Source organism: Mustelus asterias, chromosome 9, assembly GCF_964213995.1.
Source record: "Mustelus asterias chromosome 9, sMusAst1.hap1.1, whole genome shotgun sequence".
Lineage (NCBI taxonomy): Eukaryota > Metazoa > Chordata > Chondrichthyes > Carcharhiniformes > Triakidae > Mustelus > Mustelus asterias.
Genome location: NC_135809.1, coordinates 10502155 through 10646333, shown reverse-complemented (window position 1 = coordinate 10646333; position 144179 = coordinate 10502155). Strand labels below are relative to the sequence as shown.

The following is a 144179-nucleotide window of genomic DNA, read 5'->3' as shown; positions in this document are numbered from 1 at the left end:
ACAGAAAGTAGTTGAGGCCAAAACATTGAATGTCTTCAAGAAGCAGTTAGATATAGCACTTGAGGTGAAGGGGATCAAAGGATATGGGGGGGAAGGCAGGATCAGGCTATTGAGTTGGATGATCAGTCATGATCATAATGAATGGCAGAGCAGGCTCAAAGGGCCGAATGGCCTCCTCCTCCTCCTATTTTCCTTCGTGCCCATGGAGTCTACTCAAGGTCGAAATAGATTTTTGGACACTTAAGAAAATCAAGGGATATGGGAAGGCAAGTGGATTTGAGGTTCAGGACCAGCCATGGTCTTATAGAACAGCAGGACAGACATGAGGGGCTGAATGGCCTATCCCGCTCCCATTATGTTCTTCACGTCGCTGAACTTAAATTATTGGATAATTCCGTTTTTAGTGCAAAGGGTCTGAATTCTCAGGAACCAGCTGTAACGTGGCACAAGATCACGTATCACACGGCTAAACACAAATGAAGAATCTTACACAAATACACAACAGGTACATTAAAGATAAGTGGGTCAGTCTTTGTACTATCTTTATTGCAGCAAAATAATGTTTGAACAACAGAAGTGTCATGTTTTCATAAAAAAGATTTACTTCAACAATACATAATGAGCAAATAAACAAAAACAATTATTTTAGTGATATAAAAGATACACAGAGTCAATGTACAGTCAGTAAAGGACACACCACAATCTTTGTAAATGTTGTATGTTTTGCTGATCTCTAACCTTGCACTGAGGCAGTGATTTATATTGGGTTACAGGCCCCACAAGCAGCGATAGCGCTCCAACCCCCTAATGATAACCATTTGGTTGTGGGCCTGGGCAGTACAATGGGTGCTGCCAGGCTATTTAACCAGGGCTGCATCACAGCCCAGCAAACCCTGTCCTCCATCAATTCCATATAAAACACCTTGTTGAGCTTAACCAATACGGTGCGTGGCATATTTCTAGTGTGGACTGACTGCGTACATCGCTCCCTGGGCTAAGTTATGCAGTCAGCCAGAGCAAATCTCTCTTTTCCCAAGACCTTCTACGTCTGTCCCTCCAAGTTATCCTTTGTTCCCAATAACCTCCAAGGTTGAGACACCTGCCTTCCTGCACTGGCTCACCGTTACATCCATGCTACGTTCCATCAGTGAGTAAAGTAAGAAATGTTATAAGTTTTTCTATGGTGACCTAATAAAAATATTTGTTACGGGGAGAAGTTGGTTTGAGTAGTTTGACTTCAAGCGTTGCTAATTTTTTTTTCCATTCGTGGGACATGGGCGTCGCTGGCTGGCCAGCATTTATTGCCCATCCCTGGTTGCCCCTGAACTGAGTGGCTTGCTTGGCCATTTCAGAGGGCACTTCCAAGTCAATTACATTGCTGTGGCTCTGGAATCACATGTAGGCCAGACCAGGTAAGGACGGCAGATTTCCTTCCCTAAAGGACATTAGTGAACCAGATGGGTTTTTCTGATAATCGACAATGGTTTCATGGATTCTTAATTCCAGATTTTTTTAATTATTGAATTCAAATTCCACCATCTGCCGTGGCGGGATTCGAACCAGGGTCTCCAGAACACCATCCAGAACATTTCTGGATGAATAGTCTAGTGATAATACCACTAAGCCATCGCCTCTCCACCTACATGCTTCAATGAGATCACCATTCACTCTTCCAGACTCCAGAGAGTATGGCTCCCGACAAGAAACTGAACTCGGTGGTCCCAAAGAGAAAAGTGGGAGCATCGGCTGAGGCAATGAAACTGTCGCAGGCTCGCACTCTGCTTCCTTCGTACCCCACGCCATTTCTATAGCTTCCCCCACTGGCAGGAAGTCCCAGGTCTAACTGATTAAAGGCTTTGGTGGCGTAGGAAATAAGTCATCTGATAGGGGATTCCAGAACAAAGCCTTAAAGTTAGAGCTCCGCCATGATGGTCTTGACTCCTGGAGAACAGCAGTGATTCCCATCGGCATGGCGTCATGCCGGCTGGGGGAGGAACATCGCCCAGGACGCACCCCCCCCCCCCCCCCCCGCCCCTCCCCCGGAAGGTATGGCGTGATGCCAATTAGGTATATTTAAATCTATTCAAAAGATCTCATTCGCTGCCAGAATGGGATTTGTCAAACAGGCCCACAAAATGCCCCCCTTTCTCACGTTGAGAACATTTATTGTGGCAAACCATCTAATCACTGATTTATAAACTGCATGAGTATTTTTTTTTAAAAACACAAAAATAAGCCTCTTATTTTATGCTTAATCTTGCAGGATGTCCAAAAGGTTTAAGTTTTAAAAATACCAATGTATTAGTGTAAAAATACATCGCACTTTGTGAGTTGCCCTAACTATTAGATGACGTTTGATGTTTGCATTTCCCCCTCCCCACCAAGCGAACAGCAACGATATCACAGGTTTTATCATTTCATGAATTGCTCTTCTTTATAATTCAAGGTTTCAAAGAACAGTTTAACAAAGAACTCTCTCAATCTACAGATGGGATTTAAAACTCTTATCGGCTTCAATAAATCCAGTCGGATTCGCAGTACCTGCGAAAGTATCGCTTCTTTTACACTGACAGCTGCTTCATTAGGATCCAGGGCTCATTACTAATGCCGGCTTAATCCTTATGGGTGCTCAGACCAGCTTGTGGAGGATGGAGCTCAGCACTTGGCAGACAAGGCAGATAGTGGGCTGGGTAACAGCATAATGGTCTGGGAGCATTGCTTCCACTGTGGCACTCTGGATGTAATACCTACAACAAGCACGCAAAGAGAAAGCGACAATCAGTAAAACATTACAATCCCAACATCATTCCCTCGATTTCCCGATCACACACCATCCTGATTTGGATATTATATTAAGTTCTCCCAATTCTGGCCTCTTGTGTATGCCCGATTTCCGTAGCTCGCGCCCCGGAGGCCATCCGTTCAGCTGCCTCATCTCAAGCCCTGAAATTCCCTCCCTAAACTTCACCCCCCCCTTCACTCCTTCCTTAAATTGCTCCTTAAAATCCATCTCTCTGACCAAGGGCAACATTTTCCCAGTAAGAAGTCTCACAACACCAGGTTAAAGTCCAACAGGTTTATTTGGGTTCACGAGCTTTCGGAGCACTGCTCCTTCATCAGGCAACTCACCTGATATAGCGTCCAACAACACCTCCTCCATGATCATCCTCAACACCGGTGCCCCATAAGGCTGTGTCCTCAGCCCTCTTACTATACTCCTTATTCACCTATAACTGTGTGGCCATTCAGGATGTGGAGATGCCGGCGTTGGACTGGGGTAAACACAATAAGAGTTTTAACAACACCAGGTTAACCTGGTGTTGTTAAAATTCTTACTGTGGCCATTCAGGCGCGGAGACCTAATATGCAGATGTATCAACATTAGGAAACGCGCTACGTCATTGATTTGATTTATTATTGTCACATGTATTACCATACAGTGAAAAGTATTGTTTCTTGAGCGCTATACTGACAAAGCATACCGTTCATAGAGAAGGAAACGAAAGAGTGCAGAATGTAGTGTTACAGTCATAGCTAGGGTGTAGAGAAAGATCAACTTAATACAAGGTAGATCCATTCAAAAGTCTGGTGGCAGCACGGAAGAAGCTGTTCTCGAGTCGGTTGGTACGTGACCTTAGACTTTTGTATCTTTTTTCCCGCAGGAAGAAGGTGGAAGAGAGTATGTCCGGGGTGCGTGGGGTCCTTAATTATGCCGGCTGCTTTGCCGAGGCAGCGGGAAGTGTAGACAGAGTCAATGGATGGGAGGCTGGTTTGGCAGGGGGAGGGGAACAATCATGTCACGTGTTTACATCGGCCCGAGACGCAATCTGGATACCTTGCAGGACTTTCCGTTCCTTTTGCCGAACCCGCCAGACGAAAGCGGGAGCGGAAAATCCCGGCCCAAGATTTTGGTCAACTGTCTGACTCTCTCTATTTGACCTCAGTGCCGAATTCTATTTGACGGCACGCCTTGGAATGTTTTGCACTGTGTTATATAAAATGCAACTTGTTTGCGACTGTCACTGAAGGGACAGCACTCGGATACAGCTGGTCACAGACTCTGTGGGCTTTACTGCAGAGACCCCGGACATTGGGACTTTGATCGAGCATGGTTTGCTACCAGGGATCTGCGCCGTGCCTGAATCAGGCAAGCAACAGGTTGGCTTCGTGGGGCAGCATGGTGGCACTGCTGCCTCACAGCGCCAGGGACCTGGGTTCGATTCCCAGCGCGGGTCACTGTCTGTGTGGAGTTTGCACATTCTCCCCGTGTCTGCGTGGGTTTCCTCTGGGCGCTCCGGTTTCCTCCCACAGTCCAAAGATGCGCGGGTGAGGTTGGTTGGCCATGCTAAATTGACACTTAGGGTCAGGGGGACTAGCTAAGGTAAATGCATGGGGTTATGGGGATACGGCCTGGGTGGGACTGTAGACACGATGGGCCAAATGGCCTCCTTCTGCACTGTAGGATTCTATGTTTCTCAACGAGACAGACTGAAGAATCTAAGAATGCAGGATCTAAACCAGGAAATATCAATTTCAATATTTAATTCAATGTAAAAGTATATACAGAAAGCTGAATAAAGACCTAAGCTGCACATCTTTAGACATGAATGAAGAAAAAAAAATGCAGTAATGACTTCCAAAGAAAATTGGAAAAATAAATGGAAAGCTAACACTTGCAGGTTAATGTGGGAACAACAGGGGGATGGGACTAACTGGATAGCTTTTTCAAAAAACAATGGGCCAAACAGATTCTTTCTGTGCTGTTAGACTCTACGATGTTTGTTGATAGACTGTTAGAATAACAGAGCGGAAATTAAATTCCTAGCCCCATAGGTCAAATGGTAGCACAGAGGTTAACACTGCTGCCTCACAGCGCCAGGGACCCAAGTTCAATTCCAGCCTCGGGTCACTGTCTGTATGGAGTTTGAGCTTCGAAAGCTTGTGTGGCTTTTGCTACCAAATAAACCTGTTGGACTTTAACCTGGTGTTGTTAAACTTCTTATTATGGAGTTTGATGTGCAGATGCCGGCGTTGGACTGGGGTAAACACAGTAAGAAGTCTCACAACGCCAGGTTAAAGTCCAACAGGTTTATTTGGTAGTAAAAGCCACTAGATTGGACTTTAACTTGGTGTTGTGAGACTTTTTACTGTGTATGGAGTTTGCACATTCTCCCTGTGTGGGTTTCCTCCGGGTGCTCCGGTTCCCTCCCACGCTCCAACGATGTGCGGGTTACGTTGATTGGCCACGCTCAATTGTCCCTTAATATCAGGGGAATTTGAAGAGTAAATAAGTGGGACAATGGGGGTAGGGCCTGGGTGGGATTGTTGTTGATAGGATCATAGAATCCCCACAATGCAGAAGGAGGCCATTCGGCCCATCGAGTCCGCACCGACCACAATCCCACCAAGGCCCTATTCCCGTAACCCCACCTATTTACTCCGCTAATCCCCTGACACTAGGGTCAGTGCAGCATGGCCAATCAACCTAATCCGCCCATCTTTGGATTGTGGGAGGAAACCGGAGCACCCGGAGGAAACCCACGCCGGCACGGGGAGAACGTGCAGACTCCACACAGACAGCGAGGCCGGAATCAAACCCGTGTCCCTGGAGCTGTGAGTCAGCAGCGCTAACCACTGCGCCCCTGTGCCCCCCCGATGTGGTGCACAGTTGATGGGCCGAGTGGCCTCCTTCAGCACTGTGGGGCTTCTATGGAGGCTGTTTCTGAACGAAAGGCCCGTTAATAAGAGGGTGTGATTTTGAGAAGTGCAACTCCAGATTTTGATGGCAATCACAAACTCCAACAGCAGGTCCAACGAGGAATTGCAGTCCCATTGACGATGTGCTGAGTGGGGGGACAAACTGGGTCCTTTCCTTACCTGAACTCCTCACTGTATTTATTCCGGATGTGTTCCACCAAGTTGCTGCTATACTGGATGCAGGTGTTGAGGATGTAGAATTGTTGGAAAAGGAGCAAGGCTTGAGTGGGGCTCATGATGTACACTGGGGGCAGGACCATCTTAATGATGTGTTTCACCATATGGTCAATGAAAAGCAACTGGAACAGAAACATATACACTCGAGAAATGGATTGTTACAATAGAAATATATTACAATAGATGTACACAGCAGAAATGTACATATGGAAGTAACCATAACAATATATGCATACCTACAATATATACACATCATCACAAATATATACATTATTAGTAATTTTTCAAGAACTACCATCTAAAGTTATTTAGCAGCATGGTCAGCGCTGCTGCCTCACAGCGCCAGGGACCCGGGTTCGATTCCCGGCTTGGGTCACTGTCTGTGTGGAGTCTGCACATTCTCCCCGTGTCTGCGTGGGTTTCCTCCGGGTGCTCCAGTTTCCTCCCACAGTCTGAAAGATGTGCTGGTTAGGGTGCATTGACCCAAACAGGTGCCGGAGTGTGTGGCGCCCAGGGGAATTTCACAGTCACTTCATTGCAGTGTTAACGTAAGCCTTACTTGTGACTAATAAATAAACTTTTAGCTTTTCCTCTGGGTGCTCCAGTTTCCTCCCACAGTCTGAAAGATGTGCTGGTTAGGGTGCATTGGCCGTGCTAAATTCTTCCTCAGTGTAACCCGAACAGGCGCTGGAGTGTGGCGACTAGGGGGATTTTCACAGTAACTTAATTGCAGTGTTAATGTAAGCCTACTTGTGACACTAATAAATAAACTTACACTTAAAAATTCTTTCTGGAACAGGAGGGAGTGTGTCGTTAATGGCATGTTAACTATATTGTGAAGTTATACAGGTAAAGGGCACTGTTTAATGAAGTACTTAGAGTACTTATAAAGAGAGACTTCCGTGACAAGTGGGCACTGTGGGGGCTGGAGATCACATGTAGGCCAAACCAGGTAAGGATGGCAGATTTCCTTCCCTAAAAGGATATTCGTGAACAGGATGGGTTTTTATGACAATCGGCAATGGTTTCATGGTCATCATTAGACTTGAGGTGGCGATGCCGGCGTTGGACTGGGGTGGCCACAATAAGAAGTCTCACAACATCAAGCTAAAGTCCAACAGGTTTATTTGGAATCACGAGCTTTCCCTTTGGAAAGCTATTGGACTTTAACCTGGTGTTATCATTAGACTTTTAACTCCAGATTTGAACTGAATTCAAATTTCACCATCTGCATTGGTGGGATTTGAACCCATTGCCCTGGGTCTCTGGATTACTAGTCCAGTGCGGCACGGTAGCACAGTGGTTAGCACTGCTGCTTCACAGCTCCAGGGTCCCGGGTTCGATTCCCGGCTCGGGTCACTGTCTGTGTGGAGTTTGCACATTCTCCTCGTGTCTGCGTGGGTTTCCTCCGGGTGCTCCGGTTTCCTCCCACAGTCCAAAGATGTGCGGGTTAGGTTGATTGGCCAGGTTAAAAATTGCCCCTTAGAGTCCTGAGATGCATAGATTAGCGGGTAAAATATGTGGGGGTGGGGCCTGGGTGGGATTGTGGTCGGTGCAGACTCGATGGGCCGAATGGCCTCCTTCTGCACTGTAGGGTTTCTATGATTCAGTGACAATAACATTATGCCGCCGCCTCCTAGTATTCTAGGTACAAGAGTCAGCACTCCCTTAGCCTTTGTGATTATTTGCTGCTCCTGCTGAGGACATGTTAATGTACTTGGGTCTAATGTTTATTGACCTCCATTGCTTTGCGGAGCGAGGCTGTGGGGAAGAATGTGTATGAGGAGGTTGAGTGTACGGGGAGTGTATAAGTGTGTGCGAGGTAGGGTATGAGATGGAAGACCTTGGAGTACGACACAGTAGCAGGGAAACTTTGGGAAATAAAGATAGTTTGCTTATATCAAAATATCTCTCTGACTATGTCTTACTATGATGAATCCACATTTTCTCAAAAATATTATAGCCTCAGGGTAAGGTCCCCAGATTTAATTTCCTGAACTTTATTATTTTTGAGAATTATACAGATATCATTTATAGAACAGGCCAGAATCTCCTCCAGAAATCAGACATGTTGCAGTTTCTATAAGTTCGCTTACCAATCCACTAAGCTCAAGCATTTTGTTTGAATCATGCTTGGAACATCCATTGCCAATGGGGTGTTGCGTGCTCATTCACGCAAGCCACCCGGGAGGGACTAGTGTCCCTGGAGGTTATAATAAACGCCCAGTAATGCTTACCATGGAGGGGAGTTTTTGTAGAGCAGCCATCAACCATCCGACTGTCATCAAGTTCCCTGAAGTCAACCCCCAGTTTCCCTGCAAAGGGAAAGTTAAGACAATGGAGTTAAACCTGTTCCGAAATGCATTACAATTGAGACTGAGAAACAAAAGTTATGATCTTGCCCATTTTCTTTTCCCCTTCCCCTGAGGGGTGTTGGCTCCTGTTCAGTATCTGGTCCAAGTCATTACTTGCTGTGTCTGATCTGTACCAGCACAAGTTACGGGACAGTATACAAAGACCAGCAGACAAAGAGGGAACCTCACCTGTTTTCCTATTGCCAGCCCAAGGCCAACTGTGGTGCAGGCTGTTGCCACGATAGAAGCCCGCTCAAACCAAGACAACAAGCCAACCTCGAATCTACCCATCAGAGAGACTTTGTTGTGCTTTTATAGAATTGTTAAACAGGCCAACACAGAAGGAGGCCATTCTGCCCACTGAATCTGTGCCAGCTCTTTGGAAGACCAATCCATTTAGTGCCAATGCCCCTCTCTTTCCCCATTTTCCTGCATTTTATTTTAAGGAATCATAGAATTTTACAACACAGAAGGAGACTATTCAGCCCATCATGTCTGCACTGGCTCCCGAGAGAGCTACCCAGCTAGTTCCATTCTCCAGCCTATCTCCGTAATCCTCTTAATTAATCACTTTCAAACATGTATCCAGCCCCCTTTTGAAACCTCCGATGGAATCTGCCTCCACCACTCTCCCAGGCAGCACATTCCAAATCCCAACAACTTTCTGAGTAAAGAAGTTTCTCCTCATCTCACTCCAAGCTCTCTTGCTGACCATCTTGAAATTGTGACTCCCCCTCGTCACTGACATACCCCTTCTTTACCCTGTGAAGATTGTTCATCATTTTGACCATCTCAATGTCACCTCTTAATCTTCTCTGTTCCAAGGAGAATAAGCTCAATTTCTCTCATCTTTCCTTGTGTCTAAAATTCCTCATTCCTGGTTTCATTCCAGCAAATCTCCTTTGCACTCTCTCTCTGGGGCTTTAACATCCTTCCTTAAATAAGGTGCCCAGAACTAAACACAATACTCCAAATATGGTCTGACCAATGATTTGTAGAGGTGTAGCATCACTTCCTTGCTTTTATACTCTATGCCTCGATTTATAAACCCAATAAGCCTTCTCAACAACTGTTTCAACTTGCCTGGCCGCCTTCAGAGAATGATGCACTTGAATCACCAGGTCCCTCTGCTCCTGTACTCCCCTCACAGTTGTACCATTGAGCCTGTATTGTCTCCCCGTGTTTCTGGCTCCAAAATGCATCACCTCACATTTCACTGCACTGAAATTCATGTCAGGTGTCTGCCCATTTGGCCAACTTGTCAATGTCCCTCCGAAGTCGCTCAGCATCATCTTCACAATTCACTATTCTCTGTTTTCTCGTTCAAACATAGAAAATAGGAGCATGAGGAGGCCATTTTTTCCCTCAAGCCTGCTCCGCCATTCATCACGATCATGGCCGATCGTCCAACGCGATAGCCTAATCCTGCTTTCTCCCCATAACCTATATCCAGCCACCTCTTGAATACATTCAATGTTTTGGCATCAACTACTTCCTGTGGTAATGAACTCCACAGGCTCACCACTCTTTGGGTGAAGAAATGTCTCCTCATCTCCATCCTAAATGGTCTACCCCGAATCCTCAGACCGCGACTCCTGGTTCTGGACACTCCCACCATCGGGAACATCCTCCCTGCATCTACTCTGTCTAGTCCTGTTAGAATTTTATACGTCTCTATGACATACCCCCCTCATTCATCCGAACTCCAGCGAAAACAATCCTAACCTAGTCAATCTCTCCTCATACAAGAATACAACCTACTCCCATTCTGAAGCTTCTGCTGACTCTGTTTCCTCCACCCTACCAGGCAGAGCATTCCAAATCCTGCCGACACATTCAGGAGAAGTCGTTTTCCCTTGCGTCACCCCCTGTTCTGTCGCCAATCACTTTAAACCGGTGTCCTTTTCCCAATGACTGTTCAGCCAACAGTCAAGCATCTCCCTCATCAGCTGTTGTAAAGATAACCAACAATTATTGGCCACTTGTGTAGAGGAGTCAACTCATACAAACCCCACAATCTGATCTACAAACTATATCTTCACACTCTGAAGATCATTAAGCATCAGGAACAGGCTCAGACTTTCCAGCATTTCCTGTAGTTACTGAAAAAATGTTCTTTTTTCATAGAAACATAATTTCATTTGTTTTATCCATTTTACGGGATGTGGACGTTGCTGGCTGGGCCAGTATTTAAAGTTTATTTATCAGTGTCACAAGTAGGCTCACATTAACACTGCAGTGAAGTTACTGTGAAAATTCTCAAGTCGCCACACTCCGGCACCTGTTCGGGTATGCTGAGGGAGAATTTAGCATGGCCAATGCACCTGGCGCTCAGCCAAGTCTCCGTTCACAGCAGCGGGACTGGAGAATCCCAGCTGCAGGTGAGGTCGGAGAATCTCAGCCGCGGGGCTGGAGAATCCCAGCAGCGGGACTGGAGAATCCCAGCCGCGGACGAGGTCAGAGAATCCCAGCAGCGGGGCTGGAGAATCCCAACAGCGGGACTGGAGAATCCCAGCAGCGGGACTGGAGAATCCCAGCAGCAGGACTGGAGAATCCCAGCAGCAGGACTGGAGAATCCCAGCTGGTTGCGAGGTCGGAGAATCCCAGTCCCAGTGTCCGTGAGAAGGCGGGGACACCATGATGATTGACATGTTGGGCAGCCAATGTCAAGGTTCGTGGGGGAGGGGCAGGGAGTGGGGATTAGGGTTGTGGTAAAAATCATAAAAGCTCCAAAAATTACACTCTCCCCGCCTTGACCACCCTGACACTAGACCAGAGGAACAGGAGTAGGCCAGTCAGCCCTCGAGCCTGTCCCACTGGAATGAAGAAGAACACGCAGACACACTCTACTTGGCATTCAGGTCAGGACTTGGCAAGTAACTTCAACGTCTTTCCATTAACAGACATCCTTGCTTCAATTGGACAGCTGGCTTGATCCAGACTGATCCAGCTAAAGTATTGCAGATGGAGTTGAACTGCTGTGTGCAACAGTTTAAACTTTAATAAATGTTATTTGTTGTTCGCCAATTTTGAATGACAACAAATCGTAAATAAGTTTGAAACAAAATCCTTCACCATGAGGGAACAACACGGTTATTACTTTGTGTCTTTTAGCCAATTTTAACAGCAACGGACTATTATTTTCCCACAATTAAATCTGATTCTAATTCTTTCCAAATGCGACAGATCAAATAGCTGTCCAGAGGATAAAGACTATCTGAGAGTATAGGGTCTATTACATCTCTCCTAGTAACAGATATTATTGCCCGGGTTGCCATAGCAACTGACGTGACTATTCTGGCTTTACGCCCTTACAACTTAAGCGGAGAAGTCAAGAGCCGAGCTTTGGAATTAGTTTTCTGTCTGAATTTGGAGCAGGATTGAAGGTAAAAGTACATTTTGTGCAGAAATGTTAGAGAGCAGAAAAAAATTAACAGGAGCTGAAAAAAATAGGCACGTGTATATATATGACATATGTGTGTGTGCGTGTACATGTTATAGGAACATGTGTGTATACATATTATAGATACATATGTTTGTGCATATACATATAGAAACATATGTGCATGTATCCATATAATAGAAACATATGTGTGTCCGTATACATATTATAGAAACATTTGTGTGCGTATACATATTATAGATACATATGTGTGTATGCATATTATAGATACATATATGTGTGCATATATATATAATAGATACATGTGTGTGTATACATATGAGTGTGTGTACATATCATAGATACATATGAGTGTGCGTATACATACGTAGATATATAGGCATGAGCATATACAATATAATAGATATTTGTGTGCATATACATAGAATAAAAATGTATGTGTGTATACATACCATAGATTTGTATGTGGTTGTATACACATAAACACACACAATCATGGATGGCTATTAAAACAGTGTGAGATAAGCAGCTTAAGGGGAACAATTTGCAGGGCTACAGGGAAAGGGTGGGGAAGAGGGTCGGGCTGAGTTACATTTGCAAAGAGTCGGCACAGATACAATGGGCTGAATGGCCTCCTGTTGTGACCATTCCCTGATTCAACTCTGCTTCCTTTGAAGTGACCAGACATTGGCCAGGCATGCTTGGTGTTTCAGTGTGTGCTTTGTAGGGACTGAAGGTACAATGAAGCAGAACTTGCAAGAAAATCCCAAGGGAGTCAGCTTCCAACAAGCCATCAAGCTTCGGGACACTGGGAGATAAGACAGGAGCCGGGACGTTATTCCCTGTCAAACAGCTGAAGGATGTTTGCTGGGCCAGATCTGGTGTCGGTAAGTCCATAGTGCTGATGGGTATTAAAAAATTGTTGACTTTAAGGGGGCCAGAGTTGGAATAAATAGTAAAGCTTATTAGTCTCACAAGTAGGCTTACATTAACGCTGCAATGAAGTTACTGTGAAAATCCCCGAGTCGCCACACTCCGGCGCCTGTTCGGGTACACTGAGGAAGAATTTAGCATGGCCAATCCACCTACCCTGCACATCCTTTGGACTGTGGGAGGAAACCGGAGCACCCGGAGGAAACCCACGCAGACACGGGGAGAATGTGCAGACTCCACACAGATGGTGACCCAAGCCGGGAATTGAACCCAGCTGTGAGGCAGCAGTGCTAACCACTGTGCCACCGTGCCGCCCCAGTCGTTTGTCTAAAAGTACAGAGAAGGGAATTTTTGTTAAGGTAAGTAAGATGTCGACGAAAAAGGGTTCCAGGTAAGTGAATAAATACACATGCACTCACAGACACTTATCTCTACATAGGGGTGTGAGGCCCACAGGACAAAAAGGTAAGATTATAGCTTGGTGACTTTACATTGGCAATGTTTATTATTAATGCAGACACGGGTATAAGTGCATATAACATGAAAAAGGGAGCCAATATAGTTGGCGTGCCCGGATCCAATTATTGTCCTCACCCTATTGTCCAAGCTTCCTCTAACCTAGCTCCGAATAAAGACCACAACCGACCTGGTCTTCTCATGTGAAACAAGGTGGTTGCAGGGTGAAGATGGGGAGGAATTCACCAGCACAGTGCAGTGATTACAGGAGAAATTCTGCACCGTCTACTACTTGCACAATGCAGATGGTAAAGTGAGAGACTGAGACAATGAGTATCGCTGGAGACACAGCTTCGATAGGTCACGAGAATGATCCCGGGAATGAAAGGCTTGACGTATGAGGAGCGTCAGAGGACTCTGGGTCTGTACTCGATGGAGTTTAGGAGGATGAGGGGGGGGGGGATCTCATTGAAACTTACAGAATACTGAAAGGCCTGGATAGTGTGGACGTGGGGAAGATGTTTCCATTAGTCGGAGAGACTGGGATCCGAGGGGCACAGCCTCAGAGTAAAGGGACGACCCTTTAGAACCGAGATGAGGAGGAATTTCTTCAGCCAAAGGGTGGTGAATCTGTGGAATTCATTTCCACAAGGCGGCTGTGGAGGCCGGGTCATTGCGTGTATTTTGGCAGAGATGGATAGGTTCTTGATTGGTAAGAGGATCAAAGACGGAGGCTGGGGGGAGACCTGATAGAGGTCTACAAAATTATGAGAGGCGTAGACAGGCTGGATAGTCAGAGGCTTTTTCCCAGGGTGGAAGTGTCAATTACAAGGGGGCACAGGCTCAAGGTGAGGGGGGGGAAAGTTTAAGGGAGATGTGCGGGGAGGTTTTTCATGCAGAGAGTGGTGGGTGCCTGGAACGCGCTGCCAGTGGAGGTGGTGGAAGCAGGTACATTAGCAACATTTAAGAGGCAACTGGATGGATACTGAATAGGGAGGGAATAGGGGGATACGGACCAAGTAAGGGCAGAAGGGTTTTTTTTTTAGTTTAGTTAGGGCAACATGATTGGCATGGGCTTGGAGGGCCGAAGGGCCTGATCCTGTGCTGTACTTTTCTTTGTCACTTGTTGCGGGGAAAATGGTGGGAGAATGGGGTTGATAAACAAATCAGCCGTGATTGAATGGTGGAGCAGACTCGATGGGCCGAGTGGCCTAATTCTGCTGCTATATCTTACGGCCTTATGGATAGTCTGACATCACGCACTCACCTGGTGAGTTATGAGGAACGTTTCATACACAACGGCTGTCACTGCGTCACTGTACTCCAGCAGTAGTTTCTGTAACTGTAAAGGCCGAGGACACTGTTAAGTTCCGTCGTAAGCAGCTTGGCAATCTAACCCTACAGCATCACCCCACCCTGGGGCCATAACTCCTGTCTGCATGTACACAATCACACCTTTAACTGCTCCCACCCTCCAGCCAAACTGAGCTTGGAACTAGAACCAGGGGGCACGGCCCCAAAATAAGGGGGAGCAGATTTAGGACTGAGTTGAGGAGGAACTTCTTAACACAAAGGGTTGTGAATCTGTGGAATTCCCTGCCCAGTGAAGCGGTTGAGGCTACCTCATTGAATATTTTTAAGGCAAGGATAGATACATTTTTGAACAGTAAAGGAATTAAGGGTTATGGTGAGCGGGTGGGTGAATGGAGCTGAGTCCACGAAAAGATCAGCCATGATCTTATTGAATGGCGGAGCAGGCTCGAGGGGCCAGACGGCCTACTCCTGCTCCTAGTTCTTATGTTCTAACTTACTAAATATGTTAAAATCATTGTCTTGCAAGTAATTAAAACGCTGTGCTGATTGGGTTACGGGACACATTCATGATAAAAATAACGACAATCAGTTTAATCTGTGACCCGACGCAATCAGGCAACAACTGTTTCTTTTTCCCATTTAAAAAGTATGATTTGATCACCGGAACTGCACCGCCGCGCCCGCCACGGAATCGGAGCAGGCGGGGGGCGGACAACGGAAATATCCGCTGACCTTGAAGGTGGCAGCACAGGTGGAGAAGGTGGTGAAGAAGTCATATGGTATGCTTGCCTTTATAGGATGGGGTATAGAGTATAAAAGCTGGAGTCTGATGATGCAGCTGTATAGAACGCTGGTTAGGCCACATTTGGAGTACTGCGTCCAGTTCTGGTCGCCGCACTACCAGAAGGACGTGGAGGCATTGGAGAGAGTACAGAGAAGGTTTACCAGGATGTTGCCTGGTATGGAGGGTCTTAGCTATGAGGAGAGATTGGGTAAACTGGGCTTGTTCTCCCTGGAAAGACGGAGAATGAGGGGAGACCTAATAGAGGTGTACAAAATTATGAAGGGAATAGGTAGGGTGAACAGTGGGAAGCTTTTTCCCAGGTTGGAGGTGACGATCACGAGGGGTCACGGGCTCAAGGTGAGAGGGGCGAGGTATAACTCAGATATCAGAGGGACGTTTTTTACACAGAGAGTGGTGGGGGCCTGGAGTGCGCTGCCAAGTAGGGTGGTGGAGGCAGACACGTTGGCATTGTTTAAGACTTACCTGGATAGTCACATGAGCAGTCTGGGAATGGAGGGATACAAACAAATGGTCTAGTTGGACCAATGAGCAGCACAGGCTTGGAGGGCTGAAGGGCCTGTTTCCTGTGCTGTACTGTTCTTTGTTCTTTGACCTCAGGCGGGAATTTCCGGTCCCACTCGAGTGAAGCCATAAAATCCCGCCCGGAGTATTTGGGAGTGGTAACCTGGTGTAATTTTATTAATACAGCCGAGAATGGGGTTATCCCTCCCACCCCGCCGCTATAAATTATTATTAATAAGAGTCCTTCACTTGTGTGTAACCTGATTGCAAAATTACTTAGTGACTTAAAAGACAACTCCCCCGAACCCCGCTTTTTCCGACATCCGTCTCTGTACACTAGGGGAGTCTCTTAGTAAATTGAAATTGTTGATGTGTGGAAACTTCTAGAATGTGCCAATGAGTGTCCGTGGGCCTAGTAAACTGGCCTAGCCATCAAACCTGCACAGTGGGTGGAATCTCTCAATGATGGCCTGGGAATGGGGCCTGATATGGGTGAAGCATTCCTGCACCAGTGTATAGGACGGAGGAAACTCTCACATGTGTAGTTTGGGACGTAACTCGCTGAGGTTTAAAATTCCCCCACTGTGTTCAGCCCGATTCTAGTGAGATTACTGGCACAAAGAGTGGAACCTTGGACACCACCCTTTCGATAACAACAACAAACACTTTCATTTCTATTGCACCTTCACAATTGGCAGGGGCAATTAAACAGCGAATCACGCAAGGAGACACTACTCCGATGGGTTAAAAAAACCTGTTGTTGTTCTTCAGTTCTCTGCTCAAAGGCAGGCCCGACCCATGGTATCACAACCTCCACCACAGGTAGGACAAGGAGGTTCCAAATTCATCCCAGCCAGAGCAGGTATTGAACCCCAAACTGTTGGCACCATTGGGATCCACACCAGTCGTGCAGCCAACTGGGCTTAGCCCCAAAAGGTCCATTTTTAAAAATTCATTTGTGGGAAATGGGCGTCACTGCTGGCCACGATTTATTGCCCATCCCTATTTGCCCTTGAACTGAGTGGCTTGCTGGGCCATTTCAGAGGGCATTTAAGAGTCAACCACGTTGCTGTGGCTCTGAAGTCACATGTAGGCCAGACCGGGTAAGGACGGCAGATTTCCTTCCCTAAAGGACATTAGTGAACCAGATGGGTCTTTCCAGCAATTGACAATGGTTTCATGACCATCAGTAGGTTCTTAATTCCAGATTTTTTATTGAATTCAAATTCCACTATCTGCCGTGGTGGGATTCGAATCCGGGTCCCCAGAAGTTTAGCTGAGTTCCTGGATTAATAGTCTTGTGGTAATACCACTAGGCCATCGCTGTGGCAACATACACCTTTACAGACATATTGTAGTCTGGAACTATGAAGAGTGATGGCTGAGGCTCTAATTTCTTTCCATCACATGGCTTACCAGGAATCTCACCCACTCTTACCGCCTGCCATTGGCATGTGTTGGAAGGATGTACAAGTTGAGACTCAACCTGTTTGGCTGTGTTATGAACACACTTTCCTTGGCCATAAAGTCCTGGAGTGGGACTTGAACCCAGAGCTTCTGGTTCAGAGACAGGGACACTACCCACTGCAACACAAGGGGAGGCGATGGCCTAGTGACATCGCTAGACTATTAACCCAGAAACTCAGCTAATGTTCTGGGGGACCCGGGTTTGAATCCCGCCACGGCAGCTTGGGAAATTTGAATTCCATTAAAAAAAATCTGGAATTAAGAATCTACTGATGACCATGAAACCATTGTCAATTGTCGGAAAAACCCATCTGGTTCACTCATGTCCTTTAGGGAAGGAAATCTGCCGTCTTTACTGAGTTTGGCCTACATGTGACTCCAGAGCCACAGCAATGTGGTTGACTCTCAACTGCCCTCGGGCAACTAGGGATGGGCAATAGATGCTGGCCCAGCCAGTGACGCCCATGTCCCACAAATGAATAAATTAAAAAAAACCTCCTGACATAGGTTTTAAGGAGCATTTCAAAAGAGGATTAAAGATTGAATTTCAGAGCTTAGGGTTTAGTTAGTTGAAAACCAGGCCAACGTTGGAGCGATTAAAATCAGGCACTACAAGAAGCCAGCATTGGAGGAGCACAGAGTTCTAAGGCTGGAAACCACAGAGGCTTACCTCAAGATCTTGAGAGTTGGCCGAGATTTCATATGCTGTTGGCATATTGATGCCAACTGCATGTGGCGATTTGGGAATCTGCAGTCCATTCAGTAAAATCTTCAGTAAGTTCATAACAGACATACCTCTAGTAAGTGAAAACAAAAGAGCACTCAGTTAGAAATATATCGGCCGGGATTCTCCCAAAAAAGTCCCCAACTCTCTTGAAAACGGGAGTAAATCCTGCTGGTTTTTTTAAGCGGAATTTTCAGATTGAATCTCCCACACTCTGAGCACTGCAGAGTGGGACTCATGGTGAAAATCCAGGAGCGGGGCCTATTCTTGCTTGAGAGGCCGGCAGCATAGTGCGGAGTGTGCCACTGCGCATGTGCTGGCCTGTCAGTGCTGAGATTGATGCATGCATAGTGGCCCCACACTGCTGGCTTCCCGATCGCTGGTCAGCCCCGCGACTCCCCATCGCTGCCCTTGCCGACCCCCCACCCCGATCGCTGGGCTCCCAGACCTCCCCAGGCAAGTCCCGATGTCCTCACTCCCTGGCCAGCCCCGATCTCCCAATCACCCCCACTCCCAAACAGTCCCGATGGGAAGCTGATTACTCTGATAAACTCTGCCGTGGAGATGCACGGAGGCCCGGGTGCCCAGCAATCATTGTATGGATACTATTAGCTAGCGGGGGGGCGGGGTCAGTTCGCTGGATGGTTTGTGATGCAGAGCGATGCCAACAGTGCGGGTTCAATTCCCGTACCAGTTGAGGTTATTCATGAAGACTCCGCCTTCTCAACCTTGCCCTTCACCTGAGGTGTGGTGACCCTCAGGGCAAATCATCACCAGCCTATGGTCATCTGGGACTACCTTATCTTTACTGTTACCCAGGCTAGCTTTTGATTCCAGATTTTTATGAATTGAATTTAAATTTAGCTCCCCTGGTGGGATTTGAACCCACATTGCTGGAGCATTAACCTGGGCCTCGGGATTACCAATCCAGTAACCTTACGACTGCGCCACAACCTTCACATCCAGGGGAGTGGGAAGCTTTCCACCACTTGTAGGTGATATAAATTTCAGATAGGAAACCCATTTGAACATGGGCTTTTGTCAATCCAGCTCTCTTCACACTGGGTGTGACTCGCTGGTGTCACACATACCGTTTAGCATTGAGAAGGGTCAGACGTGTTGGTTCTGTTTCCGTCTCCCTGAACATGACGCCTAACGTCTCTACGATCACGATACACAACCTAAGCAGACAAGCAGAAATCATATTTCAGTAAATATTGACACCTGCCCCCTCGGCGGAACACCTCCATACAATCTGTGAAGCGTGACTCGGAACTTCGGCTTTGCTTGTCATTCTGGTTCTCCGCTCCAATCCCTCTCTGAGCTCCCCGTCCTCACCCATCTGCACTTTATCAAGGAAGCTCAACACAATGCTTCAGGTGCAGCACCTAATCTCTCCGCCAGGCACTTTACAACCTTCCGACCACAACACTGTGTTCATCTATTTCAGATCATAAGCCCTTCCCCCATTGGTTCCATTCCCATTTGCAGCTACTTTAGACCCATCGTTCATTTTGTTACTTTTCTCACTACCTCTTTCTTTGGCCTTGTGCCATTATCCCTTCCGTTTTTTTCCCCCATTTCCCACCTCTGTACCTTTTTAGAAACATCGGGGTGAATTTTCCACTTTCCGCCCGCCACGGGAATCATAGCGGGCAAGGGGCGAACCATAGAAAGATCCATTGACCTTGGGTGGGATTTTCTGGTTTCAGAGCGAGCGCAGTCAGGAAATCCCGCCCATAGAAACTAGAAGCAGGAGGAGGCCATTCGGCCCTTCGAGCCTGCTCCACCATTCATTTTGATCATGGCTGATCATCAAATTCAATATCCTGATCCCCCCCTTACCCCTACATCGCCCCAAGAACTACATCTAATTTCTTCTTGAAATCAGACAACGTTTTGGCCTCAACTACTTTCTGTGGTAGTGAATTCCACACATTCACCACCCTCTGGGTGAAGAAATTTCTCCTCACCTCAGTCCTAAAAGTCTCACAACACCAGGTTAAAGTCCAACAGGTTTATTTGGAATCACGAGCTCCTTCCGAGGAAGGAGCAGCGCTCTGAAAACTCGTAATTCCAAATAAACCCGTTGGATTTTAACCTGGTGTTGAGAGTCTTCTTACTGTGCCCATCCCAGTCCAATGCCGGCATCTCCACCTCAGTTCTAAAAGGTTTACCCCCCTATCCTCAAATTATGACCCCTAGTTCTGGACTCCCCCACCATCGGGAACATTCTTTCTGTTTCTACTCTGTCTATAGAAATATTTAAACCTGTTACGTCTCTTATTTCTGATGAAACATTAACTCTGTTTCTCTCTCCCCTGATGCTGCCAGAACCTTCTGAGTATTTTCCGTGTTTTCTATGTTTATTTCAGATTACCAATTCTTTCCCAAGACGTTATTCACAGGCACTCTGAGATCTGCAACTGCGCTGAGCCTGGCCTATCTGTTTAAAGCCCACTGCCATATACAAGACGGTACACATCGTTCCAAGCACACTCTCACTAGAGGCATGTACTATTACAGCAAGACTTTGTTATCCTGTTGGTTCAAGTCTTCCCTCGATGGTGAGCTACGGCTTCATAGTATCACCAAATCCCTACAGTGCAGAAGGAGGCCATTCAGCCCATCGGGTCTGCATCGACTCTCCAACTGAGCATCCTACCCAGGCCTACCCCCCACCCTATCTTCATAACGCCAAACATTTACCCCGCTAATCCTCCTAACCTACAAATCTTGGGACACTAAGAGGCAAATTAATATGGCCAATCCCCCTAACCTACACATCTTTGAACAGTAAGGAGCAATTTAGCATGGCCAATCCCCCTAACCTACACATCTTGGGACCGTAAGAGGCAATTTAGCATGGCCAATCCACGTAACCCACACATATCTTGGCATACTAAGGGGCAAATTAGCATGGCCAATCCATCTAACCTACACATCTTTAGACACTAAGGGGCAAATTAGCATGGCCAATCCACCTAACCTGCACATCTTTGGACACTAAGGGGCAATTTAGCATGGCCAATCCACCTAACCTGCACATCTTTGGACACTAAGGGGCAATTTAGCATGGCCAATCCACCTAACCTGCACATCTTTGGACACTAAAGGGCAATTTAGCATGGCCAATCCATCTAACCTACACATCTTTAGACACTAAGGGGCAATTTAGCATGGCCAATCCACCTAACCTGCACATCTTTGGACACTAAGGGGCAATTTAGCATAGCCAATCCACCTAACCTGCACATCTTTGGACACTAAGGGGCAATTTAGCATGGCCAATCCACCTAACCTGCACATCTTTGGACACTAAAGGGCAATTTAGCATGGCCAATCCACCTAACCTGCACATCTTTGGACACTAAAGGGCAATTTAGCATGGCCAATCCACCTAACCTGCACATCTTGGGACACTAAGGGGCAATTTAGCATGGCCAATCCACCTAACCTGCACATCTTGGGACACTAAGGGGCAATTTAGCATGGCCAATCCACCTAACCTGCACATCTTGGGACACTAAGGGGCAATTAAGCATGGCCAATCCACCTAACCTGCACATCTTTATTTGAAAAAGAGTAATGAGAATTTGTTGCAAATGGTGGGTGCCTGGAACTCTCTGCCGGGGGAGGTAGTGGAAGCAGATACGATAGTGACTTTTAAGGGGCGTCTTGACAAGTACATGAATAGGATGGGAATAGAGGAATATGATCCCCGGAAGATTCGGGGGTTTTAGTTCAGTCGGGGCAGCATGGTTGGTGCGGGCTTGGAGGGCCGAAGGGCCTGTTCCTGTGCTGTAATTTTCTTTGTTTGCCCTTTGTTCTATATTTGAGGAAAGGATTGGCTTCAAGTAACTTCTTAAATCCATCGAAACAAGTTACTTACTGTAGGTTGTTTGCCAGTTTGCGCTTGTCTTGATGGGTGCCAGAGTTCTCGGACTTTGGCAAGTGCTCCTGAAGTTTGCTGATAAGAAAGGGATACAAGTCGTTTGACTGCGGACAAGTCAAAACAGAACAAAAGGTCTTTAGTGAAAATCTAACGTTCAAACAAAAAGGAAGATGCAAAATACTTCAGGACTAATACGCTTTCTTATTTATCCGCGGGAGTCAGCTGTGCCTCAATTGGCAGAACGATCGTCTCAAAGAGTCAGAAGGTAACAGGTTCAAGCCCTGCTCCAGGCTCTGGAGAGACCGCAACAACATTAGACCACAAGACGTAGGAGCAGGAGTAGGCCATTCGGCCCATCGAGTCTGCTCCGCCATTCAATAAGATCATGACTGATCTGATGCTATAATCCTCAACTCCACTTTCCCATCTTATCCTCATAACCCTCGATTCCCTTACTATTAAAAATCAGCCCTGATCTGGTCCTATGTAATGAGACAGGAATAATTAATGATCTTACAGTTAGGGATACTCTCGGAAGAAGCGATCACAGTATGGTGGAATTTAAAATACAGATGGAGCGTGAGAACTTAAAATCCAATACCAGCGATGGGGTGAGGGAGGAGTACGAGGCAAGTTTTTTACACTGAAGGTGGTGGGTGCCTGGAACTCGCTGCCGGGGGAGGTAGTGGAAGCAGATACGATAGTGAGTTTTAAGAGGCGTCTGGACAAATACATGGATAGGATGGGAATAGAGGGATACGGTCCCCGGAAGGGTAGGGAGTTTTAGTTCAGTCGGGCAGCATGGTCGGTGCAGGCTTGGAGGGTCGAAGGGACGGTTCCCGTGCTGTAATTTTCTTTGTTCTTTGAGTTGGCTAAGGTAGACTGGGAGCAAAAACTTTATATTGGGACAATTGAGGAACAGTGGAGGACTTTCAAAACGATTTTTCACAGTGCTCAGCAAAAGCATATACCAGTGATAAGGAAGAATTGTGGAAAGGGTGAAATCTCTCATGGTGATAGGTGTCGAGTGCTAGCCACCCTGAAAATTCTGGCCACTAAAATCTTCTTCGGCAGATGTACAAGATCTCATGGAGGGATCTTGAAGAAGGGTCGGGGAGTTATCCCTGGTGTCCTGACCGAGGTCTTTTCCTCGATCAAGCCCACTTTTAAAAGGATTATCTTTTCATCCTCACATTGGTGTTTGTGGGAGCTTGCTGCACGCAAATTGGTTCTTGCACTTCCTACATTACAACTACCTTGGCTCATACTCAGGTCAGGGAAGGCACTAAATAAATGCACATTCTTTCTCGATGAGGCAGTAACGACCAGCTAAGTCGCAGGCTCCGAAATGCAGAGGGAAATCCTGAGGATTTCAAAGGCAGAATGGGTTATAAGAATGTATTTTTAAGAATCATCGCTGGCTTTCTTCAGACCATGGAGAGGTCCATTGACCTGGGGAGGGATTTTCTGACCTTGGGGTGAGCGCGGCCAGAAGATCTCGCCCCGAGAATCTTGGTGGGGGGGGGGGGGGGTCTCAGAAGTCTTTAAAGGGGGCAGGGCAGCTTGAGAGGGCTGTTAAAAATACATAAGTAAAGGTAAGGCAAAGTTGCCAGAGTACCAGATAACCATAGGCTGACTGGTGGTGATTTAACCTGAGGGTCGCCACATCTCAGGTGAGGGGCAAGATTGAGAAGGCAGAGCCTTCATGAATAACCTCAGGGAATCGAACCCACGCGGTTGGCGTCGCTCTGCATCACAAACCAGCCGTCCAGCCAACTGAGCTAAATGAGGGATCCTGTGTATGCGTCGCTCTGTTTGCTTCAGTCTACACAAAGGTTTCATTTTAAGATCCTTTTGCCTAGGCACAATTACATTTAAATGCTAGACTGTAGGGGTTAACTAACTCTGCTAAGCTGAACAATTGTATCTGCCTTGACTACATGTAGAATCAGAAGGCATGATGGGTTAGCTAACAATTGACTGCATTCCTGAAGGGTACACAATACAGGCAAACAACAGTTTCCCATAACAGCAGCTGTGAGGATTGTTTATCTCGATGGAGCCAGCCTACAAAAAACACTTCCAATAACGAGATAAGGGTTGGAGACAGCATGTGAAAAGCACTCCTACTACCGAGATAAGAATTGAAATATATTTTTGATTTTAGTGTATGTGTTCGAGTTCAGTCCAGTTCAGTTCTTAGATTCCGCTGTAGAGGGCCTGGAGAAACCAGTCTCCAAGTTTGCTTTTTTTGCTTCTGTCTGATTAGCATTGCTGCCTCACATCGCCAGGGACTCGTGTTTGATTCCTGGCTTGGGTCACTGTCTGTGCAGAGTCTGCACGTTCTCCCCCCCGTGTCCGCTTGGGTTTCCTCCGGGTGCTCCGGTTTCCTCCCACGTCTCAAAGATGTGCGGGTTAGGCGGATTGGCCCTGCTAAATTGCCCCTTGGTGTCAGGGGGAACCTAGCTAGAGTAAATGCATGGGGTTATGGGAATAGGGCTTGGGTGGGATTGTGGTCGGTGCAGACTCGATGGGCTGAATGGCCTCCTTCTGTACTGTAGGGATTCTATAATTCTTTAAGTTCTTTTTCAATAAAAGAAAACCATTTTAAAACTCGTACCAAATCATAGAAGAAATCATAGAACCCCTACAGTGCAGAAGGAGGCCATTCGGCCCATCGAGTCTGCACCGACCACAATCCCACCCAGGCCCTACCCCCACATATTTACCCGTTAATCCCTCGAACCTATGCATCTCAGGGGCAATTTAAACCTGGCTAATCAACCTAACCCGCACATCTTTGGACTGTGGGAGGAAACCGGAGCACCCGGAGGAAACCCACGCAAACACGAGGAGAATGTGCAAACTCCACACAGACAGTGACCCAAGCCGGTAATCGAACTCGGGACCCTGGAGCTGTGAAGCAGCAGTGCTAACCACTGTGCTACCGTGCCGCCCGTGCTGTCCTCTTGTCGAATGAATGGACCCAACACACACAAAAAGGCACTGAGGACTTTACAAATACAGCTGTCGCGAAGGAAAGCTGAGGGGATGACAGGAAAGTCTTACCTTCCAGAAGAGTTTTTTAATAGTGAAATTCCTGCGGGCTGCTGTCTTCAGCTCCTGGAACAGACAGATGTTGTGTTCCAGTCGATTATCGCTGTGCAGTAACTCCGCGGTCAGCTGGCTGAAAAGCTTATTCGTTTCCTCTGAACTGGCACAAGACAGATCGAGCTCATCAGAGAGTGCACAGAAAGCTGCCAACGCCTACGTCAAATCCAGTCAACTTAACAAGCTCACAAAGGGAACGCATTATCGTCGAGGGAGCCGCAGATATAACAAAATAAAAGCAAAATACTGCGGATGCTGGAATCTGAAACAAGAACTGAAAATGCTGGAAAATCTCCGCAGGTCTGACAGCCTCTGTGGAGAGAGAATAGGGCTCTGACGAAGGGTCATCCAGACTCGAAACGTTGGCTCTATTCTCTCCCCACAGTTGCTGTCAGACCCGCTGAGAGTTTCCAGCATTTTCTGTTTTTGTGGCAGAGATATACTCCAGCAATAAGAAATTCAATGGAAAATGTCAGGCATTTTGTTGCATTTTATGTATAAATCTACATCCAAAATACCGGGCACTGTTTTCAATCATAGAATCCTACAGTGCAGAAGAAGGCCATTCAGCCCATCGAGTCTGCACCAACAACAATCCCACCTAGGCCCCTATCCCCGTAACCCCACATATCTACTCTGCGAGTCCCTGTGACATTGAGGGGCAATTTAGCATGGTCAGTCAACCCAATCTGCACATCTTTGGAGTGTGGGAGGGAACCGGAGCACCCGGAGGAAACCCATGCAAACACGGGGAGAATGTGCAAACTCCACGCAGACGGTCACCCGAGGCCAGAATTGAACCCGGGTCCCTGGCGCTGTGAGGCAGCAGTGCTAACCACTGTGCCACCGTGCCACCTTCATTTAAGAAAGGATATAAATGCATGAGAAACTGTGCAGGAAAGATTCACTCGACTAATTCCTGGAAGGGGAAGGTTATCTTATGAGGAAAGATTGGGCCTGTATGACATGTTGGCTTTCATTGCGAGAGGTTTCGAGTGCATGAACAGGGATGTGTTGTTGCAATTATACAGGACCTTGGTGAGGCCACACCTAGAGTATTGTGTGCAGTTTTGGTCTCTTTTTCTGAGGAAGGATGTTCTTGCTCTCAAGGGAGTGCAGCGAAGGCTGAATCCGGGGATGGCGGGACTGATGTATGAGGAGAGATTGACTTGGTTAGGATTGTTTTCGCTAGGGTTCAGACGAATGAGGGTGGAATCTCATAGAAACTTATAAAATTCTAACAGGACTGGACAGGGTAGATGCAGGGAGGATGTTCCCGATGGTGGAGGAGTCCAGAACCAGGGGTCACAGTCTGAGGATTCAGGGTAGACCATTTAGGACAGGGATGAGAAGACATTTCTTCACCCAAAGAGTGGTGAGCTTGTGGAAGTCATTACCACAGGAAGTAGTTGATGCCAAAACATTGAATGTATTCAAGAGGTGGTTAGATATAGCACTTGGGGCGAACGGGATCAAAGGTTATGGGGAGAAAGCAGGCTTTTGAATTGGACTTTCAGCCATGATCCCAAGGGATCTTCAGACCTCAGTTATGCATTTAACCAAAACTGTGTATTTTTGGGGGAAATAGGAATATTCAAATATGGGTGGCACAGTGGTTAGCACTGCTGCCTCACAGCACCAGGGACCCGGGTTCGATTCCCGGTTTGGGTCACTGTCTGTGCGGAGTCTACACATTCTCCCCATGTCTACGTGGGTTTCCTCCGGGTGCTCCGGTTCCCTCCCACTGTCCAAAGATGAGCAGTTTAGGTTGATTGGCCATGCTAAATTAATCCGAGTGTCAGGGGGACTAGCAGGGTAAATATGAGGGGTTATGGGAATAGGGCCTGGGTGGGATTGTGGTCGGGGCAGACTCGATGGGCCGAATGGCCTCCTTCTGCACTGTAGGGTTTCTATGATTCTATGACTTAGCAGACAGAGGCCACTCAGCCCATTGAGTCTGCTCCATCATTCTGATGTGACCATTCTTAACTCCATTTTCCCGCCTTATCCCCATAACCCTCGATTCCCTCACTGATTAAAAATCTGTCCATCTCAACCTTGAACATACTTAATGACTCAGCCTCTACTGCTCTCTGCTGTGAGGAATTCCACAGATTGACTACCCTGAGAGAGGAAATTCCTCCTCATCTCTGTCTTAAATGGGCGACCCCTTACTCTGAGATTATGTCCTCTGGTCCTAGACTCTCCTACAAGGGAAAGCAACATCTCAACATCCACCCTGTCAAGCCCCCTGAGAATCCAATATGTCTCAATAAGGTCGCCTCTTACTCTTCTAAACTCCAATGAGTACAGGCCCAACATACTCATCCTCTCCGTATATGAAAATCCCTCCATACCCGGGATCAACCGAGTGAACCTTCCCTGGACTGCCTCCAATGCCAGAATATCTTTCCTTGGATAAGGGGAGCAAAACTGTTCACAGTACTCCAGGCGTGCACAACAGCAGGAGTTACCTGTGCGATTTGGGACCTCGGGCCGGAGATAATGTTGCACTTATTCTTGCATACGCTGGGTCCTGCATTAGTGTCGACCGCTGCGGGGAACATTAAAAGAAAAGAAGCATTAACGAAGGTGAAAACGAAGCAAAGGCAGCAAAATACCGGACCTCTCGCCTGTACTTACAATCATATAATTGTTCCACGCACTTTTTAAATGGAGGAAGATTAGCGAGGACATAGAAATGATGTAGAGGTGAAGCTCGGACTCTTGTTGCTTATGTTGTCCGGTTATCCTCTTGTCTGGCTCTGGCGTGACATCGCTTGCATCCGATCGATGTTCCTTAGCGTTCCTGTGCCAGCTATAAGGACTTCCTGCTAACTGTTCCATCGACACGGAGCTGTAAGAAGGTGCTCTCAGTGCTGGGACGGTAGCTGTCCTCTCCTTCGGAGGGACTGGCAGCGGGCGGCCGTTCAGAGGCGCAGATACACAACGCTCTGCGCTACGTTGATCAGACAGTTTCAAGTTCTTCAAGGCGGAGGTGGGGAAGGAGGCCGGATGCTTCCGTGTGGAATGTGGCTCCCCGGATTCTGCTGCGTTCTCCCTGAAAGTGAGAAACAGGCTAGTTAATTAAGAGGAATATTCCTCAGGAAGGAGCGTGGGAACAGGAGGAGGCCACTCAGCCCTTGGTACAAGGCTGAAAACTGCCCACATATGGAATATTGTGAGGAATTTTGGGCCCTGTAACTAAGGAAGGATGTGCTGACCTTGGAGAGGGTGCAGAGGAGGTTCATGAGAATGATCCTGGGAGTGAGAAGCTTGATGTACGAGGAGCGTTTGAGGACTCTGGGTCTGTACGCGATAGAGTTTAGAAGGATGAGGGGGAGGATCGTATTGAAATTTACAGAATACCAGAAGGCCTGGATAAAGTGGATGGGGAAGATGTTTTCATTGGTGGGAGAGACTTGGATCTGTGGGCACAGCCTCAGAGTAAAGAGACAACCCTTTAGAACCAAGATGAAGAGGAATTTCTTCAGTCAGAGGTGAATCCCTCAGTGTATTTATTAGTGTCACAAGTAGGCTTATGTTAACATTGCAATGAAATTACTGTGAAAATTCCCTTGTCGCCACACTCCGGCTCCTGTTCGGGTACACTGAGGAAGAATGAGCATGGCCAATACGCCTAACCAGCACGTTTTTCGGACTGTGGGAGGAAACAGGAGCACCTGGAGGAAACCCACGCAGACACGGGGGGAACATGCAGATTCCGCACAGACAATGACCCAAGCCGGGAATCGAACCCGGGTCCGTGGCGCTGTGAAGTAGCAGTGCTAACCACTGGTGCCGACCATTCCCCCATCCCCCCCATGTAGGAAACCTCCCCCCCCCCCGCCCCCCCCCCGAGCCCTGCCCCGTAACCTCATTCAGAGTCCACCCCTCCATCATGACATCGTGGGACCTGCCTCCGGGATTTGTTTTCCGGAGTGTTCTAAAAATTCGGCAGGAAAAGAAATTTGTCGGAAGTGCAGCCGGCAGGCTACACATCACTTTCCTGCCTTGTACACCACGTGGAGGGAATCTTGCATCTTGAGTTGCTGAATTTGCCGAGTGGCCTCCTTCTGCACTGTAGGAATTCTATGATTCTAATAGTGAGAAACCATCAGTGGGACACAAGTACGATGCAAAAGCTGAAGTTTACAAGATTTTCCAAAAGAAAGAAATCACCCATATCAGTCTTTAACTCGGGGGGGGGGGGGGTGGGGGGGGGGGGGCGGGGGAAGGAGTGCAGCATCAAACTCTGAGCAACAAAGGAAAGTGAGCGAGCGGTGAGTATTACGGTTGCTGTGGCCAATAATCAGGTTTCAATTACTCTTCCTCAAGCCACTGTCTGTCTCTTCCACGTTGGGTGCAATGGATAACGAGCTGGCATTTGATGCCTGCGACCCTTTGCATAATTAGCGTCTGTGCTCAGTGAAATGGCTGGATTCACATGACTTTGTACAGCTGTAAGTAGAGCCAATTTAATCTGAAAAGTGGCCATGTGTCTGGACAGTAATCCAGGCGGAGAGGACTTGGGTTTCTTTGAACGCCGTCATGTGAATCATTGACTTGCCTTTCAGATAGTGTGGTGAGAAAAGTATTTGTCAGCTTAATTTGGATTTGGGTTACTGGCAGTTACGGTCTCCATTTTCCTCATTTAAAAAGGTCTTCCTGAAGCTAATTATGGAAAAGCTGACCTTGCTTCTCTGCAAGGTCAAATACTTCAAATCCTTTTTGAATATACTTATCAACTAATTCTCCAATGCGTTAAAAAAAGAGATCAAGGTGGAATAACCTGAGGTTTAGAGATATTAGCCAGAATTTTACCGCCACACCCGCCCCGATTCAATTCTCCGTTGGCCTCGGGCAGGATTTTACGAGCCTCACCCAAGCGAGGGTTGTAAAATACCGCCATTCTGTTTGGGGTTGATATCAGGAGAAAGAGTCGAGAGCTTCAAGTTTTTAGGTGTCCAGATCACCAACAACCCTGTCGTGGTTCCCCCCATGCTGACACTATTAGTTAAGAAAGCTCACCAATGCCTTGTACTTTCTCAGAAGGAAATTTGGCATGTCAGCTACGACTCTCACCAACTTTTACAGATGCACCATAGAAAGCATTCTTTCTGGTTGTATCACAGCTTGGTATGGCTCCTGCTCTGCCCAGGACCGCAAGAAACTACAAAAGGTCGTGAATGTAGCCCAATCCATCATGCAAACCATCCTCCCATCCATTGACTCTGTCTACACTTCCCACTGCCACGGCAAAGCAGCCAGCATAATTAAGGACCCCACGCATCCCGGACATTCTCTCTTCCACCTCCTTCCGTCGGGAAAAAGATACAAAAGTCTGAGGTCACGTACCAACCGACTCAAGAACAACTTCTTCCCTGCTGCTGTCAGACTTTTGAATGGACCTGCCTCGCATTAAGTTGATCTTTCTCTACACCCTAGCTATGACTGTAACACTACATTCTGCACTCTCTCCTTTCCTTCTCTATAAACGGTATGCTTTGTCTGTATAGCGCGGAAGAGACAATACTTTTCACTGTATACCAATACATGTGACAATAATAAATCAAATCAAAATCAGGAAGCACTGCTTCATGTGCGCAATAGCTATTGAGGCTGTTGAACTCGGTTGAAAATGTCACCATTGAGATTATTGTTAGTTGAAAGTATTAATGGACATGGAACAAAAGGAAATAAATGGAGTTAAGATACCGATCAGTCATGAGTGACAGAACAGGCTCAAGATCATAAGATATAGGAGCAGAATTAGGCCATTCGGCCCATCGAGTCTGCTCTGCTATTGGATCATGGCTGATATGTTTCACAACCCCATTCTCCCGCCTTTTCCCTATAAACTTTGATCCCCTTACCAATGGAAAGTTAAAGTTTATTTATTAGTGTCACAAGTAGGCTTACATTAACACTGCAATGAAGTTACTGTGAAAACCCCCAAGTCGCCACACTCCGGCGCCTGTTCGGGTACACTGAGGGGGAATTTAGCATGACCAATGTACCTAACCAGCACGTCTTTCTGACTGTGGGAGGAAACTGGAGCAGCCGGAGGAAACCCACACAGACACGGGGAGGACGTGCCGACTCCGCACAGACAGTGACCCAAGCCTGGAATCGAACTCGAGTCCCTGGCGCTGTGAGGCAGCAGGGCTAACCGCTGTGCCACCGTGCTGTCTGTTTGTTGAGCCAGGAGTGCGTTGGAATAGTCGAGTCTGGAGACCACTGAAGGCGTGGGCGAGGGTTAAAATGGTGAAATAAAAAGGAGAGAGAAGACGGGCAGCTCCTCCCATAGAACAGGAGAAGGAAAACAAGGAGAGGAAAAGAAATGTACGCTGCACAAAATATAGATCCATTTCTGAACTCCTGCACACTGCCGCACGCCCACTTCCTGCCCTGTTCCCCCCATTTAGGCCGCAATCCCTTTGCCTCAACAACTGTGAACGTAAAGAGTGGTCGGCATTGAGAGTAAAATCACAGAGGCAAGTTAAAGTTCTCAGAAGCACTGAAACAGCCCAGTCCTATCACTGGTGTTAAAGTTAAAAAAAGTTCGCAAGTTTATTTATCAGACACAAGTTGGCTTACATTAAAACACTGTAATGAAGTTATTGTGAAAATCTGGTGTCTACAGCTTTGCACTATTACTTTCGCATTTTGACATCTCTTGTTGCTTTGCATATTAGGCATAGGTTTAAGGTGAGAGGGGAGATACACAAAAGGGTCCAGAGGGACAATTTTTTCACACAGAGGGTGGTGTCTGGAACAAGCTGCCAGAGGCAGTAGTAGAGGCGGGTACAATTTTGTCTTTTAAAAAGCGTTTAGACAGTTACATGGGTAAGATGGCTATTGAGGGATATAAAGTTAAAGTAAAGTTTATTTAGTAGTCACAAGTAAGGCTTAGTTTAACACTGCAATGAAGTGACTGTGAAATTCTCCTAGTCGCCACACTCCGGCGCCCGTTTGGGTCAATGCACCCTAACCAGCAGGTCCTTCAGACTGTGGGAGGAAACCGGAGCACCCGGAGGAAACGGGGAGAAGGTGCAGACTCCACACAGACAGTGACCCAAGCCGGGAGTCGAACCTTGGACCCTGGCGCTGTGAGGCAGCAGTGCTAACCACTGTGCCACTTTGTCACCCATTTGGGCCAAGCACAGGCAATTGGTACTAACTTAGTCGTTAAAAAAAAGGGCGGCATGGACAAGTTGGGCCGAAGGGCTGTTTCCATGCTGTAAACCTCTAGAACTCTACTATATTACAAATATTAAATGACAAAAAATTTGAAGTGCCCATCTATCCAGTATTTTGTTTAAATTAATATAAAAGACCACTCCGGGATTCTACATTTTAAACCAGGCACTGCATAGCAACCACAAGCTGCTTCAACTACAGATATTGAGGGATCACAGTGATTTGTGCTTATGTATGTGTGTGTTATCACATTAAGGATTCTTTCTTTCTTTCTTTCATGATCAATGGGGCTTCCTGAGAGGATAAGCCTGGTTTCCATAGCAACAAGGAGAAAGACTAACATCGCCTCGACATGTAGAGCTTGACATTGGGGGTTGCGAACAAGAACGCAAACATAATTCATGCATCTCAGGGGTAGTTTGGTGCCAAAGGGCAAGGGCCTTGATATCCCTGCTATAGTAACGGTTGTCACCAGGCAGTGCTGCCCGTTAGAGATAAGAGTTTCCATCACAACATCTTCACAGGATCACCAGCAATAGACGCAAACTTATTCAGCGACACATTTCATTTTGAACCGAAAAGCGAACTTCCAATAGCAGCGATTTGCATTTATTTAAAATGGGTTTAAAATGTAAAACCAGCGTTGCTTTGATCAAATATGTAGCGACACTGTTGATCGCACCTCCTTCAAAACGTACAGACGTTCTGGCTTGGATAGAATTGGAGAGACAGAGAGAGAGAGAGAGAGAGCTTCCAAAAGAGAAAACGCTGGAAAATCTCAGCAGGCCTGGCAGCATCTGCAAGGAGAGAAAAGGGCTGACGTTTCGAGTCCAGACGATCCTTTGTCAAAGCTTTGACACAGGGTCACCTGGACTCGAAAGGTCAGCTCTTTTCTCTCTTTACTGCATCCGCAGTATTTTGCTTTAATCTTAATGTTCAGGCCTAACCTCGGCTCGCACTCTGTCGACGCTCCAATAAAAGTAGGCGTGCGCCCCCACATGAACGCACCTGGTTGCTAGAGGACTCGTCAAAGAGCTGACTACGGTGGCACAGTGGTTAGCACTGCAGCCTCACAGCACCAGGGATCCGGGTTCGATCCCCGACTTGGGTCACTGTCTGTGCAGAGTCTGCACGTTCTCCCCGTGTCTGCGTGGGTTTCCTCCGGGTGCTCCAGCTTCCTCCCACAGTCCGAAAGATGTGCGGGTTAGGTACATTGACCATGCTAAATTCACCCTCAGTGTACCCGAACAGGCGCCGGAGTGTGGCGACTAGGGGATTTTCACTTCATTGAAGTGTTAAAGTAAGCCTACTTGTGACAGTAATAAATAAACTTTCTCAACAATCAATGTATTCATTCTCAGCTCCAAGATCAATCTGGCTGCAAAAACCAGCGCTTTGCCCCAAGATCCCCCCCCCCGCCGCTTTCCCCTTTGGCTAGTCGAGTCACATGACCTTTCTGATGCACGCCCCTTTAAGGGGCTAACTACTACACGGTCTTAAACACAAACAGAAGATGCTGGAAAATCTCAGCAGGTCTGACAGCATCTACAGGGTCTGAACAGGTTAGATGCCGAGAGGCTTATTTTCCCTGGCTGGAGTGGTCACAGTCTCAGAACAAGCGGCCTGAGATCAGGAGAAATTTCTTCAGAGGCTGTTGTGAATCTGTGGAATTATCTATCTACCCCCATACGGTGTGAATGCTCAATCGTCGAATATGTTCAAGATAGAGGAAAGATTTAAGGAAACTAAGGGGATTAAGGGGTCTGGGCTTAGTGCAGGAAGACGGTGCTGAGGCAGGAGATCAGCTGTGATCTTACTGAAAAGCAGAGGTGGCCCAAAGGACCGCCTGGTGTATTCTTGCTCCGATTTCCCTTATGAATTGTCCAGAGATTCCAGAGCCACTCCAGATCGGAATACCGTTCTTGCGTCCTTGTGCACCAGTCGCTGAAGGTAAGCATGCAGGTGCAGCAGGCGGTAAAGAAGGCAAGTGGTATGTTGGTCTTCATTGCGAGAGGTTTCGAGTACAGGAGCAGGGATGTGTTGTTGCAATTATACAGAGCCTTGGTGAGGCCACACCGAGAGTATTGTGCAGTTTTGGTCTCCTTTTCTGAGGAAGGATGTTCTTGCTCTCGAGGGAGTGCAGCGAAGGTTTACCAGGCTGATTCCGGGGATGGCAGGACTGAAGTATGAGGAGAGATTGACAAAGTTAGGATTGTTTTCACTGGAGTTCAGGTGAATGAGGGGGGATCTCATAGAGACTTATAAAATTCTAACAGGGCTAGACAGGGAGGATGTTCCCGAGGGTGGGGGAGTCCAGAACCAGGGGTCACAGTCTGAGGATTTGGGGTAGACCATTTAGGACGGAAGTGAGGAGACATTTCTTCACCCAGAGAGTGGTGAGCCTGTGGAATTCATTACCACAGGAAGTAGTTGATGCCAAAACATTCAATGTATTGAAGAGGTGGCTGGATATAGCACTTGCAGTGAATGGGATCAAAGGTTATGATGAAAAAGCAGGATTAGGCGAGTGAGTTGGAAGATCAGCCATGATCGTAATAAATGGCGGAGCAGGCTTGAAGGGCCGAATGGCCTCCTCCTGCTCCTATCTTCTATGTTTCTATTAATGAAAAGATCTCCCCAGGGAATATTATTCAAACAATCTACATGTTTAATTAGTCCCTTAATCCACATCATAAAGGATTGTCATAAAGGATTGTAATAATTCCTACCTGAGAGAGAATTCATTCAGAGGTCTGTATTGCTGTGTGTTCAGTATGTCCGATGTGCTGATGCCCTTCTGCGTGTTGCTACTTACCAGAACTAAAGAGAAAAAGACCTTGTTGGTTCTTAGAGAAAGAAGCATTTGTCAAATTAGTTTCCATATTTGAATGAAACAGTCACGTACGTTTTATCATTTCCCATCCTGTGGAACAGGTCTAGATACTGTTTCACAGCCATAGAATCAGAGATCATAGAATACCTATAGTGCAGAAGGAGGTCATTCAGCCCATCCCATCTGTACTGACCACAATCCCACCCAGGCCCTATCCCCATAACCCCACATACATGATCATAATGAGTGGCGGAGCAGGTTCAAAGGGCCGAATGGCCACCTCCTGCTCCTATTTTCTATGTTTCACATGCAGGCTTTTTGGTTGGGTATTTTTGGGCGGTATTTTTGTCCCTATTTCTCCTCCTGTAGACCCAGCCTGGAGTAACGCGAGCGCTTTTCATCCCCTTATTTAAGGAAAGATATTGGCTGGAATTTTACTGTCCCGCCCGCCATGGGGATCAGCGGGCCATGGGAAGGTCCATTGACCTCGGGTGGGATTTTACAGTTTCGGGACAAACGAGGGCGTAAAATCCCACCCATTTTTTCATTTGGAGGCAGCTCCAAGAAGGTTCACTAGGATGATCTCCGGTATGGTAGGGGTCACAGTCTGATCATTTAGGACAGAGATGAGGAGACATTTCTTCACCCAAAGAGTGGTGAGCCTGGGGAATTCATTACCACAGGAAGTAGCTGATGCCAAAACATTGAATGTATTCAAGAAGCAGCTGGATAAAGCACTTGGGGCAAATGGGATCAAAGGTTATGGGGAGAAAGCAGGATTAGGCTATTGAGTTGGACAATCAGCCATGATCATAATGAATGGCGGAGCAGGCTCGAAATGACCTCCTCCTGCTCCTATCTTCTATGTTTCTATGGAAGGATTGTCTTCTGAGGAAAGGTTAAACAGATTGGGACTCTACACATTGGAATTTGGAAGAATGAGAAGTGATCTCATTGAAACATCTAGGAATATTAAGGGGCTTGACAGGGTAAATGTTGAGAGGATGTTTCCCCCTCGTGGGAGAGTCCAGGACCAAAGGGCAGAGTCTCAGAATAAAGGGGCACCAATTTAAGACTGAGACGAGGAGGAATTTATTCTCTGAGGATTGTGAGTCTTTGGCACTCCTTGCCACAGAGAGCTGCGGGGGCAGATACTCCAGTTTAATGTCTCACCTGAAGGATGGCACTTGCAACAGTCCTTTGGTACTTCAATGAATCATAGAATCGTAGAGTTCCTACAGTGCAGAAAGAGGCCATTTGGCCCATCAAATCTGCACCAACCCTCTGTCAGAGTGGTTTACCCAGGCCCTCTCATCTGCCATATCCCCATAACCCAAAATATTTACCATGGCCAATCCATCTAACCTACAAATCTTGGGACACTAAGGGGCAATTTAGCATGGCCAATCCATCTAATCTGCACATTGTGCGACACTGAGGGGCAATTTAGCATGGCCAATTCACCTAACCGACACATCTTGGGCTGTATCTATGAAATATATAAATCTTTTGTTAGACATATAATGATCTGGATTTTGTAGTCAGCGGCAAACAAATAATACCAGATATTCATTACATTAACACAAGACTTTCTGCAGAGTTTTGCAATGTGTATTGATTAGAAACACAAAACAGCACACCCTCTCTACTGGGCATCTGGGACATGGCAAGTAGGGTGTGTCTCATTAACCACTGAAGCTGAAGAATCCTTACTGATTATAGCTATCCTCTACACTATCCACACTAGTTGCCCGTGTAGAGGACAGCTATAATGTCCAAAATACTGATGGGTTAGTAGAGGGGTGGTAAAGTGGCAGCTGGACTTTAACATAGAGATGTGTGAGGTAATGCATTTAGGGGAGTCAAACAGTCATAGGGAATATACAATAAATGGGAATATACTAAGAGGGGCAGATGAAATGAGAGATCTTGGCGCACAAGTACACAGGTCCCTAAAGGCAACAGCTCAAGTAGACAAGGTTGTAAAGAAGGCATATGAAATTCTCTCCTTCATTGGCAGAGGTATAGAATATACAAGTAAGGGTAGAATGTTGGAATTGTATAGAACACTGATGAGGCCACAACTAGAGTATTGTGCGCAGTTCTGGTCACCACATTACAGGATGTAATTGCCCTGGAGAGAGTGCGGAGGAGGTTACAAGAATGTTGCCACGGCTGGAAAAGTGTAGCTATGAGGAGAGATTGGGTAGGCTGGGGTTATTTTCCTTGGAACAAAGATGGCTGAGGGGTGACTTGATTGAGGTGGACAGAATTATGAGGGGAAGAGATAGATTGGACAGGATTACATTGTTTCCCTTGGCGGAGAATTCTAGAACCACGGGACAGAGATTCAAGATAAATGGCAGTAGGTGTAGCGGGGACATGAGGAAGAACCTTTTTGTGCAGAGGGTGGTGGGTGTCTGGAATTCGCTGCCTCAGGTGGTGATGGAGGCAGAGACCCTAAACTTCTTTAAAAAGTACCTGGATCTGCACCTTAAGTGCGGTAAGCTACAGGGCTATGGGCCGGGTGCAAGAAGATGGGATTAGAAAGAGCACCTGGGTGTCCTCAGGCTGGCGTAGACAAGCTGGGCTGAATGGTCTCCTTCTACGCTGTAACTTTTCTATGGTTCTATGGTAGGCAGAGTTTAAACCAGGGAGCGTCCTTTGGAATATTGGATTCAGTACAAAGCGTGTATAGAAAGCAATAGAGACAGGGAGCGAAAGATGCCATTAGGAGGGAGATGAAAGAAAAAGTTTTAAAAATTGAGATGTCGAACAATAATTAAAATCTGTAGGAATGAGACTCCACACTTGCAAAGATAAATGCATTTTCAGTGTTTAAAATGTTGCTGGGTAGTAAGACTTATCATACCATTAAAAATCCATTTGCATTTTTGAATTGACAATCACCAACATTTTCTGGCATGTTTAGCGGTGCTCTGCTGGATAAGTAGAGCATCTTTGCAGCATTGCGTGTAATTCAATGCTGAGTCTGTCAGTGAGATAGTGTTAGAGGAAAGCAGTGTGGATCCAGGCAACCCACGCAGCATGTTTCTGGTTTTCACAATCAATTATTACCAACAGCTTAAGTCTATCCTAATACCACGATGCATAGAAGAATCATAGAATACCTACTATGCAGAAGGAGGTCATTCGGCCCATCAGATCTTCTCCAACAACAATCCCACCCAAGCTCCTATCCATAACACTACCCTGCTGATCCCCCAGACACTGAGATACAATTTAGCGTGGCCAATCCACCTAAGCTGTACATCTTTGAGTGTGGGAGGAAACCGGAGCACCCGGAGGAAACCCACGCAGACACAGGGAGAACGTGCAAACTCCACACAGACAGTGACCCGAGGATGGAATTGAACCTGGGTCCCTGGCACTGTGAGGTCTCTCTGGCCAAGAGCTTGAGACAAAAGCTAGAACAATTTCAAAAACGCAGAAAGTGTTATTGGCTCGCCTTAGGGGAACATAAGAACATAAGAAAAGAGTACAAGAGTTGGAAAATCATGCTGCATTTATATAAAACCTTGGGTAGGCCACATTTGGAGTATTGCATGCAGTTGCGGTCACCACACTACCAGAAGAATCACAGAATCCCTACAGTGCAGAAGGAGGCCATTCAGCCCTTCAGGTCTGCACCGACCACAATCTCACCCAGGCCCTATCCCTGTAGCCCTACATTATTACCCCGCTAATCCCCTGACTAGGGTCAATTTATCATGGCCAATCAACCTAACCTGCACATTGGACTGTGGGAGGAAACCAGAGCACCCGGAGGAAACCCACGCAGACACGGGGAGAATGTGCAAACTTCACACAGACAGTGACCCGAGGTCGGAATCGAACCCAGGTCCATGGCGCTGTGAGGCATCAGTGCTCGCCACTGTGCCGCCCCAGGGCATGGAAGCTTTGGAGAGAATGCAAAGAAGGTTCACCAGGATGTTGCCTGGTCTCGAGGGTGTTGACTATGAGGGGAGGTTGAATAAACTCGAATCCAGAACATGATTTAAATAAATTCAGTCTGAATTCCCACCTGTCTGTCAGAAATTAAAGCAATGTAAAAAACATATTGAAATTCTTACAGAAGAATTGGGTCGTTGGATTAACCAACAAGAGGGCACTACGTGATCTGGGATAAAAAGGCAAAAAAGACCAAAAATTTCAAGGGTTTGAACCCCAATATTGCTTAATAAAAGTGGAAAATGAAATCAAGGGGACAGGATATAGTGCAATAAATCTGAACTTACTGTTTACTAAAGGTCTTTGATCAATTGGGTGTCATCGCGAGTTCTAACAACATCAACTAGCATTTATCTAGCGCCTTTCATGTGGTTAGAATTTAGCACTGAGTCATACAAAAAAATATTAGGATGGGTGAGAGAAGGTTTCTGGGGAACACCTTGTCAATGTTGCAATCCTGTCATAACCAGGTGCATGTTTAGCTGTAAGTGAGAACAGCTCCTACTAACTGGGGAAAGGGCTCAGTGGTTAAAACTGTGTGGTTAACACTCAGTGGCTCAGTGGTTAACACTGCTGCTTCACAGCACCAGGGACCCGGGTTCGATTCCCGGCTTAGGTCACTGTCTGTGCAGAGTTTGCACGTTCTCCCCGTGTCTGCGTGGGTTTCCTCCGGGTGCTCCGGTTTCCTCCCACAGTCCAAAGATCACAGATTCATCATGGAATCCTTAAAGTGGCATTCGGACCATCAGGTATGCACTGACTCTCCAACAGAGCATCTTACCCAGGCCCTCTCCCCTTAACCCCACATATTTACCCCACTAATCCCCCCAACCCACACACCTTGGGACACTAAGGGGCAATTTAGTCCAAAGATGTGCAGGTTAGGTGGATTGGCCATGGTAAATTGCCCCTTAGTGTCCTAAGACGTGTAGGTTAAGGGTACAGAGGAGGTTCGCAAGAATGATCCCTGGAATGAAGAGCTTGTAGTATGAGGAACGGTTGAGGACTCTGGGTCTGTACTCACTGGAGTTTAGAAGGATGAGGGGGGGATCTTATTGAAACTTATAGAATACTGCATGGCCTGGATAGAGTGGACATGGAGAGGATGTTTCCACTAAATGAAAAACTAGAACCAGAGGGCACAACCTCCAGCTGGAGGGATGATCCTTTAAAACAGAGATGAGGAGGAATTTCTTCAGCCAGAGAGCAGTGAATCTGTGGAACTCTTTGCCGCAGAGGCCAGTCATTGAGTGTTTTTAAGACAGAAATCGATAGATTCTTGATTAATAAGGGTATCGGGCTTATGGGGAAAAGGCAGGAGAATGGGGATGAGAAAAATATCAGCTATGATTAAATAGCGGAGCAGACTCGATGGGCCGAGTGGCCTAATTCTGCTCCTAGGTCTTATGGTTAGGTGGATTAGCCATGGTAAATGCTCGGGGTTACGGGGATAGGGGCAGGAGCAGAGGTGTGGGGTGGGCCTGGATGGATCTTCCACACTGTCGGGATTCTACGGTTCCACACAAGAACCGGTTCCACCTCTGTGGTGGGAAAGGAAAAACCAAATCTGTGCTCTCTGGGTTTTGTGACTAAAACCCATGTTAAGGAAAGACTGGCTCCTGATTCCTCCTTCATTCGATGAACTATAACACACCTTAAGAGGAGGAGAGGTTTCAAGAGGGACTGTTGGAACTTGGGACCTTGACAGCTGAAGGACCGGTGGAGAGATGGACAATTGGGGAAATGCAAGAGGCCCGAATTGAAGGAGCGCAGATATCTTGGAGAGTTGCACGGGCTGGAGGAAGCTCCTTGTGTGCAACTTCAAATGGGCTCTCCCAGTAACACCTAATTCCAATGTCCTCCACACAAACTGTCCCTTCAGACAGTGCCCGTTCAAGCATACCTGATCCATCCAGTCTTCAAGCATCATAGGGGGCGGCACAGTGATTAGCACTGCTACCTCACAGAACCAGGGACCAGGGTTCAAAGAAACATAGACGATAGGAGCAGGAGGAGGCCATTCAGCCCTTCAAGCCTGCTCTGCCATCCATCACGAACATGGCTGATCGTCCAACTCAATAGCCTAAACCTGCTTTCTCCCCATAACCTTTGATCCCATTCGCCCCAATTCCCATTGGAAAGGTATGGAGTTATGGGGATAGGTCTTGGGTGGGATTGTGGTCGCTGAAGACTCGATGGGCTGAATGGCCTCCTTCTGCACTGTAGGGTTCGATGATTCTACAATCGACCACGGATAAATGTGCTCGGATAGTGATGGATCAAACTCCCACTGTAGCTGCTCTTGGCATGCTGGGCATTTTTATCTGAAGCAGTCAGCAAAGAGTGTGGAAATGGGCCTTCCATTTTGCATTGGAACAGTGAAGTCTTGTTAAAGTATTCATGCTGTACTATAGAATCATCGAACCCTACAGTGCAGAAGGAGGCCATTCAGCCCATCGAGTCTGGACCAACCACAATCCCAACCAGGACCTATTCCCATAACCCCATGTATTTACCCTAGCTAGTCCCCCTGACACTAAGGGACAATCTAGCACGGCCAATCCACCTAACCCGCACATCTTTGGACTGTGGGAGGAAACCGGAGCACCCGGAGGAAACCCACGCAGACACGGGGAGAATGTGCAGACTCCACACAGACAGTGACCCGAGCCGGGAATCGAACCCGGGTCCCTGGCACTGTGAGGCAGCAGTGCTAACCAGTGCCACCGCGCCACCCCTGGCTCTCTGGTCCTGCGCAAAGCTGTCAAAAATCCCCTTCAATAAACCATTTTATTTTAAAAGAAAAACCACTGACAAGGAGAAAATAGGTGATAAAATGCGGCGTTTTATTGGTTTAATGGTGGTGAGAGATTACTAAAGTTTGACACATTTGCTTTTTTTTGATGCTTACGCATTTTATTATGTTGTTACGACCAAATCCACAAAGCTGGGATTTATTTTTATTGCAAATACAGCACGAGGATTTTAACTGCGTGAAGCTGGGCTTTATTTGTAAGTGTAAAATTGCGAAAAACATTACTAGTATTCAAACAGATCACATTTATCAAACACCAGCAGTCAGTTTTGCGCTCGGGGTAAAGGGCAGGGGAGTGAGTTATTGGAAAACTGTTTCAAAGGTGCAGCATGGACACAATGAGGCTAATTTTTAACCCCAAACAATGGCAGGGGTTGTGATCAGGCAAGGTTTAAAAGTTTAAGTTTATTTATTAGTGTCACAAGTAGGCTTACATTAACACTGCAATGAAGTTACTGTGAAAATCCTGAGTCGCCCGTAGTAAGCCCATGGAGGCAGAAGTCCCTTCACCAAAATCCCTTTATTTACAAGTCCAACAACAGCATACAGAGAGCTTTCAGTTAACAGTCTACACTAGGAGTGCCAGAGGAACTGACGCGCCTAGTTAAATACAAAGCAGGAGGCTTCCTGATTGGCCCATCAATTTGGCAGGGAGTTCATTTTCTAACAGGCCCACCTCAATTGCCTGATTCAAATCGTTACACTGCCACACTCCGCCGCCTGTTCGGGTACACTGAGGGAGAAATTAGCGCGGCCAATGTGCCTAACCAGCATGTCTTTGGACTGTGGGAGAAAACCGGAGCACCCAGGGGAAATCCACGCAGACACGGGGAGAACGTGCAGACTCCGCACAGACAGTGACCCAAGCTGGGAATCGAACCTGGGTCCCTGGCACAATGAGGCAGGAGTGCTAACCACTGTGCCACCATGCTGCCATCTGTGCCACCGGGTGATAGTTGGTTATGTTGCTATGGGGATGGGCATCGTTTGATTTGAGCCTGAGAGCTAATGTTCTGGGAACTCGGGTTTGAATCCCACCACGGCAGATGGTGGAATCTGAATACATTTTAAAAATTCACAGGATTAAGTAAGTCTTAATGGGGGGGATGGGGTTGTCCAGTCATAAAGTTTATTTATTAGTGTCACAAGTAGGCTTACATTAACACTGTAATGAAGTTACTGTGAAAATCCCCTCGTCGCCATACTCCGGTGCCTGTTCGGGTAACACTGAGGGTGAATTTAGCATGGCCAATACACCTAACCAGCACGTCTTTCGGACTGTGGGAGGAAACCGGAGCACCCGGAGGAAACCCACGCAGACACGGGGAGAACGTGCAGACTCCGCACAGTGACCCAAGCCGGGAATCGAACCCGGGTCCCTGGCGCTGTGATTTGATTTGATTGGATTTGATTTATTGTCACATGTATTTGTATACAGTGAAAAGTATTGTTTCTTGTGCGTTATACAGACAAAGCATACTGTTCATAGTGAAGGAAAGGAGAGAGTGCAGAATGTAGTGTTACAGCAGCAGTGCTAACCACTGTGCCACCCATAATCATGGGGTATTCGATCATGTGCAGTTAACAAGGCAGGACAGCTCGATCCAGCGGGGAAGTAGAAGGGCACTTCCATAGTTTTTGTAAAAGTTCTTTCATGGGATGAGGGCGTCACTGGTTAGGCCAGGGTTCGGAGTCCAAATCTAATCGCCTTCTCAAGGGAAAACTTGCTGAGAGAGACGGGGAGTGTAGTAATTGATTAAAAAGCAAACAGAGTGAATGAGGGTAAATGGGGGGAGAGAGAGGAGACATACAGAAAAAAGGTCACACAGGTACAGAGCAAGAGACATAGAAACATATAAGATAGGAGCAAGAGGAGGCCATTCGGCCCTTCGAGCCTGCTCCGCCATTCATTACGATCATGGCTGATCGTCCAACTCAATACCCCAATCCTGCTTTCTCCCCATAACCTTTGATCCCATTTGCCCCAAGTGCTGTATCCAGCCGCCTCTTGAATACATTCAATGTTTTGGCATCAGCTACTTCCTGTGGTAATGAATTCCACAGGCTCACCACTCTTTGGGTGAAGAAATGTCTCCTCATCTCCGTCTTAAATGGTCTACCCTGAATCCTCAGACTGTGACCCCTGGTTCTGGACTCCCCCACCATCGGGAACATCCTCCCTGCATCTACCCTGTCTAGTCCTGTTAGAATTTTATAAGTTTATAAGACAGACAGACAGACATGGATTCATGGCAATTTTAAAAGGATACTTTAAAAGTGTAATTTTAACAATGAGATATTCTCGCACTCGGTGCTGTTGGGTCCTGCAGGGCCCAGTGTGCTCAAATGTGCCAGGTACAGGAGGGTTAATCACGGCAGTATCCATTCGGAGTGACTATTACAACGTACCTTCCTCCTGGGCAAGGGCACCAAATTTCCGTCTGCCGCTAATGAGGGCAGGTAAATATTTATTGCGGCTAACTTGGATCTTGTGATGTTTCTTCTCTGTCCGTGAAATATAAACGATGCGGATGTGCTGCGCCGACTCACGATCTTGTCCGCTCAGAAAGTCCGGATAATCGTCGACCTAGAAGTATAAAAGGTTATACCAGTGAGAAAATCATTCGCGCTGATCTACTTTATTGTTTAATGAGCAGTGGTGTTGGCCGGAATTTTCCAGCCATTCGTGCCGGTGGGATTCTCCGGTCCCGCTGCAGCGAACAGAGATTTGGCTGAGTTCCAAATTCCCATCCTCACCTGCAACGGGCCGTGGACGGCCGAAAAATTCACCATTATTTTTAATTCCTTAGTGAAGCAATAATCCCTCTTCAACAATTTTCCAAGGGGAGGCGGTGGAGTCGTGGTACGGTCACTGGGCTGGTAATCCAGCGACCCAGGGTAATCCTCTGGGAACCTGGGTTCAAATCCCACCAAGGCGGATGGTGAAATTTGAATTCAGTAAACAAATCTGGAATTAAAAATCTAATGATGTCGATTGTTGCAAACACACATCTGGTTCACTGATGTCTTTTAGGGAAGGAAATCTGCCAACCTTACCTGCTCTGGCCCACAGAACATTGGTTGACCCTATAATGCCCCCTGAAATGGCCTTGCAATCCATTCAGGTGAAGCGCAATTAGGGATGGACAATAGATGCCAGCCAGCGACGCCCACATCCAAATATATATATAAAAACTGGCCTACTGAGTATGAATATGAGGGAGGAAGGAATAGGAAAATATCTAAATAGGGTGGGATGTATTAAGAGGCATGTGCAGCACAAATCCACATACCATCTGGGCCTGTTTCTGTGCTTTAAGTTCATTTATTAGTGTCACAAGTAGGCTTACATTAACACTGCAATGAAGTTATTGTGAAAATCCCCCAGTCGCCACACTCCGGCGCCTGTTCAGGCTCACTGAGGGAGAATTTAGCACGGCCAATCCACCTAACCTGCACATCTTTCGGACTGTGGGAGGAAACCGGATCACTCGGAGGAAACCCACACAGACACGGGGAGAACGAGCAGACTCCGCACAGACAGTGACCCAAGCCGGGAATCAAACCCGGGTCCCTGGCGCTGTGAGGCAGCAGTGCTAACCCACTGAGCCGCCCCATGTAACTTCCATGTAACATGTCAGGTTCTCCAAACACAACCCCGGCAGAGAAAACAAACAGGTTAACATTTGCAGAAATAAACCCCTTTTGTCAGAATTCATAAAAGAAAAACTTGCATTGATATAGCATCCTTCAACACCCCCAGGATGTCCCAAAATGTTTTACTGCCGACAAAGTACCTTATGAAATGTACAATACAGGAAACGCGGCAGCCACTTTAAGCACAGCAAGCTCCCACAATGATATAATGAGCAGGTTCACTGTTTTTGGGGTGAGGATTAAATATTGGCCAGGACGCAGGGGTTGAGGGGAGAAGCCGCACCGTTCTTTCAAATAATGCAATGGGATATTTTACCGAGAGGCCGGATTGACATGTGATCAGAAAGACGGTACCTCTGCCAGTGCAGCACTCCCTCAGCACTGCACTGGGGTGTCAGACTGGATACCATGTGTAACATTCTGACTGCAGCGGCCAGTTGTTAAGGCAACATCCCTCTACGTCTGAGGCTTAGCTCCTTAAAGAACACAGGGCGGAATTTAACTGGCCCGTTCACCGGGGATTCACCGTGGCCCCAAAATCATATGAGGGGGCGGTAATGGGGTTTGCACTGGTGTGATTTCAGAACATGATCTTCTCCCCCCACCCACCGGTGATGTGATTTTGGCCGTGAATATGATTTGCGTTCATGTCAACACATTCTAATGTTATTGAATGGCTTTACACCGTAACATCCAGCCACGTTGATTGCCTCCCCCTGGTGGTGGGATGCCACGCCGCGGTGTGAATTATGGCGATGACCATGCCGGGGTTGCGGAGGTGAATTTAGCCCCCGGGTGCTGAGGGACATGGATAGGAAGTGCCCTGGCACTGCCAACCTGGCACCGCCAACTTGGCACTGCTGACCTGGCACCACTAACCTGGCACTGCCAATCTGGCACCACCAGGCTAGCACTGCTGGGATGGGTCCTTGGGTTGCACCCTCATGTGGGGGGGGGGGGGTGACCATTGATTGGGGGGTGGGGTTGTGCATGTATTGGGTTGGGTTGAGGAGGAATTTCTTCAGCCAGAGAGTGGTGAATCTGTGGAACTCTTTGCCGCAGAAGGCTGTGGAGGTCGGGTCATTGAGTGTCTTTAAGACAGAGATGGATAGGTTCTTGATTAATAAGGGGATCAGGGGTTATGGGGAAAAGGCAGGAGAATGGGGCTGAGAAAAATATCAGCCATGATTGAATGGCGGAGCAGACTCGATGGGCCGAGTGGCCTAATTCTGCTCCTATGTCTTATGGTCTTATGGGTGGAGCCAGGGTTTGTGAAGGAGGCTGCGTGCAGAGACTGCGAGGCAGGGGAGGGGGGATTGGGTCACCATGATGGTTGCGTGGTGAGGGGGGGTGGGGAGAATACTATGGGATAAAGCGCATTCTTTGAATTTGGCAAGTTTGGCAAAGGTGCTCCCTTGCTGGGTGGAATAAGATCCTTTGCCTCAACATACTTACCAACTATTCTGTGCCATCTTAAGAGTTCCAAAAAAATAAACTCCACGTAGAGTGGCAAAAGTGTTTGGATTCTTCTCATTTATAGTCAGGCATTAACATTAGGAAAGTGCCATTTCTGGAACGTTCCATTGCCTCATGAAACATCGTGTTCAGAGCAAGAGTTTTATCTGGACAGAGGGTGAATTGGTAAACTGGATACAGAGTGAACAAGCTCATTCTGAATATTAAGTAAGTGAGAGAGCTGCGACTTGGGCTTGCGAACCAGTCTGTTCCCCTCTCCTGCAAGGCTCTCTCCCACAGGAACTAACTCGGAATCTTTCTTGTCTTGTGTGTTTCCTGTTCAAATCAGTCACAGATAAGAATCATGAGCTCGTTAGTACAGGCTGGCAGTGATGGACAGTAAAGAATGCTGCTTTTTGCACCATCACCAGCTTAACACCATCAGTTAAAGCATCGAAACTTTGCTGGATTGGAAATAAAGTAAGGAAGCATGGAGTTGGTATTTATGCCTCATTGAATCGAGCTTTCCAGACAAGGTGCTCAGACTGAAAGGCATATTCATCAGATTCGGAAACCTGCCAGTCTGATCAAATTCTCAACCCAGTCCGTCAGCCAGACTCAGTGTTGTTAATTATCACTGAAACAAAATAAACAGAACAAAGGTTTGTTTTCTACCACTTAAGGCTTGGCACTTTCACCCCACCATCCGTCCAAGAAAACTTGAATTGGGCCAAAGATCAAAATCCTGTCGTAGACGCTGGGAATTGAAAATAAGAACAGAGTGAGCTGGAAATGCTGGAGACGGCAGAATCCAAGCTGGAGGAAGTTAGAGACAGTGTTTACCACCGCCCCCCCCCCCCCCCCCCCCACCCCCCCACCCCCATCCCCGCCAACCTCCTTCCTACACAGGCCGCACTAAACCCGCACACACTGCCATTCCCCACCCCGACATTCCCCATTACCAACCCCCCATTCCCAACCCCGACATTCCCCATCCCACCATTCCCAACCCTGACATTCCCCATTCCCAACCCCAACATACCTCATTCCCATCATTCTCCACCCTGCCATTCCCCACCCCGCCATTCCCTATTCCGCCATTCACCATCCTGCCTTTCCCTATCCTGCCTTTCCCTATCCTGCCATTCCCCATCCCGCCATTCCCTATCTTGCCATTCCCCCTACCCCGCCATTCCTCATCCTGCCATTCCTCATCCCGCCATTCCCTATCCTGCCAATCCCCCGTTACATCTCTCACCTTTTCCAGTTCAAGCACAAGAAGGTGATTGACCTGAAATGTCAACTTTGCTCATGGGGTCATCGAGTCATAGAGGTTTACAGCATAGAAACAGGCCCTTCGGCCCAGCTTGTCCATGCCACCCTTTTTTTAACCACTAAGCTAGTCTCAATTGCCCGCGTTTGGTCCATATCCCTCTATGCCTTCTCTCTCCTTAGATGTTGCCAGACCTGCCAAGTGATTTTCCAGCAAGTTCTGCTTTTAATCTTGAATGAGAACTGAACAAAGAACAAACAAAGAACAAAGAACAATACAGAACAGGAACAGGCCCTTCGGCCCTCCAAGCCTGCGCCGCTCATGTGTCCAACTAGGCCATTCGTTTGTATCCCTCTATTCCCAATCTGTTCATGTGGCTATCTAGATAAGTCTTAAACGATCCCAGCGTGTCCGCCTCAATCACCTTGCTTGGCAGTGCATTCCAAGCCCCCACCACCCTCTGTGTAAAATACGTCCCCCTGACATCTGTGTTGAACCTTGCCCCCCTCACCTTGAACCCATGACCCCTTGTGTTCGTCACCTCTGACCTGGGAAAAAGCTTCCCACTGTTCACCCTATCTATGCCCTTCATAATTTTATACACCTCTATTAGGTCGTCCCTCATCCTCCATCTTTCCAGGGAGAACAACTCCAGTTTACCCAATCTCTCCTCATAGCCAAGACCCTCCATACCAGGCAACATCCTGGTAAACCTTTTCTGTACTCTCTCCAAAGCCTCCACGTCCTTCTGGTAGTGTGGCGACCAGAACTGGACACAGTATTCCAAATGTGGCCTAACCAACGTTCTATACAGCTGCAACATCATATGCCAACTTTTATATTCTATGCCCCGTCCAATAAAGGCAAGCATGCCATATGCCTTCTTGACCACCCTCTCCACCAGTGCTGCCATCTTTAAGGATCTGTGGACTTGTACACCCAGGTCCCTCTGTGTGTCTATACTCCTGATGGTTCTGCCATTTATTGTATAGCTCCCCCTTACATTAGATCTATCAAAATGCATCACTTCGCATTTATCTGAATTAAATTCCATCTGCCAATTCTCCGCCCAATGTTCCAGCCTATCTTATATCCTGCTGTATTCTCTGACAATGTTCATCACTATCCGCAACTCCAGCAATCTTTGTGTCGTCCGCAAACTTACTGATCACACCAGCTACATCTTCCTCCAAATCATTTATATATATCACAAACAGCAGAGGTCCAAGTACAGAGCCCTGCGGAACACCACTAGTCACAGACCTCCAACCGGAAAAAGACCCCTCCACTCTTACCCTCTGTCTTCTATGGCTAAACCAGTTCTCCACCCATCTAGCTCGCTCACCTTTTATCCCGTGAGATTTAACCTTTTGCACCAGCCTGCCATGAGGGACCTTGTCAAGTGCTTTACTAAAATCCATATAGACGACATCCACGGCCCTTCCCTCGTCAATCGTTTTTGTCACCTCCTCAAAAAACTCAACCAAATTTGTGACCTCCCCCGTACAAAACCATGCTGTCTATCGCTAATGAGATTATTCAGCTCTAAATGCGCATATATCCTATCTCTAAGTTTGGAGCATGGCTTGTTAACCAGAAAAGATTAAAGCAAATGAAGCCAGATTATCTGCCTGATATTGATATCAAAGCATGTTTTCAAATTCCTCCTGAGCATTTAAAACCTCGCCTGCTTTCGGAAACATGCACATCCTTTCTTTCATGCAGCAGCTGTGTGAATGGCTGAATTCAAATGGTAAATGAAAGAAATAGAACAAAGGAGGACATGTATAAATATTATTCATGAGATAAACTAAAGTCCCGGTAGCATCCTAGTAAATCTCTTCTGCACTCTTTCTAGTTTAATGATATCCTTTCTGTAATAGGGTGACCAGAACTGTACACAGTAAAAGGGGAGAGATACAAAAGGGTCCAGAGGGACAATTTTTTCACACAGAGGGTGGTGAGTGTCTGGAATAAGCTGCCAGAGGTAGTAGTAGAGGCGGGTACAATTTTGTTTTTTAAAGAGCATTTAGATAGTTACATGGGTAAGATGGGTATAGAGGGATATGGGCCAAATGCGGGCAATTGGGATTAGCTTAGGGGTTTATAAAAAAAGGGCGGCATGGACAAGTTGGGCCCAAGGGCCTGTTTCCATGCTGTAAACCTCTATGACTCTGACTCTGACTCTATAAACAAAGTGGCACCGATACATAGAACTGACGACAAAAAAAGTCCTGCACAAGAAACATGACACAAATATATTTCTTAAAACACAGTATCATCACTCACATCTCACTACCACCCTGTGTAAATGATGTCCTGGCCAGCAATGCCCACACCTCATCAATTAATAGAAATATAAAAATTGACACAACAGAAAACATTTGGTTTTCACATTGTTATAGCACTCAACTTTACTTAGGAAGATTTCAGTTACGTGGAGAGATTAGTGCGGAGCTCTTGTGGCGCAGTGATACCAACTCTGCCTCTAGTCCAGAAGCTCTGGGTTCCACTCCCACTTAGGGACTTGCTGGCCATGGAAGGAGTCTTCACAATGCAGCCAAACCGGTTGATTATCAGGCTTCCAATACACCCGAAGGCAGGCGGTAAGAATGGAACAGTTTCCTGGTCAGCCAGACTGCAGAAGGCAACGGCAAACTTTGCCAAGGACTTTGCCAAGCAGAATCATGGACCAATCCAATGGAAGTCCATGTTTGCTAGTGCCGTCTTCGGACCCAGCACCTGAAGGAAGAGGGAAGGCTAGAGGAAATGACCTTGATCATGGTGTACAGGGCACAGGACACAGACTCCTATTTATTGCCTCAAATTCCTATGTATTGACGACAGCTCAGCCTTCAACACTATTATTCCAATGAAACTCATCTCCGAACTCCAAGGCCTGGGCTTAGGCTCCTCCCTCTGTGACTGGATCCTGAACTTCCTAACCTACAGACCACAATCAGTAAGGATAGGCAACAACACCTCCTCCACGATCATCCTCAACACCAGTGCCCCACAAGGCTGTGTCTTCAGCCCCCTACTATACTCCTTATACACCGATGACTGTGTGGCCAAATTCCCCTCCAACTCGATTTTCAAATTTTCTGACGACACCACCGTAGTGGGTCGGATCTCAAACAATGACGAGACAGAGTACAGGAATGAGATAGAGAATCTGGTGAACTGCTGCAGCAACAATAATCTCTCCCTCAATGTCAACAAAACAAAGGAGATTGTCATTGACTTCAGGAAGCGTAAAGGAGAACATGCCCCTGTCTACATCAATGAGGATGAAGTAGAAAGGATCGAGAGCTTCAAGTTTCTAGGTGTCCAGATCACCAACAACCTGTCCTGGTCCCCCCATGCTGACACTATAGTTAAGAAAGCCCACCAATGCCCCTATTTTCTCAGAGGACTAAGGAAATTTGGCATGTCAGCTACAACTCTCACCAACTCTTACAGATGCACCATAGAAAGCATTCTTTCTGGTAGTGAAGGTGGTAGAACAGGTTGAGGGAAGAATGGTTAATAAAGCAGACAGAATCCTAGGCTTTATTAATAGGGGCATAGGGTACAACAGCAAGGAGGTGTGTGAGGCACCGGTTCGGTCTCAGCTGGGGTACCGTCTCCAGTTCTGGGCGTCACACTTTAGTAAAGATGTGAACACATCGGAGAGAGTGCGAAAGAGAGTCACGAGTGATTCCAGGGGCGAGGAACTTCAGTCATATGGATAGATTGGAGAGGCTGGAACTGTTTTCATTGGAGCAAAGAAGGCCGAGAAGAGATTTGACAGAGATGTTCAAAATCATGAGGGGGCTGGACAGATTGGCTGAGGAGAAACAGTTCCTGCTCGTAAAAGGACCAAGAACAAGAGGGCACAGATTTAAAATAATTTGCAAAAGAAGCAAAAGCTTTACGAGACAAAAACATTCCATGCAGCCAACGGTTAAGGAGAGGAACGCACTGCCTGAGCGTATGGAGGAAGCAGGTTCAACTGAGGCATTGTCAGACCAGTATGAGTCAAGCACTTCGGCAGGAGGAATCAAAAGTCAGATTATTATCCAAATGGAGAGAGACTGCAGGTGAGTGAAATACAGAGGAACCTCCGTGTTCCACTGCATGAATTGCTAAAGCTAGCAAGCAGATCCAACAAGTAGTGAAGAAGCAAATGGCGTTTTGACCTTTATTGCAAAGGGATTGGAGTTTAAAAATAGGGAGGGTTTGTTGCAATTCTACAGGGTGTTGGTGAGATCTCACCTGGAATACTGCATATAGTTTTGGTCCCCTCACCTAGTAACATTGGAGGCAATCCAAAGAAGATTCACCAGGCTAACTCCTGGGATGAGAGGGTTGGCCTAGCAAGAGAGACTAAATAGTCTGGGTCTGTATTCCTTGGATTTTAGAAGAGTGAGGGGTGACCTTATTCAAACATATAAGATGCTGAGGGGGCGTGACAGGGTAGATGGTGAGATATTTTCACTAATGGGAGAGTCTCGTACATGGGGACATCGCTACAAGATAAAGGGCCGGTTATTTAAAACTGAGGTGTGTAGAAATTTCTTCTGGCAGAGGGTGGTGAATCTCTGGAATTCTCTGCCCCAAAGGGTGCTGGAGGCTGGATCATTAGAAATATTTAAAGCGGAGGTGGATAAATATGTGATAGGGTGATGGGGAAAGGGCCCAGAAAAGGAGCTGAGGCCGGCATAGATCAGCCAGGATTGTGTTGAATGGCGGGGACAGGCTTGAAGGCCTAAAAACAAATTACTGCAGATGCTGGAATCTGAAACCAAAAGAGAAAACGCTGGAAAATCTCAGCAGGTCCGGCAGCCTCTGTAAGGAGAGAAAAGAGCTGACGTTTCGAGTCCAGATGACCCTTTATCGAAGCTAAACGGCATAGAAAGTGGGAGATATTTATACTGCAGGGGGAGGGAATGAGAGATGAGTCATAGCCACAAAAACTATGGCAGCCCATAGAGAGAATAGAAGGTGTGAATGGCCAAACGGCAGAGAAGCTGAAATCAGAGGGTAAACTGTGACAGATGAAGATGTGGTGGGGGGGGGGGGGGGGGGGGGGGGGAGGAGCTCGAAGGACCTGGTGGCCTAATCCTGCTCCTATTTGTTGTGTTGTGTCCAAAAGGGAATTAGACTGTTAACTGACGAGGGAGAATGTGTAGGGAGAGCCAGGGAGAGAAGGTGGGAGCATGGCACTAAATAGACTGTTCATTTGTGGAGAGTGGGCCGAATGGTCTTTTCTGCGCTGTACCAAATCCGTGATAGCTTTTTTTTAAAAGAAGTTGAGTGGTTTGAGATTGTTTAACTGCTGCCATCATGGCGATTGTAAAGGCAAAATAATTCAAGTGAGATTTAACATTACTAACTTCCTTTATTCTTCGAAACGTCGGAAATATCGCTAAGGCTTAAAATATCCGGGAACAAAAAGTGAGGAAATGGATACAACTGCACTTACATTATTGAGTAATCCACCTTTTCTTTACCGATTAACATATCATAGATCAGTGATACCAAACAAAAAGAAGTAATTATGCGCAAATGGGAATAAATTAAGGTTGGAATAGAATGGGTGCCCAGAAACAGCGCCCTGCACACTCATTTCCTACTTTCTACCGCACTAGCTTCACAAAAGGAGGCACTTGTATTCGGTGAATATCAATTGAAATACATAACCAGGCTGAGGACTGCTGGCCATTTGCTGGTTATTTCACTCTGGAAGTGCATTTAAGAAATGCTTTTTTGTACGTAAACACAGGCTTTCAGAGACACTCAGCAACAGGTCTTCTCACTGCATTTCATATTTCTATTGAAATGAACTACAAGCGTAAGCGACCTGCTCACTGTGACAGTATCCTTGTGACCCTCCCTCAGCTCCAGCCCAAGCTCTACTCATGTTTACACTCTGAGCATAAGAACTAGGAGCAGGAGTGGGCCATCTGACCCCTCGAGCCTGCTCCGCCATTCAATAAGATCATGGCTGATCTTTTCAGCTCCACTTACCCGCCCGCTCACCATAACCCTTAATTCCTTTACTGTTCAAAAATTTATCTATCCTTGCCTTAAAAACATTCAATGAGGTAGCCTCAACCGCTTCACTGGGCAGAGAATTCCACAGATTCACAACCCTTTGGGTGAAGACGTTTCTCTCAACTCAGTCCTAAATATGCTCCCCCTTATTTTGTGGCCATGCCCCCTAGTTCTACTTTCACCCGACAATGGAAACAACCTCTCTGCTTCTTTCTTATCTATTGCCTTCATAATAAAGAACAAAGAAAATTACAGCACAGGAACAGGCCCTTCGGCCCTCCAAGCCTGCACCGACCATGCTGCCCGACTTAACTAAAACCCCCTACCCTTCCGGGGACCATATCCCTCTATTCCCATCCTAATCATGTACTTGTCAAGACGCCCCTTAAAACTCACTACCGTATCCGCTTCCACTACCCCTCCCAGAAACGAGTTCCAGGCACCCACCACCCTCTGTGTAAAAAATCTGCCTCGTACATCTCCTTTAAACCTTGCCCCTCGCACCTTAAACCTATGCCCCCGAGTAATTGACTCTTCCACCCTGGCAAAAAGCTTCTGACTATCCACTCTGTCCATGCCTCTCATAATCTTGTGGACTTGTATCAGGTCTCCCCTCAACCTCCGTCGCTCCAGTGAGAACAAACCAAGTTTCTCCAATCTCTCCTCATAGCCAATGCCCTCCATACCAGGCAACATCCTGGTAAATCTTTTCTGTACCCTCTCTAAAGCCTCCACATCCTTCTGGTAGTGTGGCGACCAGAATTGAACGCAATATTCCAAGTGCGGACTGACTAAGGTTCTATAAAGCTGCAACGTGACTTGCCAATTTTTAAACTCAATGCCCCGGCCGATAAAGGCAAGCATGCCGTATGCCTTCTTGACTACCTTCTCCACCTGCGTTGCCACTTTCAGTGACCTGTGTACCTGTACACCCAGATCCCTTTGCCTATCAATACTCCTAAGGGTTCTGCCATTTACTGTATATTTCCTATCTGTATTAGACCTTCCAAAATGCATTACCTCACATTTGTCCGGATTAAACTCCATCTGCCATCTCTCTGCCCAAGTCTCCAACTGATCTATATCCTGCTGTATCCTTTGATGGTCCTCATCGCTATCCGCAAATCCACCAACCTTTGTGTCGTCCGCAAACTTACTAATCAATCCAGTTACATTTTCCTCCAAATCATTTATATATATTACAAACAGCAAAGGTCCCAGCACTGATCCGAGGAGCACCACTTGTCACAGCCCTCCATTCAGAAACGCACCCTTCCACTGCTATCCTCTGTCTTCTTTGACCGAGCCAGTATTTTGGGGTACATCCCATCAGGCCCTGGGGATTTGTCTACCTTAATGTTTCTCAAGAACCCCAATACCTCCTCCTTTTTGATCTTAACATGACTCAAACTATCTACACACCCTTCCAATGACTCATCATCCACCAAGTCCTTTTCTTTGGTGAATACTGACGCAAAGTACTCATTTAATACCTCACCCATTTCCTCTGGCTCCACGCATAGATTCCCTCCCTTGTCCTTGAGTGGGCCAACTCTCTCCCTGGCTACCCTTTTGCTCTTTACATATGTATAAAAAGCCTTGGGATTTTCCTTAATCCTGCTGGCCAATGCTTTTTCCATGACCCCTTTTAGCCCTCCTTACTCCTTGCTTAAGTTTCTTTCTACTTTCCTTTTATTCCACACTTGCTTCGTGTGTTCCCAGCCTCCTAGCTTTGACAAATGCTTCCTTTTTCTCTTTGACTCGGCTCACAATATCTCTCGTTATCCAAGGTTCCCAAAACTTGCCATACTTATCCTTCATCCTTACAGGAATGTGCCAGTCCTGAATCCCTATCAACTTACACTTGAAAGCCTCCCACATGCCAGATGTTGATTTGCCCTCAAACATCTGCTCCCAATCTACATTCTTCAATTCCTGCCTAATATTGTTGTAATTAGCCTTCCCCCAATTTAGCACCTTAACTTGAGGACTACACTTATCTTTATCCATCAGTACCTTAAAGCTTACTGAATTGTGGTCACTGTTCCCAAACTGCTCCCCTACTGAAGCATCGACCACCTGGCCGGGCTCATTCCCCAATACCAGGTCCAGTATGGCCCCTTCCCTAGTTGGACTAGCTACATACTGTTTCAAGAAGCCCTCCTGGATGCTCCTTACAAACTCTGCCCCATCCACGCCCCTAGCACTAAGTGAGTCCCAGTCAATATAGGGGAAATTAAAATCTCCCACCACAACAGCCCTGTTACTTTTACACCTTGCCAAAATCTGCCTACATATCTGTTCCTCAATCTCCCGCTGGCAGTTGGGCGGCCTATAGTAAACCCCCAACATTGTGACTACACCTTTCCTATTCCTGAGCTCTACCCCCCATATTGCCTCGCTGTATGAGCCCTCCGAGGTGTCCTCCTGGAGTGCAGCTGCGATGTTCTCCTTAACCAGTAGTGCAACTCCCCCACCCCTTTTACATCCCCCTCTATCCCGCCTGAAACATCTGTATCCTGGAATGTTAAGCCGCCAATCCTGTCCTTCCCTTAACCAAGTCTCTGTAATGGCAACAACATCGTTGTTCCTAGTACTAATCCAAGCTCTAAGTTCATCTGTCTTACCTGTTACACTTCTCGCATTGAAACAAATGCACTTCAGTCCACCAGACCCTCTCTGATTAGCAATCCCACCCTGCCTGCTGTTTCTCTGAGTCTCACTGGCCCTACTCTCTGGTTCCCCTTCAGCTAATTCACCTTTGCTTTGATTCCCACCCCCCGCCAAACTAGTTTAAATCCTCCCGTGTGACACTAGCAAACCTCCCGGCCAGAACATTTGTGCCCCTCCAGTTTAGATGCAACCTGTCCTTCTTGTACAGGTCCCATCTGCCCCGGAAGAGATCCCAATGGTCCAGATATCTGAAACCCTCCCTCCTACACCAGCTGTTTAGCCACGTGTTGAGCTGCACTATCTTCCTATTCCTGGCCTCACTAGCATGTGGCACAGGGAGTAATCCTGAGATTACAACCCTAGAGGTCCTGCTTTTTAACTTTCTACCGAACTCCCTAAACTGCTGCTGCAGGACCTCATCACTCTTCCTACCTATGCCGTTAGTACCAATATGTACCACGACCTCTGGCTATTCACCCTCTCCCATCAGAATGCTTTCTGTCCGTTCAGAGACATCCTGGACCCTGGCACCAGGGAGGCAACATACCATCCTGGAGTCTCTGTCTTGTCCTCAGAAGCGCCTATCTGTACCCCTAACCATAGAGTCTTCTCTAACTATTGCTCTAGTCCTCTTTGTCCCTCCCTGCTTAACAACAGAGTTAGCCGTGGTGCCACTGCTTTGGCTGCTGCTGCTGGTATCCCCTGATAGCCCATCTCCCCCAACAGTATACAAAACAGTATACTTGTTAGAGAGGGGGATGACCACAGGGGATTCCTGCACTGACTGCCTGACCCTTCTGGCGGTCACCCATCTATCTGCCTGCACCTTTGGTGTGACCATGTCTCTAAAGCTCCTGTCTATGACGCTTTGCGCCTCCTTCATGCTCCTAAGTGCATCCAGCTGCTGCTCCAATCTATCCATGCGGTCTGTAAGGAGCTGCAATTGGGTGCACTTCCTGCAGACATAGTCACCCGAGACCCTGGAAGTATCACGGATCTCCCACATCTCACAAGTGCAGCACTTAACCCCACTGACTGACATTTCGAGCACCAATTAAATTATTTGAAAAAAATGTATAAAACTCTTACCTTTACCTTCTCACAGTGGCCTTTTAAAAAATTTAATCTTATATGTTTCAATAAGATTGCCCCTTATTCTTCTGAATTCCAACGAGTATAGTCCCAGTCTACTCAGTCTCTCTTCATAAGCCAACCCTCGCAACTCCGGAATCAACCTCGTGAATCTCCTCTGCACCCCCTCCAGTGCCAGTATGTCCTGGCCTCTAGCTCAGCTGTGTGGCACTCAGAGCAGAAGACTGCGGATTCTAGTCCCATGCCAAAGACTTAAGCACAAAGATCTAGGCTAATGCTCCAATGCAGTAATGCAAGACTGCAGCATCCTTGGAGGTCCCACCTTTCGGAAGAGAGGTTACGCTGAGACCCTGTTTGCCCTCTCGGGCGGGTGTAGAAAATCCCATGGCGGTATTCCAAAATGGGGCAGGGCAGTTTTCAGTGCCCGTGCCAATATTTATCCCTCAATCAACATCGATAAAGACAGGTTATCTGGTCATTATCACATTGCTGTTTGTGGGAGCCTGCTGTGTACAAATTGATTGCAATGTTTCCTACATCACAACGGTGACTGAACTTCACAGAAGACATGTACTGCATTGGCTGTGAAGACTTTTGAGCTGCCACGAGGTTGGGAAAGAGGCAAAATAAACACAAGGCTGAATTTCCCAGCCCTTCCTGCCAGTGGGCTCTTCCAGTCCCGCCAAAGCCCCCTTCCCCCTCAGAAACAGGTTCTCCGGTAGCGGGGCTGACAAATAATGCAAATGGCCACTGACTTGGGTGGGACTGGAAGATTGGGGCGGCACGACGGCACAGTGGGTTAGCACTGCTGCCTCACAGCACCAGGGACCCAAGTTCAATTCCAGTCTTGGGTCACTGTCTGTGCGGAGTCTGCACATTCTCCTCGTGCCTGTGTGGGTTTCCTCCGGGTGCTCCGGTTTCCTCCCACAGTCCGAAAGACGTGTGGTTAGGTGGATTGGCTATTGGCTAAATTGTCCTTTAGTGTCAAGGAGATTAGCAGGGTAAATATGTGTAATAACTCCATGGAGGCGAAAGTCCCGTCACCAAGTTACTTTATTTACACCATACATCTGTACACAGCCAGCTCTCCAGTTGCTCCCTGCTGAATGCAGGCTGAGGGTCTGACACACCTGCTTTAAATAGGGAGCATGAGACTCCCTGATTTAACCATCAATTAGGACTCATCAGGTAGTTCTTTCGGCACCAATCAAGTAAACGAACTCAAATTAACTTAGGGACAAAATAAAAGGGGCGGCTCCCCAAAAGGAAGGGGGGAACAGCCCGAACCAAAATCAAAGTCGAAAGGAAACTTAAAACGTCAAACCAAAAGGTGATTATCGGGGTCGATAATACACCCCAGCCCCTGCGGTGCCCAGCGGTCGCGGAAGGCGTCAACCGCGCCCGTGGACACCGCATGCTCCCTCTCCAGGGACACCTGGCCGCGAATGTAGCCACGGTAGAGGGGCAGACAGTCGGGATGGACGGCCCCGTCGATCGCCCGCTGCCTGGACCTATTGATGGCGCGTCTCGCCAGGCCCAGGAGCAGGTTCACGAGGAGGTCGGCATCCCGACCCGCCCCTCTCCGCACCAGGTGCCCGTAGATCAGGAGCGTGGGACTGAAGTGCAAACAAAACATCAGTAAAAGGTGTTTGAGGGATTCATCAGGTAGTTCATACTCTAGCAAGCCAACCTCATTAGCCTGGCTGAAGTCATGTGGGGTTACGGGGATAGGGCCTGGGTGGGATTGTTGTCGGTGCAGGCTCGATGGGCCGAATGGCCTCTCTCTGCACTGTCGGGATTCTATGATTCCACTGGTGGCCAATGGTGAGCTGCTTCTGCCACTGGAAAAGCTGCCGGGGGTGAGGGGGACCAGTCACAATCTCTTTCCCTCGCGCACTTTCCCTTTTGTTGTAATTTCGGTTTCTCGGGGACCTTCAAGTTGTGCATTAAAATTTTATTGCCTCTCACAGTAATTGTAAACATGCAGATCGGGGGTATCAATTATTCAAAGCGGACAAGTCAGTGAAAGCACTCTCTGGCTCCTGGTTCAAAAAAAACTTTCAGAGTTCCTCAACTCTTTAAAAAAACACACAAAAGGCAGAACATTTGTGTAATAGATCGAGGGCGACTCGATATGGCTTTAAATAATAAAAGGCTTTATTGCCAAATAAAGAATAATATATTTACAACAAATTTAGACAAAATAAGACCATAAGATATAGGAGCAGAATTAGGCCATTCGGTCCATCCAGTCTGACCCGCCATTCAATCATGGCTGATAAATTTCTCAACCCCATTCTCCCGCCTTTTCCCCACAACCTTTGATCCTCTTACCAATCAAGAACCTATCAATCTCTGTCTTAAATATACTCAGTGACCCGGCCTCCACAGCCTTCTGTGGCAATGAATTCCACAGATTCACCTCTAGCTGAAGAAACTTTGATTTGATTTATTATTGTCACATGTATTGGGATACAGTGAAAAGTATTGTTTCTTGCGCGCTATGCAGACAGAGCATACCGTTCATAGAGAAGGAAAGGAGAGAGTGCAGAATGTAGTGTTACAGTCATAGCTAGGGTGTAGAGAAAGATCAACTTAATATGAGGTAAGCCTATTCAAAAGTCTGATGGCAGCAGGGAAGAAGCTGTTCTTGAGTCGGTTGGTACGTGACCTCAGACTTTTGTATCTTTTTCCCGACGGAAGAAGGTGGAAGAGAGAATGTCCGGGGTGCGTGGGGTCCTTGATTATGCTGCCTGCTTTTGCGAGACAGTGGGAAGTGTAGACAGTTTCTCCTCATCTCGATTCTAGGGGGTCATCCTCGGGAAAGGGCCACGCTACGGCAATTTGTTTCCACAATTTCATTAAAGTTTGCACAATAGTATTACAATTGCAAACGGTTTGATAATTAAAAGCAATATGTACTCTAACAGTTCTTTAATGGGTCCGTAATCCCTGTGTGGATTCAGCGTACAGACATTTGTCACCTTGTACTGTTGATCTGATGAAATGTGTCACTTAAACAAACAACTAGAATGAAACTAAAATAAGCAGAACACTGCGGATGCTGGAATCTGAAACAAGAGCAGAGGACGCTCTGAGTCACAAGTGGACAGAGTCACAGGTGGACAGAGTGGTGAAGAAGGCATTCGGCATGCTTGGTTTCATCGGTCAGAACATCGAATACAGGAGTTGGGACGTCTTGTTGAAGTTGTACAAGACATTGGTAAGGCCAGACTTGGAATACTGTGTACAGTTCTGGTCACCCTATTATAGAAAGGATATTATTAAACTAGAAAGAGTGCAGAAAAGATTTACTAGGATGCTACCCGGACTTGATGGATTGAGTTATAAGGAGAGGCTGGATAGACTGGGACTTTTTTCTCTGGAGCGTAGAAGGCTGAGGGGTGATCTTATAGAGGTCTATAAAATAATGAGGGGCACAGATCAGCTAGATAGTCAATATCTTTTCCCAAAGGTAGGGGAGTCTAAAACTAGAGGTTTAAGGTGAGAGGGGAGAGATACAAAAGTGTCCAGAGGGGCAATTTTTTCACACAGAGGGTGGTGAGTGTCTGGAACAAGCTGCCAGAGGTGGTAGGAGAGGTGGGTACAATTTTGTCTTTTAAAAAACATTTAGACAGTTACATGGGTATGATGGGTATAGAGGGATATGGGCCAAATGCAGGCAATTGGGATTAGCTTAGGAGTTTAAAAAAACAAAAGGGTGGCATGGACAAGTTGGGCCGAAGGGCCTGTTTCCGTGCTGTAAAACTCTATGATGCTGGAAACACTCAGTTTTATCCTAACTCTGGCTGCCCAATGTGCGATTCATCAGAAGGGTAAACTCACGGCAATAAAAAATTTTAAAGTTTATTTATTAGTGTCACAAGTAGGCTTACATTAACACCGCAATGAAGTTACTGTGAAAATCCCCTCGTCGCCACACTCCGGTGTCTGTTTGGGTACACTGAGGGAGAATTTAGCATTTATTGAATTTATTGAGCTGTACTCCTGATCAATATCTAACTCTTAACCAGTCTCACTAAAACATCATCAGCTTACTGTTTGTGGAATCTTGCTGTGCACAAGCTGACTGCCATATTTTCCTACATTACAACTATGGGTGGGGGATCCACCCCCTCCCTCTTGATGTATTTTCCAGAGGCGGAGGCCATTGGTTGTTTAAGTTTAAGTTATTTACGAGTTTTTTGGGGTCAGACAGAGAGAGGACATGTTTTTTATTAGTGTCACAAGTAGGCTTACATTAACACTGCAATGAAGTTACTGTGAAAATCCCCTCGTCGCCACACTCCGGTGTCTGTTCAGGTACACTGAGGGAGAATTTAGCATTTATTGAATTTATTGAGCTGTACTCCTGATCAATATCTAACTCTTAACCAGTCTCACTAAAACATCATCAGCTTACTGTTTGTGGAATCTTGCTATGCACAAGCTGACTGCCATATTTTCCTACATTACAACTATGGGTGGGGGATCCACCCCCTCCCTCTTGATGTATTTTCCAGAGGCGGAGGCCATTGGTTGTTTAAGTTTAAGTTATTTACGAGTTTTTTGGGGTCAGACAGAGAGAGGACATGTTTTTTATTAGTGTCACAAGTAGGCTTACATTAACACTGCAATGAAGTTACTGTGAAAATCCCCCAGTCACCACACTCCGGCGCCTGTTCAGGTACACTGAGGGAGAATTTAGCATGGCCAATGCACCTAACCAGCACGTCTTTCGGACTGTGGGAGGAAACCGGAGCACCCGGAGGAAACCCACGCAGACACGGGGAGAATGTGCAGACTCCACACAGACAGTGACCCAAGCCGGGAATCGAACCCGGGTCCCTGGCGCTGGGAGGCAGCAGTGCCAACCACTGTGTCACAGTGCCGCCCCTGGGAGTTTGTACTTCAAACTCCTGATATGGATGCAGGGACACAGAAACATCAGGAAACTCAACTGCAGGTTCCCATCTCTGTCAGAGATGCCACATTTCTGATGAGACATTAGACCGAGTCCCCTGTTTGCCCTCTCAAGGTGTAAATGATCCCACGGCATCACAGAGCAAGAGTTATCCTCGGTGCCCTGGTCAATATCGATTCCTCAATTAACATCCCAACAGGAGCGTCTGGTCATTATCTTACAACTATTTGTGGGTGTACATTACAACACTTCAAAACACTTTGAGTCACTCTGAGATTGTGAAATGTGTTGGGTTTATAGAACATAGAACAGTACAGCACAGAACAGGCCCTTCGGCCCACGATGTTGTGCCGCGCTTTATCTGAAACCAAGATCAAGCTATCCCACTCCCTATCATCCTGGTGTGCTCCATGTGCCTATCCAATAACCGCTTAAATGTTCCTAAAGTGTCTGACTCCACTATCACTGCAGGCAGTCCATTCCACACACCAACCACTCTGCGTAAAGAACCTACCTCTGATATCCTTCCTATATCTCCCACCATGAACCCTATAGTTATGCCCCCTTGTAATAGCTCCATCCACCCGAGGAAATAGTCTTTGAAAGTTCACTCTATCTATCCCCTTCATCATTTTATAAACCTCTATTAAGTCTCCCCTCAGCCTCCTCCGCTCCAGAGAGAACAGCCCTAGCTCCCTCAACCTTTCCTCATAAGACCTACCCTCCAAACCAGGCAGCATCCTGGTAAATCTCCTCTGCACTCTTTCCAGCGCTTCCACATCCTTCTTATAGTGAGGTGACCAGAACTGCACACAATATTCCAAATGTGGTCTCACCAAGGTCCTGTACAGTTGCAGCATAACCCCACGGCTCTTAAACTCCAACCCCCTGTTAATAAAAGCTAACACACCGGCCTTCTTCACAGCTCTATCCACTTGAGTGGCAACCTTCAGAGATCTGTGGATATGGACCCCAAGATCTCTCTGTTCCTCCAGTCTTCAGAACCCTACCTTTAACCCTGTAATCCACATTTAAATTAGTTTACTTTAAATTTAAAAGAATCTGGTAACTTGCACATTAGCTCCAGAAAATAAATCAAAGCACTAAATCTGCCATTTGGTCAGAAAGTCTAGCCAGCTCTCAGTAAGCAGCTTGCCACTGCTACCCTGTCTGGCTGACAGGCTTACTTCAGTCCATACGACACAAGTGTCCCTCAGCTGTGTGGATAATCACCAGAAACAAGTAACAGCGGCATTAAATGGGGTTTTGTTCACAAGAACGAGGCTAACATTTCCTTCTTTCACCGGCCTCGGGTCACTGTCTGTGCGGAGTTTGCATGTTCTCCCCGTGTCTGCGTGGGTTTCCTCCGGGTGCTCCGGTTTCCTCCCACAGTCTAAAGATGTGTGGGTTAGGTGGACCAGCCATGCTAAACTGCCCCTCAGTGTCAGGGTAAATAAGAGGGGTTAGGGAATAGGGCCAGGGTGGGATTGCTCTCAGTGCAGACTCGATGGGCCAAATGGCCTGCTTCTGCACTGTAACAGATGCATCTTAAATGTTGTTAATGTGCCTGCTTCCACCACTTCCTCTGGCAGCGCGTTCCAGGCACCCACCGCTCTCTGTGTGAAAAATTTCCCCCGCACATCTCCCTTAAACTTTCCCCCTCTCATCTTGAACCTGTTCCCCCTTATAATTGACACTTCCACCCTGGGAAAAAGCCTCCGACTATCCCCCCTGTCTGTGCCTCTCATAATTTTGCAGATCTCTATCAGGTCTCCCCTCAGCCACCATCTTTCCAGTGAAAACAATCCTAGTTTATTTAACCTCTCCTCATAGCCAACACTCTCGAAAAAGACATAACTGGCTTCACTGCTGGATTTCCAGAGTTAGCTAGGCAAGCCAGCACACACACAATGGACTGAATGGCCTCCTCTATTCTGTTAAGATTTGATGCAGTAAGAAGTCTCACAACACCAGGTTAAAGTCCAACAGGTTTATTTGGTAGCAAAAGCCACTAGCTTTCGGAGCGCTGCTCCTTCGTCGGGTAAGTGGGAGTTCTGTTCACATCAAGATTTGATGCAGCATTGGAAGATATTCACATATAACGGAAAGAGTTGGAAATACAGTTCTCCCTGAAGAGAAGCAGCAGTGAGTGATTCAAGACCTTTCCTTAACTCAGTCTCTCTTCATCACGCAAACCAGCCTCCCATCCATTGACTCTGTCTACACTTCCCGCTGCCTCGGCAAAGCAGCCAGCATAATCAAGGACCCCCACGCACCCCGGACATTCTCTCTTCCACCTTCTTCCTTCGGGAAAAAGATACAAAAGTCTGAGGTCACGTACCAAACCGACTCAAGAACAGCTTCTTCCCTGCTGTCATCAGACTTTTGAATGGACCTACCTCGCATTAAGCTAATCTTTCTCTACACCCTAGCTATGACTGTAACACTACATTCTGCACCCTCTTTTCCTTCTCGAGGTTACGGTATGTTTTGTCTGTAAAGCACCAAGAAACAATACTTTTCACTGTATGGTAATACATGTGACAATAATAAATCAAATCTAATCACAGATGCTGCCTGATCTGCTGAGTATTTCCTGCATTTTCTGTTTTTTTTTCTGAATTTCAGAAGATTCTGTTATTGTATAAAGTATATCCCCATGCGAGAGATGCAGCACGTGTAATCACCTGTAATTAGTTGTAATCTGCTGTGGAAATAGACGAGATGAAATTTCAGGTTGAAAAATTGGTTTCATGATGTGTGGTGGCTTTGAACGCCTATTTTTGTTTCAAACCTTGGAAGATTAATACTCAGTATCCCCTCCCCCCCATCACACCGTCTTTCAATCTCTCATTGCAAGCTACTAACTTTTGTGTCTGCAGAATGCTTTTGCGTGCATAAGCGTGGCAATGGGAGAAGCGACCGACCGCTAGAGCCCTGATGTTTATGTACACTCTTCCCAGATCACAGCCCCCGGGGAACCACATTCATGTACGGAATATTCGTGGAGTGGAAAGTCCTGCGATTTGCTGACAGTCGATTGCAAATCCCAAACCCCCCCCCCCCCCTCCAGAGAAAGAGGAAAAATCGCAGCAAAATAAAACAAAAGTTTGGAAATTGCAACAAGAACGGTCGCCTTTAAAAAAGAAAGAGGGACACAAAAAGTGACAGCCTCACCAGCTCAATTGCAACGACATCATTGAGGTGGACCGCCTCCTGGATGGTCTTGGGTGGGTTCTGCGTCAAGTAGATGCACTCGTCCGTCAGAACGACATACTCGAAGGCTTTCTTCTGCTTCCTCTCCGACACCACGATGCATGCCTCGTACATTCGGATCTTGTTGAAGACGCTCTCCTCCAAGTGTCTCTTGAGGAAGAAGTCCAGCTTGTCTTGCCGCTTGGGGGGGAGTATGTCCAGCTCACTCCTCGCCATGGGAGGCAGTTGTTTTTCAGAAAGTTACCCTGAGGCTGGCTTGTCAGCGACAGGGGGAGGTGGGTATCACCGCGCCGGGGAAGATTTGACACCTTCAGCCTGAAATTGCTACTTTCAGTTGTTGCCAATTTCTTGAATTTGTTACTCGCGTCCGGCGCGCGCCCCGGGGGAACCCCTCTCGTGACGTCACAAAGGCAACAAGCGCCAATCGCAAGCCGAGCTCAGCCACGCGGCCACGCCCCCCCCCCTCCTCGCCCGACCACCCATTCACTAAATTAGACTGATTAAAGAGTTTGGCAGCTTGGATCTCGATCCTCCCTTTTTTCTTCTACCGGGAACCATGGAATTAGATTTTGAGTTTGGTTTTCTTTTTGGAGCAAGCAAGGAATGGATTTGAGTTTGCCCGGTCATAGGATCCCCGCAGTGCAGAAAGGATCCAAAGCCTCAAGTTTTTAGATGTCCAGATCACCAACAACCTGTCCTAGTCCCACCATGCGGACACTATAGTTAAGAAAGCCCACCAACGCCTCTACTTTCTCAGAAGACTAAATTTGGCAGGTCAGCCAGGACTCTCACCAACTTTTACAGATGCACCATAGAAAGCATTCTTTCTGGTTGTGTGACAGAGATGTCCAAAGGTTGGGTGGCATGATGGCACGGTGGTTAGCACTCCTGCCTCACAGCGCCAGGGACCCGGGTTCAATTCCGGCCTCGGGTCACTGTCTGTGTGGAGGTTGCATGTTCTCCCTGTGTCGGTGTGGGTTTCCTCCGGGTGCTCTAGTTTCCTCCCACAGTACAAAGATGTACAGGTTAGGTTAATTGGCCATGCTAAATTGCCCCTTAGTGTCAGGGTAAATACGTGAGGTTACGGGAATAGGGCCTGGGAGGGATTGTTGTCGGTGCAGACACAGTGGGCCGAATGGCCTCTTTCTGCACTGCAGGAATTCCATGATTGATTTATTATTGTCACATGTATTAATATACAGTGAAAAGTCTTGTTTATTGCATGCTATACAGACAAAGCATACCGTTCATGGAAAAAGAAACGAGAGAGTGCAAAATGTAGTGTTACAGTCATAGCTGGGGTGTAGAGAAAGATCAGCTTAATGCAAGGTACGTCCATTCAAAAGTCTGACAGCAGCCAAGAAGACGCTGTTCTTGAGTCGGTTGGGACGTGACCTCAGACTTTTGTATCTTTTTCCCGATGGAAGAAGGTGGAAGAGAGAATGGCCGGGGTGCGTGGGGTCCTTAATTATGCTGGCTGCTTTGCTGAGGCAGCGGGAAGTGTAGACAGAGTCAATGGATGGGAGGCATGTTTGCATGATGGATTGGGATACATCATGATCTTTTGTAATTCCTTGCAGTCTTGGGCAGAGCAGGAGCCATATCAAGCTGTGATACAACCAGAAAGAATGCTTTCTATGGTGTATCTGTAAAGGTTGGTGAGAGTCGTAGCTAACATGCCAAATTTCCTTAGTCTTCTGAGAAAGTAGAGGCATTGATGGGCTTTCTTAACTATAGTGTCGGCATGGGGGGACCAGGACAAGTTGTTGGTGATCTGGACACCTAAAAACCTGAAGCTTTCAACTCTTTCTACTTCATCCCCATTGATGTAGACAGGAACATGTTCTCCTTTATGCTTCCTGAAGTCGATGACAATCTCCTTCGTTTCGTTGACATTGAGGGAGAGATTATTGTTGCTGCACCAGTTCACCAGATTCTCTATCACATTCCTATCCTTTGTCTCATCATTGTTTGAGATCTGACCCACTACGGTGGTGTCATCAGCAAACCTGAAAATCGAATTGAAGGGGAATTTGGCCGCACAGTCATTGGTGTATAAGGAGTATAGTAGGGGGCTGAGAACACAGCCTTGTGGGGCACCGGTGTTGAGGATGATCGTGGAGGAGGTGTTGTTGCCTATCCTTACTGGTCTGTGAGTTAGGAAGTTCAGGATCCAGTCGCAGAGGGAGGTGCCAATTCTATGATTCTATGTGTAGGTTAGGTGGATTCGCCATGCAAAATTGCCCCTTTGCGGGGGGCATGGTGGCACAGTGGTTAGCACTGCTGCCTCACAGTGCCAGGGACCCAGGTTCCATTCTCGGCTTGGGTGACTGCCTGTGTGGAGTTTGCACATTCTCCCCGTGTCTGCGTGGGTTTCCTCCGGGTGCTCCGGTTTCCTCCCACAGTCCCAAGATGTGCAGGCTAGGTTGATTGGCTATGCTAAAATTGCCCCTCAGTGTCAGGGAGATGAGCTAGGGTAAATGCATGGGGTTATGGGTGGGATTGTGGTCGGTGCAGACTCGATGGGCCAAATGGCCTCCTTCTGACTGTAGGATTCTATGATTCTTTAGTGTCCCAAGATGTGTAGGTTAGATGGAAATGTGTGGGGTTTGTCAAAGGGTCATCTAGACTTGAAACGTCAGTTCTTTTCTCTCCTTACAGGTGCTGCCAGACCTGCTGAGATTTTCCAGCATTTTCTCTTTTGGTTTCAGATTCCAGCATCCCCAGTAATTTGCTTTTATTTGAACGAGTTGAGTCTTTTTGTCTTAAAAAAAAGACTGAGGAGTATCCAATAGAGGTTCTTGAGATGATTAAAGACTGTGACAGTGTCACGACCAACTCCAAGTGAAGTTCCCCAAAAGATCTTGATCCAGGCGAGATCCCTCGATTTATCACGAACTCCAAGATGGCGCCAGAGTGAGGCGACTTCTTGCAAGCTGTGCCTACATATCTTCTAATTCTATCTTTTACTCTCGTTCTAAGCTTCTAAAACTTCACCCTCATTCTGTAACTGTAACACTACATTCTGCATTCCCTCATTTCCTTCTCTATGAATGGTATGCTTTGTATAGCGTGCAACAAACAATACTTTTCTCTGTATGCTAATATATGTGATAATAATAAATCAAATCAAATCAAAAAGTCTGGCTGGGATACCCCCGAATTGTTACAAATTTGGGTGAGGAGGGAATGACTGGCTCCAAGTCTTTACTCAACCCACTCTCTGCTGGTAGAAACAAGGGTTTAATCTATCAAGGTTCCCTTTGCCTTGGCTACCTTTTCCAGACCCAAAAGTTAAGTTTAGAAATGAGCCAATTTAACCAGGCTTTCTTGACTTAACATGAAGTTTATTAACTGCTAATAAGGTAGGAAAAAAATAGTAAACGCATGCTTCTACATTCATATGGATTAAGAGTAAGAGTTGAATTCAATAGTAAGTAAATAAAGAATTATACAGAACAGTCCTTGAGTTGCGAGGAGTAGATTGCGGTAGATTCAGGTTGATTCCAGTAGCTGCCTTCTGCTGGCAAATATTCTACAGTTCAGGTGTTCAATGGTTTGGTAGAGAGATTCCAGTTCTTTTTCCAGCTGTGATCTGTCTGTTGACTGGTCAACTTTCACAGTCAGAGAGAGAGTTTTAAATGTTCCTGCAAAATATGGCTATTTTTGCAGGGGCCCTGCCTCAGTTTCAAGATCACCGTCAGTGTGGCAGATCTCCAACCACTTTTCTCACAGCAGATACGACGGACAGGCCCTGGGCAGCTCTCTCCCCTCGCTTTTAACCCTCGTTTTTGTGCATTCAAATTGGAATCCACTAGTCGGTCTAGGCAATTATACCCAGGGCCTTTGGATAAAAGAGCCATTACATTCCTTTGTCTTTACCAGAGATGGTAATCAGTCCTTGGATTCTTTTAGAATTACCTTGTCTGGAACCATAGGGTGGGGTTCCATTGTTCCTTCTTGCTTAGGGAAACCCCCTGCAGCCATTCCTGTCAGTGGCTGGGGTCAGTGTCTATTTTCACAACATAAAACCCAAGGCTTTTTTAAAGTCCAATACTTCCATATATAATTCCAGGGTTTTTCTTTCTCTGTTATCATAACAACAGAGTGGATACAGAGACAATGTGATTCCTCTCGTGGGGAAGAGCATAATAAGAGACCATCAATATAAAATAGCCACTAAGATATCCAATAGGGAATTCAGAAGAAAAATCTTTACCGGAAACTGATGAGAATGTGGAACTCGCTACCACAGGGAGCGGCTGAAGTGAAGAACAAAGAAAATTACAGCACAGGGACAGGCCCTTTGGCCCTCCAAGCCTGCACTGACCATGCTGCCCGTTCAACTAAAGAGTAAAGATGTACTAAAGGGGAGGCTGAATAAGTATATGAGGGTAAAAGGAATAAAGATGTATGATGATAAATTTGGATGAGGAAAGACAGAGGAGGCTGAATGGAGCATAAACGAGGCTGGGCTGAATGGTCTCTTTGTGCTATATATCCAATGTAATCCCACGTGTTGTTCGTTAACAACCAGCTAAATAAAATTGCCTTCTGAGATTTTGAAAAGTTAGAATCATAGAAGTCTTACAGTGCAGGTGGTCATTCAGTCCGTCAAGCCTGCATAGACAACAATCCCACCCAGGCCCTATCCCGTAACCCCACATATTTACCCTGATAGTTCTCCTGGGTGGCATGGTTGCACAGTGGTTAGCACTGCTGCAAGGGATCCAGGTTCAATTCCAGCCTTGGGTGACTGTCAGTGTGGAGTTTGCATGTTTTCCCTGTGTCCATTTTGTTTTATTCATTCGTGGGACATGGGCATCGCTGGCTGGCCAGCATTTATTGCCCATTCCTAGTTGCCCGAGAGCAGTTGAGAGTCAACCACATTGCTGTGGCTCTGGAGTCACACGTAGACCAGACCAGGTAAGGACAGCAGATTTCCTTCCTTAAAGGGGATTAGTGAACCAGATGGGTTTTCCCGAAAATTAACAATGGTTTCATGATCATCAGTAGATTCTTAATTCCAGATCATTTTAATTGAATTCAAATTCCACCATCTGCCATGGTGGGATTCGAACCTGGGTCCCCAGAACATTAGCTGAGTGTCTGGATTAATAGTCTAGCGACCTTACTACTAGGCCATCGCCTAGTGGTATTATCCGCGGGGATTTCCTCTGGGTTCTCCAGTTTCCCCTCAGACCAAGGATGTGCAGGTTAGGTGGATTGGCTATGCTAAATTGACCCTTATTGTCCAAAGATAAGTAGGTTAGAAGCATTAGCGGGGTAAATAAATCTGGGTAAAAGTTGGTGCAGACTCGATGGGCTGAATAGCCTCCTTATGCACTGTCGGGATTCTATGAAGGTACTAAGGGGCAATTTAGCATGGCCAACCAACCCAACCCACACATCTTTGAAGTCACCTCTTTTGCCTCCGATGCTTTTTATGTTGCTAGATGATGTGTTATATCACTCTGTTGAAGGGCTCCTGTATAAATATATAGTAGTCCCACACTCCAAAGATGTCCGGGTTAGGTGGATTGGCCATACTAAATTGCCCCTTAGTATCAGGGGGATGAGCTAGGGTAAATGTATGGGATTAGGGGAATAGGGCCTGGGTGGGATTGTGGTCGGTGCAGACTCGATGGGCCGAATGGCCTCCTTCTGCACCGTAGGGATTCCATAATTCTGACATTGATAAAGTATTGTGTTCTATAGCAAATCACCACCACTTTATTCTCACAATGGTTTAATTTTGTAAGTGGATCGTGATCTTTGCTGAGATTGGAAGCTATCATAGCTTAGCCATTTGATTTTCAATTATTTTGAACACCATCCACCAGGGTCCACTCACCTGATGATGGAGCAGCACTCTAAAAGCTCGTGACTCCAAATAAACCTGTTGTACTTTAACCTGGTGTTGAGAGACTTCTTGTTTTTTCAGTGGAAGTTTTGCTAATGAGTATTTTCTTCAGTCTCTTAATAGCTGGTAAGGCCAGAAAACAATCATTTGCGGGTGTTACTCTTCACTCGGAGTCTTGAGTAAACGTGCATTTTTACATGCATGTTATAGTCTGAATCTATGATGGTAGAGGCTCCAACTTTCCATTTCTCCCACTCTTACAAGCTGCTGTTGGTGTTGGAAGGATTTACTTGATACTCCACCTGTTTGGCCACAATGTGAGCACATCTTCCTTGGCCATTAAGTCCTGGCGGGGGACATGAAGTTTAACAACACCAGGTTAAAGTCCAACAGGTTTATTTGGTAGCAAATACCATTAGCTTTCAGAGTGCTGCTCCTTCGTCAGATGGAGTGGAAATCTGCTCTCAAACAGGGCTCAGACACAGAAATCAAGTTACAGAATACTGATTAGAATGCAAATCTCTACAGCCAACCAGATCTTAAAGATACAGACAATGTGAGAGGAGGGAGCATTAAGCACAGGTTAAAGAGATGTGTATTGTCTCCAGACAGGACAGCCAGCAAGTCCAGGAGGCAAGCTGAGAGGGTTACTGATAGTGTGACATAAACCCAACATCCCGGTTTAGGCCGTCCTGTGTGCGGAACTTGGCTATCAGTTTCTGCTCAGCGACTCTGCGCTGTCGTGTGTCGTGAAGGCCACCTTGGAGAACACTTACCCGAAGATCAGAGGCTGAATGCCCGTGACCGCTGAAGTGCTCCCCCACAGGAAGAGAACAGTCTTGCCTGGTGATTGTCAAGCGGTGTTCATTCATCCGTTGTCGTAGCGTCTGCATGGTTTCCCCAATGTACCATGCCTCGGGACATCCTTCCCTGCAGCATATCAGGTAGACAACGTTGGCCGAGTTGCAAGTGTATGTACCGTGTACCTGGTAGATGGTGTTCTCACGTGAGATGATGGTATCCGTGTTGATGATCTGGCACATCTTGCAGACGTTGCTGTGGCAGGGTTGTGTGGTGTCGTGGTCACTGTTCTCCTGAAGGCTGGGTAGTTTGCTGCAGAAAATGGTCCGTTTGAGGTTGTGCGGTTGTTTGAAGGCAAGAAGTGGGGGTGTGGGGATGGCCTTGGCGAGATGTTCGTCTTCATCAATGACGTGTTGAAGGCTCTGGAGGAGATGCCATAGCTTCTCTGCTCCAGAGAAGTACTGGACAACAAAGGGTACTCTGTCCACTGTGTCGTGTGTTTGTCTTCTGAGGAGGTCGGTGCGGTTTTTCGCTGTGGCGCGTCGGAACTGTCGATCGATGAGTCGAGCGCCATATCCTGTTCTTATGAGGATATCTTTCAGCGTCTGGAGGTGTCTGTTGCGATCCTCCTCATCCGAGCAGATCCTGTGTAAATGGAGGGCTTGTCCGTAGGGGATGGCTTCTTTAACATGTTTAGGGTGGAAGCCGGAGAAGTGGAGCATCATGAGGTTATCCGTGGGCTTGCAGTATAGTGAGGTGCTGAGGTGACCGTCCTTAATGGAGGTGCGTGTCCAAGAATGCAACCGATTCCGGAGAGTAGTCCATGGTGAGTCTGATGGTGGGATGGAACTTGTTGATGTCATCATATAGTTGTTTCAGTGATTGCTCACCATGACGCCAAAGGAAGAAAATGTCATCGATGTATCTAGTGTATAGCATCGGTTGAAGGGGGACACGAATCCAGAGCTCAGAGGTTACCCACACTGCGCCATAAGACGTACTTCAAAGTTTCAAAATATTGCTTCGTTCCTAAAAGACATATTTTACCAACAGTTTCTCAACAGAATAATATGAAAGTCCACACTCACCTCCATTGATTCTTTTAGTTGGTGTTTTGCTTGGCGGAGATTCTTGAACAGAGCTGATGGAGGTTTGCATGTCTCATTTGAAGATCCATAGCAACAAACTTCTCAACATAATCTTTTTTCTGCTTGAATGGCACAGTAGTTAGCACTGCTGCCTCACAGCACTCCCAACACCGGCATCTCCACATCATGCCTCACAGCACTACAGACCCAGATTCAATTCTGCCCTTGGGTGACTGGAGTTTGCATGTTCTCCCCATGTTTGCAGGGCTCCCTCCCACAGACCAGGAATGTGCAGGTTAGATGGATTGGCTATGCTAACTTGCCCCTTAGAATAAAAAGATGTGTAGGTCAGATGAATTGGCCATGGTAAATGCGTGGGGTTACAGGTATGGGGTCGAATGCTCTTTTGGGGGCGGGGGGGTGGTTGGTGCAGACTCGATGGGCTCCTTCTGCACTGTAGGGATAATTGAAAAGTATTTCTGACACTGGACACAGCCAAAACTTACTGTAACGTAAAATGCCTGAAAATTCCAAACGATTCCTAACAGCTCAAATGAGTGAACGTGGGATATTAATCCCAAGTGAGAAATGGATTCACAGGACTCAGCACTTGCTCCTGATTAAGAGATTGTAATTCAGCTATACCGCTGTGAGGAAGGAAATTAGCCTCAATCCAGGGCATTACTTCACCTCCCCAACCCTTTACATAGCTTGGGGAGCTCTGTTGGGCAACACCCCTGCAGCATAGCACCTGGCGATTTTGTTCATTGAGTGTGAGCATCATGGACTAGGCCAGCATTTATAGGTAATACCTAATCGCCCACATGGTAGCGAGCCACCTTTTTGAACCACCGCAATGTAGGGACACCCCACATTTTAGTTAAGTAGTTTCAGTACCTCATATCAGGTAGGTGATGGTCTAGTGATATTATCGCTGGACTATTATTCCAGAAACTGTTAATGCTCTGGGGACCCAGGTTCAAATCCTGCCACAGCAGAAGGTGAAATTTGAATTCACTAAAAAAAAAGTGGAATTGAGAATCTACTGATGCCCATGAAACCATTGTCAAAAAAAACCCATCTGGTTCACTAATGTCCTTTAGGGAAGGAAATCTGCCTTCCTACCTGGTCTGGCCTACATGCGACTCCAGAGCCACAGCAATTTGGTTGACTCTTAATTGCCCTAGGGCAGTTAAATATTGACCATCCAGCGACGCCCATGTCCCATGAATGAATAAAAATTCTCATGGGCAATTAGAGATGGGCAAAAAATTGAACTAGTTATGAAGTTGTGATATGTTTTTTAGGTCAGGATGGTGTGTAACATTGAGGTGGTTTCCCATATTCCTGCTGTCTTTGTTCTTGAATCAAGGCAGTAGAGGTTACTGACTGGTGCAGTTGCGGAAAGGCCACACCTGTCCTCCACACAAACCAAACCAGGATGGGACAGTATTAAGATCATAAGAAATGGGGGATGCAAACCACTTGGCCCATCAAGCCTGATCTATCATTCAGTAAAACCATGAATCACATTAAAGATGTGGCAGAAAGACAGGCATACAAATAAAACTATTTTTATACCTAAAGGAGGAGACAGGAACCATAAAGTGTCAGGCAGACTTTTATTTTCATAAAGTTCCAACAGTCAATACATTTTAGAAGAAAGTGTTTGGTCTCTTGGTGGTGAAACGTGGCTTGTGCTGTTGACGCAAGATTCGGTGTGGCAGCGGGAACTTGATCTTGGAGTTCTGGAAAATCGTTAAATGGACAGAGTCAGAAACAGTGGTGCCTAAAAGCAAAAGATTCAAGTTGCCGAACAAAGGCAAACACCAAGGCATCATCCAATACTTACGTGGAACTGCTTAACAGCAGGACGGCGACATTTGCTGGATGCAATCTCCTCGACCTTCATGATCTGAATGGAGTGAGCCCGGGCACGATGGCGAGCTCCCATATCACGGTCTACAAACAGTGACAAATGAAGAAAGGCATCAGGAAACCACAACAAATAATACTGAAGAGTTACGTGTCTGAACGGATCAGCCGTTTATTCCGGCAAACATTATTCCGATGACTCATCACACTTGTTGAAATTTAAAATGCCAGTTAGCCGTAATTTCTATCTTCAAACGACAGAGCTGTGAGATCCATATATGATTTTAACTAAGAGTTCTTATTAGCTAGCTACGGATACGGACAGATCCGCCTTACGATTTTTGAAATTCAAATAAGCCATAATGTTAAGGACGGTCCTCATCAAACAACCAGGCACGCTGCTGTATTGTCTGAATTCTCCAAATCCATCGCGACTTAAATGTCAACTCAAATTTGAATGCAGCTTTTTAGAAATTAATGCTAAAAGATTTCAATCACCAAGCTGCCTTTGAAGCCAAAAACATTTGATCCCAGATTATTTTTTAAAATCTAGAAAATACATAAAGGCGACATCTCAATTACACGAGGCTCTTCAATCTGCCAAAGCCTACATTCTTTGATGCCTTATCATAATTAAACTAAACGCTGACACAATGTAAAAAAAATGTTAAAATGTTCAAAAGCCCAGTTACAAAATTAAGGCAAAGAAACATCTTTAAAAAGGAAGGGGAGAGAGAGAGAGAGAGAGAGAGAGGCTGGCCCTCAGGAGCGATACAAGTAGTTTCGGAAATGGCGAGTCAATTGGGGGTGGGTTAATCAGAATTTCCCCATTCGATTGTCCCCGCCACCTACCAATGCTGTAACTTTAAAAGTTGGGATTTAGTTTACATCTATTTAACTATGAATCATAGAATCCCTAGTGCAGAAAGAGGCCATTCAGCCCATCGAGTCTGCACCGATCACAATCCCACCCAGGCCCTATCCCCATAACCCTATTTACCCTAGCTAGTCCCCCTGAGACTAATGGACAATTTAGCACGGCCAATCGACCTAACCTGCACAAATTTGGACTGAGGGGGGAAACCGGAGCACCCGGAGGAAACCCACACAGACACAGGGAGAATGTGCAAACTCCACACAGTGACCCAAGCCGGGAATCGAATCTGGGTCCCTGACACTGTGAGGCAGCAGTGCTAACTACTGTGCCACTGAAGTAATACATACTTCCACATTCATGATTGAAAAAAAAATCACACTGTGGGTTATTCCCAGTGACAAAAATATCTTGAAATTGCTGTAATTTCAATGTTAGCTGCTTTTATCCAGACCCGTGTTAGGATCTGGTGAGAGCTTGCTGTGCACAAACCGCCTGCCACATTTCCAACATTACAACACTGACTACACTGAAATACTTCAATAATTACCAAGTACTTGGCAGATCCTTTATGTGTTTATGTATTTAAGTGCAAGTCAGAATAATCCTTGATGGATAATCCAGAGTAGCTGAAGCCACTTGATGCAAGGTAAGCGAGATTGTGTGATAAAGGATTTTTATTTCTCTCGAGTCTGAGAATGTGAAACCAGCCCTGGTCCCATTGCCTTATGTTTTATTTTTAAAAGTGAAGGGAATAAACACCTCTGAACCAGCCCTCCTACAGTAGGACAGATTACAATTTGCTATATGTTTATTTAAACCATGCTTGGCTTCATATTATACACCCATATAGTCACAAATGCAACATTGCCTGGATTGAGGAGATTGGTCATGAGGCATTAACTTGTGGCCTGCTTAATTTTGTTTTATCTTTTAGCCCCTTATCAACATTAATTCTTGTATATAATATAGACATTCTGGCAATTCTGGCTTTGACCAAGGATCGTCCGGACTCGAAACGTCAGCTCTTTTCTCTCCTTAAAGATGCTGCCAGACCTGCTGAGATTTTCCAGCATTCTCTCTTTTGGTTTCCGATTCCAGCATCCGCAGTAATTTGCTATTATTCAGACATCCTGGCGACCTATTCCAGAATAACTAGCTGTAGAAACTGACAGAAAAATCTGCCTTGGTGACCACCAGGTGCGGGAAGAGAATTGGGAACAACATAGACATACTTTAATTTTAAATATAACTTTCCTTTCCTGTCCTACAAAAAGAGAGAACCTATTTTGAAAATTGCAGCACTGTGGAGTAACTGTTGCATACACACACATGACACGTTCCCGACTATTGCTGTGTGGGTTATCCCCAGTGATGTGGGGGTATCTTGATGTTGCTGTAATTTCAATGTTTAATTCCTTTTATCCATGTCCGTGTTAGGATCTGGTGATACACTACTTGATGCTTTTAAGAACATAAACGGAAGAGTAGACCCTATGCCCGGCCCTAGGCCACATCGCCATTCAATACATTGATGCTTAATCTGTTTTTAATCGTGATCTTCAGTGAATATAGTGTTTTTAGCTTACCAAGAGTGAAGGATTGATACTTGTCACCTTAAAGTTGCAGTAAGAAGTCTCACAACACCAGTCCCAACAGGTTTATTTGGAATCACGAGCTTTGGGAGCGCTGCTCCTTTATCAGCTGAGTGGAGAGTCCACTCACTTGATGATGGAGCAGTGCTCCAAAAGCCCGTGATTCCAAATAAACCTATTGGACTTTAACCTGATGTTGAGACTTCTTACTGTGCCCATCCCAGTCCAACGCCGGCATCTCCACATCACCTTAAAGTTGTGCAGTTCAATGCAATATTTTGCGGTTACCACTCTTGCATTGCAGATGTAGAAACATAGAAAACAGGAGCAGGAGGCGGCCATTAAGCCCTACAAGCCTGCTCCGCCATTCATCAGGATCATGCCTGATCATCCAACTCAATAGCCTAATCCTGCTTTTTCTCCATAACCTATAGAAGCTTTCCCCATAACCTATATGTAGCACTGATAAAATGCTGAATTTGTTGAATAAATCTTGGTTAACTAACAGGGCTAGCTAGGATTTTGTATTAGTCTTTTAAGTGTCTGCACCATTGTCAGGGTCTAAAATGTGACACTGTGCTACACAACCAGGGAAGTATCTGGATAATCATTCATAATCTGTGTTTCAAATGTGGAAAGTGGGGTTTTTTTTGGGAGGATTTTTAAAGAGGTGAAATGGGGCGATTTACATTTAGGATGGTGTCATGTGGGGCTTCTGTTGTGCTAAATTATAAGTTCTGTTGCATTTCAGCAGCAATGAAGCACAAAATAATCTTGCATTATACACGTGCAGCAATTGTTTTCTGTAACTCGCGTTACTCTTCAATAAGAACAATTGTCCTAGATGATACAGTTTACAACATAAAGCTACTCACAGCACTGAGTGACAGCACCAGCAGTGGTCAGGTCCCTGTACTCCCTGTACATATTGTGGGTTCCACTTCGAGAGTCATAGCGCAGCCAGATACCAAAGTTCTTCACTTTTGCGGGTGACTTCTCAAAAACCTGTAACAATTAAACAGTCATTAGCCACGCTGCGACAAAATGTGAACAGAAGCAAATCCTAGTCCCAGATCATTCACATTTCAGATCCAAGATCCCTGCGAGACCCATTCCCCCAGATCTCATTTTGGGGATGTGGTTCAGAACGATACACAGGAGCTGCCACATTTCTCTCAATATTCACATCAGACTGCGGATAAATAAGGTCTGCTTTAAATGTGAGGCAGATGGTTCACTGGGAAAGGTAGTAGAATTGAAACAATCTCAGATGTGGTCCATGTTTTTCAGATAGATTCCTAATGCATTCTAAATAAAGTTTAAAATAATGCAATGCAATGGGGGTGAGTAACAGGAGTGGGGTGGGGCTGAAATCAGCCTCTCAACATGTCACCAACTTCAAGGGCTCTCCACATCTCGAGCAAAGCGGCATTTTAGGAGATTAGACAAAATGGAAAAGAGGAAAATTTAAAACAATCTTTTCAAGGCTGTAGAGGGAGATGTATTGAAATTAATTATGAAGACCATACACAGCAGAACAGACCCCAGCACAGTTCATCCACAGCTGAATAAAAGCACTGAAAAGCTTGAAATGGATAAAGACCTCCGGTCAATTGAAATAGAACACAAAAAATATAAGACCAGCAGTAGGCCATTCAGCCCCTTGAGACTGTTCTGCTGTTCAAGTCATGGCTGATCATCTACTTCAATTCCTGTCCAATATCCACTTCATACACAAAGATTTTTGTCTTGAATGTACTCTTGACTGTGCATTCACAGATTCCAAAGATTCACCACGGCTCTTCAACCATTACGTTCCTCATTTCAGTTGTAAATGGCTAATCCCTCATTCTGAGATTTTGACCCCCAACATCCTCCCTACATCTGCCTCGTCAAGCCACCTAAGACATGGTGTTTCAATTGGGTCACTTTGAATTATTTTAAATTCCAATGGATATAGTCCCAGTCTACTCAGTCTCTCCTCCGAGGATGACCTTCTCGCCCCGGATTCAGTCTAGTGAACCATGATGCCAACCTTCTAAAGCAAGTATGTCCTTCCTGAGGTAACAAGACCAAATCTGCACACACTACTTCAGGTATGGTCTCACTAAGATTCTACGTCATTGTAGAAAGACTTCCACACTCCTAATACTCTCATAACCCTATTGTAATAAAGGCTAACATACATTTGCTTGCTATACCAGCATATTAACTTAAATGATTTATGTACAAAGACACACAGGTCCCTCTGAATACCAACATTTCCTAGTCTCTCATCATCATTTAAAATATTCTATGCTATTTTTCCTTCCAAAGTGGACAATTTCAGACTTCCCCACATCATATTCCACTTGCCATTTTCTTGCCCACTCACTTAACCTGTCAGAACCCTTGGATCTTCCTCACAACTCGTTTTCCCATGTAACTTTGCACCATTAGCAAACTTGGATACATTCCAAGTGGGTGGGATTGTGGTCGGTGCAGACTCGATGGGCCGAATGGCCTCTTTCTGTACTGTAGGGTTTCTATGATTCCACTAAGCCCTCTCACCCAAGCCATTGATATAGACTGCAAATACTGTAGCTGAGGTCCCAGCACAGATCTTGCAGTACTTCTGCCAAACCAAAAATGATCAGTTTGTTTCTGTTAACTTATCTGCAATCAATATATTTCCTCAACTCCACAAGCCTACTTTTGTGTAATAAGCACTTGCAAGATTTGACACATGGGTTTCAATGTTATTTAACATGTGCATTCACACAAAATCATACTAATAACTGTTACTCTTCTCTGTTAATCTATCATCAATCCATGCTACTCCCATGTGGCACATTCTCGAATGAATCCCAAAAGCAGGATTTGTACACAAGATGGTTAATGCAGCACACAGGATACTTTTCATTATTAGCCAAGGTATAGAATTTAAGAATGCAGAGTTCATAGAAACCCTACTGTGCAGAAACAGGTCATTCGGCCCATCGAGTCTGCACCGACCACAATCCCACTCTGGCCCTACATATTTACCCGCTAATCCCTCTAACCTACACATCTCAGGACACTAAGGGGCAATTTTAGCATGGCCAATCAACCTAACCCGCACATCTTTGGACTGTGGAGTTTACTACACTCTAGTAAACTAGAGTTTACTAGTTTATTCACAGCTGGATACCACATACTGTTCTAGATACAATACAACAAGGATGCAATCATACTGGGCGGCATGGTGGTTAGCACTGCTGCCTCACAGCGCCAGCGACCTGGGTTCGATTCCCGACTTGGGTCACTGTGTGGAGTTCACACGTTCTCCCCGTGTCTGTGTGGGTTTCCTCCCACAGTCCAAAGATGTGCGGATTAGGTGGATTGGCCATGCTAAATTGCCCCTTAGTGTCAGGGGGATTAGCAGGATAAATGCATGGGGTTATGGGAATAAGGCCTGGGTGGGATTGTGGTCAGTGCAGACTCGATGAGCCGAATGGCCTCTTTCTGCACTGTAGGGATTCTATGATACTAGAAGGTACAGAGGTGGTTTTGGCAAATGGAGAATTTTAGCTATGGAAATATTGGCAGGGTTTGGTCTTGTTTCAGCGGAGGAGGCTGTAATGCAGGCTCTAGAAAAGTGTGGATAGGAAGGATGGATTTTCCTTAGCAGCGTTCAATACCTGAGGTAATAGATTTAAAGTAATTGCTAGAAGGATTAGAGGGGAGTTAAAGAGTATGTTTTTCACCCAGACGGTGGTGGGGGGTCTGAGATTCACTGGTAAAGCAGTACTAGAGGCAGAAACCCCCATATAAAGCCTAGGAACAGATAACAAGATTTGGAATTGACAATAGCTATAGGAAGTTTTCATATTTATCAAATCCACCTGCTTCAGCGTAGTCCACATTCACGCGCGCACTGCAACACAGCACTCCAACATCTCATATGGAAAAATTGATAATTAAAATGGTACACGTTTTTAAACAGCTGAAAAAATAAATTTACCAGTCCACAATAGACTATTTCGCCAGCAGACTTCTTCAGTTTCTTCATCAGTGAAATGAAGTACCAGAATCGAGACTTGGCAACAATATGATTTGGAGCAAAGATGCGCATCCGATAGAGCGCAGGGCTGGCCTCCTTAGCGGAGGGCAGGCGCCGCCCAATCACCTTGTACTCCTTAAGCTGAAATACACGTAAAATATAAATGAACATATTGTACATAATAAACATATCTCACATCCTCACCACAACTCATGTAGCACCATCAATTTCACTTTGTGAAACACAAGTTTCCAAAGGCGACAAGGTACAATTATTTTTTGCACACTAAAAAGGCATTAAAACAGTAAAGCATAATGTCTTTGGGTTTGGTGTGCAACATCAGAGGTAAACAGCACTATCTACAAAGTGGCATAAATAATACAACCCCTATTTTCACTGTTCCTTCAAAAAACATCCACACTTTGGCATTTCCATCAGCATTTTGTCACTAGTTGAAGTACAATTTTCTATCTCCATCAACAAGTCACATCACTGAAAAATGGAAATTTTAAACTGAAAACACAAAATTTCCAGAACTGGTCAGCATCTGCAGGAGAAACAAGTTAACGTTCTGCTGGAAAGTCAGACCTGAAACAGCTCCCCACAGATTCTGCCAGCAATTTCTGTCCTTTATAAAAGAGCTAACATTTCAGGTTCAAAAACAGAAAAATGCTGGATAACCTCCAGCAGGTCTGAGAGCATCTGTGGAGAAAAAAAACAGAGCCAATGTTTCAAGTCTAGATGACCCTTCATCAGAGCTCCGGTCATCCAGACTCAAAATGTTGGCTCTATTCTCTCTCCACAGGTGCTGCCAGACCTGCTGAGATTGTCCAGTTATTGTTTCAGATTCCAGCATCCGCAGTATTTTGCATTTTTGTCTGAACGTTTCAAGTTGATGACCCTTCTCATCAAAAACCTAACGAGCCGAAAGGATAACTTTTGCCTCTCCACAGATGCTACTAGGCATTTCCAATAATGTCCAATCTGCATTCCATAATCTCCAGAATTATCTGGTTAAAAATGAGTATAAAGGGTATAAAGAGTATAAAGTAAGGTGGACAAATTTTTTTAAAAAGAGATGCTAGAGGGGGGGATAACTCTATAGAATTTTGATTGACCCATTCACCACAGCAATGCCTGAATATGAAATCTGCACTTGATTCAGGGTTTAATTTATTATATAGTTTCAGCTCTGACGAAGGGTCATCCAGACTTGAAACGATGGCTCTATTCTCTCTCCACAGATGCTGTCAGACCTGCTGAGATTTCTCCACCATTTTCTGCTTTTGTTTAATTGCTAAAGTGTATTGGATGTAAAGTTGGGGGCATTTCTTCCCCCTTTTCTCTGCACTAAGAGTTGGTATTAAACTGGCCCCAGTTACAGCACCGGGAGCCAGTTTCTCCTCCTGCAGCCAGAGGTAGCACATGGCTTCATCCCCTCCCTCCCCCTCCCTCTCACACACACAGAGCCATGGCCGCCATGTTGAAGAACCCTCCTACAGACAGGACAAGATTATATTAACGTTTCCCCCCCCCCCGCATCCGAAGCCTTGCTGGGCCCTCCAGCTTCCCCGCGGGTTGTAAGCCGCCTATTCCTGGGCGGTGAAGCAGCCGCCCCGGCCCAAAGGCCGCTTTCCCGCCGCCTGAACCTACGGTGCCCGAAGCCTTCATGTCGCCTCTCGCTCGCCTGCCACCGAAAAGAGGAAGTTACGTCGCCGGCAACCCCCCTCGGCACCTCCCCTCCGCCGGAGATGACGACACCGACTGCAGGGGGGGGGTCGCTGCCGTTACGTCGCCGTTGATTGGCTGAAGCGCCCCCTCCATCACCGGAAATGACAACAGCCACGTCCAAGGTAGCTGTGTTGCTGCATCTGATTGGTTTAGATGCCCCCTCACGCCCTCACCAGTAATGACGACGGGGAATTGGCTGAAACACGCCCTCACCGGAAATGAGGTCCCGGCTTTGAACGTGGTGGCTAATTGGTTGGAATTTCCAAATTAAAGGATTTAAATGAAGGAAGAGAGGGACCGGGATATTCACAAAAAACATTTAAAAGTAAAATCTGTCATTAAATGGAATAAACGTTCAGTAATTCAGCCAAAAACTCTATTCCAAGTTTGCACCAATCAGGTGCGCGCTTTGACACAGCCACCAAACCCCTTCATGGAAAGACTGGTTTCGCCGATCATCTCCACAATGTGTTTGTCGCTGACGGAATATAAATAAAGTGTGAAATAGAAAATAAAACTCTTCCTTTCTCTCAATTGATTTTAAATAGGATTAGTTCCGGGGGGGTCGTGACCCCAGCTGGGCCCCACACTTCCGGTGGAGCTGCAGCCGCGAGGTGGTGGCGCCGGGGCTGAGGGAAGGTAAAGGAGGCACCGCGCGCGCACACACACACAGAGCGGCGGCTCCACAGCTCCTTTCCCACCGCCACATCCTTCCACCCCCCCCCCCCCCCGACTCTCCTTTTCTTTTGCCCCCCTCCCTAGTACTTCCACTCATCCTCCCCCATCTCTCCCCCCCCCCCCCCCCCACTCTCCCCTGGCAGCCCATCTTCCTCCCCCCCCCCCCCCCCACTCTCCCCTGGCAGCCCCCCCCATCCCCCCCCCCCCACTCTCCCCTGGCAGCCATCTCTCCTCCCCCCCCCCCCACTCTCCCCTGGCAGCCCATCTCTCCCCCACTCTCCCCTGGCAGCCCATCTCTCCCCCCCCACTCTCCCCTGGCAGCCCATCTCTCCCCCCCCCCCACTCTCCCCTGGCAGCCCATTCACCCCCCTTCTCCCCCGGCAGCCCATCTCCCCCATCTCTTTCTGCCCGTGCCCCCCCCCCCCCCCCCCCGGCAGATCTCCACTCTTCCCTGGCAGCCCATTCCAGCCCCTCCCCACTCTACCCTGGCAGATCTCCCCTCCCCCACTCTCCCCTGACAGGTCTCTCCCCTGATGTGGAGATGCCGGCGTTGGACTGGGGTGAACACAGTAAGAGTTTTAACAACACCAGGTTAAAGTCCAACAGGTTTATTTGAGGTAGCAAATGCCATTAGATCTCTCCCCTGGCAGCCTATCTCCCCCGTTCTCCCCTGGCAGATCTCCCCCCCCCCCCCCCCCCTCCCGTGGCAGCCCATCTCCCTTCCCCTGTCCCCACTGGCACCTCACTCTTCCTCTTGCCCCTGACACCCCACTCTCCCAACCCCTTGCATCCCACTCTTTTTTCATCTCTTCTCTCTCTCCGCCCCCCCCCCCCCCCAATGCTCCCTCCCCTCCCCTGGCACCCCACTCCCCTCCCTCCTGTCCCAAGGCACCTCTCTCCCACCCCCTGACATCCCATCCCCTCCCCCCTGTCCTCCCTCCCTCCTTGCCCCAACTCCTCCAGCTCTCACTACTTCGCTAGCATTCCCGTCTTCCTCCTGACCGCCCCCTCCCACAGGTCCACACTGCAAAATATCCACTTCTATTTTCTGGGGGTAAATTATTCTTTAAGATGCTGATAAAGTGGTCACTTTCCCACAAAGATCCACACAGGTGAAGGCAGGAGGGAGGTGGGTGTGAGACCCGCTCAGTTCCATCAATATCTGATCTTCCATTTACTCCAATGGATTTGATAAATTGCTGATACCCATTATTAAAATTGGACTTTATGCGTTAAAATTTGCATTCCATTTCAGCAGCACCTCACCTACCCTCTTTTTTTGTTCCCCCTGGTCTGGAGGAAAGAGGATAAAGCAACCTCGCTACTAAATTTGAGGTTGATGTTTTTGATTCTGTAACTTCACTCTAAAACAGATGCTTGAGGGTACGTTTGGCTCAGGAAGTCAGGCTATTGCATCATACAGCACAGTGGCAGCATCCTGTTCCAGCAAAGCGACAGGTTTTTAGATAATGGCAGAATTTACTGCAGTCTAATGGTGGGGGGGGGCACACGATTGCTCAAATAGGTAGGATGTGCAGGAAAGTAAGCGTCAGCTAGTTTCTGCTGAGTTTAGTATCACTGGTGTATGTGGAAATCAGCCGTGCTTTTTTCTTGTTACCACTGACAGATGCCTAAAGTCTGTAAATGGAAAGAGAGCAGACCTACTGTCAAGAATAGGTAATCGGCAATGATGGATGAACAAGCACTGTTGGGTTTGAACCCAAATGCAGATGCCAGCTTTAGGCAGAGGGTGAGTTGAGCTTGAATTAAAATAATGGACGATCTCTAACACAGTTTTGTTCTGCTGAAAGGGACTTAATATTTTGTGTGTCAAGATTCAATGCATGTTATCAGATAAGCACAATATCAATGTTACGCAAATCGATAGCCAGTTAATCACTGGTGTTGTATTATGTATATAAATAATGGTTAAATTTGTAATTTTTAGTGTGGGGTATGAGCGAATTTTATAAAATTAATGGAAAATAAAATACCTGTAAAGAAAATTCAGGCTCTTCATAGAATCATAAAATGCCCACAGTGCAGAAGGAGGCCACTCAGCCCACCGAGCTTGCACCGACAACAATCCCACCCAGGCCCTATGCCCGTAACCCTACATATTTACCCTACTAATCCCCCTAACACTAAGGAAGAATTAGCATGGTCAGTCAACCTAACCCGTACATTTTTGGACCGTGGGAGGAAACCCACGCAGACGCGGGGAGAATGCGCCAACTCCACACACACACTGACCCAGGCCGGGAATCGAACCAGGATCCCTGGCGCTGTGAGGCAGTAGTGCTAACCATTGTGCCACCGTGCCATCGCCCTTGCTAAAATTCAAACCACCAAATTCAAACCATGTTCTTGTGCACCTCAATTATAATCTCCTCTTCTAAACGCTAGAGTATTGGCCTAAACTGTTCAATTTCTCTTCATTAGACAAACCTCACATCTCTGGAATCAATCTAGTGAATCTATCTGAACTACCTCCAATGCAGCTGCATCCCTCCTGAAGTAAGGGGACCAAAACTGTACACCCTATTCCAGGTGTGGTCTCACTTGATGCTTTGAACAGTTGCAGCAAGATTTCTCTACTTTTACACTCCACTCTTTTTGCAATAAATGCCAAAATTCCAATTGCCTTCCTTATAACCTACTGTACCTCTGCATACTGGTTTTCTGCATTCATGCACGAGGACCCCCAGGTCCCTCTGTCCCAAAGAACTCTGAAGTTTCTCTCCACCTAAAGAATAGGTAGCCTTTCCATTTTTTCGACAAAAATGAATAACCTTTCACCTATCCACGTTAAACTCCATCACATTTTGGATCCTGAGCTGTCCCTGGCTCCAAAGTTGATAATTTTATGTAAAGATTTGTCTGAGGCAATTTGGTTGAGATAATGACTGCCTCCATTCTTTATTTGGCTCACGTGGTGGTGATTATCCTGTGTCACTGTCCTAGATTCCAGTCCCTTTGATTATTCTCTTGTAGGTGGCACTGAGATTGCAACACCTTTAGAATTGTATATAAACTGTTTTGAAACCCTGTATCATTGGAAAAGTCTTTACCAGTGGAGATGGTCTCCCCAAGAATGAAAGCTGCTTGACGTTTGAACGAAAGGCGCCGTGTGAATGTTGGTTTAAAATATTCCACAACATGAGGTTGCTTTCATGAGCAGTGAGCTTACTGAGCCGCACAAGAAGATTCATCTACTCCCCAGTATGTCGAAAAGCTTTCGAGGGAAAAACACTTGATCCTGTGATCATTTAATTCCTCAAAAAGCAACTCAGCAAATGCCCATGAATGGAATGAAAGGTAAAGGGCTCTGTATGAACTGAATAGAAATAATCCACAGGACTTGCTATCCCTATTGCTCGGGAGGTACTGAACTTGGAGCAAACAGGACAACAGTATTCCCCGAGCTTTGTTTGGTTGGCGTCGGAGAGTATTTGTGCATGACCTTCACTGTGGGTCAAATAGATTAAGTAGAATCAATTTTGTCGAATTATCATAGAATTCCTGCAATTCTGAAGGAGGCCATTTGGCCCATCGAGTCTGCACTGACCCTCCGACAGAGAATTTTACCCTAGGCCCTCTTCCACCACCCCAGAAGGAGGCCATTTGTCCCAGTATGGAACTTTGGAATTGCAATCCAGCTAGTCTGATTCCCTGATTCCTCCCCCATATCCCTGCAGCTTTCTTGCATATTTAGCCAATTTGTTTTTGAAAGCTGCAATTGAATGTATATCCACTGGCCCATCAGACGGTGTGTTCCAAATCCTAACCACTCATCGTATAAAAATATTTGTCTTCCTCGAAAATTGACTCCATTTAACCTGAGCGGCGGCACGGTAGCACAGTGGTTAGCACTGCTGCTTCACAGCTCCAGGGACCTGGGCTCGATTCCCGGCTCGGGTCACTGTCTGTGTGGAGTTTGCACATTCTCCTCGTATCTGCGTGGGCTTCCTCCGGGTGCTCCGGTTTCCTCCCACAGTCCAAAGATGTGCGGGTTAGGTTGATTGGCCATGCTAGAATTGCCCCTTAGTGTCCTGAGATGCGTAGGATAGAGGGATTGGCAGGTAAAATATGCAGGGATATGGGGGTAGGGCCTGGGTGGGATTGTGGTCGGTGCAGACTCGATGGGCCGAATGGCCTCTTTCTGTACTGTAGCGTTTCTATGATTTCTATGATTTCTGAGCTCAAAATTGGACACCATAATCTAGCTGGGGCTGCACTGGTGGATTATCCATGTTTGTGGTAGCCATGATGTGGAGATGCCGACGTTGGACTGGGGTAAACACAGTAGGAAGTCTCACGACACCAGGTTAAAGTCCAACAGGTTTATTTGGTAGCACGAGCTTTCGGAGCGCTGCTCCTCCATCATACCTGATAAACCTGTTGGACTTTAACCTGGTGTTGTGAGACTTCTTACAATCCATGTTTAATATGCTTGCTGTGCTTTATAAAGCCCTGGGTCCCACATATATTTTAAGGCTAATTACATGCAGTCTCCGGAAGGGATAGACCTGATGGCTGGTTCTTTCCCTTGTGATTTCTTGTGCTCTGATCAAAGTAAAACTGAGGAGAGTGACCTGGCATACAGGAAACTGTCCTTGAAAGGTCTTTGATCGCCTTTAGGAATTAACTCCTGAACCTCCCAGTGACCAGCTGGGTAAAGGCAGCATCTTTAGGTCTTCGAAGGCATGTGAGCCAGAAAGTCCCAGGGCTGATAATTTAGCTGTACAGGATGAGATGATCTCAGATTGAGATCCTGTTGAGGCACTATGGTTGTCCTTGGTACTAGCCGTGGTCATGTCCGTGCTAGTGTCTGTGCGTGCTCCAGAATTGCTTGTTGACAGTCACTGTCTGGATGCACGGATGATGGTCACTTGGCGAGCCTGTGCATCTGTAAACCGGGGTGGCACGGTGGCACAGTGGTTAGCACTTCTGCCTCACAGCGTCAGGGACTCGGGTTCGATTCCAGCCTCGGGTCACTGTCTGTGTGGAGTTTGCACATTCTCCCTGTGTCTGCGTGGGTTTCATCCGGGTGCTCCGGTTTCCTCCCACAGTCTAAAGGTGTGCAGGTTAGGTTGATTGGCCATGCTAAATTGACCTTAGTGTCAGGGGGATTAACAGGGTAAATATGAGGTTATGGGGATAGGGCCTGGGTGGGATTGTGGTCGGGGTAGACTCAATGGACCGAATGGCCTCTTGCACTGTAAGGGTTCTACGAAAAGATCGGCATCTTAAGGAGAGAAGCAAATCAGGCAACGAGAAAAGGTACCTATCCGTGTGTTTAATCCAGGATGAAAATATTAAGCTGTCTCTTTTTCTTTGAACCCATTCTCCAGGCCTTGGCATACTTTGAACAGCTGAAGGTTTCCCAGCATGCATGGCAAGTGTGTGCTGAAGCGTTAGCACAGGGAATATACAGGTAGGAGCTTGCGTGCACTTTGCTCTCCATTGTAGAATTTTTGTAAAGGAAGCTTGAATGTTTTAGAGGTAATTGGGAGAGGAGGTTAAGCAGGTTGTACAGTTTTCTGTATTTAGGATGGTGAGCTTTATGAATAATTGGTGCTGTATCTCAACAAGAAGAGACAAACCAATTGCAATTGTTTTTCTTTCCCCGCAGTGATGACCATGTAAAATTCTTTTGTATTCAAGTATTGGAACATCAAATTAAATTCAGGTAAGAGTGCGTATAACATGCCACACATGCTGTATGGTATCTGTCTGTATTACTGTTCCAGAAAGTGAAGGATTGAACTGCAGCCAATTTTTTACATGCTTTAAAAGCTTTTATTTACAGTGATGCATATAGTAAAGATGCAAATCGCAGCACCACAGTTTCAGGCTGCTCCTATATATAGGAACACCAGTGAATCCCAACTTAATGCTCGTTACTTGAATAAAATTAAATATTCAAAACGTCTACTGTTAGATTCGATCCTGCGGTTGGCAGCACTTGCGGAACAACCCTGACTGTGCCGATAGCCACACTAACAACCAATTTAAGAGAATCAGTTGAGCTCATAACATTTATCTTGCTCGAAGCAATGTTACATTCATATGCAGGGATATGCTGGCACTGGAAGGGGTGCAGAGAAGATTCACTGGGTTGATTCCATGGTTGAGGATTGGCTTATGAGGAGGAACTGAGTAGACTGGGACTATACTCAGTGGAATTCGGAAGAATGAGGGCGGATTTTATAGAAACAATTAAGATTATGAAGGGAATAGATAGAAGCAGGGAGGCTGTTTCTACTGGCAGCTGAAACTAGAACGAGGGGGCATGGGCTCAAAATAAGGGGGAGCAAATTTAGGACTGAGTTGAGGAGGAACTTCTTCACCCAAAGGGTTGTGAATCTGTGGAATTCCCTGCCCAGTGAAGCAGTTGAGGCTACCTCATTGAATGTTTTTAAGGCAAGGGTAGATAAACTTTTGAACAGTAAAGGAATTAAGGGTTGAATGAGTGGGCGAGTAAGTGGAGCTGAGTCCACAAAAAGATCAACCATGATTTTATTGAATGGCGGTGCAGGCTTGAGGGGCCAGATGGCCTACTCCTAGTTCTTAAGTTCCTTGCAAACAAAAGGAATGCGTTCAAGCCTTACATCTTTTTTAAATTATCCAGCAGCTCGGGGAGCCTAAATTCCCTGTTGCTTTCTCTAGAACAATGCCTAGAGCCAACTGGCCAACCAACCACCTATAGTATAAATTACTGTGATGGTTTGAAATTGGGCATTCTTGCATTTGTCCTGATGGGTGCAAGAAATATTCAGTTGCTGCACGATTAATATTTGTGTGTGTGTATAAATTGATTCTATTTTTAGAATTCATTGAGAAGCCATTTCTGTAGAAATATTAATATTCTCTAGTTATTAATTACTACTAGCATGATGTTTTCTAACTGTGTACTGAGCATGTTGGTTTAAGTAGCAAAGCATGGCATGTAAATGTCGTTGAAATTGCTTGATCCTTCTCAGTGTTACATTGAGTGAAGGACCTTGAAGGAGGAAACGTGATCAGGGTGAAAGTAGTGCACACAACTGGAAAACATCCATCAGCGTTATTTTTTGTCGCATTTCTGATCAACATCTTGGTCTCTTTTTTTAATTTTGCCGTAGATGTTGTGATCTTTTGCATTGTTTTAATCACTGAATCTACAAACCTCGGTTTGCGTTTCCTGTGATCGTTTTTCCATCAAGTCCTTTGACCATTATAATGGAACCTTTCATGCTGTAATTACTATCACTCAGTACACCGCCATGACGAGCATTGTGTTACCTTCTCTTAAAAGGATTGACTGACTAAGAGGATTTTTGTATTTGGAAGGACCTGTCTCCACTGACAGGCGGCTCAGTAACCAGAGGATACGGATTTAAAAATAATTGTCAAAAAAAGCCTGGGGCAAGGGAATATGAAGAGAAGATTTTTTTTCGGCGAGTTGTGACCTGTAATGTGCTGCCTCGAAGGGCAGTGGAAGCAGATTCAACAGTAACTTTTGAAAGACATGTATACTTCAAAGGAAAATATGTACAGTGCTACGGAAAAAGCGCAGGGCAATGATTTGATTTATTGTTACATTTATTGAGATAGTGAAAAGTATTGTTTCTTGCGCGCTATGCAGTCAAAATATATCGTTGATAGAGTACAGAGTGGAGAAGGAAAGGAGAGGGTTCAGAATATAGTGTTACAGTCATAGCTAGGGTGCATAAAAAGATCAGCTTAATATATGGTAGGTCCATTCAAAAGTCTTGACGGCAGCAGGGAAGAAGCTGTTCTTGAGTCGGTACGTGGCCTCAGACTTTTGTATCTTTTTCCCGACAGAAGAAGGTGGGAGAGAGAATGTCCGGGGTGCGTGGGGTCCTTAATTGTGCTGGCTGCTTTGCCGAGGCAGCGGGAAGTGTAGACAGAGTCAATGGATGGGAGACTGGCTTGCGTGATGGATTGGGCTACATTCACAACCCCTTGCCGTTCCTTGCAGTCTTGGGTCAAAGCAGGAGCCATACCAGTGGGCCGAAATAGTAACAGGGTTCAGGGAGCTGGCCCAGGTGTTGTGGGCCAAATGGCCTCCTCCAATGCTCGGATTACATTGCGCTCTGAGTGATTTTTCTAAATCCATAGATTTGGTTTGAGGACAGACTCACGATTCTTCACATTGAAGGTAGAAATATTTAAATGGCGGCAATAAAATGACTAACCAACCAACTCCCAATGGCAGTGTTGAGATGTTTTCATTTTCCCTTTTTGAATTTTGCCTTTTTGAGTGTTTGCTTTTTTTTTTGCCCACGGATTTTCACATGACTTACTTCAATCTGATGTTGGGGAATATGTAGCTGGCATGACCTTAAGAGCACACTGCCTTTTTTTGCTGTGGGCCTAAAGATGGTAGTTGTCTGGTGCCAGTGTGTTTGGGAGTGAGCTTCCAGCTCTAAGTCTGTGAGACTCAAGGTCGCCAACAGCATTGACACTCCTGATAGTAACTTGCATTTAATTGGGGCCTCGATATTTATAAAGTTGACTGGGAAATTGGATGCAATGAACTCTGCTGTATGTATTGTGTGGTGCGCCACAATGACTGATCCTGATAGATTGTCAGTCGTGACTCAGTTGGTAACAACATGGTCTCATCATCTTGAAGCTTTGGGGTTCAAGTCCTAATTTCAGGGACTTGAGGGAGTGCTGCACTGTCTTTCACATGAGATGTTAGGTTGTGGTCCTGTTATCACCCTCAGAATACCCTGCAGCACTCTTTGGAAGAGCAGGGGAATTTTCCCTGGTGTCCCAACTTCCACTGACATCCCTAAAGCATACTTTCTTGTCATTAACATATTACTGTCTGCGGGAGCTTGCGATGCACAAGGTGGCTGCTAAGTTTACTACATTACAATAGCGATTACAATTCAAAAAGTACTACTTTGCTGTAAAGTGCTTTGAACATTTTTTTAGTTTGTTTATGGTTGTCACAAGAAGTAGGCTTACATCAACACTGCAATGAAGTTACTGTGAAAATCCCCTAGTTGCCACACTCCGGCATCTGTTCGGGTACACTGAGGGAGAATTTAGCATGGCCAATGTACCCAACCAGCACGTCTTTTGGACTGTGGGAAGGAAACTGGAGCACCGGGAGGAAACCCACGCAGACACGGGGAGAACGTGCAGACTCAGCACAGACAGTGACTCAGGCTGGGAATCGAACCCAGATCTCTGGCACTGAGAGGCAGCTAACCACTATGCCACCATGCCACTGAACGCCGCTATATTAAACAAGTCTTTCCCTTTTAATGATAAAACAATCCAGGTGTAAAATGTTGACTCGAGTGTATGGTCCGAATGATACTGTGGCATTCTAATGTGACTTCCTATTGCAGGCTATTTTTATTATTCCAGCCATGTCTTGTGAATGTTGTGTATAGAAAGTGAATGTGTTTTTATGTAACAGGTATGCCGTTCTAACTGGAGCACAACATCAACTCATTAGACAAACCATGATGACCTGGCTTCAGGCTCAGGTGAGTTGAGTCGCTGCCCTGTCTATACTTACTGCACTGAACAGAATCCTGAAACTGTCCACCTGACTAGGAATGCATGAGCTTTCTGGTTCTTGCCTTGCAAGTAACTTTTAAATAGTTAACTTTGTTATATGGGAAAGAGCCAGGGAGTGGAGCTAATTGGATAGCTTTCATAAAGTTGGCATAAGCATGGTGGGCCGAATGGCCTCCTTTGTTATATTAGTCTGATGAGAGATATGAGGAGAAGAAATCTGGATCTTTTGAGATTGTTTAAAATTGGTTCTGTCCCTTGTGAAATTGCCATCTCATCATCATTATAACTTGTGACTAAAATGTTTTATTTTTGATTTTCTGATTTGATTTATTATGGTCACATACAGTGAAAAGTATTGTTTCTTGCGCCGCTATACAGACAAAACATACCGTTCATAGAAAAGGAAGCTAGAAAGTATAGAATGTAGTGTTACAGTCATAGCTGGGGTGTAAAGATCAACTTAATGCAAGGTAAGTCCATTCAAAAGTCTGACAGCAGCAGGGAAGAAGCTGTTCTTGAGTTGGTTGGTACGTGATCTCGGACTTTTGTATCTTTTTCCCGACGGAAGAAGGTGGAAGAGAGAATGTCCGGGTTGCATGGGGTCCTTGATTATGCTGGCTGCTTTTCCGAGGCAGCGGGAACTGTAGACAGAGTCAATGGATGGGTGGCTGGTTTGCGTGATGGATTGGGCTACATTCACGACCTTTTGTAATTCCTTGTGGTCTTAGGCAGAGCAGGAGCCGTACCAAGCTGTGATACAACCAGAAAGAATGCTTTCTATGGTGCATCTGTAAAAGTTGGCGAGAGTCGTAGCTGACATGCCAAATTTCCTTAGTCTTCTGTGAAAGTCTTCTTTCCTTAGTCTTCTGTTTGCACAAGTTCCTGACTCGGTGGATGGCAGGTACTTCTGAGCATCTCTTAAACATTGACTCCTTCCCGTTTTACCTTTTACCCTCCACAGACGGTGAGTCCACATCCGGAGAAGACTTTTATTCGCAACAAAGCGGCTCAAGTCTTTGCTATGCTTTTTTTAACGGAGTATCTTACTAAGTGGCCCAAGTTTTTCTTTGACATTCTCTCGGTCGTTGGCCTCAATCCTCGAGGAGTTGACCTCTATCTGCGAATCCTTATGGCCATCGATGCGGAAGTGGTAGATCGAGACATTGTTCATACAGCAGAGGTAAGAACGGTGAGCACAAATTTGATTTTTCGTGTGTGAGGTCTGTCCTAGCTTGTTTGACACTAAAGTATGCAACTGGCTTCAAAAGTTGTGATTTTTGTAAAATATGTTTGTTCCTGTGCCATGGGCTAATTGTATGCAACTGCAGCACATAGCTGTTTCTGGCAACTCCTATTAGTGAAATTTAAACATTTATGTGCCTCTTCTCAAAATAGCTTGCACTTTTGCACTAATAAATCATAGAATCGTAGATTCCCTACAGTGTAGAATAGGTCTTTCAGCCCATCGAGTTTGCAGCTGCTCTGACAGAGTATCTTACCCTACCCCTGTAACCCCACACATTTCCCATGGCTAATCCATCTAACCACATCTTCAGACTCTTGGGAGGAAACTGCAGCACCCGGAGGAAACCCACATAGACGCAGGGAGAAATGTGTGGGTGGCACGGTGGTTAGCACTGTTGCTTCACAGCGCCAGGGATCCGGGTTCGATTCCAGCCTCGGGTCACTGTCTGTGTGGAGACTGCATGTTCTCCCCATGTCTGCGTGGGTTTCCTCCGGGTGCTCTGGTTTCCTCCCACACTCCAAAGATGTGCGAGTTGGATTCCTTGGCCATGATAAATTGCCCCTTAGTGGCAGGCTCAATGGGCCAAATGGCCTCCTTCTGCACTGTAGATTCTGTGCAAACTCCTCTCACATTACTCTGCTTGGGGCTGATTTGTCGGTCTGTTGGCCAATGGGAATTTTCATCCTATTAAAAAGCAGATTGTATGAGTTCCTGAAATTCGGTATTGAGAATTTGAGAGTTGGAAAGAATAGCAAGCAATAATTTTAGTGAAATAAAAATTCCTTTTATTCTCCAGCCTTTAAATTTTCATTAAAAAGTTCTTACTAATTGATATCGGGGAACCCCATAGCTCACTTTAGATCGAGGCAATGCACCCGGTTTCTGAGTTCAAAATATGCTACTTCTCATCAGTTCTTGTATGTGTTACTTTTCTGAAGGCGTGCGGAGACATGGTTGTGTTGGTGGCTGTGTCCTATTAGTACTTCATTATCTGCCTACTCTAGATCAGTGCAGCAAGTGTTTGATATTCCATTATTATTAGGCTTGATGTCTGTTTAATTCCACGTGGTGATTAGGGATAGGAACTTTAGTCACGCCTCTCCCTCTGACACATTGGATGCACCAAGGACAATCGTGTCTATTGCCACCCTGGCAACTTGTGACTCTTAAAACCTCGGGATGTAAAATGGTTGGTAGTCCTTCTCCATTCTGACCCTTGGCTTCCTTCCTGTGTATCCAGGCCTCCCGCATCCCCTCCCCGTTTTGCACCAACCTCAGCGACAGACCCACTTAGTTATTTCTCAAACACCTTCCTGAGGCTCTCTACCTTGCTACCTTATTCCCCATCTTTGGATGTCTCTTTAAACCTCCCTCTCTGTTTTTCTGTAGGCCAAATATATATTGCTATTTTTCTGCCAACTGGGTATGATTTTGAGTTTTGTAGTATAGCATATATGCTGAGTGGAAAATCCAACAGCTAATCACAAAACTAAACATTCATTTGCACAGAATTGAGAAATATAATGGTGTTGGAGGTGGGTTCAAACTGATTTAATTGTAATGCAAGTCATATCTGTCTGTGCATTAGGTTCACCCCCTGCCAGTCTTGGCATAATTTCCAAGGTCCTCGATTTGGGCAAGTTCTACTTTAGGACGACCATAGAAAGGTTTATAGCTCAGGCAGCATAAAGCCTCTTTTTTCATATACCTTACTTGGTGAGCTTCTTCCTGTACTTCCTGTCTGTGCATACCGTAAACCTGTCCTCTAATGAAGGGATGTCCATTGTATGGATCCTGAAAAACAGTAGAATTGTTGTTATGTATTTAAACGGTTGCATGATTTCTTTAAGCTGATCACATGATTTGGTGATATCATTAGGGTGTTGCACAGGGTACTGTTTTACTTTTCAGTTTGTACTCCGTACAGGCCAGAGCTCCGAGAATATAACTGTTGCGTGTTGCAAACCACGTATTTTCTTTTTGTTTAAAACCCGCAAAGCCTAACATAGTCAGGACGCTGAGTGAAGATTTGGAAATTTAATTCTGAAAACAAACGTCAAGTATTACAATACTTGATTGAGTTCAACTGCTCACTTTTTAATTGTTTAATTCCCTTATCCCTTTCATTAAAAGTGCTGATCGCGTTTGTAAAACAATTTTATTGAAACAATCTTTCAACAAGTTAAGTATGTTCTGTCACCGCAGGAGTGTAGACGGAATACTTTAATAAAGGATGCAATGAGGGAACAATGTATACCAAATCTCGTGGAATCCTGGTACCAGATCCTGCACACCTATCAGGAGACCAACTCTGAACTAACATGTCAGTGCCTTGAGGTTGTGGGAGCCTTTGTATCCTGGATTGACTTGAATCTGATAGCAAATGACAGGTACGTGTTTGATTGGACACTTTTGTTTTCGGCCAAAATTATTTTTCTCTCGATCGTTGTAAAATAAAAGGCATCCTTCTGTTTATACAACTAGGGCCCCATCAGAATTCTGTGTGTAATTCTTCATCAGTGGTGTGTGTATGCGCGCCTGTGTGTGAATTAAGGCCTGGGCTGGGTGGGATTTTGGAATACATTTGGAGTATTGTGAGCAGTTTTGGGCCCATGTCTGAGGAAGGATGTGCTGGCCTTGGAAAGAGTCCAGAGGAAGTTCACAAGAATGATCCCTGGAATGAAGAGCTTGTATATGAGGAACGGTTGAGGACTCTGGGTCTGTGCTCGTTGGAGTTTAGAAGGATGAGGGGGGGATCTTATTGAAATTTACAGGATACTGCGAGGGCTGGATAGAGTGGACGTGGAGAGGATGTTTCCACTCGTTGGAAAAACTAGAACCAGGGGGCACAACCTCGGGCTAAAGGGACGGTCCTTTAAAACAGAGATGAGGAGAAATTTCTTCAACCAGAGAGTGGTGAATCTGTGGAACTCTAACGCAGAAGGCTGTGGAGGCCGGGTCATTGAGTGTCTTTAAGACAGAGATAGATAGGTTCTTGATTAATAAGGGGATCAGGGATTATGGGGAAAAGGCAGGAGAATGGGATGAGAAAAATATCAGCCATGATTGAATTGGGGGAGCAGACTCAATGGGCCGAGTGGCCTAATTCTGCTCCTGTGTCTCATGGTCTTATGTGCAAACTGGGTACCACATTTCCATCTTTACGTCTGTGCCTATATTTCAAAAAAGTACCTGATTGGTGTGAAGTTCTTTGGGACTGATACTGAGGTCATGAAAGGCACAATAAAACTGAGTTTTTTTTCTAGTTTGTTTTGGTTGCCACATTATAAGAAGGATGTGATTGATTGCACTGGAGGGGGTGCAGAGGAGATTCGCCAGGATGCTGCCTGGGATGGAGCGTTTTAAGTTATGAAGAGAAGTTGGGTAGGTTTGGGTTGTTTTTGTTGGAGCAAAAGACTTGTTGATTAGGTGCGTTGGCCGTGCTAAATTCTCCCTCAGTGTACCCAAACAGGTGCCGGACTGTAACGACTAGGGGATTTTCACAGTAACTTTATTGCAGCCTACTTTTGACTAATAAATAAATATAAAATTTACGAAGTCTTAAATTTTGATCGAGGTGTATTTGATTGAGGGTGTACGTGATTGAGGGTCATGGACAGAGTGGATAAGGAGCAGCTGTTCCCCTTAGTTGAAGGGTCAGTCACAAGGGAGCATAGGTTCAAGATGAGGGGCAGAAAGTTTAGGGGGGATGTGAGGAAAAAACGCTTTTACCCAGAGGGTGGTGATGGTCTGGAATGTGCTGTCTGGAAGGGTAGTAGAGATGGGATGCCTCACATCCTTTAAAAGGTACCTGGATGAGCATTAGTCATGTCACAACATTCAAGGCTCTGGGCCAAGTGCTGGTAGATGGGATTAGGTGGGACTTCAGATGTTTCTCATGTGTTGGTGCAGACTTGATGGGCTGAAGGGCCCCTTCTGTACTGTATGATCCTATATGTTTGCCCAAAGAAATGATTGATCTGCTAGAGTCGTGTCGCTCGATCTGAAATCTCATCTCATCTCATGGGTGGTCTTGATCTCATTGGAAACTTGAACTTGGGAGTTCTCTGGTCACTCATCAGTCAAGAAAGCTTCATTCTCATATTCTGTTTAACAAAAGGGCGGCACAGTGGTTAGCACTGCTGCCTCACAGCCCCAGAGACCTGGTTTCGATTCCTGGCTTGGGTCACTCTCTGTGTGGAGTTTGCACATTCTCCCCGTGTCTGCGTGGGTTTCCTCCCACAGTCCAAAGATCTGCGAGCTAGGTTGATTGGCCATGCTAAATTGTCCCTTAGTATCCCGGGATGTGTAGGTTAGAGGGATTAGCAGGATAAATATATGGAGTTATGGGGAAAGGGCCTGGGTGGGATTGTTGTGGGTGCAGACTCGATGGGCCGAATGGCCTCCTTCTGCATTGTAGTGTTTCTATGATTCTTTGAAAAGAAAAGCACCACCTCTCACTCCCCACTGGTGGACATTCCTCTTCGGGCAATTTCTTGTTGCCTAGTACTCGAGTCTTTCATATGCGCGCTGTGCGTGAAAGGAAAAGGAAGGTGGTGGCCAGGATTTAGTTTGGCCCTTTGTTCCATTCTTCTTCTGGGATACAAAAGGGAGAGCCGGAATCTGACACACTCTTTGTCACTTGTTGTTGTTGTTGTTTATGACGTTGAAAATGAAAGCGTGCAGGAGAGGACGTTTAAGTCGCCACAGAGTAAGATGGTGTTGTTGCAAGATCAACCCACACGCTGTCCTGCAGTTGTGACTGGCTGTGAAGAAGCCTTTGCTGTCATTTTAAACTTTTTTGATGGTGTGTTTCTCAATTACTTGTCATCTTCTGTACACTGACTGCATGTGGGGTTGTTATTCTTTTAAAGTAATAATGAGGAATGGAGAGAGATGGGCCCACCCTGGACCTGGGCTAACTGTGTTTCCAAAATTTAAGTGTTCTGATCATTATACTGCATTGTGTTTAAAAAGTTTGTCAGTTACATTGACCTTTCCATTTTAATGTTTGTGTATTTATCTAGCATAGTCCATCATCGATCTCACTGCTTTCAGTCTGAGCAGTTGTGTGCATAAAATAATGTAATCTTTGAACTTAAAATGTGCTTTAATAAAGATAATTTTTGAATTTAAATGTGCCGTAATAAACAAAGTCCAGGTAAAATGATGTGGAAAATCCGGCGTTGGACTGGGGCGGGCACAGTAAGAAGTCTCAACGCCAGGTTAAAGTACAAGAGGTTTATTTGGAATCACGAGCTTTCGGAGCGCTGCGGGTCTTTGTCTATATGTGCCGTGTTTGTGAAACCTACCTCTCCACTCACCCGATGAAGGAGCAGCGCTCTGAAAGCTTGAGGTTCCAAATTATAAACCTGTTGGACTTTAACCTGGTGTTGTGAGACTTCTTGCTGTCCAGGTCAAATGCCACTATAACAACTGCAAGTTTCACCCAGAGAGGGCAAACTATTAATAAAGAACAGACAGCCTGTGTAAACTGGAAATCTGATAAGTTGACTAATTTAGTTAGCCCTGCCTAGCAGTTATAGAAGGCTTCAGTTGAAACGATGGATGCTGTCTTCTCACACCCCAAATGATCAACTGGGCATGTAGTACAGATCAGAACTTGGGCAGGCAGTTGAAAAGACCATCCCTGGAGATCTTTTCAGATTTTGACAACAGATTTTGCGATGGGTAGGAACAGACCCTCCGGCAGGGTGTAAGTACCGCAGAATCCAATCTTGTTCCACTGTTTGTGTACTTATAGCTAGTGTGTGGCTTGGAATGCTGCCACCAGCGCACGTTCGATTCCTCTTCCAAATGAGTAGACTTGGGACCTGTCTCCTCGGCCTGCCCCTGAGAGCAGAAGGCAATGTGAGCCACCACTGACAACAATGTCAAGAAAACTGCTCGGGATGAAGCATCAGCAGCCAGTTAGCCCAAGGACCTGCCTTATGCATTAATGTCAATCATCTCAACACTCAAGAAGCTTGACACCATCCAGGGCAAAGCAACCCGCTTGATTGGCACCACATCTACGAATGTCTACTCCCTCCACCACCGACGCTCAGTAGCAGCAGTGTGTACTATCTACAAGATGCACTGCAGCAATTCACCAAAGATCCTTAGACAACACCTTCCAAACCCATGACCACTTCCATCCAGAAGGACAAGGGCAGCAGATACATGGGAACACCACCTGTAAGTTCCCCTCCAAGCCACTCACCGTCCTGACTTGGCAATATATCGTTCCTTTGCAGTCGCTGGGTCAAAATCCTGGAATCCCCTTCCTAACAGCATTGTGGGTCAACCCACAGAGCATGGACTGCAGCGATTCAAGAAGGCAGCTCACCACCACCTTCTTGAGGGCAACTAGGGATGGGCAATAAATGCTGGTCAGCCAGCAACGCCCATGTCCCACATTTTTAAAAATTCTCAGTTCCAGGACATCACTGCAGGAGTCCCTCAGAGTAGTATCTTAAAGTCCAACCATCTTCAGCTGCTTCATCAAAGACCTTCCATCATGAGGTCAGAACTGGGGATCTTCACTCAAATGTTCAGCACCATTTGTAATTCAGATACTGAAACAATCCATGTTTTATCCAGGCGCGCACACTGGCAGTGATGTTTCATGTTAAGGACTTTGCTATTGGATTTTGCAACAGGAAAGAATAATAAAACAGGAAATCTTGGCTGTTGTGTGATACTAAAAGGTTCTGTTTGGGAGTTTTTGGTACACAGTCTATCCGCCAATTTATTTTCTTTATTCTTCCGTAGGTTTGTGAATGTGCTGCTCAGTCACATGTCAGTGGAAGTCCTCCGTGAGGAAGCCTGTGACTGTCTATTTGAAATAGTAAATAAAGGCATGGACCCTATTGATAAGACTAAACTTGTAGAATCACTTTGCCAGGTGCTACTGGCTTCTGGCTTCTTCAACACTGAACAGGTCCGTGCCACAGTACAATCACAGCAAGTATTCATCTTTCTTTGTATTTGGGTGGCTGCCTCTGATAGTTTGAATGTTGTAATGAATATGATTGGTGGCTACCATTACCACTGATAGGAGTGTGTCAAAAACCGCTTGACGTGATGGATTAACTGATGCCTACATTTTTCCGCCACAGTACATTTCATTTCTGCTAATAGGCAGGCTAAACGCTCTTGCCTTCCCATTCAGAGCTGCACTTACTCAGAGCAGATGGCTAGTGTGTGGTTTGGAATACCGCCACCCATGCAGCTTTGATTCATCTTCCAAATGAGTAGACTTGGGACCTGCCTCCCCACCCTGCCCCTGAGCAGAAGGCAATGTGAACCACCACTGACAACAATGCCAAGCAAACTGCTCAGGACAAAGCATCAGCAGCCAGTGAGCCCAAGGACCTGCCTTATGAGTTAATGTCAATCATCTCGGCTCCAGGGCATCACTGGAGGAGTTCCTCTGGGTAATGTCCTAGGTCCAACCATCTTCAGCTACTTTGTCAATGACCTTCTATCCATCATAAGGTCAGAAGTGGGGTTCAGCACCATTCGCAATTCAGATACTGAAGTAGTCCATGTCCAAATGCAGCAAGACCTGGGCAATATCCAGGCTTGGGCTAACCAGTGGCAAGTAACATTTGTGTCACATAAGTGTGAGGCAATGACCATCACCAACAAGAGAGAATCAAACCATCGTCCCATGACATTCAATTCCATTACCATTGCTGAATCACCCCACTATCAATATCCTGGAGGTTACCATTGACTAGAAACTGAATTGGACTAGTTGTATAAATACTGTGGCTACCAGAGCAGGTCAAAGGCTAGGAACTCACCACTCCCTGACTTCCCAAAGCCTGTCCACCATCTACAAGTCAGAAGTGTGGTGCAATACTCCACACTTGCCTGAATGAGTGCAGCTCCCAAAACACTATATTGTCCAGGACAAAGCAACCTGCTTGATTGCTACCCCTCCCACAAACATTCAAACCCTCCACCACTGATGAACAGTGGCAGCAGTGTGTACCATCTACAAGATGCACTGCAGAATCTCGAGGGTTCTTGGGCAGCACCTTCCAAACCCACGAGCCTTAACCATCTAGAAGGACAAGGGCAGCAGATACTTGATACCATCACCTGGAGGTTCCCTTCACTCGCCATCCTGACTTGGAAATATGTTGTGTTCCTTCACTGTTGCTGGGTCAAAATTCTGGAATTCTCTCCTTAACAGCACAGTGGGTATTCCCACGCCTCAGGGACTGCAGTTGTTCAAGAAGGCAACTCGCCTTTTCACAGCAGCTAGGTATGGGCAGTCAATTTTGGCTCAGCCAGCGACACCCACATCCCTGTAAGTGAATAAAAGATGTAGTTAATCATTCGGCTTACATAGACGTCAGTGAAATGTGGATTGGCTCCCTCTGGTGACATATTGCTGACTTTCAGTTGCAATTATGAAACCTATGCCATTGAGTGCGTTGCAGAATCTGCATACGCCAGGGCCAATGTTATTACAGAGCTCAAAAGTAATGGTGTTAAATGTAAGTATGACTTCAGGTGTGATGTGGAAAATTGTGACTCTTACCTTGGGTGCAGTGCCAAAATTCTTCAGCTATGGTACAATGATATTTTGTACTTTTTGTAGCAAGCACATGTATTGGGGAGGTTGTACCGGAGCAGAATCCAGTGCTGTTTTTGTAGCAGGCGTGTTATTGTTGATGCAAAGAGATGTGCTGTGAGTCGCACAAACTAAGAAATGGTGTTGATGTAGTCAATGGAAAACAAATTTTAATTTTGCAAGACTATCTCTTCAACAAGGTAACCCATGCACCCCCTTTAAATATTCACTCCCTCCACCACTGTACAATGGCAGCAGTGTGTGCCGTCTATAAGATTCACTGCAGCAACATGCCACGGCTCTTTCCAATCCATGACTTCTGCTACCTAGGAGGTCAAGGGCACCAGATGCATGGGATACTTGCAAGTTCCCCTCTAAGCCACACACCATGCTGACTTGGAAATAACTATATCACTGTTCCTTCACTGCCACCGGGTCAAAATCCTGGAACTCCCTCCCGAACAGCTCCACGGGTGGGCCTACACCACGTGGAGTGCAGCGGTTCAAAAAGGTAGTTCACGACCACCTTCTCGAGGGCAATTAGGAATGGGCAAAGGAAGCTCCCCTTGCCAACAATACCCAGATCCCAAAAGGAATATAAAACAAATCTGGAGTTGTTGCCTCCTTTCGTATTGTATCAAAATAATCAGATTTTTTTTTTCTGTCTGTAGGAGGAAGATGTTGACTTCCTGGCAAGGTTTTCCAAACTAGTTAATGGGATGGGCCAGGCTTTGATAACCAGTTGGGGTAAACTGGTAAAAGCAGGCGATGTGAAGAACAGCCAAGTGACTCTCCAGGCTGTGGAAGCTAAAGTGCCTCTTCTGCTTAAGCTGCTTGTGCATGAGGACGATGATATTTCCTCTAATATAATTGGTTTCTGCTATGACTACCTTCACATGCTCAAACAAGTAAGTTGGAAGACATGAGGGGAATTGATTTATTTTTTGTGTCATGCTGTAGGTTTGTCGGCAGGTTGTGACTGCCTCTCTATGGAGTTGAAAGAATCATAAAATCCCTACAGTGCAGAAGGAGGCCATTCGGCCCAACGAGTCTGCAACGACCACCATCCCACTCCGGCCCTGTCCCCACAACCCCATGCTTTTACCCTAGCTAGTCCCCCTGACACTAGAGGGCAATTTAGCATGGCTGACATTCACACCGCAATGAAGTCGCTGTGAAAATCCCCAAGTCACTACACTCCGGTGTCTGTTCGGGTACACGGAGGGAAAATTTAGCAATTCACCTGCACATCTTTGGACTGTGGGAGGAAACCGGAGCACCCGGAGGAAAGGCACGCAGAAACGGGGAGAACGCGTAAACTCCACACAGCCAGTGACCCAAGCCGGGAATCGAACCCGGGTCCCTGGCGCTGAGAGGCAGCAGCGCTAACCACTGTGCCACCGCGCTGCCGAAAGAATTCTGGATGAATTGCCACTATATCTAATGTTATCAGCCTTTTCTCCATCTGTTCCTAATTTGAAGTGCACGGTTGGTTAATTTTTTTTTTCTGTGCCATTGAGATGACTAATGTCGGCCTTTGCTCGGACAGTGGCAGAAGAGAACGTGCTTGTGTGACGCGATGTTCTTCAATTTATTTTGCTGGAGTGGATATAACTTTACTCGGATGTATGAAATTTGGCAGCAACTTTTCCCCTAATTTTCAACAGGGTGGGAACTGAACATTTTCACAGTTTTATCTGAGTGGAGAAAAAGTATTTGGTTATCTTTTTACTTGGGGTCTCATATTGAACAAGTCATGAAAGAATCCAAAACGAGGAGCCTAAAAGACATGATAGATATTAATAAATCCGATAGGGAAATGAGGCTAAATTTACATCCTCGGACTGTTGAGAATGTGGAACTTGCTACCACAGGAAATTGCTGAGGCAAATAAGGTTGACGCTTTCGAGAGGAAATTAGATGAGCACATGAGGGAAAAGAAAGATATGATAAGACAGAATGGGAGGAGATTTGTGTAGAGTACATAAGCACAAGCCTCCCATCTATTGACTCTGTCTACACTTCCTGCTGCCTCGGAAAAGCAGCCAGCATGATTAAGGACCCCACACACCCCGGACATTCTCTCTTCCACCACCTTCCGTCGGGAAAAAGATATAAAAGTCAGGTCACGTACCAACCGACTCAAGAACAGCTTCTTACCTGCTGCCATTAGACTTTTGAATGGACCTACCACGCACTAAGTTGATCTTTCTCTGCACCCTAGCTTTGACTGTAACACTACATTCTACACTCTCTCATTTCCTTCTGTATGAACAGTATGCTTTGTCTGTATAGAAACAATATTTTTCCCTGTATACTAATACATGTGACGATAATAAATCAAATCAAAATCAAGCATGGATTTGTTGGGCCGAATGGCCTTTTTCTGTGCTGTATACTCAATGTAGATGAGGATTAAAGAGTAAATAAGCAAGCAAAAAATGAGTTGATGAGCTAAAAGTGCTCTATAACGTCATGCTGTTCCTGCAGATTTGTAGTAACGAGGGGATTGCTTTAACAAAACAGCGTGGCCAATGTAATCGGGATTCATCAACTTTTATTTGCTCATTCTCTCTCCAGCTTCCTGCTCTGACTGAACAGCAAAAGGCCAATGTTGAGGTGAGCTACATGTGAATGTATTGAATAAAACGCCTTGTGTTTCAGCGAGTGCTGGTTCCCCTTCACATTCTCTGCCTGTTTTTTTTTCTGATGTAGGCGATTATGCATGCGGTTATAAAGAAATTAACTTATGATGAAGAATTCAATTTTGAAAATGAGGTAAGGATGTTGTTGGGTGTTTTGCATTTCATAAAATCAATTGCCTCACTGAGGGCGAAAGCAAAGTGTTCCCTCGTGTAAAGGGACTATGTTCTTTTATTGAGCAAACCTTGTTTTGCTATGAGCAAGTCCAGTGTGCGGTAATGTACTCATCTGCTAAACTACTCACTCTAATCCACACTTGTAGAAAGCACACTTGGCCTGATCCCAGACTAATTCCTAGGTTGGCGGGATTGTCCTTTGAGGAGAGATTGAGAAGGCAGGGCCTATGTTCTCTAGAGTTTAAAAAAATGTGAAAGGCAATCGCATTGAAACATAAATATTTTAAAAGTACATTCTGGTCAAGAAAATAAAAATTAAATGTGAGCATAAGACATTTCGGATACATGTATCTCAACAAATTTGCATCCCACTGAATGGTCACTCGTACATATCTTTTTTAATTCATTCATGGGACATGGGCGTCGCTGGCTGACCAGCATTTATTGCCCATCCCTAGTTGCCCTTGGAAGGCAGTTGAGAGTCAACCACATTGCTGTGGCTCTGGAGTCACATGTAGGCCAGACCAGGTAAGGTGGCAGATTTCCTTCCCTAAAGGACATCAGTGAACCAGATGGGTTTGTCTGACAATCGACAATGGTTTCATGGTCATCAAAAGATTCTTGATTCCAGATATTTTTTATTGAATTCAAATTCCGCCATCTGCCGTGGTGGGATTCGAACCTGGGCCCCTAGAACATTGGCTGAGTTTCTGGATTAATAGTCTAGCAATAATACCACTAGGCTATTACTAACCAAAAGAGAAAATGCTGGAAAATCTCAGCAGGTCTGGCAGCATCTGTAAGGAGAGAAAAGAGCTGACGTTTTGAGTCCAGATGACCCTTTGTCAAAGCTAAAAGGCAGGGAAAGTGGGAGATATTTATACTGCAGGGTGAGGGAATGAAAGATGAGTCATAGCCACAGAAACAAGGGGAAAGGCTGCTAATGGCAGCCCATAGAGAGAATAGAAGGTGTCAATGGCTAAACGGCAGAGAAGCTGAAATCAGAGGGTAAACTGTGACAGATGAATAAATGGAGATTACTAATCTTGGAATGATTAGGAAACAACAACTTTGTGATCTAAATCTGTTTGAGCTGAGCTGACCTGACCAGAAAATAGTGTACTGGTGGATTTCACTGGGAGTGGGTCTGAATCTAATCTATTGCTGCAACGAAGCTCTTTGCTGTTTTTTTTTCCCTCTCCCCATCACCTCTTTATTATTTTGCCTTAGGGTGAAGATGAAGCCATGTTCCTGGAGTACAGGAAACATTTGAAGTTGCTGTTGGACAGACTGGCGCAGGTTTCACCTGAATTACTTTTAGCTGCTGTCCGAAGGGTCTTCAACGCGACGCTGGAGTAAGTGTCACTGATAACGAGTAACGTCCTAGTTTGCAACAGGCCCGGTTCTTGTGCGGTTAGTGCATAAATGGAAAGTGTGTTTATTTTTTAAGGGGCACTTGCTGACACAAATGTATTGGTGCTGCAGCACCTGTGTCCATGCTCGGAATTTCCACACAAGACCAGTTGCTGACAAGTTTGCTTACCAAATACGATGGGTTCACGGCAAGCGGAGGCGCGACGCTTCTGAGCAGGAAGATTGAGAGTTTACAGGAAATGGCATGCCAGGTTAACTCGTGTTGCATGGAAAGGTGAGGGAGGGTGGAAGAATACAGGAATATCAACAACAACTTGTGTTTGCATAGTGCCTTTAACATAACTTGTCGCAAGGTGCTACACTGGAATGTCACCAAAACAATTTGACACAGGGTGAAATACGGTCAAATTGGGGCAGGTGAACAAAGCTTGGTTAAAGGAGGAGGAAGGCAGAGAGGGGTGAAGTAGGGAATTCCTGAGCTCAGGCACTTAAATTAGGCAATTTGTGTTTTTATTAATCCATCCCAGTGTTTTTAAACTCCTATCATGCATGAGGAGTTAGAAGTTTTCTGCTTTCTGGTATTTTCTAATCCCCTTTGGAAGCCAGCGAACCATTGGCTGGGTTAGAACACTATCTACAACCAACTGAAGTTGTAACAAGGATTGCCAATTGTTAGCAGTTCAGAAACCTGATATTTCCAAAGAAAAGTTTTTCTCGAGTGCAGGTAGGAGGATTATTTATGCAGTTCTGAATGAAGGGCCTATCACATTTTGTACTTTTCACTTCTCAACAGTGCATGTGGTAGAAAGGTAGCATCGTGACTATGGACAGGAGCAAGACAGACAGATTTTGGGTAGGTAGTCACAATAAACACCCCTGTTTGTAATCTTTCTCTGACCACGGCTGTTTAAAAGTAGGTACAACTGAGACTGCACTGATTCAGATTTCAATCACTTGTGAATTTGAGCTGTCTTGGCTATTTGTCGGAGCTTGCTGTGCACAACTTGGCCACTGCTTCCTATGTTGCAACAGTGAAGGCACTTTGGAAATATCCAATTGACTGTTAAGCATTTGGGACTTTTGAGACTGTGAAAGGCACTATATAAATGCAAGTCTTTGTTCTGTTTTGGGGTGCATCTAAGGGCATCAGCTGGACTTTATGCAAACTCCTCCAACCTGGTGTTCTGGCATTCTAAACATTTCTGTGGAATACCATAATGCAGGGTGGACAGATGAACTGGTTAGCAAGATGGGCAAGGACTGGAGGCAGCTCCACTTGGAATGGCAGAAAAACTTTCATCTCCTTGTCTTGCCCTCCACCAGAGGCACCAAGCCATGGAGCCGGCTGGACCCATAACTGTCAGTAACTTGACTACTCTAGAATTATATTCAGAGTGAGAGGGGATCTCGTAGAAACTTATAAAATTCTAACAGCATTTGACAGGGTAGATTCAGAAAGAATGCCCCGATGGTGAGGGAGTCCAGAACTAGGGGGTCATAGTTTGAGGATAAGGGGTTAAACTTTTTAGAACTGAGGTGAGGAGAAATTTCTTCACCCAGAGGGTGGTGAATGTGTGGAATTCACTACCACAGAAAGTAGTTGAGGCTAAAACATTGTGTGATTTCAAGAAGTTAGATATAGCTCTTGGGGCTAAAGGGATATGAGGGGGAAGGGGAGGGGTGGGTCAGGATATTGAATTTGATGATCAGCCATGATAAAAATGAATGACAGAGCAGGTTCGAAGGGCCGAATGGCCTCCTGCTTCTATTTTCTATGTTTGTAAAACCTGTGTCTGTCCAGAGATAGAATCTCAGGAATAGAATATTGAAGCCTGGTTAAGCTTACATAGTTTACATAGATAAGATGCAAGACTGGGTGGAGAAGTGGCAGATGGACTTCAACCCAGATAAGTGTGTAGTGGTTCATTTTGGCAGGTCGAATAGGGTGGAAGAATATAATATTAAGGGTAAGACGCTTGGCAGTGTGGAAGGACAGAGGGATCTTGGGGTCCGGGTTCATAGGACGCTCAAAGCGGCATCGCAGGTAGAGGCTGTGGTTAAGAAGGCGTATGGAATACTAGCCTTCATCAATAGAGGAATTGAGTTTAGAAATCGGGAGATAATGCTGCAGCTGGAAAGGACCCTGGTCAGACCCCACCTGGAGTACTGTGCCCAGTTCTGGTCACCTCATTACAGAAAGGATGTGGAAGCCATAGAACGGGTGCAGAGGAGATTTACGAGGATGTTGCCGGGATTAAGTGGTATGCCTTATGAGGATAGGTTGAGAGAGCTAGGTCTATTCTCCTTGGAGAGGTGACCTGATAGAGGTGTATAAGATGTTTGAGAGGTTTTGATAGAGTGGATTCTCAGAGGCTTTTACCCAGGGCTGAAATGGTTGCCACGAGAGGCCACAGGTTTAGGGTGCTGGGGAGTAGGTACAGAGGAGATGTTAGGGGTAAGTTTTTCACTCAGAGGGTGGTGGGTGCGTGGAATCGGCTGCCGGCAGTGGTGGTGGAAGCGGATTCGATTGAGTCTTTTAAGAGACTTTTGGATAGGTTCATGGAGGTTAGTAAGATGGAGGGTTATAGATGAGCCTAGAAGGTAAGGAAATTGTTCGGCGCAACTTGTGGGCCGAAGGGCCTGTTTGTGCTGTAGCTGTTCTATGTTCTAAGCTGACTAGCCTATTTCGCTTTTGGACTCTATATGAAAAATCCAAATCTGTGCGGGGAATTTCCCCATGAGACTGTTGCTGATAAGTTTGCTTGCCTAATTCTGTGGCTTTATGGAAAAGCTGCAATGGATATGTGAGGCTGATGCAAGATTAACGAGTGTGGCAGACCATCACAGCAGGTCCCTGGTGGGAGTAGCTACAAGTCGCACCCTCTACAAAGTTGAAGAGATGTTGCCAGGCTGTTGATCTCTGCCAACCTGGCTGGGCGGGTTCTGTAAAAACTGGGTACTATCCTTGCTGGGACCCTTGCCGCTGCTCCATTTCGATCTTCAGAGTCTTGAAGGAGCACAAACAAATGAGCTTTGTTCATCATCATCATCCCCCCCCCCGGTGCAACTTCCCTTCAGCCACTTCCTGTCCTCTGCCTTTGCAAACGTTTGCACTTCACTTTCCAACTGTACCTTCTGAGGCGTGCACCAAGCGATGGAAAATCTGATTGCCTCTGTTGCTACCTATCATTCATTTCAGAGGTTTTTTTTGGAAGCTAATGAGCTTTGTTGCAGGCGTAGCTGGTTATACCTCTTAGCTTACTGTCCTTTCTCCTAAAGTAATGTACAGGTCCAAATCGGGAACATGTGTACCTGTTAATATCTGCACCAGTTACGGAAGGGTTTGAGCATTCTTTTCTCAGTGTGAATAGATGCAGTGTTTTCTTCCACATTGCCTGGGCCTGTCTACTTATAATCCATCTGATTTAGACATGCACAATTATCTCATGAGCATGGTTGTCGTTTACATGGGGGAGGCAGACGGTGATGTAGTGGTAATAAAGGAGAATTGGTTTAGCTCAGTTGGCTGAACGGCTAGTTAATGATGCAGAGCGACGCCAACAGCACGGGTTCAATTCCCGTACGGGCTGAGGTTATTCGTGAAGGCCCCACCCCCCCACTCCCCTTCTCTACCTTGCCCCCTCGTCTGAGGTGTGGTGACCCTCAGGTTAAATCACCACCAGTCAGCTCTCCCTGTCAAAGGGAAGAGCAACCTATGATCATCTGGAACTATAGCGACTTTATTTAGTGGTAATGTCACTGGACCAGCAATCCAGAGGCCCAGGTTAATGCACTGGGGACAAATCCCACCATGGCAGCTGGTGGAATTTGAAATCCATTGATAAGGAAATGAAAGCCATCCTCTGTAGTGGTGACCAGAAAGTGATTGTTGTTAAAAGAAAATCTGGTTCACTTCAGGGAGGGAAATCTGCCGTCCTTACCAGGTCTGGCCTACATGTGAGCAAAAGTGATGGACTTGCCCTCTGAAATGTAAGCTACTCCGTTCTAAGGCAGTTTGGGATTAGCAACAACTGCTGGCCTTGCCACAAAGCCCACATCCCTGGCAAGGATAAATAAGAAATGAACCATGCAAAAATACAATTGATGAACATCCTTTATAGAATACCTAGTGGTGATGTAACTGGCTCTGAACAGGTGTGAATATCTTAGAATCCCTACAGCACAGAAAGAGGCCATTCGGCCCATCGAGTCTGCACCGACCACAATCCCACCCAGGCCCTACCCCCATATCCCTACATATTTTACCCACTAATCCCTCTAACCTACGCATCCCAGGACACTAAGGGGCAATTTAGCATGGCCAATCAACCTAACCCGCACATCTTTGGACTGTGGGAGGAAACCGGAGCACCCGGAGGAAACCCATGCAGACACGAGGAGAATGTGCAAACTCCACACAGACGGTGACCCAAGCCGGGAATCGAACCCAGGTCCCTGGAGCTCTGAAGCAGCAGTACTAACCACTGTGCTACCGTGCCGCCCACGATATCTTGACATAGATCAATTCTGGACTGCAATGGGTAAAGAAGGCAGTTCGCCCCCACCACCTCAAGGACAATTGTGGATGGGCAACAGATGCTTAAAGTTTAAAGTTTATTTATTGGTCACAAGTAAGGCTTATATTAACACCAGTGAAGTTATTGCAAAATTCCCATAGTCGCCACACTCCGGCGCCTGTTCGGGTACACTGAGGGAGAATTTAGCACGGCCAATGCACCTAACCAGCACGTCTCTCGGACTGTGGGAGGAAACCGGAGCACCCGGAGGAAACCCATGGGGAGAACGTGCAGACTCCGCACAGACAGTGACCTGAGCCAGGAATCGAACCCAGGTCCCTGGTGCTGTAAGGCAGCAGTGCTGAAGACTGTGCCGCCCATCCTCTTGGCAGTCGGAAAGATCATTCTACCAAAGATCAACTTTTCCCTGCCAAATTTAGAAGGGTTTGTGGGAGGTAGCCATAAACACAATTGAAACCAAGTAGTGATTAAGCCAACAGTGAGGCAGCAATGCTAGCCACTGTGCCACTGACCTTGCCAGCAACACTCACATCTCGGGATAAAAAAAAGTTATGGTCCACAGTATGACTTGTGCTTTCCTTTCTTGAATCCTGCTGGAATATTTAGTTTTTAATCTTTTCCCCCTTAGGAACTGGCAGAATACAAGATTCATGGAAGTGGAAGTGGCTCTGAGACTTCTGTTCATGTTGGGAGAGGCGATCCCGGCGTCCCACGGTGCACATTTCTCTGGCGACAGTGCGAAAGCCAGTGTTCTGCAGGAGATGATGCACACAGTTGAGTATTTAGCAAAGCTGGAGTTTGCCTTGTTTATAATCTACCTAAAATGGATAAAAGCAAAATGCTGCAGAAGCGGGAATCTGAAACAAAAACAGAGCACACTGGTATATCCCAGCAGGCCTGACAGCATGAAATTAAAGTTTATTTATTCGTCACAAGTAAGGCTTACATTAACACTGCAATGAAGTTGCTGTGAAATTCCCCCGAGTCGCCACAGTCCGGCGCCTGCTCGGGTCAGTACACCTAACAATGCATCTGCGGGGAGAAAATAGAGCCAACGTTTTGAGTCTGGGTGACACTTCGTCAGAGCCTAAAATGGGTGTTTAACTTACTGTTAAAAAGTGAACTCGGAATTTGTCCAAAATGTTTTTTTTGTAAAGGTTGGCATTCAGAAATCTCATTATTTCTAGGCAAGGGGTGAAATATTTTGCATGCGTGCTTATGCTGCCTGGTGTAAAATTGGTGTTAATGCTCTTAAATAATTCATTAATTCAGGTGTGAATCGGTTAGTTAGAAACTAGCTTTGTCCTGCATCTCAGTGTGCACAATATAAGAGAGCCACTGTTTCATAGAATTCCTACAGTGGGGAAGGAGGCCATTCGGCCCATCAAGCCTGCACAGACAACAATCCCACCCAGGCCCTATCCCCGTCACCCCATGTATTTACCCTGCTAGTCCCCTGATACTAAGGGGCAATTTAGCATGGCCAATCAGCCTAACCAGCACATCTTTGGACTGTGGGAGGGAGCCAGAGTACCCGGAGGAAACTTATGCAGACACGGGGAGAACGTGCAAACTCTGCAGTCCCCTCAAGTCGGGATTGAACCCAGGTCCCTGGCGCTGGGGGGCAGCAGTGCTAACCACTGTGCCACCATGCTGCCCATGTTTGCCAATGAAAAGCTCTGATTGGTGCATGCACTTGCCACTCGCACTCAAAATGGTAGAATTTTGCAGCACAGGAGACCATTCGGCCCATTTTGCCTGCGCAGGCTCTTTGGAAGAACGGTCCAATTTGTGACCCTGCTTCAGAAGTACTTCATTGGCTTTAGAGCTCTTTCGGATGTGCTGAGGTCATGAAAGGCATTATATAGAAATGCAAATTCTACTTCAGAGTAGGAAACACCTGGCCATCAATGCAAAATAAAAAGAAAAGCCACACCGATTTGGTCTCACCCTGCAGCCCTTTTCCCCAATTACCCAGCAAATTTGTCCTCTTCAAGTACATGTCCACTTCTCTTTTTGGCATTTATTATCATTTGGTGGTAGGCCCACTCATTGTTGGGGTACAGCTTGTTAAGGGAAAGGGGGAATGTAGTCACCATCTGTGCTTTGTAATAATCATGGAGTGTTACTCCTATTCCATTTTAAGTAAGAAAGATGTCTGATGTAGAAGGTTAATCTCGGGTCTGAATACTCCAGGTATGGACCAAAATGAATAAGTGATTGCTGTTAATCTCTGAAATATAACATGCTTTTTCTGTCCCTATAGTTGGTGACATCTGGAGTGAGTCAGTACCAGCATGTATCGGTTACATTGGAGTTTTTTGAAATAGTAGTACGCTATGAGAAATTTTTTACTGTAGAACCACAGCACATTCCTACTGTTCTGGTGAGTTTTTAACACGTATCTCTAGCCATGATTACTGTAAACAGAATATTTAACCATAAGAGGTATAGAAGTAGGCCATTCAGCCCATCATGTCTACTCTGCCATTCAATGAGATCATGGCTGATCTGATGTGATAATCCACAACTCCACTTTCCCACCTTATCCCCGTAGCCCTTGATTCCCTAAAATTCTGTCGGTCTCGGCCTTGAACATAATGACCCAGCCTCTACAGCCGTCTGCGGTAAAGAATTCCAAAGTTTCACTATCCTCCGAGGGAAGAAATTCCTCCTCGTCTCTGTCTTAAATGCATGACCCCCTTACTCTGAGGTTATGCCCCCTGGTCCTAGACGCTCCCACAAGGGGAAACAACTCTCGGCATCTACCCTGTCAAGGCCCCTGAGAATCCTATATGTCTCAATAAGGTCGCCTCTCATTCTTCTAAACTCCCAATGAGTAAAGTCCAGAATACTCAACCTCTACTCGTAAGAAAATCCCTCCATATCTGGGATCAGTTTTCTGTCCACATTACAGAACCAAGGTCTCAGTAATATGTAGGAAGTGGGTGAGAATATTGATGAATTGATTTCACCATAAACTTTATGGGTCTAGTCTCAGGACACTTGTTTATAGGAGTGAATGCTAAAAGTGGTAGTTTTGGACATCCCTGCAAGTGAAACCATCTTCTCCAAGTTGACTTTTGGATCTCCTCTCGATGTTTTTGTTTCCAGAGAAGGTGCCCGGTCCGTTCAGTTAAAACCGTTTTTGGTGTTTGGAGTAGATTGAAACTAGGAGACGTCCCTGCATGGAATCATAGGATCCTTACAGTGCAGAAGGAGGCCATTCAGCCCATCGAGTCTGCACCGGCCACAATCCCACCCAGGCCCTATCCCCATAACCCCATGCATTTTACCCTAGCTCATCCCTGACACTAAGGGGCAATTTAGCATAGCCAATCAACCTAACCTGCATATTGTTGGACTGTGGGAGGGAACCGGAGCACCCGGAGGAAACCCACGCAGACACAGGGAGAACATGCAAATTGCACTCAGACAGTGACTCAAGCCGTGATTCGAACCCGGGTCCCTGGCGCTGTGAGGCAGCAGTGCGAATGTCTTTGCCACCGTGCTGCCCATTGGAATCATTGAAAATCCACCTGATCCAGCAGCCTGGATCAACTGATTGCTGCGCCTCTGATCACGCAGCACTCCTGCAGTTAACTGATCGGAGAGTTAACTCGGAGGTGTTCCTGATCCAGCAGCTGGGACAATCTTCTAACTGAACAATGAGTCCTGACAGCTGAACTGCTGCTCCAGGAGCAAAAGGAATATCTCTTTTATTTGTGATATTTTTGTTATTGGAAAGAGGGGGCTTTGGAGATTTTTATTACTTGTAGACACTTGAAAGAAACAGTTCAATTAACTCAACGTTTGAGTGGTATCCCAAGTGCTTTCTGTAATATCAATGTTTTTGTTTTTTACTTGACTTTTATAGGATGACACTTTTAGGGAGAGGTGGTGGTGGAATGGTAATGTCACTGGGCTAGTAATCTAGAGACCCTAGCTAATGCTCGGGGGGCGTGGGTTCAAATCCCACCATGGCAGCTGGAGAAATTTAAATTAAATTATTGGAGTCTGGAATACTTGTCTCATGAGACATCATCAATTCTTTGTCGTATGAATGGGCTGACAAGATGGGGGAACCATCATTGCAATCTGCCAGCAGCGAGTGAAGGTATCCCTTAATGCAGCTGGAATATGGTCGTCAGTGATCTGTGAATAGGGTGAATTGTCAGCCATACAGGTACTGGTGGAACTCCCAGGCTCCGAAGATGGTTCTCGCTGCTTCCTTCTCCAATTGAGCATCGTTAGATTTGGCACTCATCAGTGTGTGGGACGTGAAAGCTATTGGTCTGTCCTCTCCCGAAGGTAGAAGTGGGTGAGACAACTGCCCTAAGTCAGGAGGGGGAAGTGTCACAAGGGGGAAAAAACACCATCTGGTTCACCAATGCCCTTTAGGGGAGAAAATCTGTCACCCTTACCTGGTCTGGTCTACTCAAGTTCCACTAATGGTTGACTCTTAACTTGCCCTCTGAAATGGCCCAAGTTCAAGGGCAATTAGGAATGGGCAACAGATGCTGGCCTTGTCAGCGATGCCCATATTCCATGAAAGAATAAATAATTTAAAAATAAACTTTTGAGTGTTAAAATGCCTGAAACGGAATGTGCCCAATTTGCCCAAAGCAAGCTCTTTTGGCACTTTTCCTGCCTTTCTCAAAATTTATTTTGTTTAGACTTGGTATTTAACCCTCTGTTTTCATTGTTACTTTTCATGCAGATGGCATTTTTAGATCATAGGGGATTGCGTAATAGCAGTCCAAAAGTTCGAAGTAGGACAGCGTACCTGATCTCCAGATTCATTAAATCTTTAAGGTGAGTAAATCCAATAGCAGTCCTCTGTTCAGTCCTGTCCCAATTTTCCACTGCTTTGAGTTGATCATTAGTCCTTGGTAATGTTGATGTTGCAAAAATGTTTTTCTCATGGAGCATTAACATTCCTTTCAAGTTAAATTCATCAGGGTATGCAAGCCCACATTCCGAGTTCCTAATTGTTCCCAAGTGCAGGAATGTGCCTGGTAGAATCTAGGTGCTCCCCATCACTGGCTGTGCTTGTTTGGGGGGGTTAGGGAGGGACGGAGGGTGATGGTGGCGGTGCTGATACCCCTGATATCGCTGATTCCTGAGAGCAAGTCAGCACGGGGCAGCACGATGGCACAGTGGTTAGTACTGCTGCCTCACAGCAGCAGGGACCCAGGTTTGATTCCAGCCTCGGGTCACTGTCTGTGTGGAGTTTGCACGTTCTCCCCCGTGTCTGCGCGGGATTCCTCCGGGCACTCCGGTTTCCTCCCACAGTCTAAAGATGTGCGGTTAGGTTGATTGGCCATGCTAAATTGACCCTAGTGTCAGGGGGATTAGCAGGGTAAATATGTGGGGTTACGGGAATAGGGCCTGGATGGGATTGTGGTAGTTGCAGACTCGATGGGCCAAATGGCCTCCTTCTGTATTGTAGGAATTCTATAATTCTAGAAGTCCTTGCCTCCCCTCCCTATTGAATGAAAAAAGAACAACGAACGTTACTGCCCACAGCGACCACAAAATAAGTGTAATTTTCCATGGGTTGCTTGTACATGTGCAACTTAGTGTTTCTAAACTGTCTTTGTTTTCTTACAGTAAACATATGAATCCTTACATAGAAGACATTCTGAACAGAATACAAGACCTACTGGTGCTTTCTCCTTCAGTGAGTGTTGAATTGTCTTCTGACTGTTAATCTGAAAGAGGTTAAATCTCTTCCCGGAACTCCCTAAACTTTGTAAGTCAATGGGTGGCACAGTGGTTGGCACTGTTGCCTCATAGCGCCAGGGGGCCCAGATTCGGTTCCCAGCTTCGGGTCACTGACTGTGCGGAGTCTGCACGTTCTCCCCGTGTGGATTTGCTCCGGGTGCTCCGGTTTCCTTCCAAAAGACGAGCTGGTTAGGTGCATTGACCATGCTAAATTCTCTGTACCCGAACAGGTGGCGGAGTGTGGCAACTAGGGGATTTTCACAGTAACTTCATTGCACTGTTAATGTAAGCCTACTTGTGACACTAATAAATTGAGCTTTAAAAAAATAAACGAAACTAATGAATGAAAAAAGCTTTTAGCCCCATGCCCAGGACCAACCACCATCCTGAACATTGCTTTTTGTAAATGTTTAAGAGAATCAATTGGCCATTCAATCAAAGGTGCTCTTTGAGGCATGTTAGAGCAATATAGCAGCAGCTTCATCTAAACCATTCTCTCCATCACCTGCACTAGTATCTCATTTCTATCACTAGGTGTTAGATTTTGTTTGATATTACTTCTATGTAATTCCTTGAGATCACAGTTTCTGAAGGAGGCCATTCGGCCCATCGAGTCTGCACCGACCACAATCCCACCCAGGCTGTATCCCCATAACCCCATACATTTACCCTAGCTAGTCCCTCTGGCACGAAGGGGCAATTTAGCATGGCCAATCCACCTAACCTGCACATCTTTGGATTGTGAGGGGAAACCGGAGCACCCGGAGGAAACCCACGCAGACACGGGGAGAACGTGCAAACTCCACACAGACAGTCACCCAAGCCAAGAATCAAACCTGGGTCCCTGGTGCTGTGAGGCAGCAGTGCTAACCACTGTGCCACCATGCCGCCCAGATGTTTCACTAGTTTAAACACTGTCTCTCCCGCGCACTCTATCCCACCTCTCTCTCTGGCGCTCTCTCCAGAATCAACGAAATGCCAAGATTTCTTCCAGTATGCTTAATTTTCTGGGTGTTGTTTCGATGACGTTTTCTGAGAGTTGTAATGGTTTGCATCTGATGTATTATTTCAGGAGAATGGTTTCCAGACCCTGTTGAGCAGCGATGACCAACTGTTTATTTACGAAACAGCAGGGGTTCTTATCGTGAATAGTGACTACCCAGCAGAAAGGAAGCAGGCTTTGATGAGGGACTTACTCACTCCGCTAATGGAGAAATTCAAAGTGTTTTTAGCAAAGCTCCTAACAGAGCAGGATGGGGAGAGGCAAGCTGCGCTCGCAGACTGTTTAAACCATGCGGTGGGTTTTGCAAGGTGAGTCCTCTTTCTTTTTTTCTCCTCTTGAAAATTCTTATGCCTACTCTCGGAAGCAGTCCATATTTGGCCTCCATTTTGTATTTGATTTGATTTATTATTGTCACATAGAACCATAGAAAATTACAGCTCAGAAACAGGCCTTTTGGCCCTTCTTGTCTGTGCCGAACCATTTTTGCCTAGTCCCACTGACCTGCACTTGGACCATATTCCTCCACACCCCTCTCATCCATGAACCTGTCCAAGTTTTTCTTAAATGTTAAAAGTGATCCCGCATTTACCACTTTATCCGGCAGCTCATTCCACACTCCCACCACTCTTTGCGTGAAGAAGCCCCCCCTAATATTCCCTTTAAACTTTTCTCCTTTCACCCTTAACCCATGCCCTCTGGTTTTTTTCTCCCCTAACCTCAGCGGAAAAAGCCTGCTTGCATTCACTCTATCTATACCCATCAAAATCTTATACAGCTGTATCAAATCTCCCCTCAATCTTCTACGCTCCAGGGAATAAAGTCCCAACCTATTCAATCTCTCTCTGTAACTCAGCTTCTCAAGTCCCGGCAACATCCTTGTGAACCTTCTCTGCACTCTTTCAACCTTATTTACATCCTTCCTGTAACTAGGTGACCAAAACTGTACACAATACTCCAAATTCGGCCTCACCAATGCCTTATATAACCTTACCATAACACTCCAACTTTTATACTCGATACTCCGATTTATAAAGGCCAATGTACCAAAGGCACTCTTTACGACCCTATCCACCTGTGACGTCACTTTTAGGGAATTCTGTATTAACATACAGTGAGAAGTGTTGTTCCTTGCACACTATACAGACAAAGCATGCTGTACATAGAGAAGGAAACGAGAGAGATTCATATCATGATGTTTGGCCTTTCAAAAATACCTCCATTAGACATGTATCATCATTAACAGCACTGGGTCAACATTCTGGAGCTCCCTATGTTACAGTAAGAAGTCTCTCAACACCATGTTAAAGTCCAACAGGTTTGTTTGGAATCATGAGCTTTCGAAGCACTGCTCCTTCATTAGCTGAGTATCTCACCTGATGAAGGAGCAGCGCTCCGAAAGGTCATGATTCATAGTGTGGCACGGTGGCACAGTGGTTAGCACTGCTGCCTCTCAGCTCCAGGGACCAGGGTTCGATTCCTGACTTGGGTCACTGTCTGCGTGGAGTTTGCACACACTCTTCGTGTCTGCGTGGGTTTCCTCTGGGTGCTCCGGTTTCCTCCCTCAGTCCAAAGATGTGCAGGTTAGGTTGATTGGACATGCTGCATTAACCCTTAGTGTCCTGGGATGTAATGGGTTAGAGGGATTAGTAGGGTAACTAAGTGGGGATAGGGCCTGGATGGGATTGTTGCTGGTATAGACTCAATGGGCCGAATAGCCTCCTGCACTGTAGGGATTCTATGGTTTCTAAACCTGTTGGACTTTAACCTGATGGTGTGAGACTTCTTACTGTGCCCTCCCCAGTCCAACGCCGGTATCTCCACCTCATCCCTACATTGCAGCAGTGTAGAAGTACCAGCAAAATTGCAGTGGTTCTAAGGCACGCCATCACCTTCACGAGAGCAACTAAGAGTGAGCACCAAATGCTAGCATTAACCATGATGCCTGCATCTTGAGGATTCATTGAGAGTGTATTTATCTTGCCCTTTAACTTGCCAAGTTCTTTCTTCCACCACCCTCGTTATTTCTCCTTTGAGATTTCCAATTCTCCACTGCTTGTGCTCTCTGAGCTTATTGCTGTCCAGAAGATGCCCATGTGTTGGCTGCCTAATGTTAAGAAGTAATAAAGTTCATTAGCATACCACCTGGAAAGTAGTTAAATGGCTGCTTAACCCAGAATCTTTATGGTGGAAAAGATTGTCATCCTGGGGGAGAGATTATAGTAGCCAAGAGTCACGGTTTATTTTAGTTTTGGGTTCACTGTGTTTTTCACTCTGAGTACTAACCCCCATTTATTTTAATAATGTAAATTAGACTGTGGGTTGATATCAGTTTACCACTTGATGCTCTAAGCTTGAGGGGCATGTTTGTGCATGTTTGCATGGAAAATGTATTAAAATGTCATTACTTTGAGGAAGACCAGTTGACTTGTCCATCGTTTGTTTGCAGTGGAAGCCTTAAATTCCTAAACGGTTCTAGGGATTATCCCACAACTTTTTTTTTCAAGAGTCCATGGGAGTAGAACAAGCTGATCTGCCAAATTTACATTTTAACATTTTTAAAAAATTAATTCATGGGACATGGGCATTGCTGGCTGGCCAGCATTAATTGCCCATCCTTCGTTGCCTGGGGGCAATTAAGAGTCAACCGCATTGCTGCGCCTCTGGAGTCACATGTAGGTGAGTCCAAGTAAGGACAGCAGATTAGGGCAGCATGGTGACAGTGGTTAGCACTGTTGCCTCACAGCGCCAGGGACCCTGGTTCAATTCCCCCTGGGGTCACTGCCTGTGCGGGGTCTGCACATTCTCCCCGTGTCTGCGTGAGTTTCCCCCGGGTGCTCCGGTTTACTCCCACAGTCCAAAAGACGTGCGGGTTAGGTATATTGACCATGCCAAATGCGCCCTCAGTACCCGAACGGGGGCCGGGGTTTGTCACAGTAACTTCATTGCAGTGTTAATGGAAGCCTACTTGTGACTAATAAACAAACTAACTTTAAAATACAAATTTCCAATGATGCTGTCTCGAACAAAGATGGGCAAATCCACCACTGGTTGTGGGCAGTGGAGTTGAAGATCCCGGGTGTGGACACTTGTTTATTCCGTCTTTCTTTCTCTCGTCTCATTTTTAGCCGGACCAGTAAGGCCTTCAGCAACAAGCAGACTGTGAAACAGTGTGGCTGCTCGGAAGTGTACCGAGACTGCCTGCAAACATTCCTGCCGGCTCTGAGTTGCGCTCTGCAGAAGGAGGTGCTGCGGAGTGGTGTGCGCACCTTTCTCCACAGAATGATCATTTGCCTAGAGGAGGAGGTTCTCCCGTTCATTCCCACTGCCTCGGAGCACATGCTTAAGGACTGTGAGGCCAAGGATCTTCAGGAATTTATTCCGCTTATTAATCAAATTACAGCAAAATTTAAGGTACACTTATGAATAGTTTTGAATCTACTCCAAATGTCTTCCTGGCTCGGTGGTAACATTCTAGTCTGAGTCATATGTGTGCGTTCAAGAGCCACTCCAGAGTATTCAGCAGAAAATGTCAGCCCACGCTTCAGTATTTAGGGAGTGCTGCACTGTTGCAGGCATCATCTTTCAGATGAGACATTAAACACAGATGCTATTTGGTTGGATGTTAAATGTATATATATATATATATATCCATGGCATTATTCAAAGAGTGGGAAGGGGTTCTTCTGATTCTCTTTGCCAGTGACCCTTCAATCAATAGCATCAAAACCAAACAACTGTTCATTTGTTTTGTTGCAGTTTCTGGGGTTCTGCTGTGTGCAAATTGGCTATTGCATTAGCTTCCACAATACCTACATTTCAAGACACAGTGAGAAGTCTCACAACACCAGGTTAAAGTCCAACAGGTTTATTTGCAATCACGCGCTTTTGGAGCGCTGCTCCTTCCTTGGGCGACTCACTTGATGAAGGAGCAGCGCTCCGAAAGTACATGATTGCAAATTAACCTGTTGGACTTTAACCTGGTGTTGTGAGACTTCTTACTGCGCCCACCCCAGTACAACGCCGGCAACTTCACACCATATATTTCAAGAACGAAACTAATTGACTGTAAAATGCTTTGAGAGGTCCAAAGGATGTACACACAAGCGTTAATTCTTTCAAATCAAATCATGAGTCGATTGATAGCTTGAGAGTTGACATCCAACACGTGTTTTCACCTGATATTTCTCCACACCTTTCATATATGGGCGGCACGATGGCACAGTGGTTAGCACTGCTGCCTCACAGTGCCAGGGACCCGGCTTCAATTCCGGCCTCGGGTGACTATCTGTGTGGAGTTTGCACGTTCTCCCCATGTTTGTGTGGGTTTCCTCCCACACTCCAAAGATGTGCGGCTTAGGTTGATTGGCCATGCTAAATTGACCCTCAGTGTCAGGGGGATTAGCAGGGTAAATACGTGGGGTATTGGGGATGGAGCCTGGGTTGAATTGTTGGCAGTGCAGGCTCCATGGGCCGAATGGCCTCCTTCTACACTTGTAGGGATTCTGGTATGGCTGGGTTGGAGGCACCACAGCAGCAGGGGGAGCACTCGCCACATGCAGTCGCAGGGAACTGCCTGAATCGAAGAACAATGAAACTCAACTAAGACAAACAGGGAGAGGCGTAATGCTTACAGTTCAGGGTAATAGGGCCATTTGACTGTGACTCATTTGGTTAAAGCGTTTCTTTAGTGAGCTGATGAATTCTAGAATTTTCTGCACGAGCAGTCTTTATGATGGTTACCGAATTTATCATTTAAAGCAGCAGAGTAACAGGTGTTATCCGCAAAAAGCGAGGATGTCAGATTGGCTTTTGGAGTGGGGCTGCTGCAAGAAAGCGGCGAATGGGGAAGTGCACACAGCTGCAAGTGGGCAGCAAATAAAGTGGCAAGTGGGGCATTGAGCGCACCGTGACGTTATATGCATCGCACATGCACCTCTGGGGCTGAATGGCTGCTGGCATCCTGTACATGACACGCGCCCATGATGTCAAGTGGCACCAACTTCCTGTTCCATTGCAGTGGGAAGAGATGGACCCGATATATAGCACGCTGCTAACTCCAGAGGCAAGGTTGTGTTGAGCAACTGTGGTTAATGCTGAAAGCACAGCTCAGACTTGGAAGCATGTCCAATCCACCTAACCAGTGTGTCTTTTGGTCTGTGGGAGCACACGGAGAAAACCCACGCAGACACGGGGAGAATGTGCAGACTCCGCACAGACAGTACCATAGAATCATGCCGTACAGAAGGAGGCCATTTGGCCATCGAGTCTGCACCAACCAAAATCCCACCCATAAACCCATGCATTTACGCTAGCTACTCCCCCTGACACTAAGGGGCAATTTTGCATGGCCAATCCACCTAATCAGCACGTCTTTCAGACTGTGGGAGGAAACCGGAGCACCCGGAGGAAACTCACACAGATACGGGGACAATGTGCAAACTCCACATAGACAGTGACCCAAGACTGAAATTGAACCCGGTCCCTGGCGCTGTGAGGCAGCAGTGCTAACCACTGTGCCACCGTATGTTGGAACAGTTTGTAACAAGTCTATTTAAGATGGCCTATTTTAAATCAATGCGTACCTAATAAGTCCCAAATACGGTGACTTTTCTTTGCATTTTGGTAACGAGTTGCTGATTTTTATTTGCTCAATGTGTTTCTCTTCACAGACACAGATTTCACCGTTTTTACAACAAGTATTTATGCCTTTGGTTCAAGCTATATTTGAAGTATTATCACGACCAGCGGAAGAGAATGACCAAACTGCTGCGCTTGAAAATCAGATGTTACGCAGAAGTTACTTTGCGTTTCTGCAGACAGTTGCAGGGAGTGGAATGAGTGAAGTCATTGCCAATCAAGGTATACGGATTTGTAAATGAGCAAAAAGGATGAGTTTTCTTCCACACCTCTATTGTAATGACTTTTTTAAACTGGTACAACACAGAAGGAGGCCATCCAGCCAGCTCTGTAAAAGAGCTGTCCAATTAGTCCTCCTCCCACTGCTTTTCCCTCGTAGCCTTGGAGGTTTTTCCCTGGTCAAATATTTATCCTTTTGAAAGTTAACGTTGAAATCCACCCACCATCCTTCATTCCTGATCATTATAACCCGTAATGTATCTAAAACTAAAAATCTCCGTGCCTCTCTCTCTCTCTTGCCAGTTACGTGTCCACTGTTAACATCCCTTCCACTGTGGAAGCAGTTTACCTTTCCTGCTCTATAAAAACCCTCTGTGATTTTGAATGCCTTTGACTTTCTGTTCTCTCACCTTAGAGTTATTGAACAGTGACCGCACACAGGTTGCTCAGCCAATCCAGCCAGTGCTGGCTGTCTGCAAGAGCAACTTGCTTAGTTCCACCACACTCTCTTCCCGTGGATCACAAATTGTTTCTATTCAAATAAGTATCACATTCTGTTCCGAAAACCATGTTTACATCTGTCTCCACCACACATTCAGACAGTGCATTCTAGATCCTAACCACTCGCTGTGTGAATCTGTCTCCACCACACTCTCAGACAGTGCATTCCAGATCCTAACCACTCGCTGTGTGAATCTGTCTCCACCACACTCTCAGACAGTGCATTCCAGATCCTAACCACTCGCAGTGTGAATCTGTCTCCACCACACTCTCAGACAGTGCATTCCAGATCCTAACCACTCGCTGTGTGAATCTGTCTCCACCACACTCTCAGACAGTGCATTCCAGATCCTAACCACTCGCAGTGTGAATCTGTCTCCACCACACTCTCAGACAGTGCATTCCAGATCCTAACCACTCGCTGTGTGAATCTGTCTCCACCACACTCTCAGACAGTGCATTCCAGATCCTAACCACTCGCTGTGTGAATCTGTCTCCACCACACTCTCAGACAGTGCATTCCAGGTCCTAACCACTCGCTGTGTGAATCTGTCTCCACCACACTCTCAGACAGTGCATTCCAGATCCTAACCACTCGCAGTGTGAATCTGTCTCCACCACACTCTCAGACAGTGCATTCCAGATCCTAGCCTCTTGCTGCATAAAGATTTTCCTCGTGTCGCCTCTGGTTCTTTTTGTCACTCACTCTAAATTGGTGCTCCTGTTCCTCGACCCCTCTGCCAGTGGAACCACTCCTGATTTTGACCGCCTTCATCAAATCTCTGCTCTTTAAGGAGAACAGTTTATCCACTCTGGAACCATTCTCCGAACTCTCTTCTGCACCTTCTCTATTGCCTCCACATCCTTCCTAAAGTCTGATGCCCAGAATTGGACACCGTACCAGTGTTTCATAAATATTCACCATAAATCCTTACTTTATTACTGTATGCCTCTTATTTATAAAGCTTGGGATCCCAATTAAAGTTTATTTATTAGTGTCACAAGTAGGCTTACATTAACACTGCAGTGAAGTTTGGGATTTTCATAAAAGTATTTAACAACGCTCGTAATAATGGGACATGGAATGAAGGAGAAATGCGGCGACATAAAGTAAAAGTTTATTTATTAGTCACAAGTAGGCTTACATTAACACTGCAATGAAGTTACTGTGAAAATCCCCTAGTTGCCACACTCCGGTGCCTGTTCGGGTACACAGAGAATTTAACATAGTCAATGCGCCTAACCAGCATGTTTTTCAGACTGTGGGAGGAAACCGGAGCACCCAGAGGAAACGCACGCAGACATGGGGAGGACGTGCAGACAGTGACCTAAGCTGGGAATTGAACCCGGGTCCCTGGCGCTGTGAGGCAGTGCTGCCCTTGTCATCTCAACCTGAAAGGATATCAGAACAAATGCAAAGTTTGCCTATCGTAATGAATGGCGGAATGGGCTCGAAGGGCTGAATGGCCTACGCCTACTATTGTTTATGTATTCAGCATAATTGTTGTTATAAAGGTGAAATTATTTTTCTCTTTGCTCCAGGTGTACAGAATGTAGAGCACGTCCTGTTTACAGTCATTCAAGGAGCAGTAGAATTTCCAGATCCAATTGCACAAAAAACCTGCTTTATCATCCTTTCAAAATTAATCGAACTTTGGGGTAAGGATCACGATAGTCCTCGCGTAACAAGAGCAGCCTCATTTTGTTTTTAACCAACTGCCTGGTTTAACCGATTGTCATTAATTCCAGGGGGTAAAGATGGCCTCTTAGGATTTGAAGACTTCATCTACAAACACATTGTCCCAGCTTGCTTTCTGGCGCCACTTAAACCAACTTTCGATTTAGCTGATGCACAAACAGTCTTGGTGTGTATTGTACATTTTACTAAAACTCTTAACTTGCAAGCTAATCTTCAAGCTTTTTTTTTTAAAAACTCACTCTCATTCTCTAATATTGAAGAAACCGAGGTTGAATTTGACCTGTTAACATGCTAGGTACTGATTCTCATTTCAAAAGAGAAAGTGCTGGAAAATCTCAGCGGGTCTGGCAGCCTCTGTAAGGAGAGAAAAGAGCTGACGTTTCGAGTCCAGATGACCCTTTGTCAAAGCTGAGATCGCGGCTTTCAGCTTTGACAAAGGGTCATCTGGACTCGAAACATCACCTCTTTCCTCTCCTTACAGATGCTGCCAGACCTGCCGAGATTTTCCAGCATCATTTTTGGTTTCAGATTCCAGCATCCGCAGTAATTTGCTTTTATGCTGATTCTCATTTAGTCGATTAATTTATTCTTTCATGGGATGTGTCACTGACAAGGCCAGCATTTGCTGCCCGTCCCTATTTGTCCTTGAACTGAATGGCTTGCAAGGCTATTTCTGAGGGCTGTTAAGAGTCAACCACATTACTGTGGGTTTGGAGTCCCAAATAGGCCAAACTGGGTAAGGATGGCAGATTTCTTTGCCTGAAGGGCATTCGTGAACCAGATGGGTTTTTGCAACAATCCCTGATGGTTAGACTACTTTTATATTGCAGATTTATTAACTGAATTTAAATTCCACCAGCTGCTGTGGTCGGGTGTGAACCCATGTTCCCAGGGAATTACAGAAACAGAAAATGCTGGAAAATCTCCGCAGGTCTGGCGGCATCTGTGGAGAGAGAATAGAGCCAACGTTTCGAGTCTGGATGACCCTTCATCAGAGTCAGGCTCAAAATGTTTCTCTCTGTCTATTCCCTCTCCTCAGAGATGCTGTCAGACCTGCCGGGATTTTCCTGCATTTTCTGTTTTTGTTTCAGATTCCAGCAATTGCAGTATTTTGCCTTTCACCTGGGCCTCTGGATTACCAGTACAGTGACATTACCACAATGCCACAATCTCCCGCCAAATGTATCTTATTGTAGAGCATACTTGAGTTAAATTAATGTTCTTTGTACATCATGCGCGAGACTCCGGTACGGTCACTATTTATCCTTCCACCCATGTCATTTTGCCTTGGCATAAAAGTTATAGCCTAATGAATAAAATGCTTAATTTTGAGTCTCATAAATGTCAGTTACTGTCGTCAGGGATTACTGAGAGTCATATGTAGCCCTCTCCACCATCACTCCTGACTCGTGCCTTGTAGGTAGTGGACAGGCTTTGGGGGGGGTCAGGAAATGAGTGACTCACCACAGTATTCCCAGCCTCTGACCTACTCTTGTAGCCACAGTATTTGACTTGCAAATTATTTGATTTATTATTGTCACATATATACAGTGCAAATCATTGTTTCTTGAGCACTACACAGACAAAGCGTACCGTTCATAAAGAAGGAAAGGAGAGGGCGCAGAATGTAGTGTTGCAGTCCGAGAGTAGAGTTTTAAAAGCACAGAACGAGTAAAAGATAGAATTAGAGGGTGTGCTGGGGAATAGCTCGCAAGAGATCACCACGCTGTGGCGCCATCTTGGATCATTAATCATGCCAATATTTCCGCAGTTTAATTAACTCTGAACCTATGTTTAACGATTATTAACAAGGGCAGCTGCTGCCAAGCAAAGTTGGGTCCTACACAGCTTCACTCAAAGTTGTTCCCACCTCTTGATGACCTTAGTGGTCGGATTCTCGGTGCAATTGTGAACAAATCCCGACAGTTTAGTGAGGTTTCCTGTCTGTGTTTTTAAGCATGCCGGTCACTCATCTCTTTGGTTTTGCCATCTGCCGTATTTAGCTGGCAAATCGTAGTTACACTAGCATACTTGCTATGAACAGTGAAGACCAAAGGGTGACACGGTGGCACAGTGGTTAGCACTGCTGCCTCACAGCGCCAGGGACCCAGGTTCGATTCCCGGCTTGGATCACTGTCTGTGCAGAGTCTGCATGTTTTCCCCGTGTCTGCGAGGGTTTCTTCTGGGTGCTCCCCCCTCAGTCTGAAAGACGTGCTGGTTAGGGGCATTGGCCATGCTAAATTCTCCCTCTGCGTCCCCAAACAGGCGCCGGAGTGTGGCAACTGGGGGATTTTCACAGTCACTTCATTGCAGTGTTAATATTTGTGACACTAATAAATAAAGTTTAAAAATATGCCGGATTGTAAAACTGCAATTTGTCCATTTTTGTCAACTTTTATTGCGAAGGATGGTTAAAATAATTTTTTGTCTCTCAACAGGCTTTATCTGAGTGTGCAATAACATTGAAAACAATTCATCTCAAAAGGGTGATGACCTTTCTTTTATCTATGCTGAATTTGTTTTTTTTTTTAAAAAGTTACTCGAGTCAGTTTCAAAGTGATATGAATGTAACTCTGGTATTTGTGTTGTTGCTCACTGTGTATTTTAGGGACCTGAATTCATTCAATATCTTCAGCAAGATTACCTGCTTTCATTGCAGGTAGCCCCAGAAATAATCCAGGTAAGTGAGAGTTTGGCTTTGAGCACTTTTTGAATTTGCAGTGCGTTTGGAACTTTATTTTTGGACGGCTCTTGCTTACAAATATTTTGGAGCTAAGCTTTTATGAGGTACTAAACTTCAAAAATGACTGGCAATTGACCATTTACGATGAACAGAATTGTGATGGTGCAATTTTTCTCCCACCTGGGCAAGAATGTCCCGTATATGAGGAAGGCTCAGCCTTTCAATGCTGGATTATACAGAAAGGTGAACCTCCCTGTACGAGGAAGAGATATCCAGTGTGCGCAAGATTCCAAAACTGCCCTCCCCACGCAGAATGGAAGGCTTCCATTTCATTACAGCTAGTTTTTCCCAGTTACGGGGTGGCACAGTGGGTTAGCACCGCTGCCTCACAGCGCCAGGGACCCGGGTTCGATTCCCAGCTTGGGTGACTGTCTCTGCGGAGTCTGCACGTTCTCCCCGTGTCTGCGTGGGTTTCCTCCGGGTGCTCCGGTTTCCTCCCGGAGTCCGCCTGACGTGCTGGTTAGGTACATTGGCCGTGCTAAATTCTCCCTCAGTGTAACCCGAACAGGCGCCGGAGTGTGGCGACTAGGGGATTTTCACAGTAACTTCATTGCAGTGTTAATGTCAGCCTACTTGTGACACTAATAACAAAAAAATGGCTCTTTTCCCCCACTCCCTCCAGTTCTTTCTATATTAGTGTATCAAAGATCTTTTCCGGTATTTAGAAAATTGACATGGAACCAAGTTAAAATTGGGTTGTGCATCAATAGACAGAATTAACAACAGCTCCCTAGCTGGGTAAACTGAGCCAAATGAGCCATTATTCAGGTGTCCCAGCTGTATGTAGAGGTGTTACAAAGTCTCGCACAGTATTTACGGCACAAGGACAGGCCACTCGGCCCAACAGGTCCATACTGGTATTTATAACCCATACAAGCCACACCAGCCCTATTTCATTTCACCATATCTTGTTTCTCCCTCATCTGTATGTCTAGCTTCCCTTTATCTTTGCAATCTGCCTAAACCAATCCTTGTGGTAGTGAGTTCCACATCGTAACCATCTCTGGGTGAAGTTTCACCTGGATTCCTCATTGGATTTGTTAATGACCAGCATTTGACTCCTAGTTTTTCTCTCTCTCCCCCCCCCCCCCCCCAAACATTTACCCAATCAAAGCCTTTCATAATGTTGAAGACCTCAATTAGGTCACCCTTCAGTCATCTCTTTTCTAGAGAAAAGAACCCCAATCTGTTTTGATGGTTATAACTTATTCATTAGTGTCACAAGTAGGTTTACATTAACACTGCAATGAAGTTACTGTGAAAATCCCCTTAGTCGCCACACTCCGGCGCCTGTTCGGGTACACTGAGGGAGAATTTAGCACGGCCAATGCACCTAACCAGTCTTTCGGACTGTGGGAGGAAACCGGAGCACCCGGAGGAAACCCATGCAAACATGGGGAGAACGTGCAGACTCCACACAGATCCAAGCCGGGAATTGAACCAGAGTCCCTGGCACTATGAGGCAATAGTGTTAAACCTCTGTGCCACTGTAGTCGATCTTTTTAGTTTTGATGTTTTAATTTGCACATTCTCCAGTGCCTCTTATGCCCTTTCTATAGCAAGGTGATCGAGACATTTCATATTACTCCGTGTGATCCAACAATGCAGGTATATTTTAGATTATTTAGAAATTAACATTGAGAGCCTTCCTGTAAATCAACAGCTGAATACAGAACAAAAGACACGGTTTACTCCTCTTCTCAATTGCCCCTCTCTCCCCACCCCTGGATAGCACAACCTCTACTTTTATTCAGCTTGATTGTGAAATGAAATGTGGAAATATTTATGCTCTTGCTTGACGACCGTGCTAATGCTGTGAATGGGGTCTGAATATTTGTGTCCCACACCTTATGTACGGTGGTGTGATTAACAGAGCCTGCTCACCAGTGGTGTAATACTGAAAACTCTGCAATAGATAACACACTGATGCCTTGGACATCAGTAGGTCTGGCAGCATCTGTGGAGAAGACAGAGAAGTTGATGTTTCAGTATCGCAGATACCATTTTAAAAAGGACGGGGAAGCATACACCATGTGCACACGTGGGAAAATAATCTGAAGTGCTTGGTTGGAGAGCAGGACATTTCTAAATGAGAAAGAGAGACATGGAGTGAATACTGTAGATTGCAGCATATAAGTCCAGTGTGTCAGATAACGCCAGTTTCTTCTGTGCCAAAAATCATGTTTTTGCTTATACTCCACATACAAGTCGAACCACCTCTTTTCAGTTTGTACCTCAGATTTGCATCCCCCAGAAATACTTGTTTTCCTTGCCTTATTCTGTGAGTTGGTGCCTGGGATCAAACAAGCAACACCCATGCAAAGATGCACAAGACAGGCCCATACAGAGCAGTCTACACATGGCTTGGCAAACGACAAACAAAGTCCTCTGGCCAAGAAGAATGAAATACGAAGCTGCTTTCAAGCTGGAAGCTAAAAGGTGTAAAATTTTCGAACTCATCAAATCGCTGTGCTGCAGCAAGGAACTAGATGTTGGTGGAAAAACCTGGTGCAAGAATGGGAGGAGGAGGAATGCCCCATGAAGAAGATCATAGAAACCCTACAGTGCAGCAAGAGGCCATTCGGCCCATCGAGTCTGCACCAACCACAATCCCACCCAGGCCCTACCCCCACATCCCTACATATTTACCCACTAACCCCTCTAACCTATGCATCCCAGGACACTAAGGGGCAATTTAGAATGGCCAATCAACCTAACCCGCACATCTTTGGACTGTGGGAGGAAACCGGAGCACCCAGAGGAAACCCATGCAGACACGGGGAGAATGTGCAAACTCCACACAGACAGTGACCAAAGCCAGAATTGAATCTAGGTCCCTGGGGCTCTGAGGCAGCAGTGCTAACCACTGTGCTACCGCGCCGCCCTGATTGATGTCAAAGATCAAATGCGGCGTTTTAACAGGAACCAGCGACTTGCCTGATCTTTAAGCTGCATGCATCGGAATGGGCCTTCGAAATTCATCTGGCTGCGTTGTCATCAGAAGTGCAATACACATGAGCCAAATCGAAGATTTCAGACTGACCGCTACTTTCTGTCAGCGCTTTATGGAACAAAACAGTCTAGTGTTGGTCTAGAAGACCAAGATTGCTCAGAGGCTACCAAGAGACCTCCGTGCCAAAGTTTCTAGTTTCCAGCAGTTCATCAGACAGAAACAAAAACACAAGCACCAATAAAGTCACGTTGACAACGTGGATGAAAGGCCCGTGAATATTGATACGCCCAACAACCAAACTGGAGTGGAAAGATCTGAAAACAGTAAAACCCACAGGACATAAGAGGACAAAAATTCACAGCAGTACCGGGTCTGCATGGCTGACAATGAAATTAAAGCCTGTTGTAATTTTCAAACATCAAACCGCGTTGAACATCATGTTCCCTGCCAGCACTTTTCTGCACGTCCATGACGAGGGTTGGATGGATGGCACTGGGGTGAAGTTATTCTTTCCGGATGTATCACAGCTTGGTATGGCTCCTCCTGCTCCGTCCAAGACCGCAATAAACTACAAAGGATCGTGAACAAAGCTCCGTCCATCGCTCAAACCAGCCTCCCACCCACTGACTCTTTCTATACTTCCCGCTGCCTTGGAAAAGCAGCCGGCATAATCAAGGACCCCCACACACCCCGGACGTTCTCTCTTCCACCTTCTTCCATCGGGAAAACGATACAAAAGTCTGAGGTCACGCACCAACCGACTCGAGAACAGCTTCTTCCCTGCTTCCATCAGACTTTTGAATGGACCTACCTCGCATTAAGTTGATCTTTCTCTACATCCTAGCTATGACTGTAACACCACATTGTGCGTACTCTCCTTTCCTTCTCTATGAACGGTATGCTTTGTAAAGCGTGCAAGAAACAATACTTTTCACTGTATAACAACACTTGACAATCAAATCAATAAGGTGAAAGATAGGAGCAGGAGGAGGCCATTTAGCCCCTTGAAGTTGCTCTGTCAGTCAATAAGATCATGGTTGATTTTAAAAACTCCACTTGCCCGTCCCCATAACTCTTTGGTTCCTTTTGTCAATCGGATGTCTGAACAAATTGAAGGCAGAGTTAGGCAATGACCATTGCTACCTGTGGAAGAGCATTCCAAAGACTAACGACCCTGAGAGAAGAATCTCCATCTTAACTCAGAAACTCTTTATTTTGAAATTGTGCCCTCTCGTTCTAGATTCTCTTGTCAAGGGGAAACGTCCTTTCAGCATCTACCCTGTCAAACCCCCTCAGAATCTTGTATGTTTCAACGAGAGCACTTTCATTTTTCTGAACTCTTCGAGCATGTATAGGCCCAACCTGCTCAACCTTTCCTCATAAGCTGATTCTTGGGATGAAGGGATTGTCTTGTGTATCATCTATGAACTACTGCCAAAGCAACGATATCCTTTAAATGAGGGGACCAACACTGTGCACACTACTCCAGGTGTAGTCTCACCAATGTCCTGTACAATTGTAGCAAGACTTCCCTATTCTTGTACTCCATCCCCCTTGGATTGAAGGCAGATTTGATCGTTTTAATACATTGCATTTGCATAGATGATGGACAAGACATACTTTGGGGAATCAGGAGGTGAGTTAATGCCTCAGAATTCCCAGCTTCTGATCTGTTCTTGTAACCATGGATTCTGATGTATGCAAACAGCCGATTAAAAACAATTGAGCTTGGTGTGGGACATGTTTGGGTCAAGATGTGCCTGCAAGGAAATAACACCTACATTGCAGCAATTATACCAGGAAAGCTCATGTTCCTTGTTCAATCTTTAGACGTGTGCCTCAACAAGCCATCGTTATCATCCCAGTTAATGGGCGGGAAGGTCCCAGATTAGAACCCTGTCTCAAAAAACCATAACTTGTACTTTTATTTCTTAAGAAAAGGTGGGTGAACAGAGACACCAAGCTACCAATTGGCTTTTAACTACAAAGAAAGAACATTTATTAAACCTGAAAAGCTTGATTATAATACAATACTTCTTCACTCCCACTTCTATCTTTACAAATGGACACAGATTTAAAGGATAACACAGGTTACAAAATATATCTTGTGCTTTGCAAGTCCACAAATCCTTGAAGGTGGCAACACAGGTGGAGAAGGTGGTGAAGAAGGCATATGGTATGCTTGCCTTTATAGGACGGGGTATAGAGTATAAAAGCTGGAGTCTGATGATGCAGCTGTATAGAACGCCGGTTAGGCCACATTTGGAGTACTGCGTCCAGTTCTGGTCGCCGCACTACCAGAAGGACGTGGAGGCGTTGGAGAGAGTGCAGAGAAGGTTTACCAGGATGTTGCCTGGTATGGAGGGTCTTAGCTATGTGGAGAGATTGGGTAGACTGGGGTTGTTCTCCTTGGAAAGACGGAGAATGAGGGGAGATCTAATAGAGGTATACAAGATTATGAAGGGTATAGATAGGGTAAACAGTGGGAAGCTTTTTCCCAGGTCGGAGGTGACAATCACGAGAGGTCACGGGCTCAAGGTGAGAGGGGCGAAGTATAACTCAGATATCAGAGGGACGTTTTTTACGCAGAGGGTGGTGGGGGCCTGGAATGCGCTGCCAAGTAGGGTGGTGGAGGCAGGCACGCTGACATCGTTTAAGACTTACCTGGATAGTCACATGAGCAGCCTAGGAATGGAGGGATACAAACGATTGGTCCAGTTGGACCAAGGAGCGGCACAGGCTTGGAGGGCCGAAGGGCCTGTTTCCTGTGCTGTACTGTTCTTTGTTCTATGATGATCTTGTAAATACACAGTCCCTGTAACCCAACAAGCTAACTGTGGTCAGATGCACCCCTTCCTGGCAGATGCCACTCAATAGATTATCTGTGAATTTCTCCTCCAATTCCCCCAGATGATCTTTACACTGTGAGCTAACTGACTTCACTGGGCTTCGGCTTCCAGACGAGTGTTTCCAAACTCCACTTTCAAAGAGTAATGTCTTAGAATCTTCTTCCCTCAGCTGCTCCCAGCAAGGATCTGCTTCCAGGTTTTATAACTCTCCTTTCTGTATTATTTTGTCTTTAATAGGCACAAGCTTTCTCACAATCTCTCAGGTACTCAGTCCCCTAATTATTATTCCAAAAAAATTGGAAATAAGGACACCCGACCTTTACGATTGCTTCAGATATCTGACTTTTCTCTAGCCAACGTCAATTGCTGTGCTCTTCCCAATTTTGCCTTAACTTCAATGAATAGTATCCTGCTTAAATCTCAATTCCCATTTTCCTTTTGACTTCAGTCTTCATGGAAACCTGTTTTTATTAACTAGTTTCTGGAACTAGCTTTCTTGCCCATTACTCCATCCACTCTATGGCTTTCTTGCTTCCAGCAGAGCTGGAAGCTGTTCACTCTTTAGCTTCTAGCCACATCAAGCAGGAGTTGGGACACTTTGCGGCACAGTGGTTAGCACTGCTGCCTCACAGCACCCGGAACCCAGGTTCGATTCCCGGCTTGGATCACTATCTGTTGTGGAGTTTGGACGTTCTCCTCATGTCTGCGTGGGTTTCCTCCGGGTGCTCCGGTTTCCTCCCACATTCAGAAAGACTTGCTGGTTAGGTGCATTGACCCGAACAGCGCTGGAGTGTGGTGAGTCGGGGAATTTCACAGTAAACTTCATTGCAGTGTTAATGTAAGCCTACTTGTGACACTAAGAAATTAACTTTAACTTCCTGGCAGAAGTAATATAACCCAGGGACAGTTGTCCCATCCATCTGTCCCTCACTGATTGGGATTGGTTGCAACAGCCTGGAAATACCCCAAAGCATTAAAGATGTCTGTTTGCATCTCCTTTTTATATTTAAAAAAAAAAATGCTTTCTTTCATTGGAATTTAGAAGAATGAGGGGTATATCTTTTAGAAACATAAAATTATGAAGGGAATAGATAAGATCGAAGCAGGGAGGTTGTTTCCACTAGTGGTGAAACTAGAACTAGGGGGCATTGCCTGAAAATAAGGGGGCGCAAATTCGGGACTGAGTTGAGGAGGAACTTCTTCACCCAAAGGGTTGTGAATCTGTGGAATTCCCTGCCCAGTGAAGCAGTTGAGACTACCTCATTGAATGTTTCTAAGGCAAGGATAGACTTTTGAACAGTAAAGGAATTAAGGGTTATGGTGAGTGAAACTGAGTTCACGAAGAGATCAGCCATGATCTTATTGAATGGCGGAGCAGGCTCAAGAGGCCAGATGGCCTACTCCTGCTCCTAGTTCTTGAGTTCTTTTGTAATAATATGCTGTAGTGGAACTGGGAGGGAAATCTTTCAAATGTTTAAGCTTGTGTATTTATATTTTCAGGAGTTCTGTCAAGCTCTTCAGCAAGCTGATGGAAAAATCTTTAAAAATTATCTAAAGGTAGGTTAATATCTTTCCTATAACTCCCCATCTCTCTAACTCTTTCCTCCTTCAAGACCTTACTTTAAACCTACCCTTTTTGACCAAGCTTTTGGTATCTGACCTAACATGTATGTGGTTTGGTGTTCCAAGTTACTCTATAGTGCTCTTGTGAAATAAGTTGGGACGTCTCCTTACCATTAAAGGTGCTGTATAAATATCTTGTTGGGTTCTCCACTTAACACACCCTGCTAGGAATGGTGCTCCCTAGTTATTGGTGGTATTTGTGCTGGAGAATATCTTAAGGGAGTAAAATTCAACAAAACCAGACATAGATTGTCCTTTGGAGATCGAGCCACAGTGATGTGCATCTGTGCCAAATATTGGATGATAATGGAAACTTCCCAAGTTTTCTTGCTTTCTCAAGATTTATAAATGTCAAACAAAATAATTGTAGAATCCCTGTAGTGCGGAAGGAGGCTATTCGGCCCATTGAGTCTGCACCAATGTTTTCAACAGATCACCCCATCCAGGCCCTATCCCCATAACTCCATGTATATGTATATTCTGCTATTCGCTCTAACCTCCATCTTGGGGCGACACGGGAGCACAGTGGTTAGAACTGTTGCTTCATAGTGCCAGGGACCTGGGTTTGATTCCCAGCTTGGGTCACTGTGTGGAGTTTACACGTTCTCCCCATGTCTGCGTGGGTTTCCTCCGGGTGCTCCAGTTTCCTCCAACATTCTGAAAGACATGCTGGATAGGTGCATTTACCCGAACAGGCGCCGGACTGTGGGAAATTTTGCAGTAACTTCATTGCAGTGTTAATGTAAGCCTTACTTGTGACTAATAAATAAACTTTAAAACTTTAATCTTGGGACAATTTAGCTTGGCCAGTCCACCTTACCTGCACATCTTTGGAGTGTGGGAGGAAACCGAAACACCCGGGGGGGGGGGGGGGGAAACCCACGCAGACACGGGGAGAACGTGCAAACTCCACACAGTCACCCAAGGCCGGAATCGAACCTGGGTCCCTGGCACTATGAGGCAGCAGTGCTAACCACTGTGCCACCGGGCCATCCAGATAAACATGCAGTGTTCCTGTATTGTACCAAATTCTACAGTGTATGAAGCAAGAGTGGCATTGTAAGTTAATGGGCATTGGCATTGCCCCCCAAAGAAAACTCTCAAATGTGCTTAAAATAGGAGACTAACTTTTTTTCCCCCCTCCTCTCTTGCAGGTATTCTTTCATCGGGCAAAGCCTTGAGAATGAACCTAAAGACCTTTTTTAGCGTTTCAAGAATCAACATTTTCATTTCATTTATTGCAGATCGCCCCCTGCAAAAACCTTGTGCGGTTCTCCCCCCCCCCCCCCCCCCCCCCCCCTCCCCCCTGCCCTCAGGGGCTTTCTGTGTTTTGTGTAGGCTGTCTATTTTAGCTCAATTTTATTTAAATTACATTGAAAGTAATTTGTTAACCAATTTACTTACTTTTTGGAGACCCGTTTATTGAGAAGGTGTCAGTGCTGTGGCCCAAGCACCGTCGTTCCTGTATAATAAACTTCGAATTACACGCTGTGGTATGAAGGCAGCATTTCAATGCCATATTATTTTAATTTTTTTTTTTGTGGGGGCAAAAATGTATTCAAATGAGCAGAGTTCATTGTAAAATATGGAATTTTTCTTGTTAATAGTGGTTGGCCATCACATTTTATGTAAATTTTTATGGCTTGATGAGAAAACATTGTCCTAGATGTCTAATAAGCTAAACATAAATTGCAGTCCCAGGCATATAATGAACTAAAATACATTTCAGTCAGATGTCTTTGCAAGTGTTTTATTGCTTTTTGAAAAACCTATTTAAGTATCTGTTCTTCATGTTATTTGCCTCTTGTTCTCAACTCAAAGCATCAACCAGAACTATTTATCCCCCGCATTTCATCCAGTGTGGATGCATCTCTCCTGTCGAATGCTCCGAGTTATCTTTCTGTATCTGGGCATTGTAAAGAAGGCCAGCAGATTGCTTCCCGGTGTAGGTTCTAAGCCTTTCGAAGTTTAAGTATGTTTGCATATGTTCAAGAAGTCTCACAACACCAGGTTAAAGTCCAACAGGTTTGTTTGGAATCACGAGCTTTCGGAGCGCTGCTCCTTCATCAGACCAGTCACCTGATGAAGGAGCAATGCTCCGAAAGCTCGTGATTCCAAATAAATCTGTTGGAGTTTAACCTGGTGTTGTGAGACTTCTTGCTGTGCCCACCCCGGGTCCAATGCCAGCACCTCCTCATCATGCATACATTTAAACCTTTAGGGCTGTCGGGCTCATGAATCTCTATCCTGAGTGATGGCGACAGCTGAAGAACGCCAATACAGACTTTGAGCTCGGGACTCTCCATGCACTTTCCTCTTTCACCACTGAAGAGAATCCTGGTGTCCAGGAACTCGAGAGAAAGTTCATTGTTTCCCCGTCATGTCCAAAAAATGTAAAATCCAGCTTTTGTGGTCACTGGACAATTCTGGGTTCTGATGCAACATTACCCTTCAACTTGGTGCTATTCTATTCTCTATTTCTTGAAAACCAATGCCTTGCTCCCTGGACTTAATTTGCTCTTCGCCCACTTTACGCGACAACTTGCATTTTGGAAAAAATATCTTGACGCTTCATACAAATGTGGGTGACACACAAGTGGGTCCCAAGCCTAAAGAGGCAGATTATTAGGCAGAAAAAGGTGACTGTTTCCTCCAGTTAAGGAAGAACAATGTTAAGGTGGAATCAGGCTGTTCACAAATTGGCTCCCCCCATTATTTGACCTCCTTCAGGTACCTTGCCTTAAGAGGGCCTTGCTGACCATGGACTTCCAATGAGTTGGTCTGTGATTATGCTTGGTAAAGTACTGCAGTGGTTTGCCTTTGCCTTCTGCAGTATAGCTGACCAGGAAACTCCCACTCTTACCACCTGCCATTAGCTGTTTTGAAAGGAGTAACAGGCTGATAATCAAAGTGTTTGGTCACGTTATGGAGAACCTTCCGTAACCAACTTGAACCCGGAGGTTCTGGCCTAGAGGTACTGACGCTGCCAGTGTGCCGCACGACTTTCCTTGTTACTTGATCTGTTGTTTAAAAATCTAGTTTTCTCTTTGACTCCAGGTGCTCCCCTGGAAGAGGCATAGTGCTGTGTCCCTCAAACACTCAATAAGCCAAATATCGAATATGCACGGTGGCACAGTGGTTAGCACTGCTGCCTCACAGCTCCAGGGACCTGGGTTTGATTCCCGGCTTGGGTCACTGTGTGGAATTTGCATGCTCTCCTCGTGTCTGCGTGGGTTTCCTCCGGGTGCTCCGGTTTCCTCCCACAGTCCAAAGATGTGCGGGTTAGATTGATTGGCCATGCTAAATTGCTCCTTCATGTCCTGGGATGTATAGGTTAAAGGGATCAGCAGGATAAATGTGTGGGGATAGAGCCTGGGTGAGACTGTTGTCGGTGCAGACTCAATGGGTTGTTTCTAAAGGCTATTGAGTTGGATGATCAGCCATGATCGTAATAAATGGCAGAGCAGGCTTGAAGGGCCAAATGGCCTCCTCCTATCTTCTATGTTTCCTACAGTGCAGAAGTAGGCCATCCGGCCTACACTGACAACAACCTATCCCTGTAACCCACGTATTCACCCTGATAATTCCCCTAATACTAAGGGTCAATTTAGCAGAGCCAATCAATCTCACCTCACCTTTGGAGTGAGAAAGAAAACCAGAGCAGCCGGAGGAAACCCACGCAGACACGGGGAGAATGTGCAGACTCTACGCAGACAGTCACCCAAGCCAGGAATTGATGGGGAGAAAACAGAAATGCAGCAAGCTAGTCAGAACCTTTAGAAACAACAGATGGTGTTGTGACTGGTTTCAGAGGTCAGTGCACTCAGAGTCAGAGGTTTAGACACTAAATTTCAGCTGATGCTCCCAGTGCATTATTTGGGGAGTGCCGTGCTGTCTTTTGGCTGATGTTGAAGCCCTGACTGGCCCCCCAGGTGGACATAAAAGACTCCATGGCATTATTTTGATGAAAAACGGGGGAGTTACCCCTGTCATCCTGTTCTCAGGCTACACAACAACTGCAGTGGCTCACAAGGGTGGCTCCCCACCACTTCCTCAAGGACAATTGAGGATGCAACATAAGCTGGCCGGCAATATCCACATCTCATGAAAGAATAAAGACAAAACCGAAAACAGATAAGCCGGTTATTTTTCAAAGCTGTTTGTGGAACTTTCTTTGTTTTGCCTTGTACGATACCAACCTCCAATTAGGCCAATTAGAATCTACGTATTCACTTAGATATCTACTGTGTAGAAGGAGGCCATTCATCCCATTGAGTACGCACTGAGTCTCCGACACAGCATTATTCATAATCATTATTTATAATGGGTGGCATGATGGCACAGTGGTTAGCACTGCTGCCTCACAGCTCCAGGGACCCGGGTTCGATTCCCGGCTTGGGTCACTGTCTGTGTGGAGTTTGCACATTCTCCCCGTGTCTGCGTGGGTTTCCTTGGGGTGTTCCAGTTTCCTCCCACACTCCTAAAGATGTGGAGGTTAGGTTGATTGGCCATGCTAAATTGCCCCTTAGTGTCCCAGGATATGTAGGTTAGAGGGATTAGCAGGGTAAATGTGTGGGGTTGCGGGGATAGGGCCTGGGGTGGGATTGTTGTCAGTGCAGACTCGATGGGCTGAATGTCTTCCTTCTGCACTGTAGGGTTTCTATGAATAGGACAGATGCCTGAGATTGCCATAAATTAGTGCGATTTGTTTAGGATTAGGTACACTTTCGGTTGCTGACAACTATTAAATAGGCTCTATCCTATTGTAGGGCTCTGTGTCAGTAATTGGTAATGTTTTTAAAATTTACAGACCTTAGGAGCTAAGTGTCTTCTGGGAAAATACTGTTGACTGCTGGGAAGTGGAATGATGACCCCCTTTCTGTCGAGGTGTTACCCATTGCTCCCGGATAAGTTGGTAACTGAACCTAGAATAGGTGGTTTCAATCTCACCTCCCAGGAAAGGTTGCACATCTTAAGTGAAGCACTTAAAATCCTGTAAAATCACAGAATCCCTACCATGCAGGAGGAGGCCAGTCGGCCTACACCAACAACAACCTCACCCAGGCCTTATCCCTGTAACCCCAAGTATTTTACCCACTAATCCTCCTGACACTAAGGAACAATTTAGCATAGCCAATCCACCTACACATCTTTGGATAGTGGGAGGAAACCAGAGCACCTGCAGGAAACCCACACAGACACGGGGAGAATGTGCAAACTCCACACAGACAGTGACCCAAGCCAGGGATTGAACCCAGGTCTCTCGCGCTGTGAGGCAGCAGTGCTAAATGATGCATTTAAAACTGTAACTCCCTTTCTAACAGCACTGTGGATGTACCTACACCCCAGGAACTGCTGAGATTCAAGAAGTCAGACCACCATCATGTTCTCAAGGGAAATTAATAAACACTGACCTTTTCAGCAATGTTCATTCGCTAAGATTTAATTTAAATAGACTTCTTGTAACTATCTGGTATAGCCATAAAATGTGACATTTATAATCTCTGTCTGTGTCTGTTCCTCTACATTGTCCGCCTCTATCCTCTCCGACCTCCGTCTGTCACTCTGCTTTTTGTCCCTTCCTTGCTGTAAGATGTGATTGCCAAGTGATCAGAACTGGGTGCTTAACATTCCAGGGTATGCAATTTCCCAAAAGTTCAGGCCAAAGGGGAAAATAGGTGGGGTAGCATTGTTAATCAAGGAAGGTTTCAGAGCAGTGCTGAGATATGATATCAAGGCAGTGGATAGTGACGTAGAATGGGTTTGGGTTATTAAAATCATCATAGGGGAAGGATGACAAGGGTGGGAGTAGTCTGTACGCCCCCAAAATGTGACCCCTCGAGGTCAGAGCAGAAATGGGGAAATATCAAGGGCATGTTTGAAGGGAACTGCTATTACCATGGGAGATTTTAATCTGCATATTGATTGGACAAACCAATCTGGCTAGGGTAGCAGAGAAGAAGATTTTGTGGAGTGCAGCAGGGATTTTTAGAGCAGTACATTGTGGAAACTACCCCAAAACGGGCTATTTCCGATTTGGTTTTGTGTATTGAAGGAGGATTAATAAGGGATCTTGTGGTTAAGGACCCCCTAGGGGGCAGTAACCACGATATGATAGAATTCCAGATGCAGCTTGAGGGTGAACAATGTTGGGTCCATTACCAGTGTCTTCAATGCATTTAAGGGTATGAAGGAGGGGTTGCCTAAGGTGAACTGGGTGAACAAACTAAGACACAGGTCAGTAGATGCACAGTGGCAAATATTCAAACTGCTGAGTTTATCCCACTTTATCCCAAAGAAGAGGGATCCCACAAAAAAGAGGCAAAATCCATGGTGAAGCATGATGTTGAATTGAAAAGCAAGATCTACAAAGTGGCAGGAGATAGCGATAGACCAGAGGACTGGGAACCTTTTAGGATCCAGTAACTAAAGACTAAAAAGCTCATGAGAAGGGAGAAAATGAATTTTGAGAGAAAATTTGCATGCAGCATAAAAACAAACTGTAAGAGTTTCTATGGATGTATAAATAGGAAG

The 144179-nt window shown here is 46.0% G+C and overlaps 3 protein-coding genes and 1 non-coding gene across 5 annotated transcripts; 1 reads left to right on the top strand and 3 right to left on the bottom strand.

Moving 5' to 3' along the window:
* Positions 1-519: 519 nt before the first annotated feature.
* Positions 520-66360, bottom strand: c9h12orf56 (chromosome 9 C12orf56 homolog). Its single transcript, XM_078221137.1, has 13 exons — positions 66011-66360; positions 44130-44307; positions 34830-34920; positions 27541-27958; positions 27372-27451; positions 24856-25000; positions 21784-21890; positions 18983-19072; positions 17838-17964; positions 14348-14422; positions 8172-8249; positions 5878-6056; positions 520-2747 (listed from the first exon to the last, which is right to left on the bottom strand). Exons 1-13 carry the CDS (start codon positions 66263-66265, stop codon positions 2630-2632), a joined length of 1941 nt encoding a protein of 646 aa, XP_078077263.1. The 5' UTR covers positions 66266-66360; the 3' UTR covers positions 520-2629.
* A 9049-nt stretch (positions 66361-75409) lies between these two features.
* On the bottom strand, positions 75410-83922 carry rpl18a (ribosomal protein L18a). Its single transcript, XM_078219672.1, has 5 exons — positions 83820-83922; positions 82128-82307; positions 79021-79150; positions 75654-75763; positions 75410-75549 (listed from the first exon to the last, which is right to left on the bottom strand). Exons 1-5 carry the CDS (start codon positions 83835-83837, stop codon positions 75457-75459), a joined length of 531 nt encoding a protein of 176 aa, XP_078075798.1. The 5' UTR covers positions 83838-83922; the 3' UTR covers positions 75410-75456.
* LOC144499353 (small nucleolar RNA SNORA68) lies at positions 82377-82504 on the bottom strand. Its single transcript, XR_013498826.1, has one exon. It is a non-coding gene; the product is annotated as a small nucleolar RNA SNORA68 (small nucleolar RNA).
* Positions 83923-84479: 557 nt separating the features above from the next.
* On the top strand, positions 84480-139497 carry xpot (exportin, tRNA (nuclear export receptor for tRNAs)). Of its 2 annotated transcripts, none has more exons than XM_078219678.1 (25): positions 84480-84536; positions 86203-86325; positions 89930-90012; positions 90211-90267; positions 94021-94090; positions 95086-95313; positions 97576-97760; positions 102145-102313; positions 104632-104868; positions 106541-106579; positions 106676-106738; positions 108010-108134; positions 113320-113464; positions 114958-115077; positions 117412-117506; positions 118305-118374; positions 119491-119729; positions 122547-122832; positions 125091-125280; positions 127321-127437; positions 127528-127643; positions 129916-129963; positions 130086-130157; positions 137523-137579; positions 138800-139497. In XM_078219678.1, exons 2-25 carry the CDS (start codon positions 86263-86265, stop codon positions 138824-138826), a joined length of 2901 nt encoding a protein of 966 aa, XP_078075804.1. In that variant the 5' UTR covers positions 84480-84536; positions 86203-86262; the 3' UTR covers positions 138827-139497. The 2 variants fall into 2 exon arrangements, with proteins under 2 accessions (XP_078075804.1, XP_078075805.1); XM_078219679.1 differs by having other exon boundaries at positions 95086-95304; positions 138800-139495.
* The last annotated feature ends 4682 nt before the right edge of the window (positions 139498-144179 follow it).

Excerpts from the sequence above, each read along its gene's own strand:
- c9h12orf56 (XM_078221137.1), bottom strand. The coding sequence starts at position 66,265 with ATGGCGAGGAGTGAGCTGGACATACTCCCCCCCAAGCGGCAAGACAAG. Across the intron at positions 34,921-44,129 it reads TGCCCTTGCCCAGGAGGAAG|TTCTGGTAAGTAGCAACACG; the intron begins GTACGTTGTAAT and ends TTTTCTCTTTAG. Across the intron at positions 6,057-8,171 it reads TACAAAAACTCCCCTCCATG|TTGCTTTTCATTGACCATAT; the intron begins GTAAGCATTACT and ends TTTCTGTTCCAG.
- rpl18a (XM_078219672.1), bottom strand. Across the intron at positions 79,151-82,127 it reads AAATAGTCTATTGTGGACTG|GTTTTTGAGAAGTCACCCGC; the intron begins GTAAATTTATTT and ends TAATTGTTACAG. Across the intron at positions 75,550-75,653 it reads CTGCTGTTAAGCAGTTCCAC|AACTCCAAGATCAAGTTCCC; the intron begins GTAAGTATTGGA and ends ACGATTTTCCAG.
- xpot (XM_078219678.1), top strand. The coding sequence starts at position 86,263 with ATGATGGATGAACAAGCACTGTTGGGTTTGAACCCAAATGCAGATGCC. Across the intron at positions 95,314-97,575 it reads ATACAGCAGAGGTAAGAACG|GAGTGTAGACGGAATACTTT; the intron begins GTGAGCACAAAT and ends CTGTCACCGCAG. Across the intron at positions 118,375-119,490 it reads TACTGGTGCTTTCTCCTTCA|GAGAATGGTTTCCAGACCCT; the intron begins GTGAGTGTTGAA and ends GTATTATTTCAG.